General features: G+C 54.2%; 2 protein-coding genes across 3 annotated transcripts; one reads left to right on the top strand and one right to left on the bottom strand.

The window, feature by feature from the left end:
* Positions 1 to 22,068: 22,068 nt before the first annotated feature.
* On the top strand, positions 22,069 to 23,127 carry LOC100920151 (zinc finger protein 511). Its single transcript, XM_023506678.2, is given in 3 exon segments — positions 22,069 to 22,269; positions 22,448 to 22,516; positions 22,518 to 23,127. Coding segments are annotated over 3 exon segments (723 nt in total). The 5' UTR covers positions 22,069 to 22,104; the 3' UTR covers positions 23,007 to 23,127.
* A 94-nt stretch (positions 23,128 to 23,221) lies between these two features.
* Positions 23,222 to 86,146, bottom strand: OSBPL5 (oxysterol binding protein like 5). 2 transcript variants are annotated; one of them, XM_031942786.1, is made up of 22 exons: positions 86,045 to 86,146; positions 51,986 to 52,142; positions 50,974 to 51,059; positions 50,364 to 50,447; positions 50,030 to 50,131; positions 49,194 to 49,397; positions 48,944 to 49,028; positions 44,125 to 44,296; positions 43,706 to 43,922; positions 42,534 to 42,718; positions 38,884 to 38,965; positions 37,942 to 38,040; positions 36,624 to 36,720; positions 36,263 to 36,361; positions 35,269 to 35,366; positions 33,067 to 33,156; positions 32,500 to 32,636; positions 31,903 to 32,088; positions 31,473 to 31,593; positions 27,717 to 27,843; positions 25,045 to 25,147; positions 23,222 to 24,114 (listed from the first exon to the last, which is right to left on the bottom strand). In XM_031942786.1, the coding sequence occupies exons 2-22, from the start codon at positions 52,119 to 52,121 to the stop codon at positions 23,982 to 23,984; spliced, it is 2,643 nt and encodes an 880-aa protein (XP_031798646.1). In that variant the 5' UTR covers positions 52,122 to 52,142; positions 86,045 to 86,146; the 3' UTR covers positions 23,222 to 23,981. The 2 variants fall into 2 exon arrangements, with proteins under 2 accessions (XP_031798646.1, XP_031798647.1); XM_031942787.1 differs by lacking the exon at positions 86,045 to 86,146 and adding an exon at positions 55,521 to 56,386.
* Positions 86,147 to 140,094: the final 53,948 nt, after the last annotated feature.

Below are 140,094 nucleotides of genomic sequence, written 5' to 3' on the forward strand. Positions count from 1 at the left end.
TGGGGAGGTGGGGGTGGGGCCCCCATGTTCTTTAGGGCTCACAGCTCTCCTTGTTCTTCCTTCCCATAAACTAGTAGGTGGGGCCGCTAGCCCCCGAGGCCGCACATCCCGCCCCCCCATCCCTCCTTTCACCAGCCTTGGGAGCCTTTGGAGTATCTCTCCTCCCCCCCCGGGGATGTCGGCTGCTTTTGTTTAAGATCTGTGGGGACGGGGAAGGGGTCCATAGGCAGGGCCCAGGATTCGAGTGATGGCTGGTGGGAGGGGAGGGGAGGTCACGAGCTGGGGGCCAGCCTCCCCTTGCTCCCCCTGCTTCAGCTCGGGCTCTCCCATCCCCAGGTAAAGGAGTGTAAGAAGTGCCAGAGAGACAAGTTAGCAAAGCAGGAGGCCCAGAGTGCCAGGGTAAGGGCTGGGGCCCTGCGGGCAGAGCTCGGGGGGAGGGTGGGGTGCGGGGTCTGAGGGGTTCCCTTTGGGGGGAGGTCTGAGGGGCTGCCGGTGGGGGGAGCAGGGGGCTGGGGGGGGAGACAGTCTTTCTCAGATTCTCCCACAGACGCCTCCCGCTGGTTCCCAGGTCAAAGCTAGGAAGCGTAAGGGAGTGGCCCCGACAGCTCAGCTCAGGGGGCAGCCGTCTGCCTCGCCCCCCCTGAGACTCCTGCCCCCGGCTGCGGTGGCCCCCAAGAGAGAGGCCTTGGCGGCCCAGGTACGTGTCTACCCCTTTCTCCAGCGAGGGGGCATTGGGTGCCCCATCACACGTCCACCAGGGAGGACTGGACTGAGCCCCGGAGGGGATTCTGGGAGAGGTCAGTGGCCTCCGAGGGACGGCAGGAGGGGAGGCAGGGCTGCGAAAATGGGCCCGGGCTCCGTCCCGCTCGCTGGGTCAGTGTGGAGGAGAGGGGCGAGGCGGGGGGGCGGGCGGCGAGGAGGGCGAGATCCGGGGCCCTGAGGGGTGGGCACTGCCAGGAGTGGTGGGCAGGCTGTGTCCAGTGGCAAGGCCGGATGCTGGGCTCTCTGGGTACCGGCCTTGTCCGCACCAGCCTTCTTGGTACCAGGGGCGCAGATGAGGAAACCGAGGCCTTGGAGGGAAGTGCCCGGGGGCAGGTCAGGGGCCAAGCCCAAGCTCCTTGGCCAGCTGGTGCCCTGGGGCTGCGGCCTCCTCCCTGACCGTGGCTCCCGCGTAACCGTGCCCTTCGCCCGCAGGCCAGGGGCCTGTTCCACCTGGTGGGCCTGCAGCTGGTGGGGCCCATGGAGCAGACGCCCCGGGGAGCCTGCTTCATCTTCGTGGTGGTGGACCACTACACCCGCTGGGTGGAAGTCGCCCCCATGAAGACGTGCTCCCCCGAGGAGACGGCCGAGCAGGTGCTCAAGCTGGTGTACCGCTTCGGCTTCCCGGAGAGGATCGTCTGCTGCCAGAGCGGCGACTTTGTCCGGCAGGTGCGGCGGCGTCCGGCCCGGGGTCCGGGGCCCAGATGTGGGGGGCCCTGGCTGCTCGGGGCCGGCCCCGGGAGTGTGAGGGGGAGGGGTGGCGGGCCTGAGAGTGGGGGGGCCGGCTCAGCTTGGGGGAACCGGGAGAGAGCCAGTCCCGGGGGGGCCGAAGGATGTGCGGCGCAGTCCCCTTTGCCGGGGAGCAGAGGGGGAGACGCCAGCCCCGGGCTCCCTTTACCTGGGCCGGTTAGTCTGGAGCCGGTTCCCACTGGAGGCGCCCCGAGGCTAAGGGACGGGGGCTGTGCCCGCCCACGGCCCCCTCCCCGCCAGCCTCCCATCCCCCCGCCTCTCGCAGCTGAATCAGATCCTGAGGATCCAGGCCGACCTCCAGTGCGACCTCGTAGCCAACTACCGGCCCCGGACGCACGGGCTCCTGGAGATGACCAACGCCTTCGTGCAGAGGTGAGGGGGGGCCGCGCCGGGGGGGCGTCGCCCTCTCCGTGGAACCCAACGAACCGCTCTGGTTTTCAGGCTGCTCACGCTGGTGGTGCGAGGGAACACGGCCAACTGGGACCTGGAGCTGCCCAACGTTCTCTTCCTGCAGATGCAGGTGAGGGCCGCTCCCGCCCCCGCTCCCCGGCGGCCCCCCGGCCGTCTGCGCGCTGCCTTCGGCCTCTGCCTTGGGGGGCGGCCTCGGCTGCTGGGGGCTCACAGGCCGGCCGGGCTTGGGGTCTCGCCCCCCAGGCGGAGAACGAGTCGGAGGAAGAAGACCTGGGCTCGGAGGAAGACTTGGAGGGGGACGACGCCGTGCCCCCGGCTCCCTTCCCCTCGGCCTCGGAGCCGTCCCCGGACGAGGACGCGGAGCCGCTCGTGGTGGCCGAACTCGGCGTGGAGGACACGTGCCCGTACTGCGACCAGCTCGCCGACAGAGGCAACAGCGAAGTTTTCACCATGGTGAGTGGGCCCGCGCGCCCTGCGCCGGGGACCCCTCCCCCTTTGCCCTCCCTCCCAGCATGCTCCCTGCCTGAATGGGGCGCGTCCCCCGTGCGTCTGACCCGGCTTTCCTGGGAGACGGACGGTGGGGCCACGACCTCCCGGGTCACGTCAGGGAGGGACGTCGCCCCCTCAGGAGGCTCCAAACCGGGGAGGAAGCCCTGGGGTCGGATGGAATTTGTCCCTGAAGGGGGGGGGGCAGCTCAGGGAGCCCCTTAGTGCTTGGGGGGGGGCAAGTGTGCGATCCGCGCTGATCCCTGTGCCGGCCACGGCGTCCGCACCGCCCCCCCCCCCCCAGCCTGCCGGGTAACGGTGGTCCCGGGTTTCCCAGCTGCAGTGTGGCACCTGCCAGTCCTGGGCCCATCGCACTTGTGTGCAGCGGTGGTACAGAGGCGACGGCTGGAGGAGCGCCTTCCGCTGCAAAGCCTGCTTGCCCGCGCCCTGCTCCGCTCCTGAGTGATGGAGCGGCCGCCTCGGGGGTGAGTCCGGCTCCAAGCAGCTGTGGGGGCAACGCCCGAGCCAACTAGGGGGGAGGGGCTTTCTGCCCTCCTGTCCCCCTCCCCCACGCCCGGCTCCCTCTGGAGGCGGGTCCTTGAATATGGGGGGGGCCTGGAGGCCTTCCTCCCTCCGGCTTCATCCTCCCTCCAGCTTCATCCTCCCCGCTCTGCCTTTCCTCCAGTGATCATCCCACGGAGCACAGGAAAGGTCACGGCAAAAGGGGCCGGGACTCCCTGTGGCCACCTGGAACCCCGACCTGCTCTGCCCGCTTGAGATTTTTTAATTCACAACACCCCCCCCCAAAGAGGGGCTGGTTGGGCCTGAAGCCTGAGCTTGCCCTGGAGGCTGTCCGGGGTGACCAGGACACAAGGGGACACTTCTCCACTGGGTCCCGCGCCCCCTTCCCAATCTGCTGTCTCTCTCAGGTGACCTTGACCTTCCTTTTCAGAAACGGGCCCTTCCCCCCCGGCTCTTGGCTGTTGTTCCCCGCTCAGTCGCCCCCAACTGGCCCTTTGGCCTTGAATGAAACCCGGGTTGGTCCTGCTCCCCCTCGGACGGGGGCGGCTCCATCAGGAGGCCTGGAGGGCCGGACAGCTCCCGCCGCCGTGTCCCAAGGCGGGCGGGGTCGGGTGCTTTTGTCCCCTGTGTGTTCTGCTTCTTGCTGTCTCCCACTATCAATAAACCAGCACTTATTGAGCACAGATCCGCTCTTATTGGGCACCACTAGTACCTTCTGTGTAAGGACGAAAGAGAGGGTCCTCGATTCTCTGGGACTGGGAGCAGGGCAAGGATGGGAGGCCCAAGGGGGGCTGGCAGGGCCTGAGCTGGGGCCGTAAGGAAGGGCATGAGGCTGGCAGCGAGGGCACCTGACCCGCCTGGGATGGGACCAGAGGGGGGCTTTGCTGACTGGGGGGACCGCCGGAACGGCCTGACAGGGGCAGATCTGAAAGGCGACTGGAGCCATTTTGAGGGGGGCTCAAAAAGGGAGGCCCTACATGTCTTTCTCTAGTAGCCAGAGTGTTGGGGGGAGGGGATCCCCCAAACCAGTTCTGGACCGGTGCCTCAGGGAATGTGGAGGCTCAGATAATTTCCAAGCGTGGAGGGGAAGTTTTATTGTAATTCCTAATGGGAACTGCGGCAATTAAAGAACTCTAAATCCCCAGGGAGGAGAGAGCAAAGAGCAAGCAAGTCAGCTTGGGGGAGTTGGGGGGGGCAGGACAAAAGACCAGAGCGCCCAGATTGGGTGGGAAGTTTGGCAGTGGGCTGACGACCACCCCCCCTCCTTTCCTGGAACTGGCTCCGTGGCCGGGCCCGGGGGTGAGAGCCCCCCCCAAGTTCTGGATGTTGCCCCAAGGACAGGCTAAGGGGGTCCCAGCTCCCCAGGGCGGGGCCCCTCAGTAGCCACAATCCTGAGGTGACTGCCTTCTCCCCAAGGCTGGGTAGCCCAGGGATTTCTTGAACAGGATCCGGGTTCCTGCTGCTCTTGGGGTTTCCCCCAGCCCTGCCGGGTGACATTGCTAAGGGCGGCATCACATCCAAGGGAGGGAGCTTGCGCGGGGAAAGGAGGAGGGGCTGTGCTTTGGGGAGAAGTTAGGAAGGGAACAGGACAGCCGGCCGAGAAGGAGGCGGGGCGAGGGATGCGTCGGCCCCCTTCCTAGCCCCGAGCGCCCGCCTTGTCCACCTTGGCTAATAGTCTAGAACGAGGTTGGCTTCCCCGATTTTTTCTCTCGATTACATCCACCTGAGCTTTGACTTTGAGCTGCATGATTCCTGCTGCTTTTCCCCCAATACATTCTCCTTGCGAGCCTCATTGTGCCAGCCCGGAGGGCTCCCGTCCCGCCCCCGCCCATTCTTCTGCTTTCTGTCCGTCGGTGGTGACCGCAGGACACGGCCCTTGGTTCGGCTCTTTGGATCCCAATTAAGCGGCATGTTTTCCTCTCAGAAAGAATTGCAATTTTCCTTCTCAATGACCCGCATCAAAAAAAGCCCATCGCACTCGGTGATTTTTATGCGTTTTTAATTTGGTCACTCAAAATCTGGGGGAAATGCGTTTTCCGGGAGGAGCCACAGAAGCCTTTGCTTCTCGAGTCCTGGCTCTGCGAGTTTGCGGATCCCTCTCCGAGGGGGCCTGAGGTCCGGGGCTGGAAGGGACCCAGTTCCAAGATCGGTGGCTCCCAGTCCAGCGCAGGGCCGGGCACAGATGCGGGGAGGCCGGGAGACCTCCTGCAGGCAGCCTTGGCAAGGTGTGTGGACAAAAGGGGCAGGAGGCAGGAGGAGCTGGGGTCCGAGAGAGAGCAGGGGAAGCCCGGAGGCACTTGGGGCCGGAGCAAAGCCCGCGGGTCCTCCAGCCTCCTTTCCTCGGAGGTGTTGCTGCTTTTTTTGTGAAACATGTTAAAGTGTATGTTAAATGCACCATACGGGGACATATGTATACAGGTCTCTTGTTGCTCAAAAAAAGTGGATTTAGAAGGAAGGAAAAAATAACCTGGGAAGGAAAACAAAAATGCAAGTGAACAACAAAGTGCAAATGCTGTGTCTGGTCCACACACGTGCCCCGGCGTTCTTTCCCTGGGTGTAGCTGGTTCTGCTCATCACTGAGCAGCTGGAATTATAGCCCAGCCTTCCTTCCGATCAGCCTCTCTTAGCGCAGCCTCCCATAGCGAAGCCTCCCATAGCCCAGCCTTCCCTTAGCGCAGCCTCCCATAGCGCAGCCTCCCTCTCAGGGCGACATCCCGCTTCCCGGTAAGTTGTTTTCCAGCGGGGCAGAGCTGCCCAAATTCTTGCTCTCCCTTCCGGGCGGCAGAGTCCAGAGGCGGGACAGCGCCTGGCCAGCTGGGGAGGACGTTGGGGAGTCCCACCGAGCCCCCTCCCCCCACTGCCCGGCGGTCTCCAGGAGGCTTCTGGGGGAACCCTTGGGGCTGCTGGGTCCAGACCCGAAGCCTCTGGCCAAGGTCTGCACGGCCGGGTGGGAGCAGGAAGGGGAGGGTGATGAGGGGGATGGGTAGGACCAGTGGGGGCGGGGCTGGGGGGGGCGAAGAGGCAGCCCCTGAACTTTAAATAGAGCTCGGGCTGGCGGCTGCCCCTCTCGGCCCAGGCTGCGGAGGATGGAGTCCCTTCGGAGGGAGCGGCAGGTGAGCCAGCTGGGGGAGGGGGGGCAGCAGGTCTGGGGGCCCCCCGGCGGCCAGGGGGTGCCAGGTCTGGCCCCAGCCCCCCCCTCCCTGACCGGCCGCTTCTTTCCCCGGCAGGCCACGGCTCTGCAGCTTCTGAAGGCCGGCTCTTCCCCGGAGGCCCTGCGGAGGCAGCTGCTGCAGAAGGCCAATTTCTTCCAGGAAGGTCGGTGTTTCTCTCTTGCCGGGAGCTCCTCAGCCCTCACTCGGCCCCAGAACTTGACCTTGGATGGCCTTCCCCCTCCCCCCAGTTCCTGAACCCGAGCTGCCTCCTCCCAGACTAGGTCAGGGCTCCCAGCGCAGATCCCTCCCGCCCTGGCCTGTGGCTCGAGGTCGGGGGCTAGAAGCCCAGGGGTCCTCCTGCCCTCCCCGGCCCTTGTTCTGCCCCCAGCCCGGCTGCTCCCCGGCTTCTGGGCCCAACAAAGGCCGGTGCCCCCGGAGCTTGCTCCCGTGGGTCTCCTGGGGAGAGGGGGAGGCCCACTCGGTGCCGGGCACTGTGGGAAGCTTGGGGGAGGAGTCCGAGGAGATTGGGAGGGGGGGAGAAGGGGCTTAAAGGCCCTGCAGCCCCTGAAGGGAGCCCGCCCTAGTGCACAGCTGGGGGGGGCAGGGGGGGAGGCCCCGGCTCCAGAGCAGAGGGGCCGCTTCCGGCCTGATGCACCATCTTCAGGGGCGTCCAAATAGAAGAGCAAGTACTGGGGGCGCGGGGGGGTCCTGGCGATTCTGAGAGGAGGAGATGGGGGGGAATTTGTAGGGCTCTGTGTGTGTGTGTGTGTGTTGGGGGGAGAATAACATCCCCCCCATTCCTCCCCCCAGGACTCAGCTAGTCCAAGGTCAGGGGCGGAGCAGGGGCAGAGTCACGGGATGCAGGGGGCAGCGGGGAGGGGAGAAAAGTGAGCGGGGGAGGAAACACTTGAGAAGCCCATAGAAATCCTGGGGAGGCCATTGACATAATAAAGGGTGGGCAATAACCGGCCACTAAACCGCTTCATCCTGGTCCCTCCCTCCAGCTGAGGCCCTGGAGCATGGGCTCCCCCCCATCCCTCGCCCTCCTGCCCCTCCCAGCCTCTGTGCCCTCTCCCGAACCCCCCCCCTTCCCAGCCGCCTCCCCGGTGTTTTTGGCTGAGGCAGTCGGGTAAGTGACTTGCCCAGGGTCACACAGCCAGGTTTTAATTTTGTAAACGGGACCTGCGGGCGAATGTCTGGCAAACAGGACACAGAGGCAGCTCCCAGGCTCCTGCGGGAGGGGAGGAGGGACAGCCGGGGTTCCTTCCTTTCACAGGAAGCCCATCAGTCACCATCCAAAAGCCTCAAAGGGGCAAACCCGGCTCCTTCCTGACCCCCCCCCCCCGAGTATTTTGCCCTCACCTGTCTCCCCCTCCCCCTTCAGCGGGAGGGCATTGAAGGCAGGACTGGGCTGGCAAGTGCTTTTTGCTGTGCAGTCTTTGGGGGGGGGTTGCTAGGTAACCGGGGTGGGGGGGTCCTCCTCAAGTCCGGGGCTGAGAGTGTCTGGGGACTTGGGAACCGGCTGCTGCCGGAACAGAGGCCCAGGGGGCAGAGGTCGAGGGTCAAGGTCACCGCCTGGGGGAGAAGGAAGCTCCGGGTCTCACGCGGCCGCTCTGGGCTTTGGCTCTTCCGCCAGGGAACCACCTTTACTACAAGGGCCGAGGGAAGAAGCAGAAGATCCTTTTTACTTTGGAGGAGAAGCGGCAGGCGTTCCTGGAGGCCCACATCTCGGAGCGGGGGCACCTGGGCATCCGCAAGACCGGGGGCAATGTCACCAAGTCCTACTACTGGCCCGGGGTGGTTTACGACTCCCGGAAATGGGTAACTAGAGCTCGATTTTAGCCAGGCCCAGAACTCGGTTCTTTGGGGGGGGAGGGGAGGGCTTCAGCCCCGTGCACAGGGGACTCTTCTCGGCCACGTCTCTTCCAACTCTGGGTTCCCGACGGAGTTTCCTCCTTGGGGAGCTGCCTCTGCCTTGGCCGCCCCCCACATCCCAGGCTTCTTTGACCAGTGCAGGGCCGGAGTAGGGAACCGGGGGCCAACCTTTGCATAAATCCCATCCCGCCCAAAATCTTCCCCAGGCCGGTCCGGACGGCCCCTCCGTGCTTCTGGGAGTGCCCAAGTCTGGCCCCTGGCGGCCCCGCCTCCCCCATTTTGCTATTTCACTTTAGCCGGGAGCCATTTACCCCCCCCCCAACCTCGGCAGGGTTTCTGAACTTGGGGCCCTGACCCTGACCCCGTATCTGACCGTGACCCCGGGAGACCCGCAGATTCGCTTTCCTTTGGAATCCCGTTTGGGGGCACTCTAACCGCCGCAGAGAAGGGGGCCCAGACTGACGCCCGAGGAGGAGCCTGGGTACGGAAAAGCGAAAGAGCCCCTCGCCGCGGCCTTCTCGGCCCGCCCTCCCTGGTAGTTTGGCCCTTTTTACCTCTCTGAAAGTGGGTGGTCTCCGGGGGGGCGGGCTGCCCTGTGCCAGCATCGGCTTAGGGCCGCCGCTCAGCCGGCCGCCGGAACCCAGAGCCTTAAGGACGTTCGCTCCCGTCCCTGCCCCCCACGGCCACGGCGAAGCAAGAGTTGCCGCTTCTAAAAAATCATTAATTTTTGCTGAGGCAGGTGGGGCCAAGTGACTTGCCCAGGGTCACACAGGCAGGAGGTGCCGTTTAAGGTCACCTTTGAGCTCAGACCCTCCGGACTTCAGAGCCAGAGCTCTGCCCCCCCCCCCCCCATATAAAGCTTTTTCTGTACAAAACCTGCCGGGTACTGTCCCGCACTGACCCTTGGGAAACCTTGGGCTCCAGCTTCTCCCCTCCTTCCCCGCCCCTCCCCCAGAGAGGAGCCAGAGCACTGTGCGCCCGTCAGGCCCAGCTGTGTCAGGCCCAGCTGTGCCGTCCTTAGTGAGTCCGCTAGATCCCGCCCAGGGACCATTCAAACCTTGCGGCCCATTTTCAAAAAGGGGGGGGGGGGCAAAGTGGGACCAGTGGGTCTGGCTTTCTTGGGAAGGAATCCCAGCTGTGGCTCCTTCCCTCCCGGAGGAGGAGGCCGGACCCTCCCTTTGTTTCTTTTGGGCCCGAAAGGAGCCCCGGCTTCCTATTTAAAATTTAGATTGACCTAAGAGCGAGGGCCAAGTCGTTTTAGAATAACAAGGAGTAGTCTCTCTTTCCTCCTCCCCCGCTCCCCCCTCCCCCCTTCTCTCACAAGGAGCCTTCAGAATTTCTGGGCGCTTCCAGAGCAAATCTCTGGGGCTTCCCCTATTTTGTGGGTTAGGCTGCCCATGCTTCCCCCACTTTTGCACTCCCAGAAGTGGGCGGCGCCCGGTTTGAGTTTTCCCAGAACAAAGCCTCACGCCCACTTCCAGCTGCAGATGTGGAGTCCGGCCCCGCACCTGGGGGGAGGAGGGGAAGCAGCAGTTGGGGGGGGGGGGGCTCCTCCCTATGCTTCTGCCCTCTTCATCTCAAGCTGAGTGACTGAAGTTTGCGAGGACGGGGAAAGGGGGAAATGGCGTCCCCGGGAGCTGGGGCCCGAGCAGGGACCCTCAGCAGGACGGGCAAAGCTGCCTTTTTGCCAGGCTGGCCTCTGGGAAAGAAAGGAACTCCCAGCTCAACGGCTTGCCTTTCTCCCTGTCCGCCTGCCCTTCTGTCCGTCCGCCTGCCCTTCTGTCCGTCCGCCTGCCCTTCTGTCCTTCCGCCTGCCCTTCTGTCCGTCCGCCTGCCCTTCTGTCCGTCCGCCTGCCCTTCTGTCCTTCCGCCTGCCCGCGCCCTCCTGCCTGCCCTGGGAGGGGAGAACTGCCCTTTCAGGGCGCCTCCAGGCAGTCACGGAGGTCTCTGCAGCCCCCGGTCCTGGGCTGCCCCCATGGTTTACACGCCATGTTTTATCCCCCTCCCCCCCAGTCTGCTCTGACCCCATTTGTGGGAATCCGGCTTCTCCCGGGTGTTTCTGGCTCTTACACGTTAGAAGCGCCAACCCCACTTGGAGACCCTGGGGTCTGAGTAATCCCCGGACTGGAGGGATGCCGGTCCTGGCCAGGACAGTGCCCCCCGGCTGACCGGGCAGCTGCTCCAGCCTCGGTCTTCAGGCTCCGAGATTTCCCTTCCCAGCCCTTCTTCTCCTGCCTCTAAGGCAGCCCAGCCCCCCCCCCCCCCCCCAGCAGGGCCGCGCAGACGCTGGCATAGGCAGCGGCCCGGGAGCCTCTGGGCTGGGGTGTGGGGCTGTGCCCTTAGGGTCGCCATGGACACATGGGCCGCCCGGACTGCGAGCTGGGGGTGACTCACGCTTGCTGACGGTGTCACCTTGGCAAGGCACTAGATTCTGTGAGCCTCGGTTTCTCCAGCTGTAGAATGGGAATAGCGTTGCCTGTCCTAGGGATGTTGGTTGTGGGTCTGGCCAGACTTTTCACAGCCACCTTTCAAAAGGTGAATTGTTTTTACAAATCCCTTCAATAAAACAGCCAAAGATGCACACAGGATCCTCATTGAGAGAGGAGGGGGAAGGGAAGGGGAAGGTCGGGATGGGGGGGGGGGGGTGGCCCAGCCTGAAAGCCTGATGGTCCCTCCCCTTCCAGGTCAAGGAGTGTAAGAAATGCCAGAAGGACAAGTTGGCGGAGAAGGAAACCCGAGCTAATAAGGTAAGTGGGCGCCCTGCGGCTCTGGGGGCTCCCTGCCGGTGTCTGCCCCTCTAAAGGCAGAGAATTGGCAGCCTCAGTGGTCCCCTCCTCAAGAATGGCATTCTTTCCCCCTTGGCAAGATGCCCTCCTGGCCAGGTGGAGCCCCAGCCTTGTGCTTTGTCCTCACAGATTGGGGAAACTGAGTCCTTCAAGAAAGTCAAGCTGGCCCGCGCGCCTAAGAAAGAAGGGCCGACGACCGAGCTGAAGGAGCCCTCCTTGTTGAAGGCCAAGAAGGACCCCCCCCAATCCCGAAGGGAGCTCCCTGCGGCCCAGGTACCTTGTTGGGCACCAGGGTGGACCAAGAACCTGCTGGATCTAAAAGGGACCGGGGGGCGGTGAGGATTGGAGTCCCCCCAAAGTTGCCCCCCAGGACTGGGTTCTCATCCCTTTGACAAAGTCCTATTTGGGTCCCCCCAAACACACTCTAAGATAAGTGGATGAAGGGGAACTTGTAGGACTCGCCCCCATTTACTGTGGGCCTGCACCAGGCTCAGAGCGGGTATGGAGCAGACGGAGGCGCCCCTGCCTTCGGTGAGGGGAGGGCAGCCTTTGGCAGGAGTGGCATTTGCTCCTAGATGGGCATTGGAGGTTGGAGTCCCTTCTTGTCTGTGCCAGGGTGGGGAGAGGGGATGGCACGGAGAAGCTCGGGAAGCCGGGCTGGCGGCAACGTCCTTGGGGAAGAGGCTTGTCCGGGGCCCTGAGCTTGCACCCCGAGGCCCTGGAACTCTCGGGGCTCCCCTAGCAAGGCCGCCAGGGTCACACAGCTGGTGAATGCCAGGGTTTGGAGCCACAGGCTCTGTGCCCTCAGCCTTGCCACAGTACCAGCTGCGGGTTTGGATGAGGCGGATCATGAGTCTGGCACCCCAGGCTTGTTGGCTCCCAGCTCCCAAGCATCTCCCCCTGCTGAGTCCCCTTCCGAGTCGTCTCTGGGCCAGCAAACATGCTGGCAGTGCCCGCCAGCTGGCACACTGCTGGCTGCGGCTCCCGCCCTGACTGTGCCCTTCGCCCGCAGGCCAAGGGCCTGTTCCACCTGGTGGGCCTGCAGCTGGTGGGGCCCATGAAGCAGACGGCCCGGGGGGCGCGCTTTATCTTCGTGGTGGTGGACCACTATACCCGCTGGGTGGAGGTCGCCCCCATGAAGACGTGCTCCCCTGAGGAGACGGCCGAGCAGATCCTCAAGCTGGTGCACCGCTTCGGCTTCCCGGAGAGGATCGTCAGCACCCAGTGCGGCGGCTTTGTCCAGCAGGTGCGGAGGCGTCCCGGGCTGTGCCCGCCGTCCCAACACCGCGCGTGGGGGGGCAGAGCCTGCTGGGAATCGGGCTCCACCTTTGTGGGCGCTGCTCGGGAGGCAGGGCCGGCCCCCACAGGTGCCCGAGGGAGAGCTGGAGCGGGCAGAGCCATTTGGGTAACGGGAGCAGCGGGGCCTTGTAAGCATGAGGCGGGCTGGGAAGGGTTTCAGCAGTCAGGGTGGGGGGTGCACGGGAGCCGAGGCGCGGGTGGGTCCGTCGGGCAGCGCCGCCCCAGGTGGGAGAAGCCAGCCTGCGGAGGAGGCCCTGGTATTTAGGGGATGGTTTCTGGGACTTAGGGAGCTTGGGCACCCGACCACCCTCCTGTGGAGTGGGACCGATAAGCCAGGCCCAGGACTGCCCAGATAAGCACCCAGCGGCCCCTTGCCCCCCGGAGGTCCTGCGCCATCTGTGATTCCCAGGCTTCCGGCTCAGCGCCCCCTTTTCCTTCCCTCCCACCCGCTCTTGCAGCTCAATCAGATCTTGAGAGCAGAAACAAAAGTCAAGTGTGACCTGATCGTTGTCTATCACCCCCAAGCGCAAGGGCTTCTGGAGAAGACGAACTCGTTTGTGCGCAGGTAAGATGGGCCTGGGGAGGGTCTCCCCCCTTCCTGGGGATGGCTCAGCTTCGGGCCTGCAGCTCCTCCCCGGGCCCTGGTGACCTTGGGGGCTGTCAGGGCGTGCAGGGGCCCAGCCCGACATTCTCTCCAAGGTCCCACCACTGGGGCGAGCGGGACTCTGGAGGCTCGGGGTCCCACTGTCTCCAGGGTTTGGACTGGGGGATGGGAAGTCCGGCCTTCAGAGAGCTCTCCTAGCCTGGTTGGGCCCAAAGGCTTCTGGGTGTTTCTCTCACACTCTGGTGGAGGCAGGTAGTTCAGGGGTCTCCCCCACATCCCACAAGGGCAGAGGACGCGCCACAATTCAAAATCAGGTTGCCCAGACTCCAGCCTAGTTCTTTCGCCTGAAAAGCATTCGGATCAGAGTCCGATCCATGGGGGTGGGGGGGTGGTGCTGGCTCTCCCTGGGCTTCCCGCCTGCCCTTCCCGTGACGTGCTCCCCTGCTGCCCCCTTCCTTTGCAGCCTCCTCTCCCTGGTGGTGAATCTGAACCAGGTGGATTGGGACCTACAGCTCCAGAAGATCCTCTTTCTGCAGAATCGGGACTCGTACAACGTGAGTGACCCCCCCCTCCGGGGTCTCCCCTCGCTGAGGGAAACCTGCCAAGCTCTGTTTGCAGAAGGGAAGGGGGGGATAGCCGACCAGGAGTGGGGGAGGGGCAGCCTCTACCACGGCTGCCGTACAAGTTCCTGTGCAGGTGGAGGTGCTCGGGGAGAGGCCGGAGCCTGCCCCGTCTGGGGCTCTGGCCCTCTGGCTCTTCCTTTGCCCCGTCCCAGGCTACTTCCCCGGCACATGGCTGATTCCCTGTGCCCCCTCGATTACGTAGGGACGGTCCCCTCACCCCTTTCTCTGTGCTCCTCGACTTATAGGAAAAGGCTTGGTAGGAGGAAGCGCTTCATAGATGGGCCCGAAAGGGCAGCAATCCCGGCCTCCGTATTGGAGGCTGCCCAGGGTTTGGTCCCGGTCTCCGTATCGGAGGCTGCCCGGGGTTTGGTCCCGGTCTCCGTATCGGAGGCTGCCCGGGGTTTGGTCCCGGTCTCCGTATCGGAGGCTGCCCGGGGTTTGGTCCCGGTCTCCGTATCGAGGCTGCCCGGGGTTTGGTCCCGTCTCCGTATCGAGGCTGCCCGGGGTTTGGTCCCGGTCTCCGTATCGGAGGCTGCCCGGGGTTTGGTCCCGGTCTCCGTATCAGAGGCTGCCCGGGGTTTGGTCCCGTCTCCGTATCGGAGGCTGCCCGGGGTTTGGTCCCGTCTCCGTATCGAGGCTGCCCGGGGTTTGGTCCCGGTCTCCGTATCGGAGGCTGCCCGGGGTTTGGTCCCGTCTCCGTATCGGAGGCTGCCCGGGGTTTGGCCCAGCAGGCTGTCCTGATGTAACACAGAAAAGTCCCTGTGTGGAGCCTTCTGGCCCCTCACAGTGGGGGCTGGCACCACAATTCCTTGGGATGCTCTTTCTAACGCACGGAGCCCAGGCCCGAATGTTGCTGTAGCTCTGTACGAGAAAGCAACTCAGGGCATTAGTTTTTAAAAAACAAGGTGGGGCGGGCAGCTAGGTGGCGCAGTGGACAGAGCACCAGCCCCGAAGTCAGGAGGACCTGAGTTCAAATCTGGTCGCACTTCCTGGCTGTGTGACCCTGGGCGAGTCACGTAGCCCCAAATGCCTCAGCAGACAAATAACCCCCCCAAAACCAAGGGGTGTAAATGGAATTTTGTGGCGGAATCGAGTCCAGTCCGGTCCATCCTTCTGGGGGTGGGGAAATGCTCCCTCTTGGTATTTTAAGTTCAGAAGAAAAAATTAGAGTCGGAAAAGCTCCTGACGTGGCTGCCTTTGCACACCCAGGATGAGGAAGACGAAGACGAAGAATACCTGGACAGCCTGGAGGACTCCTCCGCCGAGGACTCGGACACCGACATCTGGTCCACGTTTGACAGCCTCCCAGAGGCCCCGGACAGTGCTCAGGAACGGGACAAGGGCCCCATGGTGACGGTCACCATGGAGGACACGTGCTCCTACTGCAACCGGCTCACTGACGAGGGCAACAGCGACGTCTTCACCATGGTGAGCCTTCTCCCCGGCCTGATTCCAGTGGGCTTAGGGGGAGCGGGTGGGGAGAGGGGCAGAGGCTGGGATTCTCCTCTGATGGGCCCGGGGAAGCTCTCCAGCACCGAGGAGAGAAGATGGGGGCCCCAGGGCTGTTCCAGGCACAGGGATAAGGCAGCGTAATGCAGGGGACGTAATGCAGGGGACGGGAACTCCCCAAACACCAGAGCTGCCCCCAAGTAGAAGCCTGGGAAGGTGCTGAGCTCCTTCCCTGCACTGGAGGTTTCTGGGCGCGTGGGCATCGGGCATTAACCATTACTCGGTGGAAGGTAGAAGCCCCCTCCCCTCGGAGCCACCCGTGACCCCGCCCCACTTTGTGCTTCCCAGCTGCAGTGCGAGTCCTGCCGAGGCTGGGTTCACCACATGTGTGTGAGTAGGGAGCACGATAACGAAGATTGGAAAACTCGATTCCAGTGCCGCCTCTGCCTCCCGGGGACTTCATCCAGAGTGCTGGAGAAAGAGTAGCTGGGGGTAGGACTCCCAGAAACGCCGGGGAGGGGGAGGGGGCAGAACTCCCCCTCTCCTGCTCAAGGCCTGGGAAGGGTGGGCTCAAGGTCATCTTCGGTGAACCCTGGTCCTGTCCAGCTCACATGGTCCTGTCCCCGCTGGCTCCTTGTTGGCAATAGCAGTGATCCCCAGGCTCCTCCCAGCCAGAGAGGGCTCCTCCCTTTTCCACAAATTGTAGCGGTGGTTCACCCTCCCCTGCAGCCCCACTGGGGACTGGCCTCCACGGCTCCCCTCACCCTCACGTTGTCCAATTTGAGTCTTGCTGGGAAGAAGCTGAGGTCCGGGGAGCTTCTGCACCTTCCCCATGCTTCCAGAGCTGGGTCCTAGAAGGCAGGATTTGAATCCAGCTCTTTCCTTGCCCTTCCAATTCAGCGTTCTGCCCCGAGGCCGGGTCTCCCAGCTGTATTTGTGTTTCTCTGTAAATACACCCGAGGTTTCCTGCTACTGACCCGTTTGTTCACTTTCTGTCCCATGAAAGCCTTCCTTGCTTTGTTGGCCACGGCCAGGAGCAGCTACGGCCCAGGCCGGGAAGCTCCAAGGGAAAGCCTGGGCTCAGAGGGAGTCCCTGGGACTCCCCGGGTTGTGAGCGATCCCAGGTGTCTTGGGGAACGAGGTTGCCCAATCGAGGCTCTTTCCACTGAGCCTTTAGTTTAAGGAAACCCGAAGAGGGAAACTTTTCCTAGGAAGGAGTCGGGCAGTTTTTCCTTTTTGATTCATTAGGAGACAGAACACACACCTTGTGTGTATTTTGCCCAGGACAAGGGTAATGGGAGGTGGGAGCTTAAAGGCGTCTTGGGGCTGGTCCTGTCCAGATCCTTCATCATGAAGCAGAAAGGGCAAATTAATGAAATAACGGGCTTAAGTTCCCACTGGGAGGTAGTTGAAGGGCAGGGAGCACGCTGTGCTGGTCCCAGGACCCAGGAATCCTTGACCATTGCTGCCCAAAGACACAAAAGCGCTCTCTCTCTCTCTCTTTTTTTTTTTTTTTTTTAATTATAATAACTTTTTATTGACAGAACCCATGCCCGGGTAATTTTTTACATTATCCCTTGCACTCACTTCTGTTCCAACTTTTCCCTTCCCTCCCTCCACCCCCTCCCCCAGATGGCAAGCAGTCCTATACAAGTTAAATATGTCACAGTATATCCTAGATACAATCTATGTGTGCAGAGCCGAACAGTTCTCTTGTGGCACAGGAAGAATTGGATTCAGAAGGTAGAAATAACCCGGGAAGAAGAACAAAAATGCAAACAGTTTACACTCATTTCCCAGTGGTCTTTCTTTGGGTGTAGCTGCTTCTGTCCATCCTTGATCAATTGGAACTGAGCTACATCTTCTCTTTGTTGAAGAATCCACTTCCATCAGAATATATTCTCATACAGTATTGTTGTTGACATATAAAATGATCTCCTGGTCCTGCTCATTTCACTCGGCATCAGTTCGTGTCAGTCTCTCCAGGCCTCTCTGTATTCATCCTGTTGGTCATTTCTAACAGAACAATAATATTCATAACATTCATATACACAATTTACCCAACCATTCCCCACTGATGGGCATCCACTCAGTTTCCAGTTTCTGGCCACTACAAACAGGGCTGCCACAAACATTGACACAAAAGCTCTCAACAGGACGGGAGAGCCCTGGAACATTGAGGTGATTCCTGCAGCCGTCCCCAAACGCTGTTCTTTACCATGTGGCAACGGCCATATGTGAGGAGCCTGTCACTGGGGATCGAGCGGGCTCTCAGCTGTCTGAGCCTGGCCCCGGCCCTTCTGCCGAGGACACTTGCTTCCCCTTCCACTCTTAGCATGGTCCCTAAATGCTTTTTCTGTCTGTCTTTCTGTGGGCCTGGAGGCCCAAACCCTCCCATGTTGAGTCCTTGCCAGGGTCTCCACACTTTGGCCCCCCCAGGGCACACGTTCCTGCCCCTTGAGATGGTGCTTCCCCTCCTCCCCTGGTACCTTCCAGTTGGGGGCTGCCTTGCCTTGGCCCTCTCTGTACCAGAACTGTTAACGGGTGAGATTGGAACTGCCTGGGGAGGGGAGCCTACTGAGGTGGCCAGCACAGACCTGGCTGCTCCTCCACCTATTCTTCAGGGCTTCTGGTCAGCGGGGAGGGCGAGCTGCTGCTCTTTAGAAACAGCCCTTCCTTTGTGTGGTAGGATGGTGGGGGCCCCTAGGGCCTTAAGGCAGCTCCCCAGCCTGTTGGTCCATTGGGGCCCCAAGGCCATGGAGGTCACTCTGCAGCAACCTGCTGGCCAGTCCTTACACAGGGTATCCGAGCCGGGCTCTCTTCTGGGGGACAAAAGCCCCTGTCCTCGAGAAGCTGACCTTGTAAAGAAGTGAGGGCTCAAGAAGTTACCTTCTGTGGGAAGGGCCTGTGGCAGTGTCAGGAGAAGGGGGGCCATGGGAGCCCAGGACAGCTCTGTGAAGAGTCCGGGGTGTAGTCAGAGTCCCCACTGCAGGCCACTGAAATGTTGGGGTGCAGGTATATCCCAAAAGTATACTGTGAAAAGGGCCAGTGTGACTGGTTGTCTCAAAAGAAATCGTAGATTTAGATGTGCTCCCAAAGGGCAGACTTTAATGAAGCAGATTAGCCTCAGAAGGGGGCCAGCTGAAATCAAGCCCACTAGAACCCAAGGCAGAATGGCCCCTTCTAATCCTTCTGGGCTTGCCCCAGGAAGCAGGGGGGCTTCTGGGTCAGGGCCCAGGGGAGAAGCCAGCAGGCCCCGCCATTTCAGCCCTGCCCACTGGGAGACATTGGGGCCGCTCCTCAGGCCTCCTTCCGGCCCTGGACTGCCTACCCTGCTCTGCTTTGCCTCTTTCTGGCTTTTTATTTCCGGAGGTCTCTGAACTCTGGCAGTTTGGCCGGGGAGGAAGTCTGATTTGGGGGGGTGGGGAAGGGGGGCAGGACTTGTATGTCCCCTGGCTCTTCTGGGACAGTTGCATCCTCCTGGGGCCAGGGTCACTCAGGGAACTCCCTTGTGCTAAGTACCCCGGATACAAGGTAGAGGGATGGAATAGCTAATAGGGAAGACCAGAAACCCTGCCCCGGTAGTGAGTGAACAAGGCCTGAAGTCAGGGACCGTTTCCTGTGGCTAAGGAAGAGGGGTAAGGGGAGTCCTGAGGCAAGCTGAGGGGTGGGAGTGAGCTTGGCTCACCCGTGAGGGATGCCTACCAGGCTGCAATCTGGGAGGCCGAGGCTGGGAAAGCTCATGAGTTCCTCATTAAATAAGAGGAAGTAGTGTATCTGGTAAGGCATCAGATGTGTCTCCAAGCAGGGGGAAGCTGGGTGAGGAAGGTTTCCTGAGGAAGAGAGAGGCCAATGGGAGGCTGTTCAACAATTTACTTGGGGAGGGCGCAGCCTCACTTGTGGGCAGAGAACCCGGAGAACCGTGGAGATAAAAATAGGACAAAGCAAATATCTGATGCCATGGGTGGAGATGAGAAACGCTTCGGTAAATGCGAGGGAAGGGGCAGGCTGGGGCTTGAGGACTTCACAAATGCTTTTATTCCAAACAGGCGTGTTTTAACCCCCCAAACCTTGTGTTCCAATTCCACCCCACCCAAAAGTGGCTAATAATCCAGTATATGCTAAACATGGTAGAAATGTTACATCTGATAGGTGCATCCATATTTACACAATTATCTTAATTGCACAAGAAAAATCAAATCAAACTGAGGAAAAATAGCATGCAAACAAACAAGGTGCCAGCGCCGTTGTGTCCACAGCCAGTTCCCAGAGCTCTCCCTGGGTGCAGACCATTGGAGCTGGCCCGAATCATCTCGGTGACGACCAGAGCCACGTCCACCAGAATCGACCCTCGGATAGTCTCCTTGTTGCCGGGGACCGTCATCTCCTGCTTCTGCTCCTTTCACTTATGGGCTGGATCTCTCTATGATCCGGGAGTCATCTGACTCTAAGCTAGCTGGACCCCCGGGAGCACAGGAGATGGAGAGTAAGGGCAGTCACCCCGTCAGGGGTCTCCCCCGAGGGCCCAGTGGAAGCATGAAAGCTTCATTCCCTTAGGAGGAGGAGGAGCCAGTATGGGTCGCCATGGAGGGAGCAAGGCCCGGTCTGGGGCCTGCTCTTGGCCATCGGGGGACACCACTTCATTGGGGCCATTTGGCCCTTCAGGCCGAGAACCCCAACGGAAGGGGGCAAGGTCGCCACAAGCTGGGTTCCTCTATGAGGAGTGGGGAGGGGCTAAGTTCTGTGTGTGTATTTGGGGCTAGGGTGTGGTTCAGTCTAATGGAAAATTAGTATCTGAAGAGGTGGAACGTAAAGGCATTGCTGAAATCTGGACTCACTTGGTGTAAATAAATTTTTTTTTTTTTTTTTTTTTATTTAATAGCCTTTTACCTACAGGATACATACATGGGTAACCTTACAGCATTAACAATTGCCAAACCTCTTGTTCCAATTCTCCACCTCTTACCCCCCCCCCCTCCCCCAAATGGCAGGACGACCAGTAGATGTTAAATATATTAAAATATAACTTAGATACACAATAAGTATACATGACCAAAACATTATTTTGCTGTACAAAAAGAATCAGACTCTGAATTATTGTACAATTAGCTTGTGAAGGAAATCAAAAATGCAGGTGGGCATAAATCTAGGGATTGGGAATTCAATGTAATGGTTTTAGTCATCTCCCAGAGTTCTTTTTCTGGCATAGCTGGTTCAGTTCATTCCTGCCCATTAGAAATGATTTGGTTGATCTCGTTGAGGATGGCCTGGTCCATCAGAACTGGTCATCATCTAGTATTGTTGTTGAAGTATAATGATCCTCCTGGTTCTGCCTATTTCACTCAGCATCAGTTCGTGTCAGTCTCTCCAGGCCTTTCTGAAATCATCCTGTTGGTCATTTCTCACAGAACAGTAATATTCCATAATATTCATATACCACAATTTATTCAGCCATTCTCCAACTGATGGACATCCATTCAGTTTCCAGTTTCTAGCCACTACAAAAAGGGCTGCCACAAACATTCGTGCACATACAGGCCCCTTTCCCTTCTTTATGATCTCTTTGGGACATAATCCCAGTAGTAACACTGCTGGATCAAAGGGTATGCACAGTTTGATAACTTTTTGAGCATAGTTCCAGACTACTCTCCAGAATGGTTGGATTCGTTCACAACTCCACCAACAATGCATCAATGTCCCAGTTTTCCCGCATCCCCTCCAACGATCATCATTATTAATAAATTCTGCCAAAGCGGGATGAGCTCGGAGGGGCGCTGGGCCACGTGGAGGGCCGAGGATTGTCTGGGAGCATTCTGGAGCGGGATGTGCAACATGCCCAAAGGGCCAGCAAACATCCCCTTTGATGCAGGGCCTGTATCCCAGCGATCTCAAAGGAGAGCAAGGGAGCCGCTTGTGCAAGTGTCGGGGTGGCAGCACACCGGAAACGGAGGGGGTGCCGGCCGTGGGGACGCTGCACGGATGCGAGGGATATCCTTGTTGGGTGAGAAGCGGCCGGCGGGACCCACGGGGACGGGCTGAGGGAAGCGGGCCGACCCGGGCCGCTGTACCCGGCCGCAAGCCTCCAGGGTCGCTTCTTCCCAGCAGTGCGGCCACTGCCGCCGCACGAGGATCTCGTGACAGAGAGGCCCCGCACCCGGCAGGGGGTCCTGGGGACCGAGCCTGGACCACAACCGGCCATTTTCGCCCTCTCTTCCCTCTGGTTTCTCCCGACACCGCGTGACAAACCCGGAAAGTTTGGGTTCGGGCCCCTAAATGCGCGGGGGGAGGAGAGCGCCTTCCCAGGAGGAGGTTCCGGGGCCGAGAACGGAGCAAACCCTTCCGGGGTCAAAGGAACCGCCCCGCGTTTCTCGAAGGGGGGCCGCTTCTTCCGGGGCAATGGGAACGCGGCTCTTCCCGTCCGAGAGCGGAGCGGTCCATTTTATCCCGGTTACAGGCTGACACCCCCTCCCCCTCCTACATCCCTCCCCCCATCTAAGATGCACTCAGCCTGTTGAGCAAGCGCAGGAGTGACTTATCACGTGACGTGACGTCACTGAGCCCGGCCAGTCTGGGCTGCGGCTTTTCCAAAACCACAAGACTTTCTGATTGGCTGAGTCCGCCTGTCTTTTCCTAGGCCCCGCCCCCATTCCTCGTTCGCGCGAACCTTCTAGTAGTCGCTGGGCTGTTCGCGAATCCCAACCTCCCTTAAGCCTGGCTCGGGCTCCGCTGTCCCTCGGAGCCGCCGCCCTGAGACAGCCCGGCAGCCGGGCGCGCGCGGGCACGGAGGCCGCCTGCACGGCGGTCCCGCTCCTCGGGGCCCTTCTGTGCCGAGGGCTTTGTCGGGGCCGGGTCCCACCGCGGAGGGGGGCGGGGCGGAGGGGGCGGGGTCAGCTTGGGCGCGCTAAGGGAGGCGGAGGCAGGAGGCGGCCGGGGAGGCCCCGGAAGGCGCAGGGGCCGAAGCAGAAAGCGCGTCGGGCACGATGGCGCCCCCCCGAGTCTCCCGCCCCCGCCTCGCTTTACTCCTGGGTTCCTCGGGGAGGGGCCGCCCTGGGGCGGCGGGTAAGAGGCTCTGCCGGCTAAGCCTCCTCCCCTCCCCCTCCAAAAGCGAGGCGAGACCGATGTGTTCCCCACCCGCGGGTCTGGCCTTCCGCGTCCCAACCCGAGGTCAAAGGCGAGAATCGCGCAGGGGCTGGGCTCGAACTCGCCTTTAGTTCTTCCCTTCCCGGGAGCCGGGGGGATGGTGTCCGAACTCCTCCCAGCCCCTGCACACCGCAGAATCACGCCAGGCGCCCCGCTTCCGGTGAGGCACAACCCGGAAGCGGTTCTTGGACAGGACGTTGCGTCACCAGCACGCCCGCCTTAAGCCCCGCCCCGGGCTCCGGAATAGGATGCAGCTGCCGCCGGGGCTGGAGGTCCGCCTGGGCCCGGCCCCCGCCGGGAGCCCTTCCGAGTCGCTCCCGCTGCCCGTGCTCCGCCACCCGGCCGCCGGGGCCGCCCCCTTTCGCTTCGCGCCGCGGACCCAGCGCCTGCCCCGGGGACACCCGTTGTTCGAGGTCACGTGGGGGCGGGGCGGGGTCCGGGGCGGAAGCGAGGCCGAGGGGTGGGACCTTTCTTGACTAGAGCAGGGCCTGCCGGGGCAGAAGGGGCGCAGGCGGCGCCGAGCGAGGGGAGGGGCCGAGCGAGGGGCGGGGCCGAGCGAGGGGAGGGGCCTCACTCCGCTGTGCTCCGCAGGACGGGGATGTCCAGAGGCACGCCTACCTGCAGGAGGTCATCACGCAGGTCTGCCAGGTGCCGGAGCGCCCCCCCCGTGGCGACCTTCGGCTGCCACGTGGCCGGCTGCCCGCAGGAGTTCGCCAGCCTGGAGGGCTACGAGCACCACTACCGCACGCTGCACACGCACGTGTGCTCCGTGTGCCGGCGCGCCTTCCCCTCGGCGCGCCTGCTGGACGTGCACGTCCTCGAGTGGCACGACTCGCTCTTCCAGCTGCTGGCCGAGCGGCAGAGCATGCACCAGTGCCTGGTGGAGGGCTGCCCGGCCACGTTCCGCAGCGGCGGCGAGCGCAAGGAGCACCTGGTGCGCGCGCACCGCTACCCGCCCGACTTCCGCTTCGACCAGCCCCGCAGGCCCCGGGGGCCCGGCCGGCCGCCCGCCGGCGAGGAGGCCATGGAGGTGGGGCCCGCCGAGGCCGCCCCGCGCGCCCAGACCCGCCGCATCCCCGCCACCATCTGCTTCGGCCAAGGCGCCGCGCGGGGCTTCAAGAACACGAAGAAAAGGAGCGAGCCGCGCTGAGCCGGCGGGCGCCGCAGCCCGCCCCGGGAGCGCGGGGAGGGCCCTTTGTCTGTCGGGGGCGCCCCCGCCTCTCCCTGGGAAGCCCCTGAGCCCGAAATAAAGTCTGAAGAGAAGCCCCTTCCGAGCCTGGGCCGTGTGTGAGAGGGGCTCCGGCCCCCCCCCTTACCCTCCCCTCCCCCCGCCGTCCCAAGCGATCCCCCAGAAAAGAACACCGGGCGTGGCAGGTCAGTTTATTGTCACTTTCCAAGCAGAGGCAGGAGGCGCAGCGCGGGCCGGCTCCGGCGGGGCGGGAGTCGGGAGGCAGACCCGGCTCACTCCCGCACCGGCCCCGCTTGCTCCCCGCACGGAGGCAGCCCTTGGGAACGGCCACTAGAGGACAACTTGCCGGCAGGGAGGGGCCGCCCAGAGGCTCGGCGGGACGGCGCTTCCCGTCCCCCGCTCTTCCCTCCTCACTCCCCCGGAGCAGGGGCCGCCTCTGGCTCAGGTCTGGCTTCCCGCTCCCGGCTTCCAGAGCGGGAGGCGCTGGGCCGGCAGGGCCCATCACTGTGCACCGCTACGAGCTCTGCGCCCGAGCTGGTCCTCATGGGGAGGAAGGTCGGAGGAAGGACCGGCAGGCCCCGCTCAGGCCAGGCCCGCTCCCGGCCCCTTTGCGTTCCTCCTCCCTGCTGCCCCGGGGGTCTGGGTAGGATTGGGGGAGCCCACATACGCGCAGGGTGGGGGCCTGCAGAAGGAACCACATGCGATGCGGGCGGACGAGGACTAGCCGCCGTAGGAGACAAAGTGCACAGATAAGCTACATTTGGCTTCAGCGATTAAGGCTGTGCCCCCTCAAGGGGCACCCGCTGCCCAGGAGTGGTGCCCGGGGCCTGGGGCCCAGCCTCCCTGGATGGGGTCCCACCGTGCAGGGCGGGCTCCTGGGGGGGGGGCAGTGTTCATCGGCAGGGAGGTGCATGGGCTGCTGCCCCTACAGTGCTTTTATTTCAAGACATAGTTAATGAACAGTTGACACGTCAGAAACACGCAGAGTAGAAACCAGCAGCGTGAGCTGTGCAGAAAGCTTCCTGGTGCCCGCCTGTACAAAGACTTTTTGTTGAGAGCTGTGAGGTTCCTGGAACACAGAAACAGGCAGGCCGCCGGTGAGCGGGGCCCATCTTCCCTCTGCCCCGCTGCTGCCCCCCAGCTGGTTTGTGCTGCTCGTGGAGGGCAGGGCCTGGTGCCCAGGAGCGCTTTAGGCCCAAAGTCCTGCCCGGTGGGCGGCCTGACAAGAGCTGAGAGGGTCAGTCATTAAACATTAAGCACGCTTAGGTGCCAGGTTCTGTGCCAAGCTCTGGCCCTGCAAAGAAAGGCCCCTACGTGTGCTGCACCAGTGACCTCGACTGCCCCCCAGCCTTCCCTGCCCACTTTCTAAGGAGCCACGCTACCACGTAGTGAGGGGAGGCTTTGGAGTTGGGGAGGCCTCCTCTGACATGGGCCGGCTGTGGGACTCTCCCTCTCGGGTAACTCCCCGAGATCACAAGAGGCAGGAGACTTCCCAGTGCCCTGCTGGAGGGCATCCTCACACCTGAAGTCTCAGGTTCAAGGCCAGGAAGCGACTGTCCAAGAAGCTGCAGCAGGGAGGCCGCAGTTAGGAAGGATGAAGGCCTGGAACTGAATGCCCTGGGACCTTCTTCCTCCCTCCTTGGCTGGGTTGGGTTTGCCTGGACCAGGTGGCATCCACCCTTCCTTTGTCACCAGGTCTGCATAAGGGGCCCGGCTCACTTGCCATAGCTGGCTGTCTAGGGCAGGTCCCTGTGGGACCGGGGAAGGGGGTGTTGGAGCCACTGCACACTGGCTTCCTTGGTCAGTTTTTACATCTGCCAAGTCCAGGCATATAATCTAGATTTAGCTAAAAAGTGATGAAAATGTTGATTAAGGTGGGTCATGGGGCGGGGGGGGGGGGGGGGGGGGGGGGGGGGGGGGGGGGGGGGGGGGGGGGTGGTGGTGTTTAAAAGCCAGTTGTTAAACATTTACCAGCATCCTGCTGAGTGTGGTCACTCACCTGTGGATATCCTGTTGGGCCTTCTGTAGGGACAACACTGCAGTATGAATTTCCTTCAGATGCTGGTTCTCCTTCCCACACCGGGCGCAGGAACTTTCACAGTCTGGGACCAAGAACAAGGGTTATTTCTACCTCCTGTCTAATCCCTTTAATAGAGCTGATTCTCAGTGTTCCTGCCTAGGCAGGAAGGGGAGAAGATGGGGAAGGGGCAAGAAAAAGGGCAGAGGAAGAAGACGCCTTGTGAGGCGTCTTGAAGAATGTGAGGGGGGAGAATGCCCCGACCCGAGGCAGCCTGTTTGATTGGGGGACAGTTTCCTCCCATGGAGTTCCCTTCTATTATGGCAGCTTCCACCCAGGCTCCTCTGTTGCTAGGCAGATCCCCCATTCGCCAGTCTCAAAGCGAGACTCGCTGTGGATGAAAGATCAGCAGGACCTGAGGGCACTGGAAAGGAGCCTGGGAAGCTTGGGGATTTGCAAAGGAGCCCCAAGGAAGATTCAGAGAGCATGCTCTGTGAGCCAGACTAGGGCAGCCAAGATGGGGAAGGGCTTGGAGTCCATGGCTCCGGGAGTGCAAGATGCTTAGCCAGGAGAAGAGAAGACTCAGGGGGACCCTGACAGCCGGCCTCTCGGGGTTGAAGCAGGAGCCATAGGGGAACTACAAGAGGGACCCCTTGGGCAAGGAGCCGTCCAGCCTAAAGGAGGATCCTCATCGGACACATTCATTTTTGATTCCAAAGCCATCGGTTCGGAGGTTTCTCTGTACAAGATTTCCCTCTATGACATGCCAGGAACATTTAGCCAGGAAGGAGGGTGCTACTGAAAGATGGGATGCTGTCCAGGGAGCTCAGCAGGGGCCTCTAAACTTCAAAGTGGGCAAACCAGGATCTTCCACTCCAGAAGCTCTCCAGGGTCTAGTGGTGCTAATCTGCTTCCTGACCTCTGTCTCCCCAGGGCTTCCTCTGCAGCTCTAAACTTCAAAGTGGGCAAACCAGGGTCTTCCACTCAGGAGCTCTCCAGGGTCTGGTGGTGCTGATCTACTTCCTGACCTCTCTCTCCCTGTCTCCCCCAGGGCTTCCACTTCAGTTCTATCTCTCAGTAGAGTCTCAGCTCTTCTGTAAGACACTTTCTGTATCCCCTTTGACACAAGTGCCTTCTCTCGGGGGGTGATCTCCAATTTATTCTCTGCTTTTCTTGTTCTTTGCCCTGGAAGATTCCGAGTACCTGGAGGACAAGCCCTGCTTTTACCTTTTTTTTCTCGGTGGGAGATGTACCTCCAGCACATCCATGTTCTGACACAGAGTTGGTGCATAATAAAGGCTTGTTGACTTTACTCGGTCTCTCTTCTTGGAAGTCTTCAAGCAGAGGCCAAATGGCTCTTTCTGATCTTCACACCCGGTGCTCCATCTCTAGTCCCCTCATCTAGCAGACCCTCCTCCATGTCCGTCACTTAGAATTCCTGATTGGACTAGCTCCTCCATTCTGTGACATTCTGGTTTCTCTGAAACTGCATCTCCACGCCACCTTTGGCATTGGGCCTTTCTTGGTTCCCCCAGCGTTGTGCTCTCCCAGGCTATCTCCTTTCTATTCTGGAGGTATCTTGTATACACTAAATGATTTCCATGCTCTCTTCCCTTCAGAATGTAAACTCAAGGGCAGGGTCGGTTGTCCAGTATGTAGTACAGTGCATGGCATACAGGAGGTACTTTATAAATGCTGGGGAGGAGAGTCTTTTGGGGTGTACATTAGCCTAAATTGTCTCCAGGGTTCCTCCTAGCTCTATATTATTATAGTTACTATGAATAAAGAATCATTATGAACAATAGTAATAACACTTAGCTAACAATTATATGGCATGGTCAGGTCTGCCAAGCTTTTTACGTGTGCTCATTTATCTTGAGAATCTAATTTCTTTTTTTTTTTCTTTTTCTTTTTCTTTTTTTTTTTAAGGCTATGGAGGCACTTGGGGGTAACTGACTTGTCCAGGGTCACATAGCTAGAAGTTTTAAGTGAGTGAGGCCACATTTGAACTCAGGTCCTCCTGACTCCAGGGCTGGTGCTCTTTCCGCCGCGCCATCTGTCCGCCCCAGAATTCTGAGATTCTGTGAAAATAAGGTTCTCAAGATCTCAGCATGACTAAGCATGTTGAACTTTGCACTTCCCGACAAACCGGCCAATTGGGAGCCTTTGTGCCCCAATTGGGAGAGGTTTCTCTGCTCAGCCAGGAACCGTATGGGGGCATAAAAAAAAGGAGGGAGGGATCAACAGAGGCTCCCAATGCCTTTCTGGCCATATGGCTTTTGTCAATGGAGTCAAAAAAGCTTACAAATGGTCCAAGTGTCCCCTCTGAGTAAGGGTCAAACCAAGGCAGCGCGGAGGAAGTGACCCACATAGGGAGATGGGTCGGGTTGGGGCCCACAGGGAGGATTCTCCTATTAATGGAATAGTTGGTGTGTCTGGCGTCGCACCAGGCTGAGGATGCGAGGAAGGCAAAGGCGGCCCCCGTCTTCAGGGAGTTCCCGCCTAAGGGGGAAGCGCCCATACAAACTGGTCAAAGTGGGAAATGGCCAACAGAGCCGGGGGAGGGGAGAGTCGGCGTTGCCAGGGAGGGGGCCAGGCTCTGGGGGGAGGGTGCTGCTGGGAGCTGGAGGGAGAATGGGGGCGGGGCTCCTTACCTGCATCCCTTTCCTCATCAGACAGGTCCTGCACGGACTCGGGGGTGGAGCAGCTGCTCTCCGTGTTCTGGCTGTGGTTGGAGGGCTGATCGCTGGCTTTGCGCAGCCGGCACTCCTTTCCCGTCCTCTGGGGAAGAGACAGACGTTGTGAAAGTGACATTTGCTGCCGTTTCTAAGGAGCTTCCGGCTGGAGCCTCGGCAACATCTGGGGAAGTCCAGTGTGGCCTGGCTTCCTCAGAGTTTCCGAGAAGGCTGAGCTGGAACAAGGAGTGGGAGGGAATCTTTCCCAAGGGGTGTGGCTTCCTGGCACCGGGCCTGGCACCCCTCAGGGCTTGGGGAAAGCTTGTTCCCCTTCTTCCCCTCCACCCATTCCTTTTGCCCTTGAAGAGACTTTAGCTTTGAGCTTTCCTGGGTTTGGGCAGAGAACAGAGGAGGAGAAGCTTCCTCGCTCTTCCTCCTGTCACAGAGATGGAGGGAATGCTGAGTTGTTCTAGTGCTGGAGGCTCCCCCTAGAAGGAGAGTGGGAGGAGGAGGAGGTGGAGGTGGCCAGCCTGTGCCGGCAGGCTCCCAATGACCGCCCACCTCAAGGCTGACCACACACTTCCAGTGTTTTCTCGGTTACTTCCATGGGGCCGGACCATCCACAACGTTCTGAACACTACCGAGGGGCCCCGAGCAATGGGCCGTGAACCATTCTGGCAGGGAGCCTCCGTGAGGGGCAGTGGAAGCCACAAAGGCAGGCCCAGGCTCTTCCCCGTTTCCTGCTGCTCCTGAGGAAGCGCCTCTCACTCCCTTTTAGAAGCCTTGCCTCTCGTTTCCTTTAGGTGACTGGGACGAGGGGTGCCCGGCTTCGCCCAGGCTGCGGCCTAGGAGCAGAAGCTTTGTTTTTATTTGTAATTTTTCGTTTCATTGGCCGATGATCCTCAAATCTTCCTTTTCTCCCCCAGCCCCTGCTGACTCCCAGTCTCACGGGACACCGGCTACACGTTTGCCCAAAGCCTCGCCCCAAAACCACTGCTCCTCCCATACCCTCCTGTTACTACTGAGGACATCACAGCGATCCCAGGGCCCCGGCTCCCCAGCTAAGGATGATCCTGCCCTCACCGTCTCCCCCGCCCAGTGCCTGGGGCCCGTTCTCCCTCTCGTGTCCCCTCCTCCTCTGTGATGTTGTCAGGCTCTCCCCAGCCCTGGCTGGTGCAGCAGCCTTTGGCTGGGGGGGGGGCTGCCTGCCTCAAGCCTCTCCCCACGCCAGTCTATCCCTGTTCAGTCCCTGGGGTGACTTCCCAAAGCACAAGCCTGACCATGTCACCCAGCTCAATGAACTCCGAGGGCTCAGTTACCTCCAAGCTCAGACAAAATAGTCTGGCGTTCAGAGCCTCCCTAGGCCAGCCCTGCCCTCACTCTCCAGGCTCGCTCCTGGCTGCCCGGTGCCAGTGGCCTCCTGGCCGTGGCAAGAACAGACACTCGGTCCCTTGGGCCTGAGGCTTCGGTGCGGCTGCCCCCAGACTCGGCCCTGTTCTCTCCCCAGATCCCTCGAGCACAAGCTAGAGCCTCCCCTCCTGGAAAGCTTGGCGAATCTTCCATCCAGTGCCTTCTCTGGGTTCCAATTTATCCCGGAAACACAGCCGGGGTGGAAGTGGTCCTTCTCTGTTTCCCTTTGCCGGGGCCTGAGGGCAGGGGCGCTTCCAGCACCCTGGGCCGAGCCTTTGATGTTGGTGTTATACCCCATTTGGCCCTTGGCGGGACCCTGCTAAGAACCACCCACCAGGGCAGCCAGACGGCGCAGTGCGGAGGCGGCCAGGCCCGAGTTCAAGTCCAGTCTCAGACCCCCGCCTTCCCAGCTGGGCCTGGCGCCGTTAAGGGGAGACTGGGGGGGCTTGTGAACTTGGGGGATGCTGAGGAAGGGGGCGCCGAGGGAGGGGAGCCCCGAGGGGTTTCAGACGGTTTCTGCTCCTGCTCCGCGTGCGAGGCTTGTCTCCTCGGATCCTCACTGAGCCTGGGAGCTGGGCACAGTTATCCCTGTTAACTTGTCCCGGGTCCCGCGCTGGGGATTGTCCGGAGCTGGATTTGAATCCAAGTCTATCTTTTTGCACATCCAGATTCTTTATACAAGTGTGTGGGATCCGGGCTGAGCCCTAGGGGCTGTGAGCAGCCAGAGCGGCCCCTGGCGGCCAAGCGGTATCACGCCCCATCCAACAAGGGCAGTCCTAAGTCTCCGGACGTTCTAGCCTTAGTGGCCTCAAACTGCGCTTTCTGAGACCGGGCTTCGGGCGCTGTGGGAGGAGGCCGGGCGCCGTCCCCTCCAGAACCACGGGAAGGGCCGAGGAGCCCGGGCGCCCTGGGGGTCGGCTGCCCGAGGCCCGTGTAAGCCCCCCCCTCCCCCCCCCCAGCATCTCTCACGGCCCCTCGGGCGGCAGCGAGCTCCGCATTTCCCAGTAACTGACCGACCCACAGGCAGGGGTCCTGGAAAAGGTGGGGGTGAGGAAAGGTTTCAGGCGGGAGACCGCGGAGCTTTGAAGGAGAAGAGAGGTCTGGAGAGGAAGAGGGGAGGGGCACGGGCCGAGGGCGGCAGCAGGGGCCGGGCCTGCAATGGGGAGGAAGACAAGGGCCGTGAACGGGGTCCAGTCCCCCCCCCCATATCCTGGAGGGACAAATCAGGGAGGGGGAGGGGTGGAGGAAGCTGTGGGGGGTGCAGAGGAGTCCGGTTCTGGCTGTGCTGAGTCTGAAGTGACCATGACGTGTCCAGTAGGCCAATGGGGGGGGGGGGCGGGGCGGGTGGTGTGCTGGGGGGGGGGCTGGCGCTCAGGAGGGGGCGGGGCTGGCCAGGCGGGCCTAGGGGTCGCCTGCAGAGATGGTGGCTGACCTCATGCCGCTGGGGAGTCCCAGAGAGGGCAGCCCGGGAGCCTGAAGTGGCAGCCAGGGTGGATGGTGGGTCAGCAAAGGGGGCCAAGGAGGCGGAGAGAAGCCAGAGGAGAACTAGGAGAGGGGCTGAGGAGGCCCAGGAGGGGCGAGCCGGAGGAAGGAGGCGTTTTTAATTGCTCCCCTACGGGACCTCAGGTTCAGATAGAGAAGAAAAGCCAGGACACCTGCACTGCCCGGGGCTCTCCCGGGGCAGCTGGGCCTGCATCCCCGCCTCTCCCTAGTTTCTTTATCTGTGAAATGGGGGAACTTTGCAGGCTCTTCCCCGAGGGAGCTGCCTCTCTGGCATACAGTAGGTGTTCCATAAATGCACGCTGCCTCCCTTCCAGCCCTTTGTAAGCTACCTGAGGACACAGGCTTCCTCTGCTTCTCCTCTGGTTTTCCTTATGGCTCAGCCTGGACCACATAGGAGAGGGGGCCTGGGCACATGGGGGGGAGAGGGGGCCTGGGCACATGGGGGGGAGAGGGAGCCCGGGCAGGGCTTAAAGTATAGGAAATGTGTGCTTGTGTGTGTATGGGGGAAAGAAGGGAGGGAGGGAGGGAGAGTCAGAGAGACACAGAGAGAGAGACACACAGAAAGGGAGACACAGAGAGGCATGCACAGAGACAAAGACAGAGACAGAGAGAAAGGAGAGACAGTGAGAGACAGAGACAGAGGAGAGGGGGCTGCCTGCATGGAGAGATCTCTGACGCCGCACTGGTCTGGGACCTCAGGCCGACCTCCCCCGCTGCCCTGCACACTATGCTGGCACAGCAGGATAATGCGTCAGGCTGCGGGTGGGCTCAGGAGCCCCGGGCCCCGTTTTCACATCCAGACAGTTGGGGGGAGGGACCCACCTTGTGCCGGGCCGCCTGGTTCCGGGCGGTCAGTCTCAGGGGCGCGCGCCGGCCCATTGTCTGCAGCCGGCCGTCCTGCTCAAACTGGGCGATGTCTGTGAGGGGGTCCCAAGGCCTGAGGCTGCCGGAGGCAAACGAGACCCTTTGTGTCATGTGGAGTCTCGGTCCCCTGAGGGCCCCAGAGGTGGGCGGCCCCCTCCCCTGCTCAGCACTGGCAGAGCCCCTGCCCCTGGTCCTGCCTGGAGCCCCCGGGGCGCCCTGCTCTGGGTCCAGACGCAGCCAGCGTGGCCCTGGGCCCGGGGCTGAGCCTGGCACCAGGCCGCTCCCAAGCTGCTGGGGACGGGCCTGTGGGCAGCCCCCCTCTCGGGGTCTGAGGGTCCCCCCCGCAACCCCCCGCCCCGGCCGAGCCCTCCCAGGCCCGCACACTCACTCCTCGTATTTGTAGCGCCACTCCTGGGAGCTGGGGTCCTGGAGGAAGAGCAGCGGCTTCCAGTCGAGAAGCGCCTCCTGCCGCTCCCGGGCCTGCCTCCTCTGCTCCTCCTCCAGCACGAACTTCTCCTGGGTTGCCTTCACCTGGTCCCCTTTGTTGATCGCACTGGTCACGTGCTGCCAGAGTCTGTGGGGAGCGGCCGCTCAGCCACTGCCCCCTCCCCCCGGCCCCACTCTCCTTTCCCCCCGGGGCTCATCTCCCAGAACTGGGGGGCCTCGCAGGGCAGCCCCTCCCCCAAGAGCCAGGGTGGGCATCGTGCCCTGGGGCGCTGACGGGGCCTCGGCCCCAGAGGGCTGCCCGCCACATGGGTGCACGGTTCCCCGGTCGGGGTAACGGCCCCTGTGACCATCCCCGGCCAGTCCTGCCTGTGCCCTCCGAGGCTGAGCCCAAGTGCTTCCGGGCCCTGGTGGTCCTGGGCTAGACCTGATGGTCCTGGGTTAGCCCTGGTAGTTCTGGGGTAGCCCTGGTGATCTTGGTCTAGCCCTGGCTTGCTTCTGCCCTTAGGGGGCCACCCCTCCCCCTCTGCCCGGGCCCCACCTCTCTGATTCCAGCTCGGTTTGCTCCTCAAATAGCACGATGTGGCGCTTGAGCCGCTGCCTCCGGATGTCCACCGTCGGGTTCCAGAAGACGTCGCTGGCGCCGTTCTTTGGGTCACTAATGTACACCTCCCTGTCCTGCCCAGGAAGACAAGGGGGCTGGGGAAAAGCTGGCCTTAGGCCCCCCTGGCCCTCTCAGCTCAGCTCTCAATGTGATGGCCATTGGGGGGGCCCTCCCACCCCAACCCCAATCAGAGTCCTGACCTTTGTACTCCCTAGGCCCGGTGGGCGGGGCCCTGCCCAAAGGGATCCATGAACACAGCCTGGGGGGGTGGTCCCCTCCCCCCCGCTCCCTCCCCGGCCTTCCTCCCTCCTAGTTCTACCCCCTATTTGAGGCCCGGCCAAGGCCCCCGCCACCAGGAAGCCCTCCCTGATCCCAGCCCAGGCTGGGGGCTCCCCTTGAGTCTCTGCAGCTTGGGGGGGTGGGGGGGGGTGAGCCCCAGCTGCCCCGCCCATGCCCTGAGCGCCTCGGGGTCTTCTGCTCTGCTGGGGGGAGGGGCTCCCTTACCCAGTGTCCATCAAGGCTGGCCAGAACATCCTCTCCTGATTTAATTTTCCCAGAGATCTGGTTAAGGCCGGAGTTGCCTCCGAAGAAAGGCTGTGGACGAGAGTCAGCTCAGAGCCTGCTTGGAGAGCCCTGGAGAGCACCTCGCCCCGCCCCCACCCCAGGGGACACGCAGGGCAAAGCCCCCCCTCGGGCCTGTACCCCCCTTCCCCCAGTCACATGGGGAGGATCGGGCCGGCTCTTCTCCAAGGGAGAGAGGCTCCGGGAGGCAGCAGCACAAGGGAGGTGGGCAGGGACGCTCCATGGGAAGGGGCCGGGAGCACCGACCTCCCGGGGTGGGGGGAGCCCCTGCGGCAAACGCTCTGAGCCCAAGAACGGTCCAGTCAGAACCGGTGCTGGCAGGGCCAGGCCCGCCTGGGATTTCAGGGGCTAGAGACCTGCTCTCTCTGTCCCCAAAGCCCTCCCAGCCCCAACATCCCACATTCTCAGTAATTCTCTAATTTCACGTTCTCCGGACATTCCACATTTTCTGTTCCAATAGCCCTGACATCCCGTGTTCTCTGTTCCATCAGCACCCTCAGCCCCGACATCCCGTGTTCTCTGTTCTAATAGCCCCGATATCCCGTGTTCTCTGTTCTAATAGCCCCGACATCCCGTGTTCTCTGTTCCATCAGCACCCTCAGCCCCGACATCCCGTGTTCTCTGTTCTAATAGCCCCGATATCCCGTGTTCTCTGTTCTAATAGCCCCGCTCCGTGTTCTCTTTCCATCCAACCCTCACCCGACATCCTTTCTCTATTTAACCCCGATATCCTGTTCTCTTTCTATGCCGACATCCCTTTCTCTTTCATCAGCACCCTCCCCCGACATCCCCTTTTTCTCTGTTCTAATACCCCGATTCCTGTTCTCTGTTCTAATACCCGACATCCTTTCTCTGTTCTAATAGCCCGATACCTTTCTCTGTTCTAATCCCCACATCCGTGTTCTCTGTTCAATGCCCCGACATCCCGTGTTTCTTTCCTAATAAGATATCCTTTTCTGTTCTAATAGACATCCGTGTTCTTGTTCCATCACACCCTCAGCCCGACTCCCCGTGTTCTCTGTTCTAATAGGATTCCGTGTTCTCTGTTCTAATAGCCCGACATCCCGTGTTCTCTGTTCTAATAGCCCCGATATCCCGTGTTCTCTGTTCTAATAGCCCCGACATCCCGTGTTCTCTGTTCCATCAGCACCCTCAGCCCCGACATCCCGTGTTCTCTGTTCTAATAGCCCCGATATCCCGTGTTCTCTGTTCTAATAGCCCCGATATCCCGTGTTCTCTGTTCTAATAGCCCCGATATCCCGTGTTCTCTGTTCCATCAGCACCCTCAGCCCCGACATCCTGTGTTCTCTGTTCTAATAGCCTGGACATCCCACATTCTCTGTTCTAATAGCCTGGACATCCCACATTCTCTGTTCTAATAGCCCCTATGTTCCACGTTCTCTGTTCTAACAGTCCCAACATCCTGCATTCTCTGTTCCGACAGCCCTCCCAGCCCCAACATTTCATGTTGTCTGTTCCGACAGCCCTCCCTCAGAAACCCTAAGGAAGCTCAGTGGGAATCACGTCGTTTGTCCAGCACCTCTGCAGCTGGCTTCACGGGTACAAGCACTAAGCGGCTGACTCTGTCCCCAGGAATGGCCTCAGGGTCCCAGTCTCTGAGCCAGACGGGACCTTCGAGAGTGTTTCTTAAGCGCCCGCCCCCTCATCTTACAGAGGAAGGGCTAAGCCACACCTGTGAGAGCCTTAGTGCCGCTTGTCCTTAGTTCCCAGAGGCCCGTGACGCCAGAGAGGGGCCGCCGTGACATGCCCGGGAGCAGAACTTAAGGGAGGGAGGCTGCAGGGCCAGGGGGTCAGGGGCCAGACAGAGCCAGGACAGGGCCAGGGCCAGCTGCAGTGGGAGACCGTGGCCTTAAGCTAAGGTCCCTCCCGGGTCGGGCTTTGTCCGAGGCCCTGGCCATTCAGTGATTAGGGCAGGTGAGGAATGAGGCTGACCGCAGCCCCTCTGGCCCGGTCACAAAAACAAGACCTTGGTCTGGGAGCAAAGATCCTTGGGCTCCGGCCCAGACCGCAGCAAGTATGGGGGGAGGGTCTAGGTCCCCCCCTGGCTGTGGGGACTCTCAGCATCCTCTGGGGCCCCGGAGCCCACCTGTGCAGGGTTCTTACCTTGAGCTTAAACTCCAACTCTGCCTGGTAATTGTTCTTCTCACACTCGATAGTCACTTTTCCTCCCAGCTCCATGGTCATGGTGCCATACAAAATTCCTGGACAAAACCACACGGGCTGGTACGGGCGCTTCCTGCTGAGCTTCCTGGTCATTCCTGGCACTCTCTCCCAACCCTCTCTGGGGCGGGCTTCTCCCTTCATACCCTCCCACCCCTTGGGCTCGTGGGCTGGGCTCTCTCCTGATGAACAAGTTGGGTTATCCCTAGCACCCAGCACACAGCAGGTGCTTAATAAATGCTTCTTGACTAATTAAGAGGATTTTTGGAGGATCGGGTGGAGCTGAAGGGAGCTGTTCCAACGTTGCTGGAACAGGATGGAGACGTGCTGATCTCCCCCTGTGGTCACTCCCTCCACAACAGCGAGTGTACAATTTTAGCCAGACTCCGGCTTAGTGATGTCAGCTTGGGGTCCTTGCTCCAGCCAGGCTCAGCCGGACCAGTCTCTGTGCCTTTGCCTCTGCTGGGCCCCCCACCAGCAATGCCCTCCGACCACTTTCTCCTGCACAAATCCTGTTCGAGGATCTGGCAGAAGTTGGCCTCCTCCTCCCGCCGGAGGCTTCCTGGTCATCCCAGACCAGGCGTTCTCTGAGCACAGGATTCCCGGGACCAGTGGGGCCCTTGGTGGTCATTTAGTTCTGCCTTCACCTGGATCCCCACCATTGCATGTATCTGGAAACCATCCCTCTCGTGCTTGGAGATGGTTAGTGACGGGACCCTCACTCCTCCGCCGGGCTCAGGGGCTCAGCTCATCACCAGGGCCCGTGGCACCTCTTTCCTGCCTTCCCCACAGGAGCCTGGGGCTGGGCCGGCCATATGGGCGCTTGTTGGCCCCTTCAGGGTACCCCCCCCCCCCCCCCCCCGTTGAACTCCCTCTGGGCAATGGATGGAGACTCCCAGCCTACCCCGGGGCTGACGGGCGGGGAGGGGTATCTTACCTTTACAATGTGCGTAGGGCATCGTTATGATGTAATCTTCCCCTCTACTCAGAAACGTCAAGGTCGCTTTGCCATCGAGCAAGGCTGAGAGGGAGTTTCCTGTAGCCACAAGGAAGGAGGAAGGTCACTGAGGCACAAGGAGGCAGTGGCTGGACCCCCGGACGGCTGGGCCGTCTCCCGGAGGGGCCGTCACCCAGAGAACCCCAGACGGCTGGGCCCCTGATAGCTGGGCTGTCACCTGGCCCCCCGGATCCCCAGACGGCCGGATGATCTCCCAGACCACTTCCAGGGCCGCTCCCCTCCTGCCCCCATGAGAAATTGGGGTCTGCTTTTTCTCTAACGCCTCCCTCCCCAGCCTTACCATAGAATTTGGACTTGGCTAGGATGCTTCCAGTGATGCAGAAGCCATCTTTCCTATTGCTTACATGGAAAGCAGACACGGGAGGATGATGGGAAACCTGGAAGGCAGAACGGCAGCTCTGGTAAAAGAGCTTTGACTCGGGGCCACCCCTAGTGGTTCTCCTGCCTCCTGGGTGCTTGGGGCCACCCCCCTGGTGGGCTCTCCTGGATGTTCAGGGCCACCCTCGTGGGCTCTCCTGCCTCCTGGGCGCTCGGGGCCCCCCTGCCTGGAGCTCGGATCTTCTGGGCAGGTCTTCCCTGTTGGGCTGAGCTTCTCTGCTTGGCTTCCTTCCTTCTGCCCAGGCCAGGCCTCTGTGAGACTCGAAGAGATTCCGCCCCCCCCACCCCAAAGGTCCCCAGAGGCCGGGTCTCCCTGCACTGTTCTTGTCACCGTCCCCCTTAGATGCCATGTGGCCGAAGGACAGAGCTGGGTTCTTTTTGACTTTTGCACCCTGGGTACCAGGCAAAGGGTCCTGCCCGTGGGTGTAGCAGTGTGAGCAAGAGGGAGTTGTTTTAGGTTAACTATTTTCCCTGCAGGCCTCCTTCTACAACACAGAAGTGCCCCCGAGGCCCTCCCGGAGGCAGCACGAGAGAGTAGTGCCCCCCAGGCTTTGGCTCCCAATCAGGAGGGTCATGCAGGCTGGGCGGGCAGGAAGGCAGTTTCTCCCTGACTCGGTCTACACCTGGGGAGCTCTCTGTCCGTACAGAGTCTGGGGCTCCCAAGCCCCCTGGACACTCCCTCGGCCCGATTGCCAACAGCCCCCTCGGCCACGAGGGCCAGACTGGCAGGGCTGTGAGGAGGGGCCATCCCCCAAGGAGAAGTGTCTCCATTTCCGTCCCTGACTTCGAAGCAAATGGAGAAATCCACGGGCTGCGGCCCACGCTCCGAGGCTGGTGAATGGTGAGCGGGGGGGTGCTGTCCCTGGGCCAAGGGTCTCTGCTCCCAATCAGTACCAGGGAGCAGGGCTGGAGATGTCCTAGCCCAGGGTGGGAATGGACTCGGAGCCAGCCTCCCTCAGGGAAGCCGTCTCCCGTCCCTTGGCTTACGGCCCGGGTTCCGAAGGCACGGGGTCTGATGCGACCGCTTTGCGCCTCGACAGACGCCACAAGGGAGAAGGGAAGGCGCTGCTGGCACGCCACAGCTCCCTGGGTGAGGAAGCTCTCCTGGAGAAGCCGCCCTTCCTGCAGCCGGACTCCGGGGGGAGCCGTGGGGAGCTCCGGGGTCCTGCTCCAGCGCCAAGCGCTTTAGGAGCCGGGGCTTCGGGGGCGAGAAAACTTGCCTGTTCAGATATGTAGAAAGTATGGCTGTTGGTCTGGGGGTGATACCAGCAGCAGCGGAAGGTCTCTCCGAGGATGGGATTGTAAGGCTTCTTGATTCCCTGCAAGAGGAAGAGCAAGCTTCACCTCAGAGGCTGCAGCCAGAGCCTTCCCCCAGGGAACGCTGGGCCGTCTCGGGTGGCTGCTCCTAGCTACTGAGCCCCCACTGCCGGCTTCAGGTACTGGCTGGGAGCCCCTAAGCCAAAGCCCCCTAACTGCCTAGTGACCCACCCACCTCTTTTGGAGGAAGGCAAAGGGTGCTAGGATCCTAGAGCTGAAAGCTGGAAGGGTTAGGGGCTGTGGCCCTCAATTCTTCTCCCTTCTCTGGAGGGAAACAAGGCAAATGACCCACAAGATTTGCCAACCATCCGGGGCTATTGTCACTATACTGGTCTTTGCACTAACTGGCTAAGGGGTGGAAGGTGTCAGGGTCCAAATCAGAGGGTCCCTAAAAAGGGGTTAGACGTTACATTTCATAAAACTAACCGAAGTTCTGTCTACTGATGCAGCACAAGAGATGTAAAAAGGGAAAAAAAAAAAAAAAAAAAAAAAAAAAGAGGAAAGCCAAATCAGAGGGTCCCACAGTGAGGAGTAGGGGATGCTCTCAGATCCTCAGGCCTTTATGGGGTGCCCTTGTCTTGGATCCTCAGGCCCTTAAGGGGATTTAAGGCTTTCTAAGGGGTCACCATATCAGGATAGGGTAAGTCACCTCCTAGGCTGATCCCCTCCAAGGGAGACAGCCTGCCTCCGGCACATGGGGTGGACTGTGGCGGCTCTTTCTTGTGATGGAAGCAGTCTAGTTTGGGGACGGAGGTAAGGGGTGGGCAGTGAGCTTTCAGCTGCAGTGAACCAATCAATCAGATCGCCCCGATCACGGAACTCGGCCGTCCTGTGGTTTTTCTTACCTTCGGTTTCTTGTAGAAGCCGGACAGATACCATCTTACAACTTGCTTCATACGAGTTAAAGGATCTTCTTCCAGAACAGCCCTGGCACCAAGAGGCAACAAGTAAGTCCTTAAGAGCAGAGGGTTCCATGGCTTGTTCCATTTCCCAGCCACCCCACACAGCCAGAACTGGGGTAGCATCTGGCAGGGCTGTGGCCACTCCACACAGTCCATCGGCACAATCTGCTCGAGATGAGGCGGGGACCTCCACAAGGCAGGGGGCCACTGAGGCAAGGATGGGGTCACTGACCCATACCGAAAGACCCCTGCCAGCAGATGGAGTCGGAAGACCCCATATCACCATTATTTCCACTCTACTGGGCTTTTATTTACTTTGTCAAGTATTGCCCAATTATACTTTCATTTGGTTGGGGGAATTGAGGGATTATATCTGCAAACTGTGTGTTTAACACCTTTGGTACAGCAGAGAGAATTCTGGGTTTGGATTGAGGACATCCTGGCTTCCAATCCCACCTCAGATACTCGCTAGTTGGGTGACCCTGAGCATGTGCCTCATTTCCTTCCTCTGTAAAGTGAGGGTTGTGACCACGATAGCCACTATGCCTTTGGGGTGCCTAAATCTGGCCCTCTGACCTCTTCATGTGCCAATGTGGACTTTCCTATGACCTTTCCAAAAAGCTGGAAGGAGGGATGATTGTGTCTGGCTGTTGAGGGCAGGCCTGGGAATATGTGGGTAAGTGCGTGGGCTTGGAGAGAAGATTTAGGATGGCAGGAAGAAGCTTCCGACAAGGAAAGTTAGCTGTAAAGTGGGATGCCGGTTAATTGCTCCACTGAAGGAAGTGGGACATGTCGCCTGGAGATGAGAAGATCTGGGGAGGGGGAAACAGTAAAGGGGGAAACTGTGGAATAGAGATTAAGCTTCTGTTTGGAGGAGCCAAAGAGATATGTTTATAAAGAAGCAAAGGGAGAGATTGAAAAGTTGAAAGGGCTGCCTGGGGAGGCGGGGGGTTCACCCTCCCTGAAAACCTATGGCAGCTGAATGGCCACTTGTGAGAAGGCAGGCTGAGGGCATGGCTGTTCGGACACATTGCGTTTAGGAGGCATTTGAGGTACCCAGCAGCTTTAAGCTCTAGCCCAGATCCCTGAGGTACTCCAGACCTTCCTCTACAGCTAATGACTGCTCTTGGGTCTGGCCATTCAACAAGGTCCTAATCTACTTAATTGTGCTCTTCTCCGCCTTCCATCTCTCCATCTTTCCCACAATATTGCAGGAGACTCTAATAAACCTTTTGCGGATATCTCGGTGAGCCACATCTCCTGTCTCCCTTTGATCTGCCAGCCCAGTCAGCCGGGCCAATCCAGAAAGGCTGGTCTGGAACAACCAGTTTTTGAGATCTTTGTGATCAAGGTTTATTCTTTTGAGATACCCCCCCCTTCAAGGACAATCTGTGATTCTGTCAGCGACCGACTCGGTTCTCTGCAGCCTATAGTTTGCAGTGTGTTGCCTTCTCCCTTTGAGACCTGGGACAGCTCCAGGTCCACGTAAGGATGGCCCTTATCAGAGCTGTCCAGCAATGGCCTCGGGAGGCTCATGAGTGGCTACAAGTGGAAGGTCTGCAAGCAGAGGCAGCCTGCTGGGGAGGCCCCCAGGGCCACACATCCCACAATCTCTGAGCTGGGCCCTGAGCCAAGACCCCTCTGCCACAGAGAAGGGCTCAGGTCCCCGTGGGTGGGCTGGCTCAGTGAAGGGTTCTGTCACTGCTGGGGTCAGAGCCCCTGAGCCTTAGCATGAGGAGAGTCAATCCCCTAGCTTTGCTCGGCTCTCTCTCTGGCCCCGTGCCTCATTCTCCGGCCCCGTGCCTCACTCTCCGGCCCCATGCCTCACTCTCCGGCCCCGTGCCTCTGCCCCATTTAAAGCCCAAATCTCCATCTGCTCAAGTGAAAGGCCCTGACGCTGAGCTGGAAGGAGCTTGGAACCCCTCTCACTCTCCAGGTGAGCCAATGGGCCCAGAGAGGCCAAGGAACAGCTGGAGTTTGCACAGGAAGGAGGTGGCAGCAGCTCACTCTCACCCCAAGCCCTGACTGTGAACTGCCGGGATTCCCATTTCTGGTCCCTCCCATCTAACCCGACCAATATCCATGGAGCCTGAAGAGACGCAAGGCCCCGGGCCGGGTGCTGTGACACGGGGCGGGGGGATGGCCTTCAGCTCAAGAAGCTCTTTCTCTAATGGGGAATTAGACAAGGAGACTGCTGGCTGTTGCTGCCCCTCTGACGGGATCGTCCTCCACAGGGGGACTCAGGGCAGGGGAGCCCTAAACCTTCGACACCCCGACTGCTAAGCACAGGGCAGCTCGGAGCGCCCCCGTGGATAGCACGCCGGGACTTCCTGGCTCCAAACAGCCTTGGGCGCTTCCTAGCTGTGTGACCCTGGGCCAGCCACCCAGCTCTGTTTGCCTTGGTTTCCTCATCTATAAAATGGGTTGGAGAAGGAAATGGTCAGCGCCCCCCAGTATCTCTGCCCAGAAACCCCTAAATGGGGCCGTGGAGAGTCACCTGTGACTGAACTGACCGAACAATACCAGCACCACCCCTAGCAAAGTGCTCTGCATGCCCTAGGTGATTAATGTCTCTGGCTTAATTACACGGACTCGAACTCTCAAAGCTGTGTGCTGTGTGTCAGGGCTCTTATGTGTCGTGTGTACTGTGTGTCAGGACTGTTGTGTTCCATGTATGTTGTATGTCGGGGCTCTTGTGTGTGCTGTGTGTCGGGGCTCTTATGTGTCATATGTATGGCACATTGGGGCTGCGTGTGCCATGTATGTTGTATGTCGGGGCTGTTGTGTATGTTATGTGTCGGGGCTGTTGTGTTGCTCATTCTGAGGCTGTGTGTGCTGTGTAGGTTGAGTGTTGGGGCTCTAATGTGTGCTGTGTGCTGTGCATGTTGTGTGTGTTGTGCGTTGGGGCTCTTGTGTGTAGTGTGTATGGCGCGTCGGGGCTGTGTGTGCCATGCATGTTGTATGTCGGGGCTTTGTGTTGTGTGCCTGATGTTGTATGTCGGGGCTGTTGTGTATGTTATGTGTCGGGGCTGTTGTGTTGCTCATTCTGAGGCTGTGTGTGCTGTGTAGGTTGAGTGTTGGGGCTCTAATGTGTGCTGTGTGCTGTGCATGTTGTGTGTGTTGTGCGTTGGGGCTCTTGTGTGTAGTGTGTATGGCGCGTCGGGGCTGTGTGTGCCATGCATGTTGTATGTCGGGGCTCTTGTGTGTGTGTGTGCTGTGTGTGTTGTGTGTGCTGTGCGTCGGGGCTCATATGTGTCATATGTATGGCACATTGGGGCTGTGTGTGCCGTGTATGTTGTATGTCGGGGCTGTTGTGTATGTTATGTGTCGGGGCTGTTGTGTTGCACATTTTGAGGCTGTGTGTGCTGTGTAGGTTGCGTGTTGGGGCTCTCATGTGTGCTGTGTGCTGTGCATGTTGTATGTCGGGGCTCTTGTGTGTGTGTGTGTGCTGTGTGTGTTGTGTGTGCTGTGCGTCGGGGCTCATATGTGTCGTATGTATGGCACATTGGGGCTGTGTGTGCCGTGTATGCTGTGCGTCGGAGCCCTCATGGGCGCTGTGCATCGGCCGGGGCTGCGGCCGGGCGGGCACTCACTGAGACAGCAGGTCGGCGTGGTAGTAGTAGTCGGAGAGCTTATTGAGGAAGGAGCGCGGCTCCAGGATGAAGGTGGGCAGCACGACGCGCGACAGGTCCATCCCCGGCCTCAGCTGTTTCAGCAGGATCCAGATGAGGCTCTTGTTCTCTTCGGAGACTGTCTCCGTCTGTGACGATTCTCCCGTCTGAGGGAAGAGAAAGCTCAGCCCGAGGCAGGACCCACTGTCTCCTCACCCTGGGGGCGGCTGCCCGGCTTCACAAGGAGCTCCCTGCCTCTGTCCGGACTCGGACTCTGCGCCCTTGTCGGGAGAGAGGCCCTGGACTCTGCACCCCTGTCCCGGGTAAAGGGCCCAGACTTAGCTCTCAGAGGCCCTGGACTGAGTGTCTCTGTCCATGGTACTACAGACTCCATGCTTGTCGATGACAGAGGCCCCAGACTCTGTGCCCCTGTTGGTGACAGAGGCCCCAGACTCGTGCCCTTGGGGCCCTGTCCATGGTGCTGAGGACTCCACACCCCTGTCCCCGGGGTCCCAGACTCTGCAGAGGCCGCTGACTCGGTGCCTCTGACTCGGTCCAGGACCCAAGAGCTGGGGCTGGGCTGGCCATCCAGGACCATTGATTGACCTAATACATCCCAAGCTCTAAAGCTTCCTGGTCGCACCAGGAGGCGCCTGATTCTTCTGGGGTTGAGATGATGGATGGCACTCACAGTATGGCCGCCTTTACAGCCCGCACTTAGTAGGCTGGTTGAATTGATTTGTTTGCCCCTCCCCCCAGCTCTATTACTGACAGAGGTCCATGGGGACTGGGGGTGGGGGCTAGTTTAGAGGGGGCAGGGCTGTCTGTTCTTAGAAGGCATGGGGGTGGGGCTCCCAGAAGCTGGGGAGCAGGACCTCACATGGAGATGGAGGCGAGGGCAGAGCGTGCTCTAGGCAAGGAGCCGGAGGGAGGCAGGGAGGCCAGCATGTAGCTGGGGAGGGGGAACGTGGCAAAGGCCGGACCTGCCCGAGGCAGGGGCAGCTTGGGCTGAGCCCCTCCTGGTGCTGGCAGGAGCCGTGACCAGGGACAAGCCTTCCTGCCTCACTTGGCTCATCCATAACGTGGGGCCGTCCTGCACAGGCCCGTAGGACCCCACTGCTCCCCCCCGCTCCACGGGGGCATCCGGCTCCTACCTCCCCAAACTCTTCGTAGATCTGCTCGATGTACGTGGTCCCCTTTTTCTCCTGCCCGAGCTCCCCGGGGGTCTCCGACTGGTCACTCTCGCTGTCGTTGGTCTTGCGGCTGTTCTCCCGGGTCTCGTTCTCCGACCCCTCGATGGTGTCTTTCTCTGACCTGTCTGAAAAGGCGTCGTTCTCCAGCTGGTGGTTCTCCAGGGAGGCTTCCGTCAGCCTGGAACACAGGGGGAGGCCCGGTGATGCTGTCTGCTCACTGGGCACTATCCAGAGCAGCTGGTGTAAACTGAGGCACCGAGGCAGGCGGGGAAGAAGGGGGCGATAGCCTCTCATCAGAAAGGCCAAGTCTGTCTGGTTCTGGCCCTCCCCTTCCCCCTCTCCCCCCCGGCCTCCCTTCCCTGGCCCGGCCCGTGGCTTACTGAAAGAGATCCTGGTCCGAGATGGTCCCAGCGTGCAGCAGCCCGTCCAGGGGCACCGGGGAGGAGTCCGGCTGGCTGGTCAGCTCCCCGTCCTTCCCTGGCTTGGAGGTGCTGAGCCGGAAGAGGCTGGAGCAGCGCAAGGCCAGCTCCAGGGCGTCCAGCCAGCAGCGGCCTGTGGGGACAACGACCAGGTGGCTCGCGTGCGACCGAGCGTGTCCCCAGATCCTGTGCCAGCCGCCTTTGGGCGGGGTCTGACGGACAGGACCCACGGGCAGAGGGCTGACTCTCTCAGAGCAGGAGCCACTCTCCAGAGGTCGGCGGGCACAGAGGGCACAGCGGGTCTCAGAGAAAGGGTTTCAGAGTGTTGGCGACTGGCTGGCAGACTGGCAGGGAGGGAGACCCGGCTGGCCCCGAGCCATCATGCCCCGGGGGGAGGGCCAGGCTGGGGAGTCAGTGTGAAAGACAGGGACCCAAGTCATTGTTGGTGGAGCTGTAGCCGCTGAAGAAAGCCGGGGGATGCTGGGGGCTTGGGATTGTCTTCCCCTCAATAGCATTTTATGTTCCCAAATCTACGCGCAGAGGGGCTTCTCAACATTCATTTGGGAGACTTTGTGTCCCACAATTTTCTCCCTCTCTCCCTGACCCCCCCAGCCCCCAAGAGGGCAGGCCGTGGGGCTTAGGTTAAATACATTTAACTCCTTTTAGAGGATAAAGTCATTAAAAACCAGTGAAAACTCTCTCCTGACCCAGAGGCCTCCGAGGTCAGTGCCGGCCAGAACGGTCCCGCTGACTCAAAATACTGCTGGCGGCTCCTTGTGGCGGCGAGAGCTAGTGCTCGCTGGCCGAGTCCCAGCGCATTTATTAGGCCCCTACTACATGCAAGAACCGTGCTAGGCTCTGGCGGTGCAAAAGGAGGCAGTTTCTGGCCTCAAGGAGCATATCTGACTGTGCTTAGGAGAGTGCTCCCTGGGAGGCCTGGGAAGCCTCATGTGGCCCGAAGCAGAGGGAAGGGGGAGCTCATGTCCACAAGCACAAGGAAGTAGAAGTAGAAAGAGCTACACAAAGAACCGTCCCTGGGAAACGAAAGCCCCTCCTCCCTTCTCTGCAGGTCGCAGGTCAGCCTCGGTGGGGGGTGGGGGGACTGTCTGCTAATCACAGGGAGGGGGAGACGGGGGGATGCACTGGAGAGGAAAGACTTTCCTGAAGGAAAAACGGCAAGTCCTTTCCGGCTGGGGCCCACCTTCGCCTGGTCCACATACTTAACATACGCATTATTATTATCATCAGTCTGCCATGTGGTGGCGAACGCTCCAAGATGCTGTTTTGGAGACCTGCCTGTTCCTGCCTTTGACCATTAGGGCATAGCGCCCAGTCCCAAATATTCAGCTCATTGCCCATGAACCTCACAGAGTAGGCCCTTCTCAGGGACATTTGCCTCAACTGTGCTAAGTGGTACAGGATCTGCACACAGTAAGTGATTAATGATTGCTTTTTCATTCATGAACTAAACAAAAATTAAGTGTTTTCCTTACAGGGAGGAAGGAAACAAGCATTTCTTTATATTTCTCTCTCTATCAATCTTTTTCTTTCTGTATTTATCTGTCTATCTATCTATCTTTTATCAATCGATCTTCCTATTTATTTATCTATCTATCCATCATCCATCCTTCTTTCTATCAATCAAATCCATCTTTCTATTTATCAGTCTATCTTTCTATCTATTGATCCATCTATCTTTCTGATTGTCAATCTATCTATATCTGTCTTTCTATTTATCTATCCAAGCATCCCACCCATCCTTTTTTCTATCTATCAATCTATTTTTCTTACTATCTGTCTCTCTATTTATCTATCAATCTATCTTTCTGTCTGTCTGCCTATCTATTTATCTATCTTTCTTTCTGTTTATTTATCTGTCTATCAGTCTTTCTGTTTGTCAATTTATCTACTTTTCTATTTATCTGTCTATCATTTATCAATCTATCTTTCTATTTATCTATCTATCCATCCATCCTTTCTGTCTATCTATCTGGCTGCCTATCTAATCAATCTTTCTATTTATCTATGTCTATCTATCTATTTATCAATCCATTGTTCTATCTATCTATCCATCCAGTCTTCTATCTATGTAGCTATCTATTAATCTATCTTTCTTTCTGCCTGTCTTTCTATCTACTCATCCATCATTCTTTCTGTTGTATCAATCTATCTATCTATCTATCAATCTATTCTACTTATCTATCTAACCATCTTTCTACCTATGTATCTATCTATTTATCAATCTATCTTTGTCAATGTATCTATCTACCTGTATTTATGTCTATCATTTATCAATCTATCTCTTTCTATTTTATCTATCCATCCATCCTTTCTGTCTGTTTAACTGTCTGCCTATCTTTCTATTTATGTCTATGTCTCTATCTATTTATCAATCTATCTTTCTTTCTGCCTGTCTGTCTTTCTATTTATCCATCCTTCTTTCTATCTGCCTATTTATCGATCTATCTTTCTGTCTATTTATTTATCCATCTGTGTATCTGTCTATCTATCTTTCTATCAATCTATCTTTCTGTCTGCCTATCTATTTCTCAATCTGTCTTTCTATTTATCTATCTATCCATCCATCCTTCTTTCTATCTTTATTTATCTGTCTGCCTATCAATCTATCTTTCTATCTTTCTGTTTGTCTATCAATCCATCTATTTATCTGTCTATATCTATCTATCCATCTTTCTTTTTTCTATCTATCTTTCTTTCTATTTATCTGTCTGTCAATTTATGTCTATCTATCTATCATTGATCAATCTTTCTATTTATCTGTCTATCATTTATCAATCTATTTATCTATCCATCCATCCATCCTTCTTTCTGCCTGTCTATCAATCTTTCTTTGTCTATTTATCTGTCTATGTCTATCTATTTATCAATCTATTTTTTTGTCTATTTCTTTGTCTGTCTATCCATCCATTCTTCCTTCTTTTTTTCTGTCTATCAATTTATTTTTCTTTCTGCCTATTTATGTCTGCTTATGTATCTATCAATCTATCTTATCTTTCTTTGTGTCTATTTATTTATCAATCTGTCTTTCTATTTATATATCTATTCATCCATCCTTCTATCTTTCTGTCTATCAATCTATCTTTCTTTCTGCTTGTTTATCTGTCTGCTTATCTATGTATCTATCTTATCTTTCTGTCTACTTATCTATCAATCTATCTTTCTTTGTGTCTATTTATCTGTCTATCAATCTATCTAACTTTCTGTCTGTCTATTTATCTATCTTATTGTCTATCATTTATCAATCTATCTATCCTTTCTATCTATCCATCTATCAATCTATCTACTATCCTCCTATCTATTTGTCTGTCTGTCTGTCTATCTATCTACCTACCTACCTTTCTATCTATCTGTGTATATTTTCCCCCCAATTACTTATTAAAACAACTTAAAACCTTTTTTTGGTGAAGTTGAGTTCCCAATTCTGTTCCTCCCTCTTCCCTCCCTGAGACGGTAGCAATCAGCAATCATGTGAGACGTTTCCACATTAGTCATTTAAAACAAGCATTTATTAAGCACCTACTGTGTATCAGACACCTTTACACACTGGGGAAAGGAAAAGAGGTAAAAGACCGCAGCCCTGTCCTCAGGGAGCTCACAATCAAATCCGGACAAAGTAAGCTAGGAACAGGAAAAACGGGAAGTCATTCTTGGGGAAGCTTCCTGCAGCGGGGAGCTTTCCGCTGGGCCTTAAGGAAGCCAGGGAGGCCAGGAGTCAGAGCCAGGGGGAGGGCCCGGCAATGCTTGTTTCAGGGTGGTGGGGGAGGGCAGGGGCTGCAGACGCTTCCTTAGACCACCATGAGAGGGCTCTGAAGGGCAAAGATGGAAGAGGAGTCCTGGCGAGTCACGCTCTCAGCCTTGGGGCCAGGGCCCCAAAGGTGGAGACTGGGGCCCCAGGGGGGGCTTTGGGGGCTCTGTCTCATGTATGACAAGGGAAGAAACTGAGGTCCAAAGAAAAGGCCCAAGGCCACCTTGTGAATAAATGTAGAGTCCAGCCAAGAAGCCCGGCCTGGGGCCCCTGGGGCTCCTCGGGCCACCTCTTTTCTGGGGTCCTCCGGCTTCCCTCAGGGAGCTCCTAGCCCAGGGAATGGGATCCTGGGTGGCAAGTAAGGCCCAAGCTCAGGCTGTTGGGGTCCCTGTGACCTGTGGGGGTGCCCTGAAGGATGGCCCCGGGGGTGGCGTGTCCTGAGACACTTCATGTTCTCACATCCTACCAAGAAAATGACTGGGTGGTTCTCGGCTCTGGTCTAGAACCTGTTGTTCTGCAAAGAGAAGCTCTGTAGCCAAGGGCTGAGGGAGTCACTGAGTAGCTCCAGGACTCGCTCCGCTGTGCCCGGCAAGCCCTGGGGCAGAGACTCTGGATACAGGGACCGGACTGAGAAGGCGTCTATTACTGCTTGTTGTCTTTGTGTTCTGGAGAGACCTCCCTGCTCCTTACCCCTGTGGCCTCAGTTTCCCCTTCTGCCAAACGAGGAGACTCCACTGGGCTACAACATCTGGCTGCAGGGTGGGAGGAGCTGGCCGTGTCCAGCCTGGCTCACAGACGGCACTTAATAAGTGCGCGTGATTGTAGGGAAGCAGAGTGAGGCGTGAGCCAGGTGGAGCATGGGCTAGGGGGTGAGAGGGGGCCCCCAGAGAGGAGGACCCCGGAGAACAGGCCCCCGGGCCCTTCTGCTCCACCAAGCTGGGGGCTGAGCTGCAGCGGCAGCACTTTAGAACAGACCAGAAGGGAAGCCGGGTGAGGGCAGGGAGGAGGACTTACCGTCGGACTCAGAGGGTGCCCTGAAGATGAGATAACTGCTGGGGAGCGGCTGGGTGATGGAGCCCACGTTCTCGCCTTTGGGGCCCTGTGGAGCAGACACACAAGCAGGTGATGGAGCCCAGGAGCCCCCCTGCCCCCCCCGCCCCACTCTGGGCTCCACCCTGGCCCCCTCCCCCCCAATTACAGGAACCTCCCCCCGCCCCTCCACCCTCTGGGTTCTTCCCCTCTTGGGGCCCCCCTCAGTGCCCACCTTCATGGCCCAGATGGACTGGTCCAGGGGGTGGAAGAGCTTGAAGCAGAAGCCGTCCTTCTTGGAAGGCCGCTCGATGAGCTCGCACGAGTGCAGCAGGATGGTGCCCACCCACTGGCCCACCTTGGGCGTCTTGTAAACCAGCAGCACGCCCGGCTTCAGGATGCACCAGAGCTTGGTCCAGCCCTTCAGGGTCCCCCGGATCTGAGGCGGGGCAGGGGAGAGCCTCAGGAAGGCCGCGGGGCTCCCTCCCGCTCCTCGGCCGGCCCAGAGCAGCACCCCCATTTCAGGGGCGGAGCACCCCACCCCCACTCTCCCCTCCCCTTATGTTCTCCCTCCCTTTCTCCCCCCTCCTTCCTGGGCTGGTTTACTCCCGGAGAAGACAGCGGTCTGTTCTGCTTCGGACGGCAGGCCAGTGACAGCCAGCCTGGCCGGGGACCAGCCCTGGAAGGTTTGCCCCAGCCTCTTGGGCCGTGACTGGGCCTTTGGGGCCTTGACCCAGCCCCCTCTGACCACCCGGGGCCCGAGGGGGAAGAGGAGCAAGTGGTCTGAGTGTCCCTGGAGCTGGACAGCAGGGGTAGGGGGGCGGCCTTCCTGATTCAGGGGCGCCGGCCGCTCCTCTCCCCAGAGGCCGCCATCTTTGGGCTTAGTGATGGACCTAGGCATCCGCCCCGTGGGCACACATACACACACACAGACACACACACACACACACACACTCTCCCAGCTTAAGTCCTCCTCCCTGCCCTCACCCTGGGGGCGGGACCATCTTGGTTCTCCAAAATGAGGGCCATGGGCCCCCCCGGGTCTCACCACGACCTTCTGGAAGCCCGTACCTTCAGCCAGTCAGCCATGATGACCACGCTGGGGTCCTTGAGGGCGCTGAAGAGCTGCTGGGTGGCCCGCTTCTTCTCCTGGCGGTAATTCCTCTTCTGGACCTGATGGGGGGAGGCGGCTCGGGGTTAGGGGGGAGAGGAGGGAGAGAGGGGGAGGAGAAGAAGAGGAGAAGAAAGAGAGGAGGAGGGGAAGGGGTAGAGAGGAGCCGGGAGAAGGTAGGGGAAGGGCGGGGGCAGCCGGAGGGGAAGCCAGGCTCATCCTCCCCCCCACTTAGGGCTGGTGTCAGAGGAAGGAGCGAGCCTGGAAAGCTCCCAGCCCCCAAGTCTCCCTCACCTTGAGAGTTTCCTTCTTGGTGACTTTGGCTGTTGGGGACAAGGACTCTCGGTCAGACCCATTGCAGAGCCGGTAGTCATTGTTCTGTGCAAAAAGAGGTTCAGAGGCGCTCAGACAGCGCTCAGGTGTACTCAGGTGGCGCTCAGACAGTGCTCAGGTGTACTCAGGTGGTGCTCAGACAGCACTCAGGTGTACTCAGGTGGCGCTCAGACAGTGCTCAGGCCACTCAGACAGCGCTCGGGCACCCTCAGGAGGAAGCGGCTCCCGAGGGATGGGCAGGGACATCAGTGCCTCGGGGACTGAGCTCACTCCCAGCCTCACCCCTAGATGCGCCCCCCCCCCCCCCCCCCCCCCCCCCACCTCGCCCTGGCCTGGCTCTTCAGCCCCTCCACCTCCTCTGGGAGCTCAGGACTTCTCTGCCCCGGGGACGATGGTGCCACAGCAATGTCTCCTCAGGCTCGATCTGGTCCTCCCCAGAGCAGGAAGCGCCCCCGGCCTGGCCCGAGTCCAGTTGTTCCCGTGTTTTGGTGGGGGAGGGGCCGAGGCCTGGAGCCAGCCCCCTCCCCGTGTCCCCCTCCCCCATCCCCACCAAGGCTGGGCGGGGGCTCACCTGCAGGGTTCTGGTCAAGGACACCGGCGTCGGAGGCACTTCATCCTTCAACAGGGGCACCCCATTGGTGCTTTCCATGTCCTTCCCTGCACCAGAGGGAGGGAGCCAGTGACACCTGGGAGGGGGGCTCCCCGCCAGCCCCTCCCCCAGTGCCCCCAGGGGGAGCCTCTGCCCAGAGGCAGGCGGGAGTGGGGAAGGTGGGGCTCTTCCCTCCCAGGGCGGGGCTACCCTCTGGCCGCTGCCTCTGGCCTTGGGCCACTCGGTTGCCATCCTGTCACTGCCCATCCTCCAGCGTATTCCACTCCCGTATCCCTGTTTGACAGGGCGTTAAACTGAGGCTTCAGGGGGTAAACTGAGGCGTGTGAGAGACCATGTGTGTGCCCAAGAGCACTGCATGTGTGTGTGTGAGCACATGCACGTGAAGCTGAGTGTGAGTGCATGAGCATGGGGGGAAGCCGCCTCGCTGGGGGTTGGGTGGAAGTCACTGACTGCTCGTTTTGCTGCTCAATCAGCCTCCAGACCTGGGGTGTTTACGGCCTCCACCCCGATCTCCCCGAGGCCACAGGCTTCAGCAGCAGGAGGGGGAGGGTTACACAAGGAGGCAGAGGAGGGGGATTTTGGGGGCAGGGACTGACTGGATACAACCTCAGGGCCAGGCTGGGAGGAGGGGTTTCTAGGTCTGAGTCCTGGAAGGTAGTGGGGCCTGAACCCCAATCCCTGTTTCTTTAAAATGAGGGCTTGGGGGCCTGACCCACTTTTGAGCCATGACCCTAAGAGGTCTCCTCATGTCTCTCTCAGAGCCTCAATTTCCCCCCGCCCTGGGAGAGATGCTCATGGACTGCCATCGGCACAGGAGACCTGTGGCCCTTCACTGGGGGACTTCTCATGGGGGCTTCCCCTCAGCAGCCTGGGGGGTCAGGAGCGCCCACCTCGGTCCCCCCAACCTTGTTCCCCCCACCTCAGTCCCCCCCACCTCGGCCCCAGGGACGACACCTTCCCAGCAAGGACTGACCTGGACTAAGAGGGTAGATCTCATGGTCTCCACTGAAGAAGAGGTTCCTGGTCAGTTTCCGAGGGTCAATTTTCTGGGGGGTGGAGGAAGGTGGACAGAGGGAAAACCTGCGCCGGAGAAAGTTCTCCTCCTTCATGGCGTGAGCTGTGGGGGTTCTCTGAAAGGAAGCGACAGCAGCGGTTCAGACCGAGGATGGGGAAGCGAGACATTTTGTGCCCACTGACTCCGAGGCCCCCGAAACCCCACCACGGCCCGCCGAGCTCGGGCTCCATGCTGGGAGAGGGTAAGGCCCCGGGCTGCCCGGGAGGCAGGTTCCAGCCTGGGGCCCGCCCAACTCAGCCCCCTCCGCCTCCACAGCCACCCAAAGGTCCGGAAGGTTTGGAGGTGCCTTTGGGGACCACAGAAGCTCCTATTTCCTACACGAGCCTTGAGTTACATCCATAGTACTTTTACTGCTCCCCAAGGCAGCGCCCAGCCAGCCACGCGATACCCTTCTACATCGCCGATCAGCCGCCCGGCCTCCATGGGGCCTCCATCCTCCTGAGAGCGCCAAACCCACAGGGCCTGAGAAGTCGCTCTGGACTCGACCTAGCTCTGGTCTAACTGGGAGCTATCTATCACCTCCTCTCACCAGGCCTTGGTTTCACTGTCTGTAAAAGGGGAGGTCTGGATGAGAGTGCTGGGAAAGCCCCTTCTAGCTTAACCTTCTATAACCACGCTTGCCCCTCGTTCCGTGTTTCCCCGAGTGCCCTGATCAATTCCTTCATTTTGTCCTCACAAGAACCCTGTAAAGGAGGCAGAGCCGGCCGGGATTGCTACTCCCACTTTACAGATGAGAAAGATGGGGTCCTCTGGGGGAGGACGGCCCGGTTAAGATGACACCAAGAGCTTCAATTTCATGGGAAAAAACAAAATCCTACATGGAGGCTTCCAAAGTCGGCCTTGACCGTCCAGGATGAGTGTAGGGAGCCAGCGGCTCTTGCAACAAAAGGCTCTGGAGCTTTCCGGCGACTGGCCCGGCCAATAAAAGCAGCCCCAGGGCCAAAGAGCAGCCCGCAGAAGCAACATGGTGGCTTGGGGAGCTCAGCCTGGGGGCCGAGTGGCCAGGAAGGGCAGTGAGTCTTCCTGTGCCCCGGTCAGGCCCCATCTGGATAACCAGGACCAGATCTCGGTGCCCCTTTGTTCACTTTTTAGGGAAGACCACTCAGAGGAGATGAGGAGGGGGAAGGGTTGTAAGTCTGCACCAGGAGGCTGCTCCTGTAGAAGGGAGCGCTAAGGGCAGTGTGATGGCTGTGGAAGCTGGCACAGTCCCTGGAGAACTCACGTGCAACAGGATTAGGTGGCGGTCCTACCTAGATCAAGAGGGCAGGGCTAGGTGTGTGCTTGTGTAGACAGAGAGGCAGGTGTGGGCTGATGGGGTGGGCTCAGGGTGGCTCACTGGAGGTCTTTGCTAAGAGGCTGGGGATCCACATGTTGGGTAGACCATGTCCTCGGGAAGAGGCTGGGGATTCATGTGTTGGGTAGATCATGTCCTCAGGAAGAGGCTGGGATCCACATGTCAGGTAGATCACATCCTTCCAAAGAGGCTGGGGATCCATATGTCAGGTGGATCACATCCTTGTAAAGGGGCCAGGGATCCATGTGTCAGGTAGATTATGCTTTGGGAAGAGGCTGGGGATCCATGTGTCAGGTAGATCACATCCTCAGGAAGAGACAGGATCCATGTGTCAAGTAGATCACTTCCTTGGGAAGAAGCTGGGGATCCACATGACAGGTAGATTATATCCTTGCAAAGAGGCTGGGGACCCATGTGTTGGGTAGATTACATCCTCAGGAAGAGACCGGGTAGATCATGTCTTTGGGAAGAGGTTGGGAATCCATGTGTTGGGTAGATCACATCCTCGGGAAGAGACTGAGGATCCATGTGTTGGGTAGATCACGTCTTTGCAAAAAGGCTGGGGATTCATGTGTCCGATAGACCATGCTTTGGGAAGAGTCTGGTGATCCATGTGTTGGGTAAATCACGTCTTTGCAAAGAGGCTGGGGATCCATGTGTTGGGTAGATCACGTCCTTGGGAAGAGGCTGGGGATCCATGTATCAGGTAGATCATGCTTTGGGAAGAGACTGGGGATCCATGTGTCGGGTAGATCTTGGAGGCTGTAGTCAGCCAAACTGAGACCTGCTGAGGACCTAGCTTAAAAGGCCGAAGCCTCTCCCTGGGACTGTCTCTGGGCCTCCTGATCTGGCCTCTAGACCCAGAGGGCCCTGGATGGGAAGTGAGGCTTCCAGCTCTCCCTCTCTCATTCCAATTCCCTGCACATCCCGGCAGCACCTCCCTGATGTCATGGGCCTCTTCCAGAACAAAGGGTAAACAGCAGATCCCGGGGGGGTGGGGTGGGGGTGGTTCTTGTTCGGGCATGGGGGGCCCTTTCAGCCCCCTGAGATCTGGAGGCTGGCTCTCCCTGTTGCTTGTGTGTTTAATGTGACTGAGGGAGGATGATGGGTCCAGACCCCTGCGTGGGTCGCAGGGCGACCCTGTGGTTGGGGACGGCCAAAGGGGGCTGTGCTTGCCCTTCCGGCTCCTGGCTCTCCACTGAACACCGGGGAGAAGCAGACGGGGAAGGGGGGGGTCTGGATTCTCCGGAGCCCCCAGGTTCTGGGAGCCGGCCTAGCTTCCTCCCTCTTTGTGACATTATCCCCTCCACTGCTGAGCAAACTCCTTTGTGACTCTGGCTCACCTGCTGTCACGCCTCTTCTACCTGGGACTGTGGCCCAGCAGCTACTGGGAAAGGAAGGCGAGGAGAGGGCTCATCTGCAAACGGGGGGTTAGAACGCACGCTCACAGGGAGCCCCGAGGCTGGACGGCGCCCTGGCCTTGAGCTAGGGTCGACACAGCCGCAAGGTCCGGCCCAAGTGGTAGGAAAGGCCAGAATATGAGGCGCAATCAACTGTGTCCCTCCCCCCCCCCCTCCATCCAAGAGCTTTGAGGAGTTTCCCACATGACACCACTTCTTTCCAGCGCAGAGAACCAAGAGCGGATTCTCATTTTCAAGTCAGGGGAGGGGTCGCAGTCGCTGTGATGACCCCAAGAAGTGACAGTAGAACCTCGCCTGGGGTCAAAGGAGGGGCTCAAATGCTGACTCTGGGACGGTTTAAGGAAGTAACGGGACTGGACCGAGAGGGTTCCTGAGAATCCAAACGTTGTGGACGGATTCCCTCCCACCAAGGCAGGACTCGGGCCGGAGCCTTCCCTGAAGAAAGCACCCAAGTAGGGAAGGATGGAAGGGAGATAAAGGTGTGCAAGATGGAAGGAGGGAAGGAGAAGGGGGGAGGGAGGGAGGAGAGGGAGGAAAAGAGGGAGGAGAGAAAAGGAGGGAGAAAGAGAGGGAAGGAGGGAGAAGGGGAGGGAGGGAGAAGGGAGGAAAAGGAGGGAGAAGGGGAGAAAAGGAGGAGAGGGAAGGAGGAAGGAGAGGGAGGGAGAAGAGAAAGAAAGAAAGAGGGAGGAAAGGGCACTATGGCAAGAGCTCAGCATACCGGCAGCCTAGTCTGAAAGCAGAAATGACTGAAGTTGGTTAACTTAGGCTCCTCTCTGGTCGCAGACAAGGCAGCATTGGTCAGACAGCCTTCTTCAAAGTAGGGGGCTGGGCCCTTTTGGCCCCCTCTGGTTGCCCCTTGATCACATTTCGTCCAGGTCCCATCTCTCTTTCTTCAACTCTGGGCCAATCCAAAGGGAAAAGGGTATCTGAGGTCACAATGGAGAGTCCCAGGACAGGGCTGGCCCCTTGGGGCTTGTGCTTCAGGGAGGCTGAGGCTGAGCCAGAAAAGCTGGGTTCCAGTTCTGGCTGAGGCGAGGACCTCCCTGTCTCTATTGGACCAGGACCCCGGCCTCTGGGGCCCTTCCAGCTCTGCTATTCTGTGGTCCTAGCAGGGGGGAGCTGGGACCTGCTGTACCTGGGAGAGCTGGGACCTACTCTATCTGGGGAGAGCTGGGACCTGCTGTACCTGGGGGAGCTGGGACCTATTATATCTGGGAGAGCTGGGACCTACTGTATCTGGGGGAGTTGGGACCTATTATATCTGGGAGAGCTGGGACCTACTGTATCTGGGGGAGTTGGGACCTACTGTACCTGGGGGAGCTGGGACCTGCTGTACCTGAGGGAGCTGGGATCAGCTGTACCTGGGAGAACTGGGCCCTGCTGTACCTGAGGGAGCTGGGACCTGCTGTACCTGGGGGAGCTGGTCAGAGCTAAGTCACATAAAGAGCCTGGGGGCTTAAGGAGGGAGGAGGATAAAGGCAGTTGACAGGGTAAGAATGAAGTTCAGAGACAGCCAGGGAGGGTAGGAGTGTTCAGGACCAGAAGAGAGGGCAGCCGGGGTGGGGCCGAGGGGAACAGTGAAAGGAAGAAACAAATCTGAGAGGCTGGAGGAAGCCCTGGAAAGGGTGTGTCTGCGGGTGGGGGAGAGTGTGGCTGTGGGCCTGTTTGTGTGTGCTGTGCCCACCTCAGAAAGAGGGGGCTGCCAGGGGGAAACCTCCATGTCTGAAGGTCCCCCATTAGTGCTTCCTCAGCAGCACTTGGAAGACTTTCCCATTCAAGTGCCCCAGTAAAATACAAACACCTCGGGCTGGGGGGCTGGGGAGTGGGGGCCCCTCAGACATCAGACACTCATAAGGTTTTCAGACTCTCTTCTGGGGCCCTCAATGGATCACCAGGCCCTGAAGGAGCCCTGGGACAGCAGTGGAGATGAACCAGAAAAAGGGAGTGTGGGGGAGAAGCCGCCCAAGATGGACTTTGTCCAAAGCAGAGCTTTGCTGTGGGTTATCCCTGCCTGGTTGTGAGCTCTCGAGAGGTGGGAGCTGGAGAAACTGGGGAAAATGAGGCCCAGAGAGAGGAAGGGGCTCCCTGGCCCAGCTCACTGACCGGGCCCTGTGCATCCCCAGTGCAATGGGAGCTCTTGCTGGTGACCAGACAGGAGCCAGAGTCCCTTCTTCCTCAGCCTCCCTTCCCATCGCCGTCGGCACCTCCCAGGCCCATGATGGCCGGGCCCCACGGCCCCAGCGTCGGCAGACGCCCCCATGGCTACAGAGGTTGCCTCCCCCCTTTCCTTCTGGTGCGGGGGAGGGCACAGCCAGGTGGGCCCCCATGCGCAAACAGAACCAAGAAGGATCTCCAGTCAGGTTTTAGGAGCTTCGAGGGGGCTTGGCTCAGGGGCTGTGGCCGCTGCCCTTCCCTCAGGGTCAGTGAGGGCCGGACAGAGCAGTGATGTCTGCCTCAATGTCCCGCTCACTGAGCGGAAGCCCCGGGCTCTCGGGCCCGCAGGCTGGCCACGGTCGGGCCAGGAAGGTGAGCTCACTCAGCCGCCCATTCCCCTGGGCGGGCCCCGGGCACCCTGTCACAGCTCACCAGGCTCGGGCTGCGCCTGCCCCTCGGGCCTGGCGAGAGGAGCCCCTCCCTCCCCGAAGCCCAGCAGGGACACGTGGAAGAGACCTTGCCTTTCTGGGGGACGCAGAAGTCCGGAGGGCGCTCAGCATGCTCACGTACGCCCTCTGCAGGGGAGGCCGGGGAGGCTGAGGTGACTCTGTCCTCATCGGGGGCGACCCAAGAGGCCCGGTGCGCTCGGAGGGTGTTAACGAACATGAAGAGGGCACCGGGACTTTGGGGACAGCCGCTACCGCCTACGCCCCAGGCCAGGATTGGGCTCCAAGTCCGGGGCTTGCTCGTGGCTCTCCAGCGGGAGCTCAGTCATTCACCAACACTCCTGTGCCCCCCCCGGACGTCCAGACATGGGTGTGTTTACTGATATGTGCATGTATCTGCGGCCGGGGCACGGAGTGCTGGTCTGGGAGCCTCGAAGCTCGGGTACCCGAGTTCAAATCCAGCCTCAGACCCTTCCCAGCCGGGTGAGCCCGGGTGCCTCAGTTTCCTCATCTGTAACATGAGCTGGAGAAATGGCCAACCCTCTGGTATCTTTGGCAAGAAAGCCCCAAATAAGGTCATGAAGAGCTGGACACAAGGGAGATGACTGAACAATGCTGCATATATTACATATATGCATATGTATGCAGAGGGACAGAGACAGAGAGACAGGCCAGAGACAGAGATACAGACAGACAGAGATATACAGAGACACAGAGAGACAGAGGGACAGAGACAGAGACAGAAGGACAGAGACAGAGACACAGATACAGACAGAGATATACAGAGACCCAGAGAGACAGAAACAGACACAGACAGAGATGGAAACAGACACAAGAGAGACAGATAGAGAGAGAGCAACAGATAGTGACACAAAGATAATAAGACAGAAACAGACTGAGAAAGAGACAGAAATACAGAGACAGACACAAAGATAGAGACACATAGAGATACAGAAAAATATATAGACAGAAGAGATAATAGAGATAAAAACAGAGACACAGAGAGAAAAGATACAGAGAGTGACACAAAGATACAGTAAGTAGAAACAGACTGAGACAGAAACAGAGAGACACAAAGATATGTAGAGACAGAAAGATAGAGACACAGAGACCTGCAAAGACATATAGACAGAAACAGACAGTAAGAGATAGAGACAGAAACAGAGACAGAGAGACAGTTGGAAACAGACACAGAGAGGCAGATACAGAGAGAAAGAGATACAGAGTGGCACAAAAATACAGTAAGACAGAGACAGAGACACAGAAACAGAGACAAAGACAGACAGACACAGAGACAGAGAGAGGAAGAGGAACAGAGGATGCGGACACAATGTTCTTTAAGCCTGACTACACTTACTAAGCTTAGGGCGGGCCTGGCTTGAGCTGCCCACCTCAGCGTGGGCTCTCTGTTGCCCAATGCCGTTCACCAAGTCCTCCCCTGCTCTCAGACAAGCTGGTGCCCCCTCCGCTGAGCCATGCTCCCTTCCAGTCCCAGCCTCTAAGGGACTGACTGGGCTCAGGGGCTCAAAGAGCTCTGGCCAGATGCCAGGGGCAGAGAGTTGGGAGGGGGCAGGAGGAGCGGGACTGACCACCAGGGAGGAAGGGGGGGGTTTCCTGCGCTGGGCGCCCTGGGGAGCGATAGACGTGCTCCAGCTGTTTCCTGGGAAAGCCTCCCCGGGTGGGCCCGATTGCCTCCTTGTTCCTCCCTTCTGCGGGTCCTGGAATATTCTGGTCCCTTCTCCCTGTGTTGGTCCCAGTGTCCATGTGGCGCTCCCAGCCGGGGGCCTGGGTCCCCCTGGGGCTCCGGGCGGTGCCAGAGCCACGTCCTGCCCGACCGGCCAGAGCTCACTGACCCACCGGCCCTGGGAGCCGCCTCACTGAGTCCCCAGCCCCAAGCAAGAGGGCCAGACCAGGACACTGATTGAGTCTCAGGGCTACTAGCGCACAGTAGGCAGCTGGGTTAAGGGCTCCTTGCACAGGCACTAGGACTGCTGACCCAGGCCCGCGCTCTGGGGGGCTCCCCGGTGACCCCTTATCTGCTCTGCCTCATGCTGACCTGTGGTCCGCCGCCTCCCCACCCCCAGACAAGCCACTGCTTTCCCCTGCCTTGGTTCCAAAAGCCGATTTCTGTGAAGCCGGCTCAGACCTGCCGTTTCTAAGGATCAGAGCCCCTCTTCTACTCCTCATCTGGGGGGGGGGGGGGCAGCCTGAACTCTGACCCTTGGTCCTCCGGGCAGCTCTCCCCTAGCTCCCTGCGCAGCATGAGAACGATGCTTTTGCCCGAGTGGGCAGAGCTTTGGCCCAAAGTGCCGGCCTTCCCTCTGGGCAGGCCGTGGCAATGGGTCCCGGGCTGTCAAACGGCACAGACCAGCCTCCGAGCTGAGGTTCGAGGGGACTTGTGCAGGAGGGCGGGGCCAAGCCCAGGGAGCTGGGAGGTGGGAGCGCTGATGTCCCCTCACCCAAGTGCATGGGGGGGGGGGGGGAACATATTTGCATTTCTAGATTTAATTAAGAGCCGCCCGTGGGCAGGTCTCTGCCAGGGCCCCTTGAGCTGCAGCCACAGCGGCTCCCATGTCTTGTCTCCTTCCCCACCCTGGGCCTTTCCCTCCCCAGCTCTCCTCCTCTCCACCTCCAAAGGGGCCTCTCCCCTCCCCCATGCAGGAGCTGCCTCCTCAGCTTCCCCGCCCTCTCCACTATGTCTGCTAGAGAGAAGCCCTTTGTTTCTCGGCCCATACCTGGGTGGGGGGGAGCCCCCCATGTGCCAGACACAGTGCTAAGAGCTATGGATACAGAGGGGAAAAGGGCACTTCCTGCCCATGAGGAGCTCCCAGTGAAATGAGAAGTGCAGCGTCGCTCTCCCTCACAGACCCCAGCACAGCATTACCCTCCCTCAGGGAACCTAGAGCAGTGCTGCCCTCCCTCACGGACCCTGCCCAGCATTGCCCTCCCTCACGGACCCCAGCACAGCATCGCCCTCCCGCACAGATCCTGCCCAGCATCGCCCTCCCTCACAGACCCTGCCCAGCTTGAGCCACCTGGACCTGAGCTCGGCAAAGTGCTTCCTGACAAGCAACACACATGCATTAAGTACCTACTATGTGCCGCAGGGCACCGTGCTAAGAGCCGGGGACACAGAGAGAGAAAAGGGCAGCCCCTGCCCCGGGGTGGGATGGCCCTGAGCAGGGGAGGCGGCTGGAAGGGAGAGGCTCCCAGGGAGGTCGCAGCAGAAGGCAGAGGGAGGCACATGACCTCCCTGGACATAGACACCTCCGTAAATGCCGCAGGCCGTGTTGTCCCCATTTTACAGATGAGGGAGCCATTAGCCGGGTCCCCCAGCTGGCACGCGCCTGAAGCGCTCCCCGGCGGGCCCAGTGCCCGCTCCCCAGGGGGTGTTTGGCGTTGTGCCCATCTCACTGACGTCCGCGCCCCGGCCCCTGCCCTTCCTGGGCACGCTCTGGGTGACGCGCAGCCGTGGCTCATGCCCTCGGGCTGCTCATGCCCTCCTGGGCCCCCTGGCTCCCCTTTCTAAGGCTGGGACAAGGACACTTGCTAAGGATGAGGAGGAACGGGCGGCTGCCCCACAAGCCCATTATAGAGCCAGGAAGACCGAGGGCGGAAGTGGGCGGCACAAGGGGCCAGACACCAGCGTCTGTCCATGGGGGAGTCCCTGCCCCCCCCCCCCCCCCGCGGTCACGGGGCCGCGCGCCCACGGGCAGAAGTTGCCGCCCCCTCATTTCCCAGGACCCGGGGCTCCCTGCAGGAGGGCGGCTGGGGCCGGGGAGGGCCGCTCTCCCTGGGGTCCCGGGGCGGAGCCCTGAGGGAGGGGCCGGGGCGGGCTCGGGCGGAACGGCACGTAGGCCTGGCTGTGGGGCCGGAGCGCACGGGCCTGGAGACGGAGCTGCCCTTCCCTGGGGCAGGGGCCCTGCCGGGGAGCGCCTCCCAGCCCGCGGGGCCCCTGGGCCCTCCCGCCCGCCCTTCTCCGCGGGCCCCAAGGAGCGGGAGCGAGGAAAGCGGCGGCTCTTGCAGGGAAATGCCCCGCAGCGCAAGGAGGGCAGGGACAGCAGGACACGCAGGCGGAGGCCCGGCTCTGGGCGGGGCGGCAGACGGAGGCTTCAGGCCCGGGGGCCGCCTCCTGAGGACAGTTAGGGGCGCTGGGGGGGGGTCCTGGGCCCCCCCTTCCCCAGGCCCGCAGCAGAGGCCGGAGCAGTGGAAGGCTTGAGCCACACCCACTGGTGCAGCCTGGGAAGCTCCTCCCTCCAGCTCTGACGGAAAACGCCCCTTCCCGGCGGCCGCGGAGCCGCTGTTTCTCTTTTCCCGCCAGCCGCCCATGGGGGCCGGAGACCAGGGGGGCGGGACCAGCCTCTGCCCCGTAATAACTGAGGCGCGGGGGGGGGGGCCGACCCCGGAGACCCGACCGCCGACCCCTCCTCCTTCGGGGAGGGAGGCTGGGGACCCGGGGTGGGGGGAAGCCGGCCCTGCCCTTCGAGGCCTGGGGCTGCAGTCCAGGGGTCGGCCTGCCCCCAAAGCCGGCCCAGAGACCCCAGGGAGGGCATCTTGCCCCGTGCCCACGAGCCACGTCACGGGGTGCTCCAGGCCCCTCCCTGCCCCTCGGGGGCCTCGGGCTGCACACCCCCGCTCACCAGGGTGACTGGGGCCTTTTTCCCTTTATCGTTGTTCAGAAATCAGATCCTCTGGAAACAGTGACGGGAGAAGCGAGCCGCCTCTGGGCTTAGCTCCAAGTCCAGGCCTCCCCCCACCGCCGGCCCACAGCAGGGGGCCACACTCCAAGGCTAGCCCCCCCCCACTGCCCCCCCAGGGGCCACACTCCAAGGCTAGCCCCCCCCCCCCCCTCCCCAGGGGCCACACTCCAAGGCTAGCCCCCCACTCCCCCCTCCGCAGGGCCACACTCCAGCTAGCCTCCCCACTGCCCCAGGGGCCACACTCCAAGGCTAGCCCCCCACTGCCCCCAGGGCCAACCTCAGGCTAGCCCCCCCCACTCCCCCCCTCCGCAGGGGCCACACTCCAAGGCCAGCCCCCACTCCCTCCGCAGGGCCACACTCCAGGCTAGCTCCCCCTTCTCGCTCCTCTCTGGGCCTCTGCCCGGCTCAGCAGCCACTTCTGGAACACTCCCTTCCTTGACACCATGGATGAAGCTCTTGGGGGGAGCTAGTTCTCTGCCAAGCCCCTGACACTTGGGGGGAAACAGCCCAAAACGCCCCCCTGCGGTGCCCCCAGACCCTCTCCTCAGACAGTCTGGAGGATTCCCTGTAACCCCCTCCACAAAAGCTGGGGAGCGACTACAAGGCGGGAGAAGAGCAGGGTTCGAGTCTTCCTCCCTTTATGCACCATGTGACCTCCGATGTGCTTGGTCAAGAAAAGGAAATCCCGGCATCCGGGAGCACCTACTCTGGGCTGGGGATGAGGACAGAGGAACTGAACGTGAGGGGCGCCCACCCTCAGGGAGATGACCTTCGGAGGGGCTGGGGGCAGGGGGGATGGCACCTCGCTGGGAGGCAGCAGCGGGCCTCAGGGATTCAGGGCGCACTAGTGGGGAACTCTGGGAGCAGAGGAGACTGCCAGAGCCATTGCTCCCCCCCCCCCCATAAGCAGTGGCTGCCCCAGTGGGGGTCCAGTGAGCAAGCGCTCCACTCCGGGGGCAAAAGCGTCCCACGCTCCCTGGGCCCAGGCAGGGCGAGAGTGGGTGGTCCCCACAACCTTGGGCTTCCAGGAGCCCCGAAGTCACGGCCACCTGCCTCAGAGGGGCCTCTCAGAGGAACAAGGGCTCGGCGGGCAGACCCGGGGGATGAGCCTCTCTCTACCTCGATAGCCAGAATGGCGGAGCAGCTGGGAACAACAGCTGGCCTCCCGTTACTGAAGCCCTCCACAGAGGGGGAAACCCTGCCCCCAGAGGAGGAGGCGGCCCCTTCCATGACGGCATGGGACTCACGGCTGGGGAGCTCTGCCCGGCATCCGGCCTCCATCTGGCCCGTCTAGCCCCCAGAACCAAGGCCTACCCTGGGCCTCCTTGACCTGGGGGGCCTCTTTGCCGAAGGTCTGGGGGCCCCATCCCACCAGCCCCAAGGAGGGACCTCACCGGGTGGTTAGGGGCAGGATGGGCCCTAATCAACCCCTTCTGAGCTTGTCGGCCCAGCCCGGCCCAGGGGAGCCCCGGCTCCTGGTCCTTCTACCGTCACTGGCACGTCTCCCGATCTCTGTTCCAGGGAAAGCGGCTGGCTAATGCTCCGGGCTGGCAGATGGCCTGTCTGCAGCCCCAGTTTAGCCAGCAGCGGGCCTGCAGATGCTCCTGCAGGGCACCCCCTGCTGAGGGACAGCAGCAAAGCCCACCAACTGCCTGGGCAAGTCTGCCTCTGGCGGGAACAATGACCTGGAGATTCTGGAGGCTCTAGTTCTCCCCTACTTGTTCTAGAAGCCAGCGGGGCTCACTCTTGCCCCAAATCCAGGCCTCAGCAGGCCCCCCACAGAACCAAGTCTGGAAAGACCCTCTGCTCCAAGCCCCATCTCACAGACACCCCAAGTGTGCCAAGCAGGAGATCTGCCCCTGGCCCCGGGACTCCAAATCCAGTGCTTTTGCCCCTTAGGGAGTCTCTTGCCCCTTGAGTCTGGCTTCCCCTTCTGAGACACCCCCCAGCCCACCTGCTCCCACTCTCCAAGGCTAGCCCGGCCCGCACCTCTTCCTGCTCAGGGCTCTGGTTTTGGTTTCCAAGAAGGGCGCTGCCTTGAATGAGAAGCCGGAGGCCCAGAGGCCCAGCCCCACCCCAGGCCATCACACTCTTGCACAATTCCCCTGGCATCTGGAACATTACCAGTGCCCAAAATAATTTTCCTCGGCACAAGAAGGGGTGCCCACGGCTGCTGCTGATCCAGGGCCTGAATAATGGGGGTCCTGGCAAAGAATGGCACTCAGAGCATGCTGGGAATGGCGGCTGAAGGCCAAGGCTGGCCCTGTAACCTAGTTAGCTGAAAATCCTGGGCCGGGGCTGCTGGGGGCTTGGCCAGCTAAGAGGCTTCTCTCTGAAGTGAGCAGTGGGCCCGGTGCCGCCAGAGCCACCCCCTGCAGCCAGGTATAGGGGCAGAGAGCTGCAGGAGGCTGGGCCTGCAAGAAGGAAGGAGGTGGGCTTGGAGAGGAGAGGAGAGCAGAGGCCTGCGAGAAGGAAGGAGATGGGTCTGCTTCAGAGACTCGGGACTCCTGGATCCTGTACTATTAGATCTGGAGCAGAAGTGCCCTCAGAGGCAAAGCCCAACTGAGGCCCAGGGAATAGAGGAGACAAGTTTTGAACGCAGCACTCTGGGATCCAGAGCCATCTGTTCCTTCTTTCCCCGCCTCAGGCCAGTTTCCTCTTATGTAATAGCCCACATTCTAGTCTCATGCATCCAACAGGTATAACCAGTCTTGTTGTCCAAGGGAGGCCGCGAATTCTTGGCCCTTGGGTGGTGGCCCCGGATCTGAAGTCAGGAAAATCTGAGTTCAAAAGTGGCCTCATATAAAAACTGGGCAAGTCGTTTAACTCTGCCTCAGTTGCATCATCTGTAAGATGGGGATAATCATAGCCCCCAGCTCCCAGTACTGTGAAGATCACAGGGTGTCTTTGTAAAAATACTTGGGTCCTTGAACCCCCCCACCCCAAACCATAGCTATTCCCCTGAGCAGCCCTGACCACACCCTTTGGGGCCCTTGCATCCCTTTGCAAGAGGAAGCAGCCAACAAGACTTGCCTTCTCTGTCCTTCAGCCCCAACTGGGGCCAAGGACAGACACAGTGGGCATGAGACAGGAAGACCAGGTGGCCACAAACGGCCCATTCCTGATGCTCCCAGAACAGGGAGAGCTTGCTCCAGGCCCCCAGCTAGGGGGAGGCAAAGCCAGGGCTGACGGGCTGAAGCCGATCCTGGTGGGCAAGCAGCACGGCGAGGGGTGTGGAGATGATGCCCTGGGGGGAGAGCATGGGCAGAAGCCAGAGGGCCAGGAAGGGGCCTGAAGCAGAAGAGACCCCTGGGAGAAGGGGTCAGACAGGCCTGGGCCTGGATGATCTGGAAGGCTTGCCATTTTCACAGGGAGGAGGGAGCCTAAGGCTCCTTTTGGCTGCTGGTCCAGGCTGCAGGCTTCTCAGGGAGCAGGCAGCGGGGGCCCTGGAGGTGTCTCAGAAGACGAAAGGACTTCCTGAAATCCTCCAATCCCTAGGAGAGCCAGGCCGGCAGGCAGCTCCCCCCTCTCCTTGGAAGGCTGTTTAGGGGTGTAGATTCTCCCCATCAAACCCTTCCTTGTGCTTTGCAGATTAACTGTTCTTTGTTACAAAGGCTGGCTCCCGGGGGAAGGTGGTGGGTGGCTGGGAATGTGGCCCATCGAGAAACCCTTGGAAAAACAAAGGACACCCAGTCTCCCAACTGAGAAGGGATCAAAAGACCCGGACCGGCAGATTCCAGGGGAAGAAATCCAAGTTTTCTACAGCCAAAGGCCAAGCATCCAAATCACCAAGAATGTCAGAAACGCAAATTAAGGCAACTCTAAAGTTTCACCTCACACCTGTCAGATTGGTTAAGGTGACAAAAGGAGAAAATAGCCTTTAGGAGGCATTTGGTGGCCCAATGGCCAGAATATAGGTCTTAGAGTTAGGAAGAGCCGAGTTCAAATCCAGCCTCAGACAATGACTAGCTATGTGAGCCCAGGCAAGTCCCTTAGCCCATGTTTGCCTCAATTTCCTCTCTGTAAAATGGGAATAATAATAGTACTTCCTTCCCAGAGTTGTTCTAACGATCAAATGAGACCAGAATTGTAAAGCCCTTAGCACAGTGCCTGCTACAGAGTAGGTGCTCTATAAATGGCAGTTCTTATTGATGATTCTGGAGGGGGGCAGAACTAAGAGGGCACAGTAAAGCAGTGATCTGTCTGAGCTCTTCCAAATCCTCTCCAAACAATGTTAAAGTAACCCCTCAAAATGAAGACACCAGAATCCACAAAAGGACGGGGTGAAGACAAGTCAGAATGTCAGCAGGAAAGATCTGCCCCACCAGGGTGAGAGTGAATGCAGTTCAGTGCTGACCCTGGTGCGGCGGCAGACCTTGAGGGTGATTAAATTGGCAGATGCAAGTCACAGACAGAAAGAGGAAGTGATGTGTGATAACTGGTCAGAAGGAGATGACGGGACCTCTTTTGGGGTTTCTGTGGCATGACCTGTAGGTGGTTCTGGGTCTCAGTCCCAGTGGGAGGAGGAGCACTAGCACACTAGATATTTCAGCAGAAGAAAGGGGACCCTGGTTTCGGGGCAGAAAAGAATCCTTCCAAAGCAGAACACAGACCAGGAGAGCAGAGATTACACCCCTCCTTAGAGCACACCATCTTGAAAGGACTGAACTAGCCAAGAACTAGCTCGGACAACAGCTCCCTTCCAGCCTACAAGCAGAGTCTAACTTTAACATGAAATTAAAATCAAGAAATAAGCTGGAAAAATTGTAACCACAAAAAAACCAAAAAACAAAAAACCAAACTCAAAACTTGACCACAGAAAAGTACTATGGTGACAGGGAAGATCAAAAGAAAAACTCAGAAGAAAATGACAATGTGAAAACCTCAAACAAAAATAAGAAATGGGCTCCCAAAAGAAGAATTTCTGAAAGAGCTCAAAAAGGAGTTTTAAAACCAAGAGAGAAAATTGGAGAAATATATGCAAGTGATGCAAGAAAATCATGAAGATTGGTGAAAATAGCAAATTGGTGAAGGAGGCGCAAAAAATACTGAAGAAAATAATGCCTCAAAAACCCTAGAACAGGACAAATGATAAAAGAAGCACAAAAAAACCACTAAAGAGAAGAACTACTTAAAAAGTAAAATTGAACACATGGAAAGTGAAAGTACAAAAGCTACTGAAGATAAAAATTTCTTAAAAATTAGAACTGGGCAAGAAACAATAAAACAAGATCAAAAGAATGAAATGAAAGAAAATGTGAAATATCTTTTAGGAAAAAAAACTGACCTGGAAAACAGATCAAGGAGAGGTAAATTAAGAATTATTGAACTATCTGAAAGTCATGATAAAAAAGACCATAGACATCATATTTCAAGAAAATATCAACATGCCCTAATAACCTAGAATCAGAGAATAACATATAAATGGAAAGAATCCACAAATCACCTCCTGAAAGAGATTCCCCAAATGAAAACTACCAAGAATATTACAGCCAAATTCCAGAGCTCCCAGTTAAAAAAGAAAATATTGCAAAAAGCCAGAAAGAAACAATTCAAATCATTGTGGAGCCACAGTCAGGATCACACAAGATGAGAAGCTTTTGATTGAATGGGGTTTGGATTATAAAATTCTGCAAGGTAGAGAATTTAGGATTACAACCAAGAATCACCTATTCAGCAAAACTGAGTATATAATCTTTCAGGGAGAAAAATGAACATTCAATAGAAAACTTCTAAGTATTCTTGAAAGAGACAAGAGCTAAGTAGAAAATTTTACTTTCAAATACAAAACTGAAGAAAAGCATAAAAAAGTTAAACACAAAAGAGAAATCATAAAGGTCTCAATAAAGTTAAAGTGTTTACATTCCTATATGGTATGGTACATATAACTTCTAAGAACTTTCTCATTATTAGGGCAGTTAGAAGGTTAGGGTTAGAGTTGGAAGCATTTAGGGTTAGACATAAACAGAAAGCAGATGTTTTAACTATGACATAATATCCAAAAAAATAAAATCAAAGGGTGTGTAAGAGAGATGCACTGAAAGTAGTGGGAGAGGAGAGATACTATGGGCCTAAATTAACTGAAATAATATTAATACTAAATATATAGGTGCCAAATGGTATAGCATCTAGATTCTTTAATGTTGGAATCCTAGTGTTAACTCAAGGCTGCCTCCAGAAAACCTCCCCAAGAAATCTGCTCCCAGAGAGAACCATTATATTTTAAAGAAAAAGAAGACCACACTTTAAGGAAAAGTTAAATAAGTTACATAAAGAAATTAAAAATAAAACTATACGAGTGAAGGACCTCAACTTTTCCCTCTCAAAACTAGAGGGAAAAAAAAAAAAAAGTTAAGGAAATGACTAGGATTTTAGAAAAGTTAGGTATAAAAGACTTCTGAAGAAAACTGAATGGAAATAAAAAAGAATATACCTTTTTCTCTGCAGTTTATGACATTTCTACGAAAACTGACCATAACTTTATAGGTTTCACCAGACTTCCAAAAGAGAATGACACACAAAAAAGGTGAAGAACCTTGCCTATCATGAATATCTTCTAAAATGTCCTAGCAGCAATATAGAAGTATCTTTGGCATGATTTCACATCTGCAATGAATATTATATTGTCTTCTCAATGGGTGGAGTGTTTGTAAGAGAAAAAATTTGGAACTCAAAATGAATGTTAAAAATAAAATGTTCTGTCAAGCTAAAAACAAAAACTGACCATATATTAGGAACATAAAAACCCCACAACCAAATGCAAAAAAATGAAATTCACTCTTTCCAGATCATAATGCAATAAAATTATATTCACGGTAATAGATTATGATTAATTAGAAACTAAATAATGCTAAAGACGGAGCGGGTCAGAGAACAAATTACAGCAACAATAAATTTCATTAAAGAGAATAACAATGAGATCATATACCAAGATTTATGGGATGCAGCCAAAACAGTACTTAGAGGAAAATGTATATCTTTGAGGCAGTGGATAAAGCACCAGCCCTTGAGTCAGGAGGACCTCAGAACGGCCTCCCTGGAAGAGTCACTTCAGTCTGTTTGCCTCAGTTTCCTTATCTGTAAAATGAGATGGGGAAGAAAATGACCAAGCCTTCCAGTAACTTTGTCAAATGGGGTCACAAAGAGTCAGACAAGACTGAAAACACAAGGACAGAAGTGGTTTAGAGTCAACATTCTTTTACCTACAACTTTACAATAATATCTCAAATCAAATCTTGGAGTTTCAGAGCCAACAAAAGATGGGGGATGGTCTTATCTTGGCAGCAGAAGTGTGTTCTGGCAGGGCTGAAGCTTGTCTTGAACTTACAGACTGGCGGCAGCAACAGCTCAGGGAGGGCATGTGACAAGAGATCAGGAAGAGATTGCTAGCACTGGGTGCAGCTGGTACTGACTGGTAACCATATTGCCCACCTACAGTGCCAGGGCACAAGGCAGCAGGGCCCTATCTGCAGAACCAAGGAGGAGAGAGTCCAGCATTTGTGGCAGCAGAGGAAGCCTCCCCAGATAAAGAGCAGAGTGCAGACTAAGAGAGCAGTGGCCATATCTCATTCAGGATCACCCCTTGGAAGCACTGAAATATTACAGGCCCCCAGAATTGGCTCTGGAAACAGCAGCCCAAAAAGCCTGAAGCTTGGGACAGTACTTCCCAGCCCTTAGGTAAGCAAAGTCAACTTTAACATAAAAGTCAGGAAACAGGCTGGAAAAATAAACAAACAACATCAAAAGAATTTGATGATAAAGAGTCATTACCCAACTGATAAATGGTTAAAAGATATAAACGAGCAGTTTTTTCAAAAGAGGAAATCTAAGATATCTATAATCCTATCAAAAATGCTTTAAATCAGTATTAGACAATGGCAAATTAAAAGCTCTGTGAGGTATTGCCTCACACCTATCAGAAATGACATGCCGGAGGGGATGCATTGGTGGTGGAGGATTGAACTGGTTCAGTCCTTCTGGACAACAATTTGGAACTATGTTCAAAGGACTGAAAAACTATGTAAGCTTTAAAAAAAAAAAAAATTAAAGCTTTTTATATGCAAAACATAGTAAGTTTTTCAACATTGACCCTTACAAAAACTTGTTTCAACTTTTCCCCTCTTTCCCTCCATTCCCTCCTGTGAAGACCATGTATTTTTAAATCAGCAGGAGTCAGGAATTCAGGTTAGGGGGAAATCATCAGTCTTTATTCTTAGTGAAGAAGGGTCGGAGGTGGAAGAAAATCAGTGATAGCAATGTGTGCAGCTGAGTCAAGAAGCTAGCTAGACCAGCAGCCACCGGACCAGCAGCTAGGAGTAAGGAACCTAGGCCCAATCTCTCCCAGCTTCTCTTCCTGTCTCTCTCTGCCTCCACCCACCAAAATCGTCATTTCCTATACAACACATCAGGACTTGCACAGAGAGTGGGCAGGGACCATTCTTTATCCAATCATGTATATTAATAGAGTATAGCCCAATTACTATTTAGCTTTATGTACTTGGGACCTCAGTGCATCAACTCAAACCTCAGCCCATTACACCCTCCATCCCCCTAGATGGCAGGTAGTCCCATTATGTAAAGCTTTTGCTCCAGTGATACCACTGCTAGAGCTGTACCTCCAAAGAAACAAACAAACAAAAAAAAAATTGCACAAAATTTGTAAAAAAATATTTATTGTAGTTCTTTTTGAAGTGTCAAAGAATTGGAAATCAAGGGGATCCCCATCCACGGAGTGACTAAACAGGTTGTGGTATATGAATGTGAGGGAGCACTATCAGGCTATAAGGATTTATGGGAGGATGGTTTCAGAAAAATCTTGGAAGACTTATATGAATTGATGCAAAGTGAAGTGAACAGAACCAGGAGAACACTGTACACAGTAAAAAGGAACACCGTGTGACGATCAGCGGCAAATGTCTTTGCTATTCTCAGCAGTACAGTGACAGAGCACTGGGGATGAAAAATGCTCTCCACCTCAGAGAAAAACCTGGAGGAAGCTTGTGTTGCTCTTGTGTGTGCAGGGGGAGGTCTCTGTTTTCTTGCACAACATAACTAATATGGAAATAAGTTTTACAGGACTGCACGTGTAGACTTTGCATCAAATTGCTTGTCTTCTCCATGAGGAGGAGGGGAAAAAAAGGAAAAATTTGGAACATTTTAAAAAACGAATGTTAAAATTGTCTTTATGTATAATCGGGAAAAGAAAGTGGAACCGAGATGTTTACATATCATTGGAAAAGTTAGATTACAAAGTTTAAAAATAATGTCATTTACATTTTACTGCATGTATTTGTTTTTGTTAAGCACTTTGCAATTGCAGGTGAATCTGGACCAGCCCATAGGGGACACCCCTGCTCTGGGCGTTGCTGGGCCTGATCTCCTGGAGCTTCGCTAGTCTAAAGGAGGGGAAGGGGACGGTCAGCAGGGGACCGTGGGCAGAAAGGCCTGTGGGCTGGGGTGCCTTCCCCGTGCCAGTCGGAGCAGGCCCGGCCTCTCTGGCCATCAGCTTCTTCCTCTGCTCAGAGGGCTGGGCTGGGCCGAATCTTGAGGGGCTGTCTATGACTCACTACCCTCCCTGCCTGGGCCCAAAGGGGCCCAGGGACACAACTGTCCTCCTTCACCCTCCCCTCTGTCAACAAGGAAATAATGAACTCCTCAAGCTAAGGTAGCAGAGCACAAGGCCAGGGAGCAGCCAGCCAAGCTTGTCTGGGCTGTGGGAACACCTGAGGGGAAACAAAGGCTCTTCTGTTCTCCAAATGCCTCCCAGTTAGAGAGAACTCTCCCCAGACTTCTTCCATGGCCTTTCCCCAGCCTTCCTCCTCAGCCTCTCTCCACTATCCTCCTTGTCTACCCCAGACCACCGTAGGGACAATTTTCCAGCGGGCCGTCCCAGGGGCATCCTTGGCCTGAGTATCGAGACATGGCTTGGGGGCACACCCGTGTCTACCCCCAGAGATAGAGATAGGAGAGAAGGGAGAGCGCAGCCCCGTGCCCAGAGTCACACAGAAGTGAGCAGCATGGGGCCCCACCCCCTGCGTCTGCCCAGCTTCTGCCTGACTCAGCCCAAGGCTCCTGCTGGCCCTGAGACCTGGGCCCATTCTCTAACGGGTCTTGTTCTGCCCCCGCAGCTCAGGGCCGGGGGGTGGGGGTGGGGTTGGACCCTCTTGCACTCCTCTCATGAGCCCAAGGCCATCGGCACCCTCGGGTGCCCCGAGCTTAAGCCCTGTGGGGACTGAGAGGGGGCACGACCTCAGAGATCACGGCGTGCCAGTCTCTCTTACAGAGGAAGTCGGGTTTCAGCTGCCCCCGCCCCCCAATACTGCTTCATTTATTCATAATTACTGGGAACCCCTCCAAGTCCAAACTGACTGTGTCCCCCTGACCTGCCCGGCTGTCCCAGAAAGGGGACCCCTTTTATTGGTCCCTTCACTGCATCACGGCTCTGGGGGCAGAGGCTGGGGAGGGGTCTCTTCCCCTCCATGTGAGCAGGGACTCTTCTCTAAAGCCCAAACTTTCTAGTTGGCAATGCACACAGTAGGCTTTTAGTAAATGCTTGTTGTTGACTGTTAACTGAAAGCACTTGGCAGGTTTGAGGGCCTCTCCCCCGCTCAAACCCCATCAATGGCTCCCGTGTCCTGCAGAATAAACCCCAACTCCCGAGCCGGACACCCAAGCTCCTCCACAGCTGGGCCGGCAGGATCCTCGCACCTCTGCTTTAAGATGCCTTCCCAACAGAAAGTCTGGATCACTGTATTCAGTAGGTGCTCAATAAATGTGGGCAAGATGATGTTGGGCTGCAGGGCAGCATCCCCAGGATGGAGCTGAGAAGGGCTGGGTGGTCAAGGAGGGGGGGGGGGGGGTCCATCTCCTCAGAGAAGGGCCTTGGCAGGGCTGGGAATGGGGCCCCTATGCTGTGTGTGTGTGTGTGTGTGAAAGTGTGAGTTTGAGTGTATGTGAGCCCCCTGGGAGAAGAACCTCTTAGGACCAAGGAGAGGGAAGATGCCACCTTGTTTCTGCACTCAGCTCCAGCCTCCACCGCCCCGCCCCCCCCCCCCCCCCCCCTCAGGACCAAACATCCTCCCCTGCCAAAGCTCCTGTCCTGAGCCCCTCCCCCACCTGTGCCCTCAGACTCAGGCTCCCCGTCCCCCCTCAGCTGGGTTTTCCTCAGGTGCCCAGTAGTCCCCACAGGGGCAGCCCGGGCTGGGGAGCCCCTGGCAGACTGCCAGCTTCGGGACTGGGGCCCACACCCAGAGAAGGCCTGGGGACCAAGGAGGCACTGGTTGGGAGGGGCAGGCTGGAGAAAGCCCTAGGCCTCGGCTCCGCGGGGAGCCCCCAGGGACACTCGCTGCCCCCTCCTGCCCGGCCTGTGGACAGAGGGCTGGGCTTATTTACAAAGGCTTTTCCTTTCTGTTTCTCCATCGGGGAGGGAGAGAGGGAGCCACGGAGGAAGGCAGGGGGCAAGAGCCAACGAGCCGGGTGGCCTTGAAGGTCACAGTCTGGCTGGACGGACTGGGGAAGCAAAGCGGGCCCGCCCAGCAGAAACCCAGAGTCTCCTGGATGACCCCGTTCTCCGCCTGAAAGGCCGCTTTTATTTAAGAACTAATACTAGTAACACGTAATAGTCATACAATAAAATAAATAATTAAAAATAAAGGAAAAACAAGCACTGAGCGCGCCAATGTTGCCATGAATTGAACTGAATACAATTCCATTTAGTGCCATAAAGATCAATCCGCCCAAGGACCATCAGAGCCAAGAGAAATGACTGAGGGAGGGGGGGGAGACAGCCCGCGGGCGCCATCCTTGCCTGGCCGTGCCGGGGAAAGCCGGGGGAGGCCAGGACCCGCAAGCTGGGGCGGCCGGAACTTTTACCAGGGGTGGAGGGAACGCCGCTCTGCAGATACTCCGGCAGCAGAATAAATGTCAAGTCTTACATGGGTTTAAGAAATCAATCGCAGGAGCACAAGGTGGGAACGGCGACAGGACAGCGCTCTCTGGGGGGCTCGAGGGGAGTCAGTGGCCTGAGGGGCGGCCAAGGAAGGGTGTGGGAGGGGGGGCGGTGCCCACCCCCGCAGCCACCAGCTCTCAGGGCCCCAGTGCATGTTGATAAGCCAGAGGACCCGGCTTTGAAATCCTACAGGGGAGCTGAGACTGGGTGGGGATCTGACCCCCAAGAGCTGCCCCCTTCCCCCCAGGGATCTGATTTATTCTGTGGGCGCCTGGGGGCACAGCTGGTAGTGACGGGAAAAGTCCAGAGAGACCTGGGCTTCCCCGAGGGGAAAGTCCTTTCTCAGCAAAGCTGAAGGGGAGCGGAGGTGGAGGCACCTCTGGCCCTTCTCGCCCTGCTCCTCATGACAAGTCAACCCTGGACCCTACAAGCACTGACCGCCCCCCCCCGGGGGACAGGTCAGCGGGCCTCAGTTTCCCCACCAATGCAGCCGGACTGGTCCTTTCAACATCTGCAACCATGGTCTATGTGTGAGCTGAGCCAACTCCTCCCCAGGACCATTGCATGCTGGGAAAAAACCGACACCGCCTGCAGCTGGCTAGTCCATCAGCCCGGCCCCCACCTCCCCTCACCTAGGAAGGTTACACTCCCCTAATTGTGCTTCATTAGGCAGTTTTACCCTGAGCACAGAGGGATGGACATGCGCACACGCGCACACACACACACAACCTGACAACCCGGCCCATCCCACCTGGCAGAGGGAGGAGCAGGCCCAGCCTACCACAGGTTAAGGAATTGGGGGAGGGGGGGGGTGTTCCCCAGCTAGGCTGGGCCTCCAAGGGAGGCAGGAGCACGAGGACCTTCCTAGAATCCCTTTAAGGTTTACAAAGCACCGTCCACACATATCATCCCCATTTGACAGATGTAGAAACTGAGGCTCAGACCCCGAATTGATTTGTCCAGTTAGGGGGTAGCTGTGCCTCTTATTTACTCAAAAGTAAGCATTCATTAAGCACTTCTTGGAAAATGAGCCCCGGGCTAGTTATGGAGGAGCCTAGGAGATCAAGCCCACATGGAACAGAAACCCAGTGGGGCAAGGACAGCAAGAAAGACCGCTTTTGGGTGGGGTGACGGGATCAGAGCTCTCGGGAGGATACGGAGCTGCCCCCTTGGCCAGGGAGGGCCCCTCACACAGGAGAGAGCAGGGCCTAGCGGGACAGGGCCCCTCGGCCAGGGGAGAGCAGGGCCCCTCGGCCCAGGAAGGGCAGGGCCCTGGTGTCCGGCTTCAGCCCCCAAGGGTCCGTCCCAGAGCCTTTTCACTGACTACCCCATGAGGTCACTTTGGTCCTCTCGGAGGATGAGGGACGCTGGAGCGTAGCATCCTGGGATGAGGGACAGCTCTGAACAGACCCACGTTTATGGAGGCAGCGAGTTACTTGGCAGGCACAACAGGGCTGCATTGACTCTGGGGAGCGTGTGACCTCCCCGGCATGTGGCCGTTCTCCCCAGAGGCTGAGGAAAAGGTCCCGGGGAGGAGCCTGGCACCTCTTCTTCCCATGAGCCTCACAAGCACTTGGGGGACGGGCCACTGCTGCACTGTCCCCCATGGTTCTGGCATCCCAGCTCCGCCCCTTCCCTGGGTCCCTCGGCACCCCCGGCGAGAGGGGACTCGAGCCCACAGACATTTCTGATACTTATTCTGAGGGGACGAGCATGGCCCAGGGTCAGGCCTGGAGCCTCAGCTATTCTCCCAGGCCCCTTCCCCACTCCGACAAACCCTCCCTCCCCCCTGCCTTTGCACAGTTACCAGCGTACAGGGGACCCTGTGTTTATTGACCGACTTGCTGATGGCGTGGTCCCCTTAAAGGACGGCAAGTTTTCAGGGAGGGGTCCGGGTTCATCCGGAGGGTTTAAGGCGCACCCTGAGATGTCGGAGGCTGGGATTCTCCCCTCCTGTCCCCACTGTAAGTTCTGTGCCTGGTAAGCAAGTACGTGTCCTGTCTCAGGGCCCCAACTGTGGCCCCCTCCTCCAGGACAACGGCCTCAGAAGCCGCCATCTGCCGGGCCCCGGCCCGGCAGGAGAAGCTGCTCCCAGCGAAAGTCAATGACCCCGACACCAGGTGGCCCGAGGTGGAGCACCCGGGAAATGCAGTGACACACACACACCTCTCAGCAATTCACTCGTTCTCTGGGTCTCTGCCCCAAGCCAGCAGAAAGTGCTCCAGGAGGCCGGCTTAGGAAGAGTCTGGGGAGACTGTGGGGAGGAGGGATGGCTGGCTGCAAGGAGGGGCTGGTTCCCCCCTGAGAAAGCTGGTCAGCGGTCAAGCTGTGGACTCCTCAACGCGCCTCCCCACCCAGAGTCCAGTCGGGTCCCACTCCCAGGAAAAGCAAAAGCCTGGGGCTCTGGCCCCATCTGCCTCTGGTCAGTTGTGTGCCCTTAGCTGCTCCCACACCCACCTCAGGACCCCCAATTTGCTCATCTGTAAAATAGGGATAAACTGCTCGGGTTAAAGTGTGGACAGGTCTTGTGAGGATAGCCTTGGCAATGGCTCGAGGGAGGGGATAGCCTTGGCAATGGCTCGGGGGAGGGGATAGCCTGGGAAATGGCTTGGGGGAAGGGATAGCCTACCACAGCTCCTTGTATACAGCAGGCACTTCCTAAATGCTTATGGGTTGAATAACTTCTAGTAACCTAGACACCCCTCCGGGAGACTGGCACCGAGTTGTTAATGATTCCCAGTGGGGCTAGGTGAGTGCCCATTTACCCAGCATGACTGGCAGACCCGGGATTTCACTGGGGAGGGGGGGCAGGCAGGAACACCAGCTCTCCCCACGGACCATGTCCGGTGACCCCCAGCAGAGACTGTGACCTCAAGCCTCCCACTGAACGCAGCCCCTGCCCACCATGCCAGTCGTGCCAGGGCCAAGGGCAGAGGGCCTTGTGGGGCTCCCGGATGAGGAAAGCCATTGCCCCCTGGCCACCTGGAGGCCCCATGCTGGAGCCGAGCAGTCGGTCCCTCGTGTCACCGGGCCCCGGCTCTCCTTCCTGGGCGCCCTCCCCTGCCCCGCTGGTAAAGCCGCCATGGGGCCAGCCGGGCCTAGGCCGAGGTGGGAGGCGACAGGTCCGTGGCGGATTTTAAATCAACAGCAGCAGAACAAACAAGCGGGAGTCGGGGTGGCCTCCTCCAAAGGCACAGCCGGAGACCGGACTTGCCCGGGTTTTCAGACATACCAACTATGGGCCAGGAGTGTGTGCCAAGGGCCTCCAGGCTCCTCTCTGCCCCCTCCCGCTCACCAATCCCCACCCTGCGACCAGAGGTGAGGAGCGTGAGCCGCCTGTGAGGGGCAGTGGGCACATCCATGCCCACGCTGGCCCTGCCAGCGGCCCTCACCACCTTCTGCTGGACTCTGCAAGCACTGCTCCCATTCTCTCCTCCACGCTGCAGCCAAAGTCACTCCTTCTCTCTACAAATTCCTGTGGCTCCCCATTACCTCCAGGTCCACTTCCCAAGCCCTTTATAACCTGCCCCCCACTTCCTCCACTTTTCTCCCCTCCCTGTATTCTGTGGCTCATGCTTCTCAGTGACTCCCTCCTGCCGCCATACCTTTGTGCGAGCTGTGCCCCCTGCCAGGAACGCCCTCCCCCGGGGTTTTCTCCTGGTCTCAGAACCCCACCCTCTGCAGGGAGCCCTTCCAGCCCCACGTGTCTCCTATTGACCCATTTCCTCCACACGGACCTTGTTGGTAGCCGGCGGCCGGCACTGGGCTCTCCCGTTAGCTTGTGGCGCCCGTGGGCAGGTGCCTGTTCCCGTTTGCCTGGAGCTCTGCCCCGTGCCCGGCATCCCTGGTGGCTGGCACAGATTTGCTGCTGCTCTGCCCGTGGGCAGCTTCCTGCTCCTCCAGGCGGGCCGTGGGCACAAGACACAAAAGCTCGAGGTCCCGGTGGCCCCCATCCCAAACCCTGAGCCCCCTCAGGACATGGCCCTCACAAAGGGGGGCTGCTCCCGGTGATGCTGGGGACCCCCAGGGGTGAGCAAGCTCCGGAGCGCCCGGTCTTTCCCAGAGAAACAAGTCCAGCCAGTCTCACCACCATGAGCCGCCCCCCCCCCCCCATGCCTTTTCCCCCTTGGGGGCCGCCGCTCTGCAAATTCTCCCCAGGAGGGAGTGGCAGGAGGGGGGGAGAACCCCGCCCCTTTGGGGACGAGGTGAGTAAAACCCGAGGCGGGTGCCAGTAGACCTGCCCGCCGCTTTCCCCAGCTAGGCCGTGACGGCCGCCCGGGACGCCACACAAAGCCGCCCCGACGCCCACGAGTGTTGACCCGGGAAGGGGCCTTCCTCCCTACCTGTGGGACTACCCGAGACACGTGGGGGCGGGAGGAAGGTGCGGGGAGCCCCCGGAGCCGCCCCTGACCGCCTTGCCACGGTCCCTCCCAGCCCCAGCAGGGACCAGCAGTCCCCTCCCGGAGGGAGCCCCCCTCCGCAGGGAGGTCCCAGCCCGCCCAGGTGTCCCACCTTGTGAGGGGTTTTATCGACCAGGCCGGGGGAAGATAACGGAACACGGGGGGGACCGGGAGGGGGAGGGTGGGGGAGGAAGGGGACAAGGGAAGGCCAAAAATTAAGAATGAGGAGTGGAATGGGCCGGGAGCCCTCAAAGGCAGGAAAAAAGTGGCCTGTGGGCCCAGAGGGGGGACCTGCAGAGGGGGCCCGGCCCCGGTTTTTTAGGTGTGGGGTTGCCGGGTATATTGAGAAATGGGGGCAAGGTGTCCCCGTGGACACATACCTCGCCCTTCTTTCCTCCACTTTCCTTTCCCGACAGAGATTCCCTCAAGAATAAAAAGGGGGGGAGGAGGGGGAGGGAGGGGAGGAGGAGGAGGAAGAAAAGGAGGAAGAGGAGGAAGAGGAGGAGGAAAAGGAGGAAGAGAAGGAAGAGGAGGAGGGGAGGCCTTGCCGGCTTGCCCAGGACTTTGGAAAGCAGCTGTTTTCCCTCAGAGCTGGGGCCGCTCTCGCCTCCGCTGCCCTCCCTCCGCAGCCCTGCGGGGTCACCTGCCCGGGACAGATGGCAGGACCTTCAGCTCTCCTCGAGGACAGACTGGGGGGGATGGGAGTGGGGGGAGGGGGGATGGGAGCAGGGGAGGGGGACGGGAGTGGGGGAGGGGGACCACCCAGGCGGCCCATGTGTTACTGTTTCTCAAAAAGGGACATCTGTTCAATGAGCTTTTTTTGGGGGGGGAGTTAAGTGGCTTGTTGAGGGTCACACAGCTACTAAGTGTTAAGCATCTGCCTCCAGGGCCTCCTAACTCCAGGGCCACCTCGTCGCCCCACTATGAGCACCTTTTAAGCACCTACTATGAGCCAGTGAGACCCAAGGGCACTGAGGGAGCTGCAGGAGGCACCGACCGGGCGGCCTGGGGGGGGCTGCTTACTGACTCCCCCCTCCCCAAGCTGAGCCTTGGCTGGGGGTGGGCCCTTGGGGCTGCAGGAGGCGGGGGCTGCAAGAGGAGCTCCCTGCACTCACCTTGGGTTGTCTTTGGAAACGGTGCCAGGAGGGAGCAGAAGGGGGAGGGGCAGGCCTGGGCAGGTGTCCCTGAGAGGGGCAGAGCCGCCGGGGGCCATTTCGGTGAGACCCAGACAGTCCCCCGCTCCTCCGCCCACCCCCAGGCTCGGCTCACTCTCCCAGGCCGGCACCCCTGGGCCTTAAGGACACTCAGTAAGTCAATCAACACCAATTATGCACCTACTGCATGCCAAACTATGAACCACCACTTACTGGGCTGAGCCCCATCTCCCAAGGCAGGAAGGTCCTTCTCCCCTGGGTAGCCCCAGGCCATCCCGTGGGCCTAAGTCTGCAGTCTCTGGCCCTGGGGCAGCCCTCTTGGGCTGGCCAGTTCCAGGGCAAAATCCCACCCTGGCCCCAACTTCCAGTCACTGGCCAGTCACCGGGTCGGGGTCTCAGTTTCCCCATTTGTAAAATGAATAATTGTTCCCAGCTGGTGGTCTGCATCTCATTGCAGCCAATTCAGAAAGCAAGCACCGACTATTGCCAGGTATCAAGTATACAGGGACCTAAAGAGGTGTCTTCCCCCTGAGAGTTCCCAGCTCTCCCAGGCCCACCTGGGTGGGGGTTATGGGGGTGGGACGAGGGCGAGGGAGGAGGAATAACATGCACCGGCCCCTTACAGCCTCCGGCTGGTATTTCAGAGGGGGAAACTGAGGCAGCAAAGCGACAGCAGAGCGAGCCCCTTCTCCAAGTCTAGCCGCTTCCACTAGGACCGAGGGCCCCGCCTCCTGTGCCATAGTAAAGGTGGAAAACTGCCCCCCCAGTAAATGGGACCAGAACCCCTCCTGTAATGGGGGAGTCCCCCTGAGCTCCCAGGCCCGGAAGCGCCCCCTGAAGAGGGGAATGGCGGCTCTGCACGCGCCTGGCTCCTCTCCCAAGGTTCCAGTAAGCGCTCAAGGCCTGCCCACAGTTGCCCCGATGCAGAACCCGGACGCAGGAGCCACCAGAGCCGGCCTGGGGCAGTGTCTCCCTTAAGGAAGCAGGCATGCTGCCCGGCAGCAGCGGTCGGGCTCCGGCCCCTGCCAAAACCTCAGCCGCCCAGCCCTGCTCCTCTGGGGGCACAGGCTCCGGCCCCTCCCTGGGAGTCCGGGCTCTCCCACCAAGACGGCCTCTGGAGCCCCGCCTTCTCCTCCCCGCCTGGAGGCCCCTGGGAGCCCCCCCAGGCAGGGTGAGTCAGCCTCGGAACTCATGATCCACTCTGGAGCCAAAGCCAGGATTTAGCCAAGTGGGAGGGAGGGGAGCTTGCAGGGTTCCAGCAAGGCAGCCTTAAAGCAAGGTCCCCGGGGCTTCTTGTGGGTCATCTACCCATAAGCCCCTGGGCTTCTCCTGAGTCGCCTGCCCATAAGTCCCAGGCCCAGCAGGACTGGAGCCAGAGGCCCTTTCTCCTTGAGCCTTCCCTTCCGTTTCACTTATTCAGCCTTTTTTAGGGAAGGAGGAGATCCTTCTCCTCAGTTGCTACCTTGCCTTCGGCGCAGAATGGGCGCTGCCCCAGTCAAAGCCAGTGGTTAACGAGTTTAGCTTCTCCCGCTGCACCTGCCTGGCCCCAGAGGGCTCAGAGGGGAAAACGAAGCTGGCCCGGCCTCCCTCCCTCCCATTCTCTTGGGTGTCCCGGTCATGTCTCCCCGAGATTATGGCCCCTCGGGAAGGAAGGGCATCCGACCCTCAGAGCGCAGCCGCCCGGAAGCACTGGGCCTCCCATCGGGCCGATGGCTGTGGGGGCTCTGAATCCAACTGGGGAAGGAAAGGAATGAGCCTTTATTGAGGGCCTACTATGCGCCAAACACTATCCCATCGATTCTCACAACAACTCTGGGAGGGAGGGGTGCTTATATCCCCATTTTACAATTGAGGAAACTGAGGCAGCAGCAGTAAAATGACTTGCTTAAGGCCTATCTAGGCAGACCAGGTCTGAATCCTATCTGCCTCCCGGCTGCTTAGCATTTGATACACAGCACGGATGGAGCTTTGCCATAACTGGGAGCATCTGACCTTAAATCTTGGGGGGGGGGGGGGGGTCAGGGCCTTGACCCCAAAGGGGTGGAGCTGCGGGGGTCACTGCACAGCTGCTGTAGCCTGTGGCCTCGAAGGTCTCCATCTAGAGCCAGTCATGAAGCCCCTGGGCGTCCCTGCACGTGGGGGCTGACCCGGTTAGTCTGGGCAGGGGGCAGGGGAGAGGGGCCAGAGAAGCAGGTGCCGGATCCCTCCTGGGACCACGTTCTGTTCTGGAGCCACGGAGGGAAGGGCTCCCCAGGGCGAGCTGGAGCCTCCGGAGCGCACCAGGATCCTCGAGGGGATGAGGTCCCATTGTTCAGGGCCAGATGAGACTGGAGGAGGGTCATCGTGGTGATTTGTCAGGGGAGGGGGGCCAGGGGTGTGTGTGCTCCTCCAGTCACTGTGGTTTGGGCAGGACCATTGGGGGGGGATCGGGGGGGGCATCCAGAAATGGACCGGGATGTATGAGAAGTGCTGGGCTTCCCTGGGGGGCTTCAGGGGCCAGCGGGGGCCAAGATCACAGGGAGTGATCCCAGATTGGATGAGGCTCCTTCCAGCCCTGTGTCTCAGCAAGGCTGTGATTTGACCTTCCCTCCCCCAGCAGGAAAATGGGGGGCTAGGGGTTCCTGCCCATCCCCCCCGTCTCTCAGAGCCTGTCCCATGCCGGCCTGACTTTGCCAAGACGCCCCGGCCGGGCTGAAGGAGCCGTGAAGGCCGCTGGGCATCTCAGGCCATGGGTTTGACAGGAACTTAAAAATACCTGCGGCCGTTTAAAGCGCGGGAGCTATTTTTGCAGGCCGTGCCGGCGCCTCCCACTCTGTTGTGTGTGCCCGGCCGATCCCGTGGGCGCCTCTTCCGGCCGTGGGAGCCGCTGTGAGAAACTCTGGGCGACTTGAGCGGGCCGTCCCCTGGCCGCACATCATACGTGTGGAGGAGGATGGGGGGGGGAGAACCGGAACCGCCTCCTCCCAGCCTCGGATGGGCCGGGCAGCATGAGGGACCCGGCCCTGGTCACGCTCCAGCACCGCTCCTCCGCTCCTCGCACTCTCCTGCTCTCACCCTCCTCCCCAGCCTGGCCAACCCGAGGGGCCGCCACCCAAAAAGCCCGAGAACCGGCAGCCGTCGTCACCATGAGTCACGCCAGCTGGGGGACTCTGGCCAAGTCCCTCCCCCGTGTGCCTCAGTTTCCTCATCTGTAAAATGAGCTGGAGAAGGGAAAGATAAGCTATTCCAGAATCCCTGCCAGGAAAGCCCCCAGTGGGGTCCGGGAGAGTCGGGACACAGCCTGGGAAGGACTGAGCAATGGCCACAGCGGCCAGCATACAGTGAGCGCTTAATAAGTGTGACAAGGCCTTGTTACTGCAGTGGAGGCAAAGGTGGAAAGAAGCTGAAGTTCTCTTCCCCCCCCCCCCCCCCCAGCACTGAGGCACTGAGCCCTCCGAGGGCCTGGGGGCCTTACGGGGCAGAGCCATGGTTTCCTGGGAGATACCCCCTGGGGTGCAGGGCTGAGGCTGGGGGGGGGGGAGGCATTCTGGGGCACGGCTCCATGGGAGGAGGGGGCCTGCAGGGGTGGGGCCAGGGGCTCAGAGGCCCCCCACCCAGCCCTCCTTCCCAGCTCCCGCCCCTTTCCTTTTTGACCCCCGGGTGGGAGGGGCAGGTGGGGATCCCTCCTAGGGGGCTGCCCTGTCTCCAGCAGACTGGGCGGCCCTGGGAGGAGGCCCTGGGAGGAGGCCCTGGAAGTGTCTATTATCTCTGGGAGACACAGCCAGGGCTCCCTAGCCCAGGCCTAGGGCAAGGAGGAAGAGGGCAGGGGCTGCAGCTCGTGCTTCTCAAAAACAAACAAAAGGGGGCCACTAGGGGGCGCAGAGGAGAGGGGACCCGAGTTCAAATTCACCCCCAGCCCTGTTGAGGCCCCAAACCAAAAAGCCCCGAGAGCTGTGCCGGGCCTGGGCCTCATGGGGCCGCGGGAGCCGGCGGGGAAGCTTTCCTTCCAAGTATCAATCCTTCAGAACAGGCTGGGGTCAAGGTCACGGCCCAGCAGGCAGCAGCCCTCTGGGGAGGGGGAGGGGCCGGTCAGCAAGTCATGTGCCAGGATCGGGAGGAAAGTCCGCCAGCGGCTTGTCCCAAGGCTCAAGGGTCTTCCCCTAAAAGCACCTCGTTCCCTCCCGGGGAACCAGTCCCCCCCCCCACCCCCGGGAACCGGCCCACGGAATCTCCTGCCTGTGGTGGAGGAAAGGCACTCCCTCTCTCTGCCTCAGTTTCCCCCTCCGTAGAAGGGCCCGCTGGTCCCTGTTCCCAAGCTGCCCCATCCCCAGCCACCTGCTCAGCTGACCGAGTCTTTAATCCTTCCTAGGCCAGATCATCCACAGCCTCCCCCGAGGGTGGCCACTGCTCCGGGGGGAGGGGAGGCTTCCCAAATGTCCTCCCCCAAGTCACTGGGTCCCGATTCTCCTTCTACATATTGTACTTCTGCGATTTCCCTTTCATTGCCCAGGGCCTAGCACAGTGTCTGGTATACAGCAGGCGCATAAAACGGCACTTGAATGTTTGTAGATCCCTTCCTACCCAGGAGGATCTCTTTTGATCCTCACAACGGCCCTGGAAGGCAGGTGCTACTACCAGTATTCCCATTTTACAGCCAAGAACATCGAGGCAGTCACAGCCAGCGGGACATCTGGACGGGCTTGTCCCATCTGTCCACCAAGCTGCCCCTACAGGCGCCGGCCCAGGTCCCTCACTCCCGGGAGCAAAGCCCAGGCTGGTCTCGGAAGGGGACGCCTCGGCCCCCTGCCCGGCTCAGCCAGTATCAGGGCGCTCTGTAAGCACCTGGGCTGCCCGGTGTGGGCCAGGGAAACCGATCCTCCAGGAGCCCGGGGGCCCAACATCGCCTCCCGGGGTGAGCCGGGCCCTGGGGTCCCACCTGTGGGAGGGCCAAGCCCGAGGCGAGGGGGGCGGGACCAGGGGCCGCGGGCCGGAGGCAGCCAGACGCTGCCCGTGTGACAGGCCCTGCCCGACCAGGCCCTGCCCAGTCCCCTCTTGCTCAGCCGGGCCGCCAGTCACCAGCTCTCATTCCGGGCTCTGGGGGCAGCCAGAGGAGGCGCCCGGCCCCATCTCTGCAGGGGACACACAGCAGGGCCCGGCAAGGCCAAAGGAAGCCCGACCCGCACCTGGGCTGCCATTCCCTGGGCCAGGAGCACACTCACTCTCACACTCACTCTCACACTCACACACACACTTATACACATACACTCACACGCACTCACACACTCACGTACTTACACACACAATCGTACACACACATATACACACATACACAAACACACAGTCATACACATAAACACACACTCTCCCACTCCCACGTGCCGGGTCCCAGGCAGTCCCAGGCAGACAATGGGAGCCGGGGAGCCCCGGGGACGGGGGGAGGCCCCGAGGCGGCCCGAAGCCCGGGCAGAGCCGCCGCTGCCGCTGCCGCTGCCGCCGCTCGGGTGAGATTCCCGTCGGATCCCGGAAAACACCCGAAAGTGCGGGAGCGGGAGCGAAGGCAACAGCGGCCGCCCCCCCTCGCCCCCCCAACGCCTCCCTTCTCGCTCTGGGCCCAACAAAGGGGCCGGACAAGGCGAGCCCGGCGGAGATGCCCGGCTCCCGTTCTGCGCGCCCGCGGCAGGGACACGGAGCTGGAAGCGGCCCGGGGGGCTCCGGCTGGGGCAGCACCGCACGGGCTCTCCCGGCTCCGAGCCCCAGGACAGGGGCGGCGGCGGAGCCCGCTGGGTCACGGCGAGCAGGTGGGAGGGAGGGCAGGGAGGGGCGAGCCTCCCTCCCCTCCCCGGCAAGGGGCCAGCCTGGGGCGTGCCAGCGCGGGCGGGGAGACGGGCCCCCGCCCTTCCTTCGCCGGGGATCCCCCCACCCTTTCCCCAAGCGAGGTGGAGGTTCCAGGGCCCAGTCCCGCCCCTCCGGGGAACACACAACTTGGGGGGGGGGAGCTCCTGGATTCGGATTTTACAGGGAGGAAGAACAGGGGCTGAGTTGCACAGATGCCAAAGACTCGGAGGCCAGCGTGCCAAGGCCAGACGGGCGCCCCCTCCCCCCCCGTGCCCGCCCCGCGAGCGCCGCAAGAGCCGAGCGCAGACGGAGCCCCCAGTCCCGCGGGGCGTGGCTCCGGGGGCTCCCGGTGGCGCGGGGACCCCCGGCCCGAGGTCTGCCTTTCGCTTCCCGGACCCGGGCTCCGGGGTGACGCTGCCCCGCCCCACTTCCTCCGGCTCCGCGGGGTGGGGCGTGTGTAAGTAAGTATGTATCGGGGGGGGGGGGGACCCCGAACCGTCCAAAGCCGTCTCCCTAGTCCCGGAGGGGCGGCGGGGGGGGGGGTCCCCGGCCTCTCTCCTCTCCCGCCCCCCGCCCTCGGCAGCGAAAGCCCCCACCCCCCGCCCTTGGCCGCCGCAGCCGCCTTACCCCTGCAGCAGAGCCGGCCCGGGGTCCGGGATGCGCCGTCGGGACGAGAGGGGGCCGCGCGGACGGGGCCGGGGCTGGGAGCCGGGCTGGGGCTGGGGCCGGCCCCGACGCTGCCCAGCTGGCTCTCCGAGCGCGCCCGCTGCAGGAAATACCAGAGAGCTCGGCCAACCACGTTAGCGGGGAGGAGGAGGAGGGAGAGGAGGGGAGGGCGAGGGGAGGGGGCAGCGGCGCGGCCAAAACCCGGCCCGGACCCGGCCCTGGCGCGGAGCGGCCTGCTCGGTGTGACCCAGATTCTAGCGCGAGAAGGCGGGGCCGGCCCCGGGGTGGGGGCGGCCCAGAGTGACGCCACGGCGGGCTGGAGAGGCGGAGCGGAAGGAGGGTCCGTCCTGCTCTGCCCAGCCCCCTCCACCCAGCAAGCCTGCCGGCTCCTCTCCGATCTCTGCGTGGCTGTTTCCGTCTCTGTCTCAGTCTCTTGCTCTTCAAGTTAGTTGGAAGAACATTTGCTCGAACCTCAACAAGCGCCCAGCGCCCGGAACTGGGCCCGCGAGCTTTTTAAACCTGTAGCTCCCCACGAGCCGTGAACTCTCGGGGCCGCCCGGCCACTCGTGGACAGCGCTCCCGCGAGGACAGTCCCCCCCAGTCCTGTCCAGTGGCAGCGCCCTAGGCAGCAACCCCCCGGCCTGGTCCCGCCGCAGCTTCGTCAGAGGCTCCAGCACCTAGAACAGCGCCCAACACACAGTGGGCGCTTCCCGGGTTCCGGTGCTCCGAGAGCTTGGCCCGAGGCCCTCCGGCCGCCTCCCTGTCATCCTGGGGCCCTCTTATCTCCTAGATCTCGCTCAGACGCTCCCTGGCCCTGTCTTTTCTCATCTCGTTCTTTGCTTTTTTAAACTAGAGCCGAAGCTTTTCTCTCCCGCCTCCCCCCCATTTCCTTTTCTCAGATGTGTCCCACATGTTCGGGCCACCTCCATCTCCTCCTGTCCATGTGATGAGGACCCCCCCCCCTCAGTCCTTAGCGATGCAGTCAGGGGACAGCGCCCGTCTTCTAGCTTCCTCTGTCCAGCTCGGCCCAGCTCGGGAGGAACCTGGACTCTCCCCCTGGCCCAGCTGATTCGCACCCACTCGGCCTGGACTGCGCTTCCTTGGATTTCAGAGTAGTTTCCTCCGATCCAGAAAGCCACCTTTTTATACCCATTCTTGTCTATTTAAACAAAATATCGCCTTCTAGAGGCCGATCCCCTTCCACTTAAAGCTCTTCCGATTTAGTTCTTACCAGTGGTCTCTTAGTCCTTGGTAGGCCCCTGTTCGTGCTTTCCATCCCTGGTTCTGAGACACCACTTTCCTACAAAGCTTGTTCCCATTTAAAAGGACTGGAGAACGTTCGGTGACCAAGAACACAACAGGTTCCACAAATCAGAAGCTTAATTCAAGAAGCCGTTAGCCCACACCTCTGCTGGGGGATTCTCCAGCTCCCCACAGTGAAAATTCTGCTTTCTTAAAACTCCTCGGCTTCTCCAAGCACCGAGCCCACCCATCGCTGGCCCCTCCAGCCACCGGAGGGACACCTGCCTCGCTCCCAGCTGCTCTTTGCTGAGGGCCTCCTCTCATCATCGCTTTGGGAAAAGGAAATGCCACCATTTTTGCCGTCCCCTACTGGGGCTTCAGCAGCCAGGCTCTCGGCCTTGTTTATATCCTGAGAGATGAGCGAGCCCCGCAGTCGTCCTCAGCTGGATCACCCGGGGCTGCCGGACAGTGACCCAGGCCTGGGTCAGCCGTTCCCTATCCCTGACAAGTTCAGACAGTCCCGGCCAATCAGCTACCGGGCGGAAGGAAGGAGATCATTTTGTGAAGCCCCCCTCCCTCAAGCAGTGCAGGATCCCCACAAACACAAGCTAAAAGCTGCATTTCTTTTAGAATTCCCAAACCTTAGAGTGCAAAGGAAGCGCGGAGGTCATCAAGTCCAGGCCCTACCTGAACAGGCGTCTGCTCTGCATTTTCCCTGGCTCAGAGACTCCCCCCGCCCCCCACCAGGAGGCAGACCCCTCCCATTTTAGACAAACCTACAAAAACCCCAGGAAAGATACAGGAAAACCTTATGTATGACACAGAGAATCCTGGGCAAAGAGGGCAATATTCATCAGCTGGGAAATCAGCCAGCAGGGCCTAATGGCCTGCCCGGGCCGATCATTGGCTGGGGTCAGAGCTAAGCCCGAAGCCTCCCCGGTGAGTCCCATCCCAGCCTCACCAGCTCTCTCTTTGCCTTCCCAAGATAATCTCTTTGCTCAGATTTGCTCTCCCTTCCCAGGAGGCCTGGAGCACAGGGGCAGGAGGGATCATCAGGAAGCCTGACAAGTGCCCCCTGCCTGAATGATGATTGCCTGCAAGCCCGGAGCCTGGATCAGCCGAGCTGCCAGACTTCTCTCCCTGTCTCAGCCTCAGTTTCCTTGTCTGTATAAGGGACCAGGCTGGCTGCTCTCCCAGGGCCCTCCCTCCCGAACGACGTTCTATCATGCAGTCGTCACCTTCTGATGCCTTCTGACGCAGAAGTGTTCTGAGAAAAAGCTCAGGGCCATAGCTGGGGTCGGGCTGTTGTTCCACAGAGGAGGCCGGCGCTCCCTGGCAACTCAGAATCCCGGCCCAAGCTCGCCGGGTCATTTTGTGTTTCCAGGGGAAGAAAGGGCTCATTAATTGCAGGGTTGCTGGGACAACTGTGGGGAGCCGAGGGAGACAAACAAGGTTGCGTGCTCCCCGAAGCCCAGAGTCTCCCGGGCAAAGAACGGGAGGGGAAGGGTGAGCCGGTGGACCTCATCTCTTCCGGGGAAGTCGTGCCTTAGAGCCAGAGGAAGGGGCGGGGGAAGCTCCTGCTAAGTTTTTGCCAAGGTGTTGGCCCTAGCATGCCGAGGTCCTGATGCTGGAGGGTGGTGGAGGCCCCGGCCCCCGTTCAGTACTTGCTCTCCCGCTGATGGCTGCAGCACTCCCCCCTGTCTGGGGCTCTTTAAATGAATTAAATGTGGCAGCTCTATGTACGGCAGTCTGAAATCTCTGCTCAATTCAGTCCAATTCAGCAAATATTTATGAAGTGTTTGCCGGGTGCCAGGCTCAATACCAGGCTCAGAGAGGAGAGAGAAGCAAATAATAATAATAATAATAATAATAAAAAAGGGACTCTACCTCCTTGCCCTCCAGAAGCTTACAAAGGAAAAGCGAGCTTACAGAGAGAAGGAAATGCAAATATGGGGGAAGCAAAAACCGACTATTTACAAACCAAAAGCAAAATGCAAAATAATTTTGGGGGAGAAGGGAAAGGCTGAGCCAAACTGCAGGGACCGGATGGTTGAGTCTGCGGAAGGCGGGCTGGCAGCCGGACTTTAAGCCCAGGAGGGCTTGGCTTTGTTCTGCTTGGCAGCAGAAGGAAGAAGCAGAACAGGGCTGGACAGGGCTGGACTGGGCTGGGCCCGGGAGGGCCCGAGAGGAGGAGATGTTTGTTTTCTCTGCATCAGGACAAACTTCTTAAATATTGGAGCTGCCCAGCGTGCACAGGGAGGGCTTAGAGCCCGTTTAAAAATGAGGAAGATGAGGGCCAGAGAAGTTGGGACTTGCATCAGAGATAGAATTTAAACTCGGGACCCCAGGGCTCCGGGGAAGTGTTCTGCCCACCGGGTCCCCTGGGCACTCTGCTCAAATGGATAAGCTCTGCTGTTGTGCGCTCTGCCTTTCCTCTGCCCTGGGAATAAAAGGTGTGGCCAGACCTAAGCAGCCTGGGGACTCTCCCGGGTTACTGGGAGGCATTCTTTGTTCGAGACTTAGCCGAGGTCTGGGTCACAGACCCAGGGTCACAGGGGGTAACTGCTCTTCTGCGCTGGGCGCTGGAGGGAGCCCTATACCCTGATGATGTCATTTGACATAATAGGAGGGAGGTGCTCTTATTATCCCCATTTACAGGGGCGAAGGTTACGAGGCTAGGAAGTATCTGAGACCAGGTCTTCCTGACTCCAGCTGCCTGAGCCACCTAGCAGAGTTCTATGTCCCATCAGCACCCTGGGAGAAGGTGGGGCGAAGTGGGATGGGCATGGGAGGGCAGCCAACTGGGGAGCTTCTCCAAAGGCTGCTTTCAGGCCCGTGGCCCACAGTCAGCCCTTGGGGGCATTTCTGCTCTCTGTCCCATCAGCATCGGGGGAGAAGGTGGGGCAGAGTGGGGATGGTTTCTGGGGATGGGCATGGGAGGGCAGCCAACTGGGGAGCTTCTCCAAAGGCCCGTGGCCCACAGTCAGCCCTTGGGGATGCTTCTGCTCCCCTGGCAGAGCTCTCTGTTCTCTTTATAAAGACTGGGCTTCAGCTTCAAGCTGCAATGGTTGCTCCAATCAGATCATCCGTCCTCAGTGAGACATGACTAGTTTGACATATAGGTCTCCTCATCACCCTCCAACAAATTCACTCCGGCTGCCTCCGAGATGCCAGCTCTAGTGCTAATCATGGATCATGTGGATGAGGGACTTGGGGTTTGCCCTTTCCAGGCTTTCTACCAGCTTCTGGGGGAGGTCAGTGCTATTGCCTATCGCTCTGCTCTTTGTATCTCTAGCACAACCTGGTTGAATTGAATTGAATTTTACAGATGGGGAAACTGAGGCCAAAGAAAGAGCTGAGACGTCCCGAATGATTATCTCTCCTTGCTTTGCTCACTATCAGTGTAGGAGAGGGAGAAAGGCGGGGCTAGCCCAGGTTACAATATAATCCGGTGAATTAGCAGCTCATTGAATGGCCCAACCCACTGAGTTGTCACTGGTAGGAGGCAGAAGCTCCACGATTCCAGGCTCAGACTCGGATCTAAAAGATCTCAACCATGGCCAGATCTCCTAAGATGAAATTGAATGGGGATCGGCGAATGACTCTCTATGTTTGGGGAAAGTCAGTGACAAGCTGGGGAGACGCCGTGACCACAAAGCCGGGGACCCAGCTGTGCCAGTAGGGGTAGTGGGGGGTGCTTATCCTGGAGAGGAGACCAGGACTGGGGGATACCGTTGGTGCCGGGAAGCAGAATCACGCAGTGGACAGAGCTAGATATAACGCCCACCTTTGACTCTGTATGATCCTGGAAGAGTCACTTAGATAGATTTCAGTTCCCTCTTCTGTAAAATGAAGTTGCCAGTCTTGGTGACCTCTAATTTCTGTCCAACTCAAAATCCCAAATTGATGAAGAAGTATCTGAAGGTCACATGAAAGATGGATTACCTTGCTCTCCTTGGCCCCAGAGAACAGAATTGGAAACAGTGGGTGGAAATCCCGGAGAAGCAGATGATTCTTAAAGTCAGGAAAATGTCCTCACAATGGGACCGATCCCAGAATGGAACCCGCTATTCCTCTCTGGAGATCTTCAAGAGGAGGGTGAATGACTAATTGTAGTAGAGGGGAGTTTTAATCAAGTACAGGTTTGGGCAAAATGCTTCTGGGCTCCCTTCCAACGCCCATCTTCCGGAGAGTCCACGTTCCCTCTTTGGGGAGGATTGGCTTACCACAGGACCCAGTCATTTCTCTTTATGGGAAAGCCCGCCCACACATTTCTCCTTTTCTAAAGGTGAGCGAGAAAAGAAACTTGCTGCAGAGGGAGGAATTGTCTCTAATTGACGAATCCTTTCCCATAGTCTCATGATCTGAAGTTCTTGGAAGGAGGAGGAGAAAGGGGAGGAGTAAGGAACAAGGAGGAAGGGAAAAATCAAGAGTAAGTGAGTGGGACCTCTTGGCCATGACCTTGGATCCCCTTTGCTGGGTTGCTTTACTCCTTGGCAGCAGCTGGGGCAACTTGTGAGTGACTCAGCCCCATCAGGTTGAAGACATCCCTCTCCATTCCTCCAAGGATTTCAGGAGGACCTCTCGTCCCACCTTGAAACGTTCACATCCTCAGGGTTTCCACCTTGCCTCTTCAGTCAGAAGTGGAAGGACTTTTTGTCTGGGCCATATTTATAAAATTTGGATTCTGAAGGTGACTGGAAAGGGGGATTGGTTTAAAGGACCATCACTACCCTTTTTGGTGGGTTTGTATTCTATTCTTTCATTTTTTGTTTCTTTTAAAAATAAATGACCGTAATCACAGAAGACACGGGCAACCTCAACTGAATCAATTACTCAGAAGTATAAATTAAGTCCTTAACATATGGAAAGATCATAATTCTTTGGCCATTGAATGAAGGTACGTGAAATATGTAACTAGTTGAGTGACATACCTCTGGGCCTATGTCTAAAAATAGCAGGAAAAACAAGTGACAAACCAGTCTAGTGTTGGAAGTGTTCTAGTTTACAGAACTGGAGTCAAGTCCCAGTGAGCAAATCTTTCTATTCCCCACTCTGCGCTGGAGATATGAAACCAGTAGGAGACTACTCTTCCAGCCAGGAGTGACTACCACCTCCACAAGGGAAGCTTTAGGAAGCGTGACCCATCATAGCAGAGAGAGGTGTGGGGTTATGGACTCTTTAAACACATTAACCCTTACAGCTCAACAAAGAGCTTCACCTAATAAAAACTCATGAGGACTTTATGAAAACAGAATAGGACTTTCAGTAACCAGAAGGTAGGAGTTACCCTTTTGACCCATATGTTCTTTGTTAGAATGCCTCACTACTACCTTTGTATTTTAAGTTTTGGGCTACTCTGCTCTTGGATGCTATATGTATTTGTGGGCAAGTGGGCCCCAGAAATTTTTTTGGGGGGGGGTATTTTGCTAAGCTGTTTTTATAAATGATTTTGCTAAAAAGCTGGTTGTTAAGAGGAAGCACACCAGTGGGGGCTCGTGAACAAAAATACTGGAAACTGAGCCCTCAAGGTCATTGTTGTAGTCCAGTTGTGTCTGACTTTTCAAGACCCAACTTGATTTTGTTGGAGGTTTTTTGGACAAAGATGCTGGAATAGTTTGCCATTTCTTTCTCTTGCCTTTTTTTTCTTTCTTTTTTTTAAACAGACAAGGAACTGAGGCAGAGTTAAGTTAAGGTCACCCAGCTATTAAGTGTCTGAAGCCAAATTTGAATTCAGGAAGATGAGACTTTTTGACTCCAGGTTCAGTCTTTGTCCACTGTATCATCTTATTGCCTCCTCAAGGTTACTAGAGTCCTAAGAATAGTATTTAGTTGTTCACCTGGGACCTAGACTTTCAATGTAAAAAAAAAAAAAAAATCCCAGAAGGGATGCTACCTTAGTAACTTCTACACAGCAAAAGTGACACAATTTCCTTAACATGCATAGTCTCCCCAGTTCGTTGTACAGAAGGCAACTCCCCCAAAAAAGATGGTGGCCGAGGATAGTGTCTCTCCAAGGCACCGAGCCTGGTGATGAGCATCTCCAAATTTTACTAGATTACTTTTTGGATGACAAACAGACTGTCACTGGCCTTTTGACTACAGGGGCAGGTCATTGCCCAATCCTGACTGTCCTTATCGTTTGGATGCTCTTCTTACCACGTAATGCCCCGCACTGAGCTCCTTCTCCAGCTATCTCCTGACCGGGGCAGGGGACAATAGAACCGCCATATCCTTAGTTCTGGGATGCTCTGTCCCCTTGGTTGCATTTGCTTTCTTGGCTTCAATATCACATGGCTGACTCATCTGGAGCTTTTGTTTATTTATTTTGGGACTAGCTCCGTGACTTCACAGGTATTGGGAAATCCCAGTGAAGAAACTCCTGCCAATGCAGATCAGCACCTGTTTTATGGCCAAAGAGCCTTAGAGTTGTAATCCACTATGACCTTCCCAGGCTCTCTCATTCTGTGTTTGGGAAGTAGATTTCTTGACCAAGACGGAATTAAGTGGGGAGGAGAGCAGGATGCAACGCTTCTGAGAAGCCGGCCCCTTCGCCGCCTGCCGATGGAGCCTGCCTTTTGAGCATCACGATTTTCCAGGTGATCACTGATTAGGGAACACCAGTCCCAGAAGAACCATAGCAGTGGATGAATCAGAGATGAGCTAATTATCCTCCCACATCCCCCAGCACCTATTAGGGCAGCATGTTAGTAATGATTAGTGCTGGAGAAGAACAGTCCAAAGCTTCTAGAAGACAAGCAGGGTCACAAATGAAGAGGTGCTGATCTCGATAGGAGCAGGTCAAGGGACTTTGGGTGGGGCAGACAGAAGATCACACTGGATCCTATGGAAATTTTGAGAGACCCAGCAGAAGACCCGGGGCTTATTTTCTGGGTCCTCTTTGCCCGGTTTATGACAAGACCTGGGCAAAGAGGCTCATAGGAGGAGAAGGCGTGGGCAAGTTGTGAACTGCACCAGTGGAGACAATCTGCCTCCAAGAAGCACCGTGTTTGGCAGGGAGTTGATCAACAAATATTTTTTACTGTGTGTTGGGGCAACAGAGATAAAAGCAAAATGGGCCCTCCCCGCCCTTGAGAATTCACATTTTAAATAAAAAAAGAATAATAATAATAAAATGACATTTTAATGGGGAAGACAAACGAACATACAAATGTATACAGAATATTTGAATTTAATAAGAAGAAAGGAAATACATTTATTGAGCACCTACTATGTGCCAGACGCAGTGCTAGGCACTTTACAGATATTATCTTGTAACTTGAGAAGTAGCTGCTCTTAGCCCCATTTTACACTGGATGAAATTGAGTTAAACAGATGAAGTGAATTGCTTAGGGTCACGCAACTGGCGAATGGCTGAGATCTGCCTGATTCCAGGCCCCATGGGACCACCTTCTACCCTAGCTTGAGGGGATCTGAGTGAAAGGTAGCATTTGGGCAGCATCTTAAGGAAAAAGAGGAGACCCTGGGGAGGAAAGTGAGCCTTCATCCCAGGCCTAGGGTGTCCAGGGCAGGGGCAGGAGCCCATGGTGGAGGAGAGAGGAGGCTGGTTTGGCTGGATCCCAGTGAGTGGGAGGAAGGAGGCATGTGCGATGAGGCTGGAAACAAAGGTGGGGTCCAGGGTGTGTGTGGCCTTACAGGCTGAACAGAGAACTTTATGTTTGATCTTAAAGGCAAAAAAAAAAAAAAAAAAAAAAAAAAAAGCCAGCAGAATAGATTGAGAAGCGGGATGGCATGGTCAGGCTTGTGTTCTAGGAAAACCACTGGCAGCAGTGTGCCCTGTGTAAGATGAAGTTGGTGAGGGGAGTGGAGGCAGGGAGACCAATTAGGAGGCCAGGGCAATCATCTGGGTGGGAAGTGATAGTAACAGCCATAATTAGGATTGTTGCGAGATGATAAGGGTCAGAAGCCAGGAGGGAGGTGCACAGTAAAGGAGACCGTTTAGATGGGAGTGATGCGTGATGGCAGAAACGGTCAGATTCGGGGACTGATTGGGGGGGTCGAGTGGGCGAGGCTGAGCTGAGGATCATGCTGAGCTGCAAGTCTGGCTGTCAGGACTGAGGTGACTTTGACAGTCGCAGGGAAGTTTGAAGGTGGGGGTGGGGGTGGGTGGGAGGAGTCGGAGGAGGAAAGTTCATTTTTGGCCACACTGAGTTCCAGTTTGAAATGACAACTAAACAGCTGCTGATGCAGGTAGCACATAGTAGTCACTTTAATAAATGGTTGTTGATTAAAATGACAGATGCATCCAAGTATCAAAGAAAGTCCTGTACTTTGTTGTCTTAAGTCTTTGTGACTCTGTTTGGGGTTCTCTTGGCAAAGATCCTGGAGGGGTTTGCCATTCCCTTCTCCAGGTCATTTTGCAAGGGAGAAAACGGAGGCAAACGGGGCTAAGCGACTTGCCCAGGGTCCCACTGCTAGCTAGAGCCTGAGTCATATTTGAATTCAGGTCTTCCTGACTCCAGGCTCAGGACTTTATCCACTGTGGCGCCCCCTAGCTGCCCACACGGCAGCTGCGTGACACACACATACATGCACTTGCACATCCTTGTGCCCTGCAGGGCCGACGCCTCCCGGCCGGGACATCAAAAACAGGGAAGCAGTGGAATAACCGAATGGGCAAGAAGCCTGCCCTTTTCCATGGGGGGAGGGGGCTCCGCTGTCATGCGAAGGTGATAAAGGCCTCCAGTGTCCCAGCGCTCATCGCTCCCCAGCTTCCTCTTCCCCACTTTTCCTTCGTGCCCTTGTCCTTCAGTCTTCCTTATTTGGAAATAAATGCAAGCACTAATCAAAGGCTCTCAGTGTTTGTTCTTGGCATCTCTCCCTTTTTGATCAAAACCGTGCTGGATCTTAAAATGACCGTCACCTTGCATCAAAGGGCGCAGTCACAGCGATTCCAGCCGCACTCTGTGGATTGTGGTCCATCATCGGGGCTGAAGGCCCTTTCTCCGGGTCTTCCTCCTTCCCTCACTCACTGCACCCCTTCTCCCTGCTCCATGACCCCCCAAAGGACTCTGGGGAAAAAGCCGGGGAGGGGGAGGCGGCACGAACTCTAAGCCGGGAGGTTCAGCTCTGGGAAAGAGCAGCAATTGCTGGGACCCGATGGCACCTTCCCTGTTGGGCAGCTCCCCCCCCCCCCCCCCCCCCCCCCCCCCCCCCCTGTTTCCTGAACTGAGTGAGTCATCTTTCCAGGTGTGTAAACAGCTGAGCTGAAGAGCCCGGGGGAGCCAGAGGTAATTCTGTCTCCTGCCCCGCCCTCCCCGCTCAATGCTGAGCTCTCTGCGGTCTGGGCCTTTCCCTGCAAGCACCAGAGGCCCGGTTCCGAGCCGGGGAGCAGCCTATCTCCTCTCCCGGCTCAGGCCCAGACCATGGCCTAGCAGGGCTGGAACGAGGCCCTTAGGGAGGGCTGAAGGGAAGGACGAGAAACGGAACCCTCTGGCTAGTCTAGAATCGCTGTGCTACAGTGGGAGCCCTTTGAGACTTAGCAGGGAAGTGAGGGTGACATTTTTGGTACCAAACCTGCACGTGACCCTCGGTGAGATAGCAGCCAGGGGAGCTCCAAAGGAGCTTGGGGGAGGGGTAAAGGGGCAGTCAAGCTGCCAACCTGCCGGCTCTCACTTTACTTGACTCTGCCCCTCTCTGGGGCTAATAAAGCACCCTTTGCATTTTGAAAAATCATGGTCAGAGAGGGCCTGGGAAGGCAATGGGAGAGTTAGGCAAGAAGCTCCCTTCAAAGGGCAGACAAATCGAAGGCGGATTTGGACAGAAACGGAACATGGGAATGCGGAGGGAAGTATCAGACAATGCGGACTGGGATTCTGGCTGGGCAGCTTCCCACCTACACGACCCTGGGTACCTCTGTCTTTCTCAGAGGACTGGGCCCAATGGTCTCCCGAGGCTCTTCTGGGCCCGAAGGCAGTGACAATAAACACCACAGCTCCGGTGAGGGGATATAGAGTGACAAGAGTAATCAAATGCAGCATCACCACAATAGAACAAATTGTCTTCTCTCCTCCAACCCCATCTACCCCTCCTCCAAACTCACTTTTGCTCCACTACCCTCCTAGTCAAAACATGGGAGTCATCCTTGACTTTCCAACCCCAGATCAGCTGCCAAGTCCTCTCATTTCTATCACTATGCAATTTCTTTATCCATCCATCTATCTATCTACCTACCTACCTACCTACCTACCTATCCATCCATCTATCTATGTGCCCATGTATGTGATGTTTGTATGTATGTATTCATGTATCTATCTAAAAAATAAGGCACCTATCATCAGCCTTAGAGTCAGAAGGACCTGAATTCAAATCCAGCCTGAGACTCTTGACTCTTACTGGTGGGATGTCCTGGACTAGTCACTTAATCCCGATTGCCTCACAAAAGGGGCATCATCCGCCCCTCCTTCTATCTGTATACATTGACGCATCTATCTAGCTATCTGTATATTTATCCATGCATATATCCGTGCCTCCGCATCTTATGTACATATGTTTGCACAAATGCATGTGCTTATCTATCCTGGCTCTCTTCCCCCACCCAGGCTCCTTCCCAGTTCATTCACTCATCTCATGTCGGGACTCTTGTAAAAACTTCCTGGTTAGTTTTCTCGAGGAGCCACAGTCTACATGAAAAGATTTAGAACTTTTACACTAAAAAGAACAAGGCTTGGAATATGATAATTGGAAGGCCAAGAATTTAGAATTACAACCAGAAATCACCTACTTAGCAATGCTGAGTATTGGGGGGAGGAGGAATGGATAGTTAATGAAATAGAGGATTTTCTAGCATTCCTGATGAAAAGACCAGAGTTGAATAGAAAATTTGACTTTCAAATATAAAATTCAAGAGAAGCATAAAAGGTAAACAGAAAAGAGAAACCATAAGGGATTTAATAAGGTTAAACTATTTCTATTCCTTCATGGAAAAATGATATTTGTAACTTCTAAAAACTTTCTCATTATTGGATCAGTTAGAAGGAGTATATAGACAGAGGGCATGGGTGTGAATTTACCAAAATAATGTAACATTTAAAAAAAAAATCAGGGGTGAAAAAGAGGGATGCACTGGGAGAAGGGAGAGGTAGAATGGGGGTAAATTATTTCACATAAAAGAGGTTTTACTGTGAGGAGAAGATGAATGAGTGGGAAGGGAGTGTTTGAACTCTATTGTTATTGGAACTGGCTCAAAGAGGCAATTGGTATAGAAATTCAGATTATCCTAAAGGAAAGTAGAAGGGGAAGGGAATAAGAGAAAGGAGAGACATTGATAGAAGAGAAAGCAAGTTGGGGGAGGTGGTGTTATGCCACTCCCTCTTAATGTTTGATGGGATAAAGGTCTTTATCCATTTTAGATATCATTAGAATATCAAGAGCCTCTCCAGTACCTCCCATTATGTCATCCTAGGTGCCTCCCCCATTAGGTCATCCCCATCAAGGTACCTTCCCCATTATGTCATTGTTCTTGTTGCCCTTTAAAAGAACTTTGTATCTGACATTCACGGCTGCATTCTTTGAGTTTCATTCAGCCCTGGCACCAAACCATGGATCCATTTGGTCCCAGTAAATCTCTCCCTTTTAAATAAATTATTAAATCATTCTTTAATCTCTATCTTGCTCAGTTTCTCCAGCATTACAGTAGTAGTCAGAAGCAAAACACTTTTGAGGATGAACAGAGTAAGAGAAGAGAGAGAGAGTGAGAGTGAGTAGGATAAAGAGAAGGGGAATAGAATAGAGGAAAATACACAGTAATCATAATTGTAAAAACATTTTTTTGACAGCAAGTTTCTCTGATATTTCTCAAATATATATACACATACATAATATTACATATGCTATATATACATATATAATGTATGTACATATATATGTGCATATATAATATACACACACATATATTTTCATATTCAAATATATAATATAAATATAAATAATAATATATAAATATATATAATATGTATTTCTCAAATTTCTTTCCCAAATAGATAAAGGACTGAGTCAAATTTATAAGAATATGTTATACCCCAACTGACAAATGATGAAGTGATATGAACAGGCAATTTTTGGATAAAATAATCAAAGCTATCTATAATCATATAAAAATGTGCTCTAGTGATTAGAGAAATAAAATTTACAACAACCCTGAGATATCTTCCCACACCTATCAAATTAATGAATATGATAAAAAGGAAAATGATAAATATTGGAGGTGATATGGGGAAACTGGGACACTGATACATTGTTAATGGAGTTGTAAACTGATTCAACCATTCTGGAGAGCAATTTGGAACTATGCCCAGAGGGTTGTAAAACCCTTCGACCCAGCAATATTACTAATAGGTCTGTATCTCCAAGATATTTTTAAAAAGGAAAAAGACCAATATGTACAAAAATATTCATAGCAACTCTTTTTGTAGTACTGAAGAATTGCAAATTGAGGGGATGCTTATCGCTTGGGAAATGTCTGAACAAGTTGTGGTATATGATTGCCATGAAATATTATGAGAAATGATGAGCAGGAAACCTTAGCAAAACGTGGAAAGACTTATGCAAACTAATACAAAGTGAAATGAGCAGAACCAGAAGAACGTTATTTGGTTTGTTTTATTGTTTGTTTTTGGTGAATAGTATTTTATTTTTTCAATTACATGTAAAGATAGTTTTCAACATTCCTTTTTTAAAAATAAGTTTTGGAGCTCCAGATTTTCTCCCTACCTCTCTCCCTTTCTCTCTTCCTCCTCCCCAAGATGGCAAGCAATCTGATATGTTATACATATTCAATCATGTTAAACATATTTCTACTTAGTCACGTCATGGGAAAAAATAGAACAAAAAGGAAAAACCACACACACAATGAAAATAGTATGCTCTGATCTGCATTTAGATTCCATGGTTCTTTCTCTGGGTGTGGATAGCATTTTCCAACATGAGTCTTTTGGAATCATCTTATATCATTTTATTGCTGAGAAGAACAGAGTCTATGTACTTGATAATCTCACAATGTTGTTGTGACTGCACAATGTTCATCTGGTTCTGCTCACTTCTCTCAGCATCAGTTCCTGTAAGTCTTTCCAGATTTTTCTGAAGTCAACCTGCTCATCATTTCTTATAGCACAATAATATTGCATCATATTCATATACCACAACTTGTTCAGAAATTCCCCAATTGATGGGTATTTCTTCAATTTCCTATTCCTTGCCACCACAAAAAGAGTTCTTATAATAATTTTTTTGGTATATGTTAGGTCCTTTTCTTTCTTTCTTTCTTTCTTTCTTTCTTTCTTTCTTTCTTTCTTTCTTTCTTTCTTTCTTTCTTTCTTTCTTTTTTCTGGGAGTTGCACTTAATGGTATTGACCAGGAGAACACTGTATTATTGTATGAAAATCATCTTGAAATGATTTCTCTCTTCTTGGCTATATGATGATCCAAGAAATCCCAAAGGAGTCATCATGGAACCATCTCCAGAGAAAGAACTGATATTTCTGAATGCAGATTGAAGCATACTTTTAAAAGGTCTTTCTCTTTTTTTGTTGGGGGAATTTTTCTTTTGCAACGTGACTAATATGGAACCACGTTTTGCATGACTGAACATGTATAACCTGTATCAAATTGCTTGCTTCTCAACGACGGGAGTGGGAGGGAGTGAGAAGATTTAGAACTCAGAATTTTACAAAATTAATGTTAAAAATCGCTTCAATGTGTAATTGGAGAAAAATAAAATATTAAGTAAATATTTTAAACAAGATGAATTTAGGTAAAATAGTGTATAATAAACCTAGCAAGGTAGGTTGGAGTGAGGTTGTGAAGGGGAGGTGCTTCCTCTTTCTAGGTCTCAGTTTTTCTATTTGTAAAATGAGAGGGCTAGAGTATCAAATGGTTCCCAAGATTCTAGAATCTCAGAGGCATCTAGTCCGATCCCTTTTTGAACAAGAACCCCAATATTCCTGACAAAGAGAGGTATAGGGCTGGTTTTCCCCCAAATTACCTTTATTCCTATTGAAACAGAAAACAGTGGGCTACAACTGCTGTCTGAGTCCTGAAACCAGAACAACCTAAGCCTTGAAAGATAACACACGAATTGATGAAATTCTGGATACTTCTCTGTTCCCCCCTCCAACTGGTGGCTGAGCCTTGATTCTTCCTATCCACCTCCAGCCCCTTCTCACCATTCACAACACTACCTTCATATTCTGACTGCACCCATCTATTTAAATAGCTTCATTAGTACTTTTGTTTCAAGTTTCTCTTTTCTCCGATGCAACCTGCAGAAAGTCTACAAAATCATCTTCCTGGAGCATCAGTTACCCCTGAACACAACAAGGCTCCCTATTGCCTTAGATGCTAGCTAGCCTTGGCTACTTACTTTCAAGTGTTGATACTCACTAGCTAGTCTTAGATACTCATTCTCTAGGCTTGGATACTTACTATTTAGTCCTAGACACTTTCTAGTCTTTGATACTCTCCAGTCTTAGGTATTTACTATCTAGCATTAGATACTATCTAACATATAGTACTTACTAGCTTACCTTTAGATACTTTCTAATTTTAGAGTCTTACTCTCTAGTTTAGATAGTTACTATTTGGCATTAGACACCATCTAGCTTTAAACAGATACTAACTAGCCTTAGTTACTATCTGATGTTAGATACTTGCTATCTAACTGTAGATACTTGCTATCTACCTATAAGATACTATCTAGCTTTAGATAGATACTATTTAGTGTCAGATACTTAAGTATCTAGCTGTAGATACTATCTTGCCTTGGATCCTATTTAGTCTTACTATATAGCTTTAGATACTATCTAGTCTTAGATACTTACTGTCTAGTAATAGGCACATTAGCTACTTACTCAGCTTAGATATTTTAATATCTATCTAGTCTTAGATACTTAAATCTTAGATAATTATTATTTAACCTTAGATATTTGCTATCCAGCCTTATATAGCTGTAGATATTTACTTTTTAGTCTTAGCTGCTTACTGTTTAGCCTTAAATACTTGCTGTTGACTGGCATCTCTCTGTTAAGGTCTGAGATGGAAAATCATCCATGTGCGCCTGGGTGTGAATGTGCCCCTTCTCCATGAAGCCCATAAATGTAGATTCCACCTACTTGGTAGGGAGGAGGGAAGGCTTCGGTGTTAGAACTATTGAGTTGGGAAGGGATGTAGAGTTTGAATGTGCTGGGTCTGAAGGCTCTGTTTAGAAAGGGCCATTTCTGACTGCCGAGCCTTCTTTTTTGGTGTGGCCTGTACATCTACAGTGGCCTAAGGACCCTCTTCTGGTTCCTGACACTGAGTAATATCAGACGCTTTTGGTGGGGGAGACTAGGAGGTGTCTGTTGTCCTGGAATCCTGTTAGCTTCTAATCTTGGCCCTGCCTCCAGGGCACTGGTTTTAGATGTGAATGTTCTCTTTTCTTAAACCATCTCTGGCTTTATGGATTATTGACTTTCTTGTCTCATGTGCACGTTCTAATAGGACCCTGCATCGTATAATGGTCTTGAGCAGGGACCTTTTCTCCCCATGCCCGAAGCTGGGAGTCCTCAGATACTGTCCCAGCAGCTTCAATTCCTTTGCTGATGAAATTGCTTTTTTTTTTTTTTAAGTAAATAAAATGATTTAAACTATTTTATCTCCTCTGTGAGATTGTACTTTCTCAAGATAACTTTTTGTCCTGTCTTCTCCAGCTGACAGTCCCATTTTTTTTTCATACCTGTGATGGCTACCAAGGCCCTAAACCTCCCCCAACCTCTCCCACCCTCAAATGGTTTGTATTGTGCTTTTCTTGCAAAATGAGCTCCAGAGTTCTCGGTTTGCTCGTTAGTCAGTCAGTCAGTCAGTTACCATTTATTGAACACCTTCAGCTTGTTTGGCTCTGTGCTAAGCACTGGGGATAAAAGACAGGCAGACTATTAAGAAAGGCAAGACCACTCCCTTCCCCCGAGGAGCTCCCAGTTTAATGGCTGGAGACAACATTCAAACAACTATAACAAGATTTATGCCCGATCTTTCGGAGATAATGACTAGAGGGAAGGCAGTAGGATTAAATGGGGTGGGGAAGGCTCCTTGCCAAAGATGGGAGTTTAGCTGGGACTTGAAGGAAGCCAGGGAAGCTGAGGAGGCAGAAGTGAGAAGGGAAGAATTCCAGGCACTGGGTACAATCCATAAAAATACTGGAAACTTAGAAATAGAGTCTTCTTGGAGGAACAGCCAGAGGCCAGTGTCACCGAGTTAACAAAGTGTGTGTGGGTGAATGCTGTGTAAGGAGAATGGGAATGTGGGGGATGGGTCTTGTGAGGAGGATCAGGAAGGCCTCTGAATGTTAAACAGGAGGCTTTATATTTGATCTTGAGGTGACAGCGAATTACTAGACTTTATTGAATAAGGGATGATGTGGGCTTTTGGAAGGTCACATTGACAGCTGAGTGGAGGAGTCTGGGATCCCGAGGGATTGGAGGCAGAGAGACAACTAGTCAGGTCTGGCCAGAGGCCTTCCCCAGGGTAGGGCCTGTGTCCAAGGAAAGGGGGAGGCCTCTACAAAAATAGAGGCAGAAAGAAACAGCAGGTCCTGGCAAAGGGAATGAGAGAAAGGGAGGTGGCAAAGGGTGGGACCCTTGACGGTGCTAGGGAAGCCGGGAGATGCTGGGAACGTTGAGGGGGAAAGATCACGAGTTCCACTTTGGCCATGGAGTTTGGACATTCAGCTTTCCACAGTTGGAGCTGAGAGACTGGAGGTCAGCAGAGAGTTAGGATTGGATTGGGAGAGCGAGGAATGGTCTGCAGAGCTGGTCTGAATCCATGGCAATCATGGGATAGGCCTTTCCCCCTGTTCCTGCCAACCTTCCGTCCTGTCTCAATCAGGACCCAAGCCAGGGGAGGGATTGAGCCCAGCCACAGCTGGGGACTTTCAGAGTTTCCTCCTGACCTCTCTTCCTGGTACCTGACAGAGGGGGCAAGTTCACAGATGGAACAGTCCATCCTGGAATAAGGCCAGCCCTGAGCAACATAGGGAAGGAGGTGGACTTCATTTGGATGCTCCAGTGCCCTTGCATCTGGCTCAGAATCCTAGCTTGGTCCCCTCAGAGTCTCCTTTCTTCTGCTCTGACAGAGGATTCAATGAAGGGCAGTAAAAGGATGCTGAATGTAAGACACCTCAGCATTGAATCTTACTTTGAACTCAATACTTCCTGCCTGGATCACCCTAGATATGTAACTTCTCTCCTCTGTGACTCAGTTTCCTCTTTAAAGTGGTTGAACAAGCAGACCTCTGAGGTACCATCTAACTCTAGATATTTGATCCTGTGGTAAGTGGTGAACATGCCACATCCTTTTTTTTTTTTTATTTTTTTTTTAAATTTATTTTTTTTTCTTTTCTTTTTTTTTCTTTTTTTTATTTAATAGCCTTTTATTTACAGGATATATACATGGGTAACTTTACAGCATTAACAATTCATGCCACATCCTTAACATATGCTTAGTATGTATGGTAGGACTTGGGCAGCTCCATGGTGCAATGGATGGACTCAGGAAGGCTCATCTTTAGGAGTCAAAGTCAGCCTCAAATATTTTTTAGCCATGTGACCCCGGACAAGTATTTAATCCTGTTTGCCTTAGTTTCTTCCTCTGTAAAATGAACCGGAGAAGGGCATGGCCAAGCACTCTTAATGTCTTTATCAAGAAAAGGCCAAAAAGAAGTCATGGAGACTTGAACAAGGACAACAACTTTGCAGAAGTTAATGCTGGGAGGATATTAGAGATTATCTATTCCAACCCCTTTTATTTTTATTTTAAAAATAACGTGTTAGGACAGTTAGGTGGTATAGTAGAGTTAGATGGACCATGAGTTCAATCCAGCCTCAGAGCTTCACTGGCTGTATGGCCCTGGACAAGTCATTTAACCCCAATTGCCTCCCCCCAAAATGAAAACTGCTTTTTGTAGTTATATCACTTATAGCATTTCCTCCCAACTCTGTAAAAAACTCTTTGTGATAAAGAAAATCAATTAAACAAAATCAATTGATAAAGGGGCTGCTACCACTGCTGTTGCTACTGCTACTACTGGTGCTGCTACTAGTATTACTGCTGCTGTTATTAACTATACTACACTCTGTAGTCCTACTAGACTCCCATCTCTTTACCAGGAGACAGAGAAGATGTATTTCCTGCCCGCAGCTGTGGGACTTTCCCAGGCTTTCCCATCACTCATTGCTCATCTTCCCTCTGGACAGCTTTTAATTTGCACTGTTATATATTTATGTCTGTCCGTTTTTTGCCTCTCCTTATTCTGTACCATATCAGTCCCATATTTCTCTGAATCCCTTCTACTCCTCCTTCTTACTGCCCGACAGTGCCATTGCATCCATCTTGTCAGGTCATTTAGCATGTTGCTGTGTGCCAGGTAGTGGGTTCAGAGCTATGGACATAGAGAGAACAAGGCAGAGCCCGCCCCGGCCTGTTGGCCATCCACAAGGCACATCCCATTGGTTCAGCCATTCCTACTCAGTTTCCAATTCCTTGCCACCACAAAGTCCCTCATTTTACAGAGGAGTATACTGAGGCTCAGAGTGGGGAGGAGGCACCCAAGTTTACCTGGATCTTTTGCTTCTTGACCTTGGGGTCTTCCTACTGGGATTCTGTGTTCTTGCTCAACTGAATGATATTCCATTAGCTCCAGTAAACTGGATGAAAGGCAAAGGGTCGTGGTGTTTGGGAGCCTTGGCTCCCCATCTCTCCATCCTCAGTCCCACGGCCCTTTCCTGTGTCTCCGGCCTTTGGGTTCCTGCTGGGGTGTCATTGCATAACTCCAGAGCCTGCTCTGTGCTGACGAGAATGGCCAAGGGGCCCTTGCCAGCATTTCAGCCCAGCCTTTCAGTACTTCTGGTTTCCCTTCAGCCTTCATGGTCTAGTTCATTTGCGGGAATTCCAGGCCAGGGAGGAAGGGAGGAGGGGAGGCCTCTGACTTTGGTGATAAAGCTATTTTTGGGCTTTGTCATGTGCTTCACACCTCTGGTTATTATCCACCCACTCCACCTGTGCAAAAGAGCAGCCCTGTTCCGTGGGGCTCCATGGCCAGTTTTTGGTCCCGGGCCCTGTCTTCTCCCCACCTCCTCCTTGCACCTCTCAAGGTCGAGGAGGTAGCACAAGTGGGGGCTATAGCTCCCTTGTCTTCTCCTGTTCCCTGCTGTGGCAGGTTTTGAGATTAAGGTGAGGAGAAAGAAGAGACAGGAGGACAGTCAGGGCTAACTCTGTCCATTTTCTTAGTGCCTGAGAGCCCTCTTCCTCCTACCTGGCAATTCTTACCTACTGTCTCTGTATGTGAAGGGATGAGCCTCGGGTATTGAGCAAGTGGGGTCGCCCCCAAGTGGTAGGGGCTAAAACATCCAGAAAGGCAGTGAATTTAGGACTGCAGAAAGGTGACTGAACTTAGTTTAGTCCCTGGCACATAGGAGGTATTTAACAAATTCCCACTGACTGATTGGCTTGACAGTTCAAGAGACCCGGGGTGCTAGTCCTGGCTTTGCTACCTATTAACTGTGAGACTGTGGCCAAGTCACCCCCTGAGCCTCAATTCCTAAATCTGAAAAAATGAGGATAATAACATCTCTGTTATTAACCTCATCATGTCATCGGGAGGATGCAAAGAGTTGGTATCTGAGGAGCCATGTCGTAAAGCTGTCATAATGGGCAATCTCGTTGGGGTCATTGGAGGTGAGATTTCTGCCATGTTTAGGTATCTTGATGGCACTTGGTAAAGGTTTTCAGTGGATTGTAATGTTAACCTGAGTCAGATGGGAGCTATGGCAACTGAGAAACTCAATGCCATCTTGGCATTCTTGAAGAGAAGGTATCCAGGATCAAAAAGGTGACAATCGGAGCATCCTCTGTTCTGGTCAGACCAAAGGTGCAATGGTGTTTAGGAAGGAAATAGACATTTATCAAACACCTACTAAGTTGAGGAACTGTGCTGAGCACTGAAAAACATCTCATTTGATTCTCCCAACAACCCTAGAATGTAGGTGCTATTATTATTATCATCCACATTTTACAGTTGAGGAAACAGGGGTGTTAGGTGACTTATCCAGGGTCATACAACCTACAGGTGCCTGAGGCTGGATTTAAATTTAGGTTTTCCTGGCTTCAGTCCTCACTGGATTACCAGATGCCTAACAGAAACTAGCTTAGTTCTGGATATTGCATTCTCTATTGCTCTTTTCTATGAGGAAGTGAGGAAGCAAAGACTTCTGGGAAGGAGGAGGGGCAAAGGGGGTGAGGAGAGATGACCAGCACCAGTGGCTTACTTTCCCCATTTTGGTCAACGTGAACCATGTGGCTCTGTGGATGTTTCTATTCAGATGTGTTTATCCCTTCCTGTCTTTGGTAAAGTGGCTGACTGATTGGTTGTTGTCAAAGACGACCCAAATGTTACTGCTCTGTTGGGGGCAAGGTACAATGTGTTTAACTGTGGCTTAGAAGGTCCTACCACAGATTGGGCACAGAAGTCCATATAAACGTTTGCAATGGAGAGGTCTCTAAATGTGTAAACCTCATGTTTCTTTTGAGCGACTACAATTTTACTTTGCTTAGAGGGCACAGCACCTTCTTTACTGTAGGCATGCCATGCTGGGCAGTACTGTGCCAGAGTCTCCTATGTCTCCCAATCCATACCAAAGTTCTTCAGAGAGATCTTGAGAGGGTCCTTCTATCTCTTTTTCAACCTGTGAATGCTTGCCTTATAGGAGATCTCTATAAAAGTCTTAAGATCAACTCACATTTTGCACTGGTACAACATGGCCAGCCCATTGGAGTTATGTTCTTTGCAATAGCATTTAAATGGTTGACAGTTCACCTGGAGAAAGGACCTCGGTAGCTGGTACTTTTTCCTGCCAGGTGATCTTCAGAATCTTCCTAAGACAATTCAAATGGAAGCGATTCAGTTTCCTGACGTGGCTCTGGTGCGCCATCCAGGTTTCAGAGACAGACAATAATGAGGTCAGCACGATTGCTCTGTAAATCTTCAGTTTGGTAGGCAGCCCAAAACATCTTTTGTCTCCCACATTTTCCTCTTGAGTCTCCCAAACTCTGAACTATCTCTGGCAATGTGTTCATGAGCTACGTGAACATCCCTGGAACGTCGATTGCTGCTTGAACATGACTCCCTTTGCTGTAACCAATGGGTCTCCATATGGATGGTCCAAAGCTGGCTGGTGGAGAGCCTCTCCTTTTTGACTAATTGTCAGGCCAAAAATTAACACAAGTATCAGAGGGTGGATCTATACACAGAGACTGCAATTGAATGCACAATGATCCATGGATAAAAAGTCACCTTTTGCCTTCTAGTCTTTCGAAGTTAAATAATTCGCCATCAGTGCTGACTTTGATGTCATTTTTATCCACACTGAAGGCGTAAGATAACATCTCTAAAAACATCACACTAAAAAGCCATGGGAGCGAGCACACGGCCCTGCTTTCAGTCCAGTACCAGAGACAGAATCTATCAGGCTGGGACCTTGTGAACTTCAAAAGGTTGGGGGAGCCACCAGGAACTGCTTTATGGAGTTCATTTTAGAATTTGCAGATGGCCTGCCCTGCTCAGGGCTCTCTGAGGAATCCCATGGCCCTGGCCGAGCACTCAATTGGCCCCAAACCAAGATACTGACTCCTGTTACATGCTATGCCCCATTGAGGAGGGAACTTGGTGGGGTGAGTGATTGATTTGTAAGCAGCTTTTTAAAGACTGAACCCAATCTCTCCAGGTGGTATAGGGCGTCTCCCTGAGTGTTGGGCTAAAACTTCTGTTCTTGCTACATCTTTGCAGTTGATAAGGGTTAACTGATCTTAATTGGTTAATTGGATTAAGACAGTAATCTCTGGCAGCTAAGATTGGGGAAGGAGAAGGAGAAGGGATTGAGCTGATGGTGTCAGAGACAATCAGGAAAGATTAAAGATAAGAGAGTTGATAGAAGGGGCAAGTTCTCTCTCAGTGGAGATGGGATCAAAGGCTCCTGAAAGGCCTGACCTAAGCGAGAGAAGCTCCAGCTCTGTGAGAAATGGGAGCAGAACAGGAGAGAATGAGGGACCCAGTGGGAAGATTTTAGGCATCAAATGGCAGAGACCTGAGTTCAGGATGGACAGCTCTGTGAAATCTGAGTGCCTTGTGAAGATGCTCTAGAGAACTTTCGGAATAGATACAGAGGGAGAAGTGTGATGGTCTATTAAGGGAAGAATAAAAGGGCTGGAGAGTAGCAGGGAGGTCCCAAACAAGCGTAGACAAGGTAATCAGACTCTATATTTAAGAAGGAGGGAAGGAGGAAATAATTGAGTTGAAATTTATCAACGCCTCAGTGGTGACTTTGTAATGGGGATAGATTTATACATAACTAGACTGGGGGGAGGATGGAAGCACAGAAGAAAGATTCCAGTTCAATTTCCCATATCTAGACTAAACCCTGCCATGGTTTCCTATTGAAGAATAAGGTCTGAACCCTGGGTGGGGTGGTGGGGAGGGAGCCAACTGACCAATCTTGAGAACTGGGGAAGCTGGGGAGCTCAGAGTTCCAGACTGGTAGACAGATGTCAGCGTACTAGCAAGATAAAATGGTGGATTCACAGGAGCCAGGGACCAATCTGGCCCTGACATTGGCCAAGGCATCCAAAGAGGAAAACAATGGGGCAAAGGCAGAGTTGTCCATCCGTTGTCATCAGGGGCCATTCACTTCTTGTCCCTGTACTGCCACCTGCTGGGAAGAATGGAATTATGACTACTTTGGGGCCAGTTATTTTCAATTATGGATTTCATTCCATTCCATACACTTTCAGCATCAGCAGCAAGGAGTTCAGAGCACTTCAAAGAACCCAATCCTAGAGAAGGGGAGCTGGGGGAGAGATGTGCAATCCATTCTCATTGGGCTCCTGTCACGGTCAAGAGCCTCTGCCGGGCAATTGGGGTAAAAAGGTAAGAGAATTTGCTCTCAGAAGCTCATCATTTAGAAAGGGCTAACCTCAGACCTGTATTAACTTAATACAACTCAGAAAGGGATCAGTGGAGAATCAACAAATCAATGTAAAATCATTTATCAAAAGCTTTCTAGATAGGAAGCCCTGTACTAAGTGATTGGGATACAAAGAGAAAACAAGCCAATTCCTGCTCTCATATAATTCAATTCAGTTGTGCTTCAGATGGACAATCCCATGGTCCTTAGGGAGTGGGTTAGGATAGATGATGATGTAGCTTCTTTCCTGTAATTCTCACTCCTGATCATATCCATTCCTGCTATCAAACCAATGACATTAGTGGTGAGTACTTTCTTTTCTGTATCTTCAGTCACTGTGATTGAATTACCTGAGAAAGCAGTGGCCAGACCCCATCTTCAAGAGAGATGATGTCTGGGATGATTGCGTCAGGTTCTCGGCAGGATCAGCGGACTGGAGGGACATGGCTACCACCGGTGCTCTGGACTTCAGGGTCTTGGGATGTCTCCATCAGCATCTGAGGGGACCATTTGTCCCCTTCTATTTCTCCCCAGAGTACCTGGTTTGTTTGCTTCATAGGTGGCAGCTGGTAAGCACAGGGATGGCTGGCCCCATCTCCACAGCCCCTGCTTATTTCTATTATAATTTTTATTCTATTATTATATATAATTATTATTATAATTGGTATTATAATAATAAAAATAGGCAATTGCTTGAATGGGAGATTCCCTCGGAAGTACCCACATTGGGCTGCCATGTATTATAATCAATAAATCAGGGAACAAAAATTGTTGGAGGAGACAGTGTTTTTTATGTGGTAGGCAGATTTTAAGGGTCTGGACGATGGATTTATATCTAACCAACTGAAGATTTAAAAAAAACCTCACTGGGGATACAACTAATTATAATAAAACTAAAAAAAAATTAAATAGTAATATGGTCGAAAGTAAAATTAGATTGGGATTTCACACCATCTAACACAATGAATTATCCAAGGCATTCAATAGACTTTGGCTAGAAAATGCCATCTGCATCCAGAAAAAGAACTATGGAGATTGAATGTAAATCAACACATGCTATGTTCACTTCTTTTTTTTTCTGTTTTTTTCCCCCCCATGGTTTTTCTCTTTTTTTTGATTTTTCTCTCCCAACATGATTCATAAAGCAATGTGTATTAAATTAATTAATTAATCCATTAAAACAAAACAATGAATTACAAATGAATCAGTTGTTCCAAAGTAAAGGATGAAAGCAATAGGAAGTTTGGCCAATCAAACATGGCTGTGATTGCTGAGGTTGTCCCCATCGCTCAGGAGTCTTTACAGGAGTGGGGACTTTCCTGACCTGAGTAATTGTTAAGTTATTCACACCCATTAAGCATGATTGAGAGGAGCCTGGGATGATTTAGGTGGGACAGACTAGGTTAGACCAGCTGGGACATCTGAGCATATCACCAACATCCCAAACAAAGATGACCCTTTTTAAACCTTGTAGGTTGGCCAGGAGAACCGTGCCACCTTCTCAGCGTATCATGGCTTCCTAGGTCAGAAACCTTGCACTAAGGACTTGATCCTTTTAACCAGCATTGTAACCTGGTGACCACTAACTTGTTTGCTTATTTTTCCTAACTGCATTTCAATATGAATGGTTTCCTTAGTAATTCTGTTCATTTATTTTATGTTCTTAAAAGCCTTGTTCTGAGAAGGGGCCTATAAGTTTAAATTTTTAATTCTTCTTCTTCTTTTTTTTTTTTTTGGTGAGGCAATTGGGATTAAGTGACTTACCTAGGGTCACACAGCTGTTAAATGTTAAGTATCTAAGGTGAAATTTGAAGTCAGGTCCTTCTGACTTCAGGGCTGGTGCTTTATTCACCAGACCATCTAGCTGTCCTCAAGGGCCCCTAGGTTTTAATCAGAGTGCCAAAGGGGTCCATGACACAAAGTAAAGCCCCTCTGCTTTAAGCTTTAGAACTTTCCCCTTCAAATCCTTCAGAGCTAGTTGATGAGTGATTTCTTCTCACACAGGAGACCAGTCCTTGGCCATATCTCATTTTATTTCCCAGGCATCTTCTTATCAGCCCAGATACATCAGCTGCCATGGCTTTTCATGGCCCATAAATCATAATCAAATCACTACTGCTCCTGAAAAAGGGCTGTCAATATACTCCCCAAAGGTTCCACTCACCAGCCTGTAATTTTCCAATCTGAACTTCTCCTTCCTGGCCACTTCTCTCCTATAGTTTCTCTTTCTCCATTAGAATATAAACTCATTAAGGAAAGGAATTTTGCTGAACATAGTGCTTGGCATATAATAATAATTAATAAATAAATTTTAATTTATTCATTCACATCTACATAAATATTTTTAAAATATTTAAATTTAAATTAATTAAATTAAAAATATTTAAAATATATTGCAATATTGTTCCTATGGAAATTATATAGATTAGGGAGAATTTTTAATTATTTGGCATATAGGGGAAATAAGACACAAAATAGCTGGATTTGGTTATATAAAATATAGAAGTTTTTATAACAAAATCCAATGAATCCCAAGTCGAAAGAAAGAAAACAAATTGGAGTTTCCCCAAGCATTTCTGCTAGATCTGCTCTACCAAATCTACAAAAAGCTGACACAAATTTGACAGAGTGAAAAAAATACTACAGATTACTTCTGTCAGCATAGTTAAGGAGTCTGGAAAAAGGGAAGAGGGGCAGCTAGGTGATGCTGTGGATAGAGCTCCAGCTCTGGAGTCAGGAGAACCTGAGTTTAAATCTGGTCTCAGACACCTACTAGCTGTGTGATCCTGGGCAAGCCATTTAACCCAGAAAAAAGCCTCATGAAAAAAAACAAAACAAAACAAAGGAAGGGTATCTAGGATCCCGTAAATTATGTGCAGCAATGAGAGGATCATGTGCAGCAATTAATGGGATGAGTTCTCTTGAGACCTCAGGAAAGCCTTGGGCTATGTGGTACACTCATTGTGGCCCCCAAGGTTGTGCAGTTGGGGTTTCTCTCCCTTGAGTTTTCATCCATTCTTCATTTAATCATTGTAGTGAGTGAAAATGAAAGTTTAGGGTATTTTTATCTGTCTAGTCATAGATCAGGGACATGACGTATACTAGAAATGGAGTTAAAATGGTGGGAGAGTTACTAGGGTATAATGGGAAGAATCTTTGATTCCTTTCCCCTTTCAGGACCTCAGTATCCTCTTTTGTCAAATGAAGGGGTTGGTCTACAGGTACCTTATAACTCCAAGGCAAATGATTCTATAGCAATTCCATCCTGCAGCTGCCAATGTCTGAATCATGGCAGCTGGGCTCGCTCCCAACTCCTTATTCTTAAAGCTGGGTGCTCGGCCACAGACAGGAGACAGTTCTAGTTCACTTAGTCACTGAATATGGGCCTTGTGCCAGGCCCTTTACTGGCCCCAGGACCTCATAGTCCACTAGCAGAGATCAGTGCAGGGACAACCATCGTTAGAGTAGAAAGTAGACAAAGGACCCAATGGCAAAGCTGCCATTGGATCGATTGGGCTCTGAGGGATGAACTTGGAGCCAGGAAGAGCAGGGTTAAAATTCTGTCTCCGACAATGACTGTGCAAGTCACCACCTCCCTGAGTCTCTTTTTTCTCATTGGTAAGATGAGTGTAGCCATCAAAACCATGGGCCCTGGGGAGTTAGGATCCTCCCCTTTCCCAGTAAGGAGTCTTTAAAGACTAGGAGAAGAAAATGAGAGTAAATTTTCTCTCCCTGCAAGATCCACTGAATGGACACTTCCTCCCATCTAAGTAGCCAGTCCTTTTTGATGTAGGCAGCCTGTGTTACTGTCCCAGAGACCAAAGGTCTAATAAGCTCCATTATTCCAGAACACAAATCCTTCATTGTAGAGTAACATAAGATATATGACAGTTAAATCCCATAGTGAAATCTGGTCAGTCAACAAGAATTGAGTAAGCTCTTACCCCATGCTGTGAACTGTGATAAATCCTGAGATACAAAGAAAGGCAAAATTATGTCCCCGAGGCACTCACATTCTAACGGAGAGACCTCATGTAAATAACTAGGTACATGGAAGATGTATACAGAATAAATGGGAGGTGATCTCAGAGGGGAACACATCAGTGATGGCAATGACAGCAGGGACAGAGAAATAGAAACAGAGACAGAGAGAAAGAGAATGTGTGTGTGTGTGTGCACGTGTGTGCGCAGGGGGAACAAAAAACTCCTTGGAGTTGGAGTGAAGAAGACCTCAGTTCAAATTCTCTCAGACATTTGCTAGTTGCGTGACCCCACACGAACCATGTAACCCTTTTGGGTCTCAGGTTACTACCTGTAAAATAAGCTAGAGAAGGAAATGGCAAACTACTCGGTTATCTTTGCAAGAAAACCCCCAATGGGGCCATGAAGAATCAGGCAGGAGTGAAAAATGACTGAACAACAATAATAACAACAAAACTTCTTGAAAGGTATGATTCATGATCCCAAGTAGCTGGAGCGGGGGATGGACTGGTAAGGGTGGGGGGGAGGCTAGTAATGCTCTCGCCTCCTCTCCCAACCTTGCAGCCCCAGCCTCGCATATACTCCCTGGAGGGTCCTCCAATGTAACTCCTTCCACTCAGATTTGGGGATAATAATTATAGTGGTAGTAAGGATCACAACATAGCATTTTCACTTTTTTTTGTTGTTTGCTTTTTTCCCCTTTCTGATCTGATTTTTCTTGCGCAGCATAATAGATGTGGAAATATGTTTAGAAGAATTGTACATATTTAATATATATTGGATTACTAGATCTAGGGAAAGGGATGGGAGAAGAGGGAAAAAATTGCAACACAAGGTTTTGTAAGGGTGAATGTTGAAAATGATCTTTGCAGTATTTTGAAAATAAAAAGCTATTATTTAAAAAAAGAGTTTTCATTTTACTTGGGCCACAGGACACCGAGTTTTCTTTGTAAGTCACTGATGATTTGAGGAGGGGAAGAATTGAACAGTTTGGGGAAGGGAGGTTGGAGAAGGAATGCATCTAAGCTGGGTCTCAATGGAAGATAAGGATGCTGGGAGGTAGAGGTGAGAAGGGAGCAGTCCAGGGTTAAGTGATGACACCCTCAGCTAAAAGCAAAGGCATCACTTTGTAGAAAGAACCCTGGGCTGAGACCAGGGCATCTGGTTTCTAGTTTAGTCTTTGTGATCTTGGACAGATCATCTTACTTCTTTCAGTCTCATCAGTAAAATAATATTTTCCAACATATAAATTCTCTTTCTAAAATGTGCCCCAAAGTAAAGACTATACTTCGTGTGTGGTAGAACCAGGACGTTGTATATTAGGACTAACCAGCCTCTTTATTCCTGGAAACTTTGCCTTCCTCAGCTTCTCTGGCTGCCAGAACACACTGCTGACTCATGTGGAGCTTACCATGGAGTCCATTAAAATCTAGCCTAGATTTCTGCCAAGAGTCAGAGTTGAGCTCACTTGCTGATTATTTACAGATTTGTTCCTTTCCCTGTTCGAAAACCAGGACATCTCTTGCCCTTTTCCAGTCCTGTGATCCCTCCCCTGTTCTCTGTGATCTCTCAGACCCCACTGACGGGGGCTCGGTCAGCATGCCTGCCAGTTCTTGAATTCATCAAAGGCTGCCAGGTTTCTCTTACTATCTCCCTATTTATCTTGGATAGTGGCTCTTCCTGGTCATTATGTTGTTTTGTATTTTCCAGTCCAAAGGCCACTTTCCTTTGCTGAGAAAACAAAAATAACAACAGTCGAGAAGCTCTGTCTTCTCTTTGTCAGCAGTTCTTGTCCCATGCACCCCATGCAGTGGTCTTATATCTTCTTTTCCCCGATACAGCTAAAAAAATCCCCCAAACTTCCCTAATGTTACCTTTGGTTTTTCTCACCAGCTGGTTTACGTTGAGTTCTCAAAATCCTAACAAGTTCCCAGAACAATTTTTCATATTCATCCTTTGTTTTCCACCCTTGCCTCCACCTCCTATATATTTCTTTAAAAAACCCTCCAAGTTCTTTGGAGAATTGTCTACACAACAGCCGTTGATCTTTTCAGACCCCTCCAAAATTTCTCCTCATTTAAAATATCTCTGTGCACCTTCATGATTTCATTCTTCGAACAAACTTGAAACTAAATGGGGAATAATTTTGCCGACCAAGTTTGGTCCTGGAATGAGATGAGAAATACACCTTCCTTGCTTCCTCGCAAGAGGAGGGGGCCATGCTGTGGGTGTACAACACTGCATGCTCTGTCAGACCTGGCTGATGTGCTGCTTAGTTTTGCCAAACTGCCTTTTCCTACCTCTTTTATTATTATTATTTGTGAGGGATGATTCACAGGGGAGGGGAGTAGAGGAAAGAAGGAAGTACTGAGAAGTGAAGGTTAAAAAAAAGAAATAAATGTTTAGAGTTTTAAAAGAAAAAAATTCATTCTTAAGAGCTTCTCTTCATCTAGATTGACTTTCCTTGGAGAATTTCAGTCCATAGAAAGTGAGTGTTACAGAGTGTGTGTGTGGGGGGGTAAGGGTGTGGGGGGGTGCTAATAGTCTGATGTTTATGAAAATTCTTGAGATTTCAGAGATGAATTTTAGGTTAAAGTTGTGTTTATTTTCCGGGCTTCAATTCAGTCCAAAGCACAACCCATTCTGGAGGCAATGATGGGTAGACTGGGTCACCGAGGGAACTTGAAACCACATTTTGAGAGGATTGGATGAAGGGATTGGAGATATTTAGCTTGGGGGAAAGGGGAGAAGGACCAGTCCTGATCATAAATCTGAAGGGCCATCTCATGAAAAAACTGTTCTCCTTGATTCTAAAGAGCAGATGTAGGGGTCACTGGTTGTGTCATTTTGTAGGCATGGGAGCTGTCCAACACCAGGATGGATTGTAATGGGTGGAAGTTTTCTGGAGATTTTTAAGCACAGACAATCATCAGGGATAGTTCAACAAGGTGTGTGTGTGATGAGGGAGGAGGACTATTTAAGGTTTCTATAGGGCTAGGTAACCTTTAAAGTCCCCTCCAACTCGGAGATTATGTGACTCTTCCGATTCTGGGACTTAACTCATGTAGGGATTAGTTTTTGAACCTGTTAATTCTTGAGAGATGAAGGGATACCAATAAAACAACTAAAACAATTTTTCCCCTTAGGAAAACACATTGGGGAAGAAGGAGCTTATCTCTCCCTTGGCCAGGTCATGATTTTCAAGGACGGCCCTTGTCCAGTCAGAGTCCTTTCCTGTGGCCAGCTGGGATGTATATGAACATTCTTCCCATGTCATGTCTTGCCTCTGAATGCAGGAATGATTAGTGAAGATCATCCACAGGAAAATTACAGTGGGGGAATACTCCAGGGAGTGAAAAACTTATGACACCCACAGAGCTAACATTACCTGGGAAGTGCAGTAGAAAGGCGTCATACAAAGAGTTAGATGGGGTTCAGAGCTAGATGCTCTAGAGAGGGGTTTGTGGACAAGATGGGACGTAAGTTGGTCTTGACATTTTGCCTCTAACTTGTTCATCTCAACTCATTCTCCTTTTTTATTGAACATAAGGCAGAAGTGGACTCTGAGGACCTTCGATCTAGCTCGATCTCTTCATTCTACAATAAGGACACAAAGACCTTGACAATAAGGAGCAGGGGGTGGAATGTGAACCCTGATGGCTCCAGATCTAAAGGTCTTTTGACTCCAGCCCACAGCGTGCACCCAGACAGGAAGGAATATCTGACAAGAACGATGGGGCTGTGAAACTAGGTGGGTGGAAATGATCAAAGAGGCAAAAGAGCCATAGATGTTAGATAGGGTTTATTTAAACCAGCTGGAGACAGATACTTCTATGGCAGGAAGACCTGCTGTGATCTTGCTTTGTCCTTTATACAAACCTGACAGGGAATGGCTAAAATTAGGTCTCTTGGTGACATCCCAGGCTTTTAGAGAAGGAGCTTTCTTCATTCAGAGGTCAGGAACCTCAGAGGACACAGCTCTGGCTTGATGTCTCATCAGCTTGGGATATTCTAGGGCAGCTCTGGAATCATATCTACCACTGCTCTGCAAATCAATCTGAAAAATAATTCCTAAATCCTTCGGTGGGGATGATATTTAGCACCCTGAGAAATATTAAAGACAGGATTTCAGTGCTTAACAAAGTGCCTGGAACATGGTGGACACTTAAATGTTTATTAATTGGAGGATCGAGTTTTTTTGTACTTGGGATGCCTCGAGTTCTGATGACTTCACATTCAATAGAATCTTCTCCCCTGCCCTGCCCAGGGCTTCTGTCCCGGGTCTGCAGATTCACTGCCTCAGAGAAGTACACAGACAATTTTGACTCTGGGGAATTCCAGGGTATGGAGAGGGATGCTATTGGGACACCACAGCGCTGCTGTAAGGGAGGCCAGGAAGGGCAGGATAATAGTGTAGCCAGAGCCGGGTGTATGGTTACTCCCCTAGGGTTGGATAGAGGCTCTTGGAAATTCCTAATTTAACTAGTTATTTGTAGTATTAGTCCCAAAGTTCAATGGTTTCTGTTTGCAGCAGTGCAGTATGGTCAGCACTTTTTAAATGTGGACTCTGGGGCAGACCTTTAGCTACTCATCCTTCTGGCTAGGCTTCATGGGAGCTGAGCTTGCAGCTGCTCCTTGGGGGCATGGGCAGGATAAGAGAGAGGAGACAGCATTCGAGGTAAATAAAGTCATTTGATGTCAGCTGGGTTCTTCCAAATTGGTGGCCCAAGTAATGCTGCCCTTGCATAGGTCCTTGGCGATGGCTGATACACTTTGAAGAAGCTCTGCTCCCCCTCTTCCTTACCTTCTCTTCCGAGAGGAGCCATCAGTCCTTCCTGGGGCTCCTCATCCCCACACTACTCAGTCTCTCCCCCTTTCCTTCTTGTCTTTGTTTTTCCTTCTCACAGTGGACACAGGAGAAAAGTATTTGAAACATTTTACATTCTCATCAGACCAATGAATGGTCGTCTCCTCCTCCTCTTCCTCCTCCTCCTCCTCCTCTTCCTCCTCTGCAGGATCTGAAACAATGAGACCCCAGCAAGAGGTAGAGGACTCACCCAGGAATCCCACCACTGGAGAAAGGTGCTCTTTGGATTCAGCCTGGGGAGCTGCCGACAGGCTGAGACACAGTGGGTCCAAGGGATCCAGTTTTTGGAAGGACATTCAAAGTGGGCGCTGGGAGAGTGACAGAGAAGAAAGACACTGAGCAAGGGGAATTTGGGGGGCGGATTTGAGTGATGCCGAACTCATTCCCTCTCTTCCTTGGACACAGCTACTTGAGGGGGTCCTGGATTCGAGTTTTCCCCTCTTACCCTTTAGGGAGTTCTGAGATCCATCACTGAGTTCCTATGGCTGGATTTGGGCAGATTCCTCTGGGCAAATGTGTGCTAGCTCAGGGACTCAGAAAGGAGACCTTGGCGCAGCAGGCTCCTTTGGGAGGGGACCCCTGGACCCTGCCGAAGGCGAAAGGAAAGGAAGCCACAACCTCAATAGTCTTCTAATCTAGGCAAGCCCAAGGAAATCTGCATTCTGCTGGTTTGCATTTCTTATGCAAATAAGCGCTTTTGGGGTTACTGCAGCAGGATTCTGCAGCAGCTACACTGGCAGGAGCCCCTAGTTAGAAAGTAAAATACCTGTCTGCCGCATGGGCCAACCTGTCCAAGTCCATCTTTTCCCCTTCTCCCCAGGGCATGATTTTGAGCCTGCTACCTAGGAGGGTCTTGTACAGTTTACACTTACGGCATGACAAGACTAAGCAGAGGAGCATCCTGGCCTAGAAATCTCCATTTCAGGAAAATAAATGACTTACATCTGTTTTCCTCCCTCATCCCTCTCTGATGTAAGCAGGGGCTTTTACAACCAATCCAGCTGCTAGGTGTTTGAACAACCATTATTCTCTGGAGTCTCCTGTATTTGGAGTGAAGGCATCTGGGTATCACTGGGCCTGGAGTTAGGAAGACTTGAGTTCAAATGTAACCTGCCCCGAGACCCTTAGTAGTTGTGTCAACAAGGCATGTCGCCTAACCTATTTACCTCAGTTTCTTCAAATGTAACTTGGGGATAATAACAGCATCTGCTTCTCAGGGTTGTTGTGAGAATCAAATAAGACAATATTTGCAAAGCACTTCATACATTGCCTGGCACACAGTAGGCATTATATAAATGCTTATCTCCTTTTTCTCCCTTCTGATCAATGCTACCCACACAATCTCTCCCAGAGAAGGAAGACTAGCTGACCTCCAACTGGCAACTTCCCTTGGTAACTCACCCTTCCCAAATACCATCATGCCTCCTGAATTCCCCAAGCTATCAGGAGCTTCATCCCAACCTCTGCCACCAGGCTGGTATCTGATCACATCAGAGCCCCCTTGCTGGGACTAGAGGGGTGGGCATATCTCAATAAACCATAGTAGTCCAGACCAGGTTTTGGATAAACCAAAGATCTCAAAGACACTTAGGGGAAGGGGTCAAAATTCTGGAGCAAGCTCATTGAAGCCCTTGGGTGGGGTGAGAGAAGGTGGGAAAGAATGGAAAGAGGGAGGAAAGAGATTGTTCTGGATCTTATTTTGTCAGAGCTAGGAATGATCTTAGAACACAGAACATGAAATTTCAGAATTGGAAGCAACATTAAAGTATAGAATATCAGCGCAAAGGCTAAGAGTTGGGACTATAAAGTATAAAATGCTAGAGTTGAGAGGGATATAAAAGCATAGACTATTGGAATGCAGACGTCAGAAATGGGTTATCAAAAACGTGAGGGAACATAGACCCTGTTCAACACAGACCCTCATAGAACACTGTTGGACCACAGAAGATTACAGCCGGAACACAGCTGGAACATAGAAGGTCTGAGGTGGGAGGGTCCCCAGAGCCTGTGGACGATTTGTCTGAGGGTAATCTCTGCCACCATCTCTCTTCCTGTTGCAGTTGCCCCGGTGACTTATCCCTACAGGGACTGTGACTCTGGTATAGCCATCATTTGTACCCCATCCCTCTTCTCACTGGGCCCCGTGAATCTCAGGGGGATATTCCATTGCCCTAAAGACTGTGATATAAGTAGAAAATACTCTATCACTTTGTGCATTGCTGGGAGTCTGGTTCTTTCAGAGACACTCAGGCCATGTTAGGGATTGAGACTTTGGAACCTGGACCAAAGGATGCTAGAGATGTAAGAGACCGTAGGACACGGGACAAAAAGCAGCAGAAGTGGGAGACACCCCGGAACATAGAATGACCGCTGCCTGAAGGTGCTGGCAGCTGTCTGGGAGACCACCTTCTCCTTCCTGCCATACCATTTTTACAAACATAAACACGAGCCTCCGGAGAGCTTGAACAGCCTATGGGTGTCACTGACTGGGATGCAGGTACCCAGCCTGGCAGGCCAGTGCCCTATCCCTTTCCTCAGGGAGCTTCCTGCATTGTAGCTGACTGGCAATATATCTACTACCACACCATGATGGAGGAGGTGAAATGAATGCCACATTCCACCCATCCCAGCTCTTCCCATGATGCCTCAGGGCATTGTATCTAATGAGAATGGATGGCTGGAGAGTGTCTGTTCACAGGTTGGAAAGAACAGGCAGTGTCTTTGTATCAGAAGCAGATGAGAAAGGATCAAGCCTTAGAAAGGGATTTTTTTGGTAGTCAAAAGTCTAGCCACTCTGAATTAAACCTGTAGAGCACAGAGAAGGATAATAAGGAAGGGAAAGTAGGGAAATGGAGGTTCAAAGCCTGGCTGATGTGTGCACTTGCTTGCTTGCTTCTGGGGTCCAAAAGCACAAAGGGAAAGGCAAATCAAAGAGGAATCCTCCAGATGTGAGCCGACCTTGAGCCAGAGGTGAACAAGGTGGTCTTATCTTCAAATGGGTCACAGCACAGAAGGAGCCAGAGAAGCGAGTCATGTTGTCCTGTGGGTGGGGGGTTCCCATTTGTTCCCTTGGAAGACTGAGCACTGAAGGCCTCCTTGCCCAGGCTGGGCTCCTGAGAGCCCATTACCCCTTTAAAGACCAAAAAAATGATCATCCTAGAAGTCTTGAAATCACCTGCTGTGGCTCTTACCGGCTCTCCTTGAGGGTGGGCCGGCATTTTCCCCTGCAGCTCTTGGAGAAGTTCCTGGAGCTGAGTGTTTACACTCAGGAACGTCTGTTGTGATCACGGAACATTCCTTAACACATCAGCCTGGGAGATGCTCGGGGTCCCATGGGCAGACAGAGCAGGAAGTGGGAGCTGCTGGGGTGGGACAGTATCAAAGCAGGGAGCTCCGACTTCTCTTGGACCATCTGGGAGTCACTGCCCGACTTATCTTGTGGGTGAGGGTTCCCGAAAGGCATTTTCTTTGCTTTGGTCGAATGTGACCAGTGAGGCAGCTTCCTTCCACTGTCCTCCTGGCTCTCAACAAGGTGCACTAAGGCTCCCGTCAAGGGAGCAAGAATAAGAGAGATTGGAAATGTACTGATCTTAAATGGGGTCACTTTAAGAGGAAGTGCACTAAACTCTGGGTCAAGGTCAAGGTCCTTTCCCAAGCATCCTGACATCAGAGGTGTCCAAGCTCAACCTCCTTTCCAGAAGGCAAGGTCCCGCTTGAGATGAGGGGGATGTAATGGAGGAAGGCTCCTCGAGGAAAGTCCTCAGCAGTCTGGTAGCTGCTGGGGAGTGAAGATCCACCCCATCCCTTGCTCGAGTATTTTGTATTCTTTCTACTCTTACTTTCCCTACTTTGTTGTTCTTGGCTTGGTTCAACTTATGATAAAGAGGCAACATTGTATAAATATATATATTTTTGGTTTGCTCTACTATGTGTTGACAAATAAAAGAAGAGGGTACTCGCTCCTCTGTTGTGGGCAAAGGGAGTCACTTCTCTGCCAAAGAGCTGGCACCTTCAGCCCCTCCTGCCTTGCCCTCCGCCTCTGCCTGGAAATGTGGCACTGAGGAGGAGCTCCTGGGAGATGCACTTCTAGGATGATCATTTTTTGGTCTTTAAAGGGGTAATGGTAACTCTGATATTTTCATCATTAATTCCAAATAGAGAAAAGCAGTTCAACAAAAACAAACAAACAAAAAACCTTCCGAGAGTCACAGCATTAAGTCGAAAAGCACCTCAGTGGGTCTAGTTCCCTCCTTTCCCATGTAGGGAAACTGAGGCCCAGAGAGGAACTTGGTTAAGGTCTCACAGGGAGCACATGGCATCCACTGTCTGACTCCAGACTGGCACCCACCCCTCAGCTGGCCAGCCCTCCTCCCGCATCTCAGCACAGATGCCAGGGAGGTGTCTCTCTTGTCCTGGGACTGTTTGTCAGGAGGTCTCGGCTATCTCCGATGGCCGAAGGACGAGGACCGGCCTGATTTGCGAGTCTGAAGGCCCGAGTTCAGATCCCACGTCTGGGACGTTAGAAAGCTTCTGGGATCTTGCCCAGTTCCCAAACTAGGATCGGCTCAGTCAGAAGCACTGGAAAGAGGGCAAAGAGGCCCAGGCCGGGCCTGCCCAGCTCCGGGTCTCAAGAGAAGGAGCCCAAGAAGATGTAGGGATGCTCCAGGATGGTCCGGTGGACCCAGCGAAAGTCCAGGGGAGCCTAGGAGGGGGCGGGGCGCTCTGGCCTTGCCCTAGGGGGGCATCCGCGTCCTCTCCTTGGGACAGGTGGATGCACACGTCGATACGTGGCCAGACCCGCAGTCTGCCCCGGAGTCCGCGTCCTCGCTGCGGAACTGGGGCGAGGGGGGGCGGGGGGATGGGGGCAGAGCCCGGCGCGCTTTGCACGCAGCCGCCGCTTCTGCGAGCGCAATGCAGCATCCCGGCGCCGAGTTTGGGAGCCCGCTCCCGGAGGCACCGCGAGGCTCCCAGCTCCCGGGCCGGGCTGCTGGAGGTAGAGGCGGGCGGCTGGGGGCCCCCACCCTCGGCGAGCACCTGCGGGACGCAGGCAGCGCGCCGGAGCCCGGGGAGCAGAGGGAAGGAGGCAGAGGGCGAGGGAAGAGAGGCTGCTCCAGGCTCTGCTCCCCACCTCCACCCCCAGCGGCGACCCCTAAATGGAGCGCCAAGTCCGCGGGAGCCAGCCCCTCCCCTCAGAGGCGTCCTCCTCCCGTTAGCGCTCCCCGCCCAGGGCCACCAGCAGATCGCCCGCTGCTCCGCCCGGACCCCCTCCCGATCCCTGCCCTGGATCGGGAACCCGGACCCCGTCCCGATCCCTGCCCTGGATCGGGAGCCCGAACCCCGTCCCGGTCTCGGGCTGGAGCCCAGTCGTCTCGTCCTTGGGGCGGGCGCAGCTCTCGCCCCACCCCCGCTCGGTACTCACCGTGCAGCAAGGCATGAGGCTGCTCCGGGACGGGCGCGCTACAAATCCTCCTTCGCCCGCAGCCCTTCCGCATCCGCCTCCCAGGGGCAGCCCCTGGCGATCTGGAAGGCGCGGGGCCGACTGCTCAGGAGCCTCCCTTCCTCCGCCTAATTTGGGGGCGAGGAAGGAAACTCTGCCGCCGCCGGGGTAGGAGGCAGGACCAGACAGGGCAATGGCCTGTTCCGCAGACACACTGGTCCCGGGAAACCGAGGCAGGGGGGGTCGGGGGGGGACCCCCCGGCGCTCGTGCCCTTGGCCAGGCAGCTCAGCCAGGTGGGGTTATTCCGAGCTGTGTCTGGGACCAGCGGGCGAACCGGCGGAGCAGGTGTTTCTAGGACTGAGCAAAGGCACTGCCAGGTTGGCCCCAGAGGCAGGAGGCAGGGAAGCGACCCGGGCTTGGCTCCAAGAGGTGGGGCTGGCTGCACAGGGCTGCACCAAAGCCGAGATTTAGAGCCCACGCTGCACCCCCTGCGCTGCTGGCTTGGCAGCTCCCCCTTCCTAAGAGGGGCCTCCTCCTGCTCCCCGGGCAGCCCTGGTCATGGGGAGGGGGCCCAAAGGGATGGCTCTGCCCGGCCTGGACGTTTCAAGGGGGCCTGACCGAGAGGACGGGCCAGTTTCTGTCTCTCTAAAGTGAGGGGATCATACTTGGTCACTTCCCAAGTTCCTTCCTAGGCAGCCAGATGGCCCAGTGGGTAGAGCTGGGCCTGAGTCAGGAAGGCCATGGCAAACGGCTCCAGTGTCTGCCAAGAAAGCCCCATGGTCATTATGGCCCATGGGGTCAAGAAGAGCCAGACATGAGTGATCACTGGGACAACAAAGTCCTTTCCAGCTCTAAGCTTCTGCCTCCTGGCTGGAGGAGGGGCAGAATGAGGAGGAAGGAGGCTGGTTATGACCTGGGGACTTGGCTTCTTTCTGCTTCTTCCCAGATGAAGGCTTCCAGAGCTGGGTGGGTCATTGGCGCTGGGTGGGGGGGTTGGGGGGTGATTGTTTCTGACCGGGCTCTGCGTTTTGGGCCCCTGAGAATCTCCGAGAACCACAGATCAGGATCCGCAAATTAGAAACAGGTAGAAAGAGGAGGATGGAAAAAGGAAGGAGAAGGGACATGAAAACCAGGAAAAAGGGGGATTGGGGAGAGAGCAGGAGAGCTGTAACCACCAGGAAGTCAACAAGCACTTCTGAGGTATGCTTCAGGCCATGCCCTGTGAGTCTGGAGCCAGGAGGGTCCTAGCAGGCTGAAGAGAACTGCTCCCCCACCCATCACCTTCCCAGGCCCTGGCTTCTCCTCCCTGGCCTGTGTCAGGGCCCCCAGAGGAGCTCTGACTGTTCCTCTAAAACCTCCAACTACAGAGGCTGGCAGACTTGGAGGTGCTTAGAGCCTGGCTCAAATGAGGCCATGAGCTCCACAGGGAGCCCAGGAGCTGTTCCACGCTCACAGGCTGCACTGCTGGCCGTGTGGTATCATGGGAAAATCCCTGGATTCAGTCAGAAGACTGGGACCCAAACAGCAGCTCTATCCCCTTCCTCTTCTATAAAACTAGAACTGTATCTTTGATGAAATAAAAGGGCTGGAACAGAGGTTCCCTCAGTTGCCTCTTGTGCTTCTTCAGGGCCAGAACTGGCCCATCCTTACCAGCTGGGAAAAAGTGACAGCAAATATCTTACTAATTGTGGTCCAGGAGGCGCTAGCGGGGATACGCGGAAGAAGGAAACCAAGAAATCCATCAGCAGTTGCTGAGTGCCTGCTTTGTGCCAGCCACTGCGCTGAGGATGAGCACCCGGGTTCAGAGAGAGTGGAGGCCATGGTAGAGGTCGTGGGCTGGGGGTGGGGAGGAGGTGTCCAAGTGCTTCCCATGGGGCTGGAACTACCCTGTTGGGAATGTTGCTCGTAATAAGAGGGCTCCAATGAGCCTTAGATGGTTTTCTGGCATTGGATTGTATTGAGTTGTGGATTGTGTTTGTGTTGTATTCCCCCAGCCCCCCAGCGGAGGGGAAACTTTGGGTGTCGTCTCGAGCCACTAGAAAAACCATCTCTAAGGGAACCTGTGCCAGATAAGTCTTCTCCTTGTCCGAGATGCCAGGCAAGCTTGGGTGGGGGGAGGAATTGGTGATAGAAGAGAACAATTGGAAGGGGTGGGGCTCTTGGGGGAGCCTTCCCCTCTGTAAATCTTCTTAAATAGATGCTAATGAGAGGAAGACTTTGCCAAGGCTGGTTCACAGGCTCCACAATGGTAACCTTGTCCATCTGTCTACACCAGGGCCTCTTTCCTCTCTGCTTGGACCTAAGCCCAGAGTCCCCTAGCAGGAATCCAACCATTCTTAATTGTTCTGGGGACCTGCAGACTCCACAGCCTTCCAGCCAGCTGATCCCTGTCTTTATGTGTTGGGCCATCTGTCCCCACTGACCCTGACCCCTCCCCCATCCCAGGAGAGCCTGATGAACCACCTCCTCCAAGGGCATTGGACAGCTCTGCTCTCAAAGCTCCTGAATCAGCAGAAACATGGTGTCGAGGACAAATAGGTAACACATAAGGTCTCTGGCTCTCGTCGGCCCACGTCTGCAGTCTGATCCTGCCTCCTTTGGGCACCATATTTGGGAAGGACAGTAACCAAGATCTAGAGGGGACAGTGAGGTGGGGGAGGAGTGGGAGCCCGAGACCGGCCCATGGAAGGATTGGGATGTTTAAGCTGGAGAAGGGAACACTCAGGGGGAGCGCAAGGACCCCAGGGAAGAAGTATCAGTCTTGCCAGTTGGGATGTTCTTCCTTGGGCGTCACTGAGGTCTCCAAGGAAAGATTCTCCTGTCAGGGAGGCCATGAAGGGGCCTGTCCAGGTATAAAATGATGGCCACTAGACTCTCTTCCAGTTCTCTGATTCTCAGTTCTAAGCCCTAGGCTCTTAGGAAGTCCTTGGCACCTAGGAAGTCCTTGCTGCAGATGGGAAGGTGAATGCTAGAAGCAGAGCTGAAGGAAGCCCAATGCCTCCTCTTGACAGATGAAGAAACAGAGCAGGATATGTAGGAGCTGCCAAAGGTCACCTGGGGAGTGAGTAAGGGGCAGGATTTTGAATCGAGGTCCTTTGATTGCAACTTCCCTGATCTTGCACCGAGCTGCCTCTCACAGACACCAGACTCAAGTGATCTTGGATAAAGCCGTTCCTCTCTGACCTATCTCCCCTGTTGGATAAGAAGGTTGCACTAAATGAACTCTCCTGTCTGTGCCAGTCAGTTATTTCCTCTCTTTGAGCCTCAGTTGTCTCATCTATAAAATGGGTATATCAGTATTTACATTTTCTACTTCACAGGCTTATTTTGCTCAGAGAAATTAGACTCATGCTTATTATTTGTTGTTCAGGAGTGTCTGAGTCTTTGTCACTCCATAGCCAGGCCCTTCTAGCCTCCACTGTCCCTCAAAGTCTGGATGTGCCTGGGTATGAAATATCCTACTTTGTGGCTAAACTTTTTAAAAATTGGTTTTGTGGAGCTGATAGTCAATGGCCTCAAGAAGATGGAGCTTCTTAGGGAGAGTCAGGAGGCCTGACTGGCCTTTTGTATATTTCCTTTTTTTTTTTTTTTTTTTTTTTTTAAACATACCCTTGTTTTCTTTTTCTTTTTTCTGATTATACATGCACATTTATTTTTAATATACATTTCTTTATGAATTATGTTGGGAGAGAAAAATCAGAACAAAAGGGAAAACTATGAGAGAAAAGATAAAGTGAACATTGATTTACATTCAATCTCCGTACTTCTCTCTCTGGTTGCAGATGTCATTTTCTATCCAAAGTTTATTGAGAATCCCCCTGAATCCCACTCAGAAGAACTAAGTCTGCTGTAGCTGATCATCACCCAATCTTGCTGTTACTGTGTACAGTGTATTCTTGCTTCTGCTCATTTCACTCAGCCTCAGTTCATGTAAATCTTTCCAGGCCTTTGAAAAAAATCAGCTTGTTCATCATTTCTTATAGAACAATAATATTCCATGTGCCTAAATTTATCCAGCCATTCCCCAGCTGATGGACATCCTCTAATTTTCCAATTCTTTGTTACCACAAAAAGGGCGGCTACAAACATTTTTGGCACCTGTGGGTCCTTTTCCTTCATGATTTCCTTGGGACACAGACCCAGTAATGGCACTTCTGGGTCAAACGGCATGCAGAGTTTGATAGTCTTTTGGGCAGAGTTCCAAATTGCTTTCCAGAATGCTTGGGCCATTTTCCTTTTATGTATTTCCTCAAGCAAACCATCTCTCTGGGCCTCAGTTTCTCCAGTTGTAATTTGAGAAAATTCTATTGGATGAACTCTAGGCTCCCTCCAAGCATGGGAATGCCATGTTCTCTGTTTTAAAGTTGTGTTCTCTGAGTGAGCTCAATCCTGCTGGAATCCGTCTCTTACTCTTCTTTTGAGGGTTACTCATCCTCACCAAATGGCAAGTCCAGTCAGTCAGGAGCTCAGACATCAAAGCAGGGGACAAGGCCACGGGGAGAGAAAAATCAGAGATGAGGTCCTCCCAGGGTTGGGGCAAACAGCATCCTCCCATAGAAGCTTAAAAGGAACACGACTGTGGTGTGCCCGAAGAGTTAATATCTACCCAATGTCAGGAAAACCTACTTAGTTACCCTTAGAAAGCTTATACTTTTATTCTCTTCCTTTTTTCTTTCCCTTTCCACCACTGGGGAGAATATCACTGGGCAGAAATGACAGCAGACATACATTCCAGGACTGAGGCAAGGGGTCAATGACCTCCTCTGGATAGAAGGAGGATGGAGCCCAAACCAGCCTGAATACGAATAGAACAAGACCTGAAGAGCACAACTGGATGGGTAACGTTTTTGTGGAATGAGTTTCCCAACTCAGGGAGGCAGGCAATTGGTGTGAGGGATGAGGAGGCACCCCGGCCTCTCCCACTGGGAGCTCTTTCAGGGAAGGAGCTGGTCTTGCCTTTCTTTATGTCCCCAGCTTGTACCTTTGGGCCTGTTACAAAGTAGGCACTTAATAAATGTTTGCTCGAACTCGATTTTACTAGGGAGCCAAAAAAAGCAGGGGAATCATGGGCTTCTGTGGGCTGTGATTGCCCATTATACTGATTTAGTGGTCTGTTTCAAAGAAGGGAGATGCAGAAAGTCAGGGGAGACCTCTTTAGCTCTCAAGTGGTTTCCATGTTTGTAAATGTTTGGATATGTTTGTTTTGTCCCTGGGGAGAAATTCTCTGCTTTGGATTGTGCTGGGAGCTACTTGAGCTTAGTAGCTTGATCTCTATAGGCTCCAGGCTCAAATATAAATTCCCCTGCTTGGTGTTCAAAGCCCTTCATAATCTGGTGCCTTCCCCTTCCCCCCAGTCTTATACCTTACTGTCCCTCATGTTTGTTTGTTTGTTTTTTTTTGATCCCTAGATAATGGCCTTTCTGGTGTTCTTTGAAAAAGACACTCCATCCAAGCATTCTGGAGAGCAATCGGGAACTCTGCCCAGAGGGCTATCAAACTGTGACTTGGTTCTTCTCAGGGGTCAGTGATCTAAAAGAAAAAGACTAATTTCTGAGTCCAGGAATTCCTACTGCAATACTGAGAAACTGAGGCAAGCAGAGACTGGTTTTTAATCTTTAATGTGGAGCTTAAGCTAGCTGACCACATGGGATTCTTGTTCAAAGCATTGGATGCAGATAAACCTAGTCAGGGAACTTATGTAGAGTTTTAGCTAACTAGGGTTTGCAAACAGAATACATAAATAACCTGATTATACAATCTTATAGGGGAAACAAAGGCAGATAAGAAGGGGTGAGGACACTGGGAGGGACAAGCCATAATTCCAGGAAAGGATCATAACTTAATCCTGACAGGATAAGGGTCAAGATAAGAAGGTTGAGGGCAGAAGACAGTGCTCAAAAGGAGGGGGAATTATCCCAGCAAGGATGGAGATGATGCACCTGGAGTTTATGACACAATGGTATATAAAGGTGGTCAGAGCTTCAAGGTTTTACCTGGGCTCTTTTTTTGAAACTCAATTTCCAGTTCTAATGGCAAGGAAGCAGGGTGGGGTGGCTCAACACTCCCAGCAGCCCTTCATGGCTGGAATGCTCTCTCTACGGGCTCCACTGCCAGATTTCCTGGCTTCCTTAAGTCCCAGCTTAAATCCCACCTTCTACAGGAAGTTTTTCCCAATCCCTCATAGTTCCACTAATTCCCTCTCTTGATTAACACAGATTTAGCCTGTCTCTAGCTTGTTTATAGCTAGTTGTTAGCTTGTCAACCCCCCTATTAGATTGTGAGCTAGAGGAGGGCTGTTTCCCCTCCTTCCTTCCCAGCACTTGACACAGTCTGGCACACAGTTAATGCTGAATAAATGCCCACTGACTGATTCTTATGCACAACAACGACCGTCTAGACCTTAATTCTGTGTCACAAGATCCTTGAGGACTGAATTATTGATGCTCTCTGATATGCTTTCTATTTTCCTAGGAGAGGCTGTTTCACAGTTGGCAGGACCCTGGCGGGCAGTGGTTATAGCAGCCTCCCCACAGGAGTCCTCTGCCATTATCGACCCCAGGGCCCCCTCGCATCCAGAGGGGAAGTCGAGGCTTGGGCAGCCTGGCTTTTAGAGCCAAGCAGACTTCTAGGATAAAATGTTGAATCGTTCGATTCCATTCATATCTGGAAAGCATCTGAATCCCAGATCTGTGCTGGGGATGCAGGAGGAGACCTAACTCTGGCCTCAAGGGGCTTAAGCTTCCCAGAAGGCCAAGGTTTGCTCAGAAGGAAACCGCAGATAGCCCAAGGCCATGACAACCACGCTGGCTCCTACTCAGGTTTGTACCAGATTTTATCTAGGTGTCAATGGGGAAGACAGAGTACCAAGCTGGGAAAACCACAGTCCTCCTCAGACACCAGCAGAGTGACCCTAAGTGGGTTCCTTCAGGACTCGGCGTAAAGCCCATCTCCTCCAGGAAGCCATCCCCGTCCCTGCCACTGCTAGCAGCTTCTCTCAGAGATTCTCTCCCATTTCATCTGTTCATAGCTTCTACCAGCAGAGATGGTTGTATGTTCTCTCCCATTAGACTGGGAGCTCCTTGAGGGCAGAGACCCAGTTTATGGCTTCCTTTGGGTTCCCAGAACTTGGCACTGGGGCTGGCACACAATGAGGAACTAATAAATGCTCCTTGGCTAGACCTCTTCACCGATCTCAGCCTGTTTTTCCTCATCTGTAAAATGGGGCCAACAACAGCATCTTCTTCCCAGGGTTATTGTGAGGATCAAATGAGATGATAAAAATAAAGTGTTCCACAAACCTTCAAGTTCCTTGTGAAAGTCACCTCTTCCTCCTTGCTCCTCCTCTCTTTTTTTTTCTTCTCCATCTCCCCACCTTCATCTTCCTTCTTCTTCCTTTCCTATAAACAATCCTGTGGTGGTAAAGATGTATAATGGTTACCATTTTATAGATTAGCAAACCAAGGCTCAAAGGGCTAGAAAGGGCCGAGCTCAGGTAGCTGGTAAGCAGCAGAACTTGGATCTGCATCAGTGTTCCTTGACTACTGAATTTGGAGAAGTTTTCTCTCTCTTTTTTAAAAATTAAAAAATTAAAAAAATTATTTTTAATTCCAAATTCTCTCTCTCCTCCCAGTTTTCTCGGCATCATATTGAGGAACAAGTTGGGATTGCTTTGGTTCTCTACACCTCTTTGAGGGTGTGGGGAGCCCTGGTGGTTCCTAGAGGGAGAACTGTGAATTCCACTCCTTTTGGGGGAGGCTGGCCTCTAGTCACATCTGCCTCATTAGAATTTCTGTCCCTGAGCACTGATGGCCAGGAAGGGGAGGGGAGGGAAGGAGATGGCAGGTCGCAGCTAATCTTACTCAGACCCACATGGGTCTGTCCACTGGTAGGTCCCTCTCCCACACCGAGGCTCCCAAGCTTCAGGAGAGGCCAATCAACAGCCTCCCTTTTTGAATAGTTGCAAACAGCTGTGATGAATCATCTTCCAGATTCCTCATTGGCTGAGACTCAGGCTGGCGCTGATTGTTCTTGATTGCCAACAACCCCCCTTTCTTTTTCCTTTCCCTTCCCCCTCCTTGGGCTCAGGAAGAAGATTCATTACTGGCGGGGTTGGCAGGTCCCTAAGACCTCAGAGGCAGCCATTTATTTCCACTCCTGTCCCCCGAGTCCCAGAGCTTGCCTTCCAGCAACGAGCACAGGAGGCAGCTTCCGCCGCCCAAGGAATCCTTGTGACTTGGAGCCCATCGTAGAGTGACAGGATTGGGATGATCCTGAACTCAGAGCTGGAGTGCTGGGAAAGACCTTGGGGTCATGGGATTCGATCCCCTCGTTTATGGAAGAGGCGGCTCAGACCAAGAGGAGATCTGGGACTTTTTCAAGATCACGGAGAAGGTAAATATCAAAGGTGAAATTTGAACTGAGACCCTGTAAGGTCAGAGACAGTGCTTTGGGGGCTTCCTCTCCCTCCGCCCCCATCCTTGAGGTCCCCTCTTCATCCCCAGCCCCTGCGCTGACTTTTTTGCTCACGCTTCATGACCATCACGCCTCACGTTATTGGGCTGTTTGTTTTCTGTTCCGTTTTTAAACATAACTACAGGGCGTTGCTACACACTTTGGTTCCTGGTCTAACGGGATGGATTTCAAGGCCCCAGGTCATTGTCATTCTGCCTGGAAGAGTGGCTGAGACGCGTGACAAGATCATAGCGCTGCTCCTCGTTAGAGAGGGAAGTCTTTGATCTTGAGGTTGGGATCTCAGCGCTTCCCTGGGGTCTCCCTGCTACAAAGGGACACTAGGAAATGTACAGAATACAGTCAGCCGAGGGTGTTTATGGGGATCCGAGGACTTCAGCCAGGTGGGGTCCTCAGCAAAGGAAAAGAACCCCCTTAGAAGCTGCCAGCTGTACTCAGAGGAGGCAAGGCAGGGGAAGGACCAGCAGTATAGCTGGGGCAGTTTCTCCTCTCTTCTCAGCCACCTACATGAGCACCCTCCTCCTCCTTCTCCTCCTTTTCCTCCTCCTCCTCTTTTCTTCCTCCTCCTCCTCCTCCTCTTTTCTTCCTCCTCCTCCTCCTCCTCTTTTCTTCCTCCTCCTCCTCCTCCTCCTCTTTTCTTCCTCCTTCTCCTCCTCCTCTTTTCTTCCTCCTTCTCCTCCTCCTCTTTTCTTCCTCCTTCTCCTCCTCCTCTTTTCTTCCTCCTTCTCCTCCTCCTCTTTTCTTCCTCCTCCTCCTCCTCTTTTCTTCCTCCTTCCTTCTTCCTCCTCTTCCTTCGCCTCCATTATACACAGCCTTATATTTTGCCCTTTCACCCTCCAGTTTTTGACTCTTGGAGATTCCCTTAGAGGCTTGGGTTTGAGGAGGGAAACTGCTGAATTTAAGGTTATGACCTGCAGTTGTGTGTGTGTGTGTGACAGAGAGACAGTTCTAATGTCTCTTCAAACTCTTCAAACTCCTGCTGGACTATGGGAGCAAGGAAGGGCTCAGGAGGAAGACTTCTTTTCAGGGACTTTTACTGGACACACAATGGGGTGCTACCCACTCCCAGGTGCTGACTCTTACTGCCGAAGGACTAAATCTTTGGAATGATGCAGCAATACCATCCTGGCCAAGGAAGGGGTGGGGGCTGTGGGGAATGGCCCTTCCTCCATAGACTTCTTAGGAAGGGATGGGGAGGGTCAACACTCATTCCACTTTGGATGGAAGATGGCTCCTAAAAGCAGCTGGAGCAGAGCTTAGCTAAGTGAGCTCGAGCCTGGGTCTCTGGCCACCGATCCTATTTTGTCCTTCTGCTGCATAGCTGGCAATCAGAGGGTGACCCTGAGATGGACAAGTCCAGTCTTGGAGACAACTTTGTGAATCTGAGAGTCGGAGATCCTAGATCTCCCTGGAAGAAGAAGCCATTTCTGCACTGGGGAGGATGACTATTCATAGGAGGAGGAACTCGGTCCTCCCTCCCCAAGGTCAATCTGGCCAATCCAGAGCCAAGGTCAAATGTGAAATGACTATCCCACCATCCCCCAAACTGGACCCCTGATATTTTCAGTATCAACCTTCCAGGAGAGTATAGTGATCCTTATGCTATGGCTACTATTTCTTCAGTTTTCTTTCAACGCTCACTTAGGGCTCTTCTGTATTAAGCATCTATTTTACACAAAGGAAACATACAGTTGTTATAGATCTTTCCTTTATACTTTAAGTGCCTTTCTGATTTTCTTACCTAGCTTTAAACACTGATTGGGTGTTACCTCAGTCAAACTGAGACCTATCAAAGATCTTAACTTTAAAAAGTCAAGTTCTCTGACTGCATCTGGACATGTCCAGGTGTGCTGATCTTTTTCTGACCATTGGATCCAGATGGCTCCGGAGGGGAAAGTGAGGCAGGTGACCTTTCCCAGCCCTCCCTCACGTCAATCCAATCCACTTGCATGTTACGGCACCCCCTCCCTAATGTCATGGTCCCCTTCGAGAACCAAGGGAAAAAAAGAACGAGTCTTTCTATTCTTCCCTTTGAGGACACCCCAGGCATGTGGCCAAACCTAAGCTTTAAATAATTTTCTCCTGGGTTTTGAGGCGGAGAATGTAAAGAGAATCAGGAGAGGAAGTTGAGCACTTTTGGTAGAAGCTAGGCTCCCAGGATCTATCCTGATCACTGCATGAACAAATTTAGAGAAGAGAGGTTCCCAGTAGAGAGGGGGAAGGCATAACACCCCCTAGCAATGGATCTAGCCATGGTTATGGTTATTTTCTCCAACTCTGTTGGAACGAAGATAAATATACAAGATGGAAAGTGATGGGACAAAGAAGGGATCAGCCCAAGCTTTCTCTGTAGGAGTCATTGAGCAGCAGAAGACACTGGAGATGGGGAATGCGGATTGCTGCCCAGGAAGAGTTGGGACTTGGGCTGAGCTTTAAAGGAAGAGAAGGAGTCTGGAGGAGAAAGGAGAAGGGGTGATGGAGATCCTAGGCAGGAGGGATGAGCAAACAGGCCAGAGGCAAAGACTCATAAAGCAGCCTCCAGATAGTCAGCTTCAGAAGAAGGTCCCAAGTTTGTTTGTCCCCTTCCTTTAACCAAGCCTCCTTAAATTATGGTCCATGAATGTAAACCCTCCCCTTCCCCTCATTGTATTTCAATAGAACTATGTTATTTTGTAATTTTATGTACTTTATTTTATTCACTTAAAAAGCACACTCTTGAGAACTGGTCCACCAACTTCACCAGACTTCCAAAGGGTCACGATACAAAACAGAGGACAGACTCTTGTTGCAGTGCTGTCAGCTCCAGCCTATGGGTGATGGATCCCTGGGGCGGCCGCAGAGCTATTTGTATCAGGCGGGAAATTCAGGTGCATAGAACACATCTCCAGGAAAACTGAAAAATCATACCTCATGTAGGTAATGTGGTTTAAAAAGTATCATAGCCCACGAAGGTCAGAATCTTTTTCTGACTCTTGGATTGGATTCATAATTTGTTTTTTTTCTCTCAATAATATTGTATTTTATCTACTGGTCATCCTGCCATCTAGGGGAGGGGGTGGGGGGGGTAAGAGGTGAAAAATTGGAACAAGAGGTTTGGCAGTTGTTAATGCTGTAAAGTTACCCATGTATATATCCTGTAAATAAAAGGCTATTAAATAAAAAAAAATATATTGTATTTTCCCAATTACATGTAAAAATAGTTTTTAGCATTCATTTTTTCCTTTTTCCAATTTTTTTCCTTCCTCCCTCCTTCCCTTCCTCCCTCCCTCCCTTACTCCCTCCCCCAAGACAGCAAGCAATCTGATATAGATTATACATGTACATTGGGGTTTTTGAAAAGAAATAAGACTTTAAGATCTAAAGGGCCAGGGAAATTTCTCTGACTAGGTCCTCTTGTGACCTAAAATATAATTTTATTTAGTACGATGACTGGATTCCTAGGAACTTTTTGTCATCACATATTTCCTTAATGGATGGATGCTAATAATGCAGCTTCCATTCTATGTGTGAGGAAACTTAAACTTTTTTTTGAAATTAAAAGGATGCCCTCATACTTTTCTGGCATCAATGCACCAGGTAACTACATTTACTGAAGCTCAGAGCTCTCTTCCCTACTCTGTATCAATCCTGGAGCAATTTGCTATGATTAAAAAGGGCTCCTCTTTTTCTTACTTGTTAGCTTATTAACAAAAACTTCAACACTCTTTTACTGGAGTCACACTTATTTATGGCTCATGTCTAGGGCTTCTTCCCCAAAGGGAATTGACAATATGAATCAGGTATGGGTCAGGTGGTTTATTCTTTTTTTTTTTTTTTTTAATAACTTTTTATTGCCAGAACCCATTCCAGGGTAATTTTTTTTTTTTTACAACATTATCCCTTGCACTCACTTCTGTTCCGATTTTTCCCCTCCCTCCCTCCACCCCCTCCCCGAGATGGCAAGCAGTCCTATACATGTTAAATAGGTTACAGTAGATCTTGGATACAATCTATGTGTGCAGAACCGAACAGTTCTCTTGTTGCTCAGGGAGAATTGGATTCAGAAGGTAGAAATAACCTGGGAGGAAAAACCAAAATGCAAACAGTTTACATTCATTTCCTAGTGTTCTTTCTTTGGATGTAGCTGCTTCTGTCCATCCTTGATCAATTGAAACTGAGTTAGATCTTCTCTTTGTCGAAGAAATCCACTTCCATCAGAATCCATCCTCATACAGTGTCGTTGTTGATATATATAATGATCTCCTGGTCCTGCTCATTTCACTCAGCATCAGTTCATGTAAGTATCGCCAATCCTTTCTGTATTCATCCTGCTGGTCATTTCTTACAGAACAATAATATTCCATAACATTCACATACCCAGGTGGTTTATTCTTACACAAAAGGAAGTTCTGGACCTAGAATCACAGGAACATTAAGCTCATGCACAGAATGATTTAAGCAGGATTCAGTAACTTAACTTACAACTATTGTTACATTCTGCTGGTAGGCTTGTAGTAGTCAGAGCTCTTTAGTACATAGAAATAATCTGGAAGGCTGCTTTTAAGTCATTTGGCATTTTACCTTAATTTGACACTATTTGGATCTAACAGCCATATTTAGACTGATTTTTTTTCGGCCCCTTTTTCTGTTGCTGCTCTGACCAAAACTGATCCTTCTGGGGGATACTGCTACATCCAGGCACAGACACTCCCAGTCCTTTCCACTTTACAAGAGTGACTTTCTAACTCTTCGAAGCAGGGATGCACAAACAAAACTCAAGCTATCTAGGATCTAGGACCAAGCTCACCTAGTTTTGTCACCTGTCACTAACTGTCATTGGGCAGGATCATCATGCAACTGAGGTAGAGAATAAGCCTGTCTTTCTATCCCCCTATCCTCGAAGCTTGTCTCTCCATCTGGAGAGCTACAACCAAGAGAGCACCAGATGGAAGTTTTATGGAAGTCTTTTAACAGAAGCAGAATTTCACTCCCTATCCTTATAAAACAACCAGAGAATCAAGATCTATCATCACTCAAGCACCAAATACATTTAGCAGTAAATCATCACTTGACCCACAACATTCCTAAAGCTCCCACATGCTCAACTGGAACCAGACAGTATCTACACATGTTACACACAGTAGTGCTCATTACATTGAAAAAGTGGGAAGCCACTGGTCTGGGCCTCCTTCTCTTGGGTCATCTTTGATTTCCCTGTGACTTTGCTTAGTCCATTCTGACTTCATGTGCTGTGGCCTCTATCTGCATATCAGGTGGTCTTCCCCTGAGGGCAAAAGGTTCTGATCAATTCTGCATGATAGAATACCCACACTATTTCTTAGCACAAAGCCTGGGACATAGTAAGTGCTTGATAAATCTTTTTTTTTTGACTAACATAGCCCATAGTGTAATGATTGGCTAATCACCAAGATTTCCAGAATTTTACCACATTGCCAAAGCAGGCACTGTACCTTGGACGACAGCAATAGTGATTCGTTATTGTTTGTATCTTGAGGTCCAGGTAAAGAACACTTCCACACCCAAGATCTTCTTTGGCTTCTTCAATAATCCCAGGGAGAAGAGTGTAAAATATTCTGGTTGTTTGCACTTTCCCAGTGAAGAAAATGTTTTTCAAAGAGGGAGATTGATTTACATAGAGACATACTTCTAATCGGGCACTGTGACAGAACTATGTCCCAATTCTTTGGTTTTGGGTGAATTAGTGGAAAAAAGCATCTATTAAGTCTTACTATGTGTCAGGGACTATGCTAAGTTCTGGGTGTGTGGTTACAAAAGGTAAGATAGACCCTTGTCCTTAAAAAATTTTCATCAGACCTCTTGAGTTCAAAACATCTTGAAATGGCTGTCTATTTCCCTTGGTGGCAGGCCCTCATCCCCTCTCCCCAGTGGTCTGCCTCAAGTCTCTCCCCACTCCAGTCCATAGTTGATTCACTTGTCAAAAGGATTTCACTTAATCTGACTCCATTACCCCTCTACTCACTAAATTCTCATGGCTCCCTGACCATGATTAAATACACACTCCTCTGTTTGACATTCAAAACCCTTCATAAGGGAAAGGGACCTGTATGTGCACGAATGTTTGTGGCAGCCCTTTTTGTAGTGGCTAGAAACTGGAAACTGAATGGATGCCCATCAGTTGGAGAATGGCTGAATAAATTGTGGTATATGAAAATTATGGAATATTACTGTTCTGTAAGAAATGACCAACAGAATGATTTCAGAAAGGCCTGGAGAGACTTACACGAACTGATGCTGAGTGAAATGAGCAGGACCAGGAGATCATTATATACTTCAACAACAATACTAGATGATGACCAGTTCTGATGGATCAGGCCATCCTCAGCAACGAGATCAACCAAATCATTTCTAATGGAGCAGTAATGAACTGAACCAGCTATGCCCAGAAAAAGAACTCTGGGAGATGACTAAAAACCATTACATTGAATTCCCAATCCCTATATTTATGCACACCTGCATTTTTGAATTCCTTCACACGCTAATTGTACAATATTTCAGAGTCCGATTCTTTTTGTACAGCAAAATAACGTTTTGGTCATGTATACTTATTGTGTATCTAAGTTATATTTTAATATATTTAACATCTACTGGTCATCCTGCCATTTAGGGGAGGGGGTGGGGGGGTAAGAGGTGAAAAATTGGAACAAGAGGTTTGGCAATTGTTAATGCTGTAAAGTTACCCATGTATATATCCTGTAAATAAAAGGCTATTAAAAAAAAACCAAAAAAAACACAAAAAACAAAAAACAAAACCCTTCATAACAGGTAACCTCCCACTTTCTGGTTTCTCACACACACACGCAGCTACACTGGCATGTTGCTGTTGCTCCTGCAGGATGCTCCCTCTCTGTCTTTGCATATTTAATCTGAATGTTATGGATACCTGGAATCCTTCCTCCCCTTTTTGCCTCCTGGCTTTCCCAGTTTCCTTAAATGCTCCCAGAAGAGACCTTTCCTGGTGACTCCCCAACACTCCTGCTGAACTCTCCC

This window comes from Sarcophilus harrisii, chromosome 6, assembly GCF_902635505.1.
Source record: "Sarcophilus harrisii chromosome 6, mSarHar1.11, whole genome shotgun sequence".
In the NCBI taxonomy this organism is placed as follows: domain Eukaryota; kingdom Metazoa; phylum Chordata; class Mammalia; order Dasyuromorphia; family Dasyuridae; genus Sarcophilus; species Sarcophilus harrisii.

Bases quoted from the DNA above. Each gene is read 5' to 3' on its own strand.
- OSBPL5 (XM_031942786.1), bottom strand. From the start codon at position 52,121: ATGAAGGAGGAGAACTTTCTCCGGCGCAGGTTTTCCCTCTGTCCACCT. The intron at 49,398-50,029 runs GTACGGGCTTCC...GCCCCGCCTCAG, and splicing joins TCATGGCTGACTGGCTGAAG to ATCCGGGGGACCCTGAAGGG. The intron at 43,923-44,124 runs GTAAGCCACGGG...CCTGTGTTCCAG, and splicing joins TCGGACCAGGATCTCTTTCA to GCTGACGGAAGCCTCCCTGG.